General features: G+C 37.0%; 13 protein-coding genes and 1 pseudogene across 25 annotated transcripts; 6 read left to right on the top strand and 8 right to left on the bottom strand.

Moving 5' to 3' along the window:
- The first annotated feature begins 8,507 nt into the window (after positions 1-8,507).
- On the top strand, positions 8,508-10,599 carry LOC122318267 (beta-amyrin 6-beta-monooxygenase-like). The gene is made up of 3 exons (XM_043135490.1): positions 8,508-9,522; positions 9,763-9,950; positions 10,038-10,599. The coding sequence occupies exons 1-3, from the start codon at positions 8,571-8,573 to the stop codon at positions 10,335-10,337; spliced, it is 1,440 nt and encodes a 479-aa protein (XP_042991424.1). The 5' UTR covers positions 8,508-8,570; the 3' UTR covers positions 10,338-10,599.
- Positions 10,600-12,802: 2,203 nt separating this feature from the next.
- LOC122318638 lies at positions 12,803-20,807 on the top strand (annotated as a pseudogene).
- A 175-nt stretch (positions 20,808-20,982) lies between these two features.
- LOC122318105 (E3 ubiquitin-protein ligase RNF170-like) lies at positions 20,983-23,042 on the bottom strand. 2 transcript variants are annotated; one of them, XM_043135244.1, is made up of 6 exons: positions 22,874-23,023; positions 22,613-22,709; positions 22,206-22,405; positions 21,968-22,069; positions 21,401-21,452; positions 20,983-21,307 (listed from the first exon to the last, which is right to left on the bottom strand). In XM_043135244.1, the coding sequence occupies exons 3-6, from the start codon at positions 22,392-22,394 to the stop codon at positions 21,195-21,197; spliced, it is 456 nt and encodes a 151-aa protein (XP_042991178.1). In that variant the 5' UTR covers positions 22,395-22,405; positions 22,613-22,709; positions 22,874-23,023; the 3' UTR covers positions 20,983-21,194. The 2 variants fall into 2 exon arrangements, with proteins under 2 accessions (XP_042991178.1, XP_042991177.1); XM_043135243.1 differs by lacking the exon at positions 22,613-22,709 and having other exon boundaries at positions 22,874-23,042.
- Positions 23,043-28,617: 5,575 nt separating this feature from the next.
- On the top strand, positions 28,618-33,210 carry LOC122318281 (thymidylate kinase-like). Of its 4 annotated transcripts, none has more exons than XM_043135508.1 (8): positions 28,620-28,835; positions 29,416-29,473; positions 30,064-30,420; positions 30,553-30,633; positions 31,096-31,207; positions 31,288-31,347; positions 31,979-32,083; positions 32,966-33,210. In XM_043135508.1, the coding sequence occupies exons 2-8, from the start codon at positions 29,436-29,438 to the stop codon at positions 33,080-33,082; spliced, it is 870 nt and encodes a 289-aa protein (XP_042991442.1). In that variant the 5' UTR covers positions 28,620-28,835; positions 29,416-29,435; the 3' UTR covers positions 33,083-33,210. The 4 variants fall into 4 exon arrangements, with proteins under 4 accessions (XP_042991443.1, XP_042991442.1, XP_042991441.1 ...); XM_043135507.1 differs by having other exon boundaries at positions 28,622-28,840; XM_043135509.1 differs by lacking the exon at positions 29,416-29,473 and having other exon boundaries at positions 28,618-28,840.
- A 329-nt stretch (positions 33,211-33,539) lies between these two features.
- Positions 33,540-35,359, bottom strand: LOC122318282. Its single transcript, XM_043135511.1, has 3 exons — positions 35,033-35,359; positions 34,271-34,413; positions 33,540-33,856 (listed from the first exon to the last, which is right to left on the bottom strand). Exons 1-3 carry the CDS (start codon positions 35,163-35,165, stop codon positions 33,836-33,838), a joined length of 297 nt encoding a protein of 98 aa, XP_042991445.1. The 5' UTR covers positions 35,166-35,359; the 3' UTR covers positions 33,540-33,835.
- Positions 35,360-35,588: 229 nt separating this feature from the next.
- LOC122318280 (patellin-3-like) lies at positions 35,589-38,418 on the top strand. Its single transcript, XM_043135505.1, has 4 exons — positions 35,589-36,961; positions 37,074-37,198; positions 37,421-37,571; positions 37,726-38,418. The coding sequence occupies exons 1-4, from the start codon at positions 35,840-35,842 to the stop codon at positions 37,978-37,980; spliced, it is 1,653 nt and encodes a 550-aa protein (XP_042991439.1). The 5' UTR covers positions 35,589-35,839; the 3' UTR covers positions 37,981-38,418.
- Positions 38,419-40,509: 2,091 nt separating this feature from the next.
- LOC122318760 (patellin-3-like) lies at positions 40,510-43,484 on the bottom strand. The gene is made up of 4 exons (XM_043136361.1): positions 41,886-43,484; positions 41,663-41,787; positions 41,282-41,423; positions 40,510-41,162 (listed from the first exon to the last, which is right to left on the bottom strand). The coding sequence occupies exons 1-4, from the start codon at positions 43,254-43,256 to the stop codon at positions 40,905-40,907; spliced, it is 1,896 nt and encodes a 631-aa protein (XP_042992295.1). The 5' UTR covers positions 43,257-43,484; the 3' UTR covers positions 40,510-40,904.
- An 8,074-nt stretch (positions 43,485-51,558) lies between these two features.
- On the bottom strand, positions 51,559-54,969 carry LOC122318149 (protein NRT1/ PTR FAMILY 5.10-like). Its single transcript, XM_043135329.1, has 4 exons — positions 54,695-54,969; positions 54,361-54,578; positions 53,222-53,769; positions 51,559-52,544 (listed from the first exon to the last, which is right to left on the bottom strand). The coding sequence occupies exons 1-4, from the start codon at positions 54,819-54,821 to the stop codon at positions 51,728-51,730; spliced, it is 1,710 nt and encodes a 569-aa protein (XP_042991263.1). The 5' UTR covers positions 54,822-54,969; the 3' UTR covers positions 51,559-51,727.
- Positions 54,970-55,530: 561 nt separating this feature from the next.
- LOC122318150 (transcription factor bHLH80-like) lies at positions 55,531-61,873 on the top strand. 5 transcript variants are annotated; one of them, XR_006244727.1, is made up of 7 exons: positions 55,531-56,606; positions 56,920-57,063; positions 57,194-57,259; positions 57,822-57,890; positions 58,080-58,137; positions 61,201-61,565; positions 61,652-61,873. XR_006244727.1 is itself a non-coding variant. In XM_043135332.1 (6 exons), the coding sequence occupies exons 1-5, from the start codon at positions 56,124-56,126 to the stop codon at positions 58,125-58,127; spliced, it is 810 nt and encodes a 269-aa protein (XP_042991266.1). In that variant the 5' UTR covers positions 55,531-56,123; the 3' UTR covers positions 58,128-58,137; positions 61,201-61,873. The 5 variants fall into 5 exon arrangements, 3 of the variants coding, with proteins under 3 accessions (XP_042991266.1, XP_042991265.1, XP_042991264.1); XR_006244726.1 differs by lacking the exons at positions 61,201-61,565; positions 61,652-61,873 and adding exons at positions 59,277-59,513; positions 59,603-60,348 and having other exon boundaries at positions 55,532-56,606; XM_043135332.1 differs by having other exon boundaries at positions 61,201-61,873.
- LOC122318152 (transmembrane protein 205-like) lies at positions 61,502-63,727 on the bottom strand. The gene is made up of 2 exons (XM_043135333.1): positions 63,254-63,727; positions 61,502-61,819 (listed from the first exon to the last, which is right to left on the bottom strand). The coding sequence occupies exons 1-2, from the start codon at positions 63,725-63,727 to the stop codon at positions 61,502-61,504; spliced, it is 792 nt and encodes a 263-aa protein (XP_042991267.1).
- A 604-nt stretch (positions 63,728-64,331) lies between these two features.
- Positions 64,332-64,877, bottom strand: LOC122318637. Its single transcript, XM_043136185.1, has one exon. It carries the CDS (start codon positions 64,875-64,877, stop codon positions 64,332-64,334), a length of 546 nt encoding a protein of 181 aa, XP_042992119.1.
- A 4,074-nt stretch (positions 64,878-68,951) lies between these two features.
- On the top strand, positions 68,952-72,678 carry LOC122319095 (FT-interacting protein 7). Its single transcript, XM_043136993.1, has one exon. It carries the CDS (start codon positions 69,328-69,330, stop codon positions 72,415-72,417), a length of 3,090 nt encoding a protein of 1,029 aa, XP_042992927.1. The 5' UTR covers positions 68,952-69,327; the 3' UTR covers positions 72,418-72,678.
- A 108-nt stretch (positions 72,679-72,786) lies between these two features.
- LOC122319096 (threonylcarbamoyladenosine tRNA methylthiotransferase) lies at positions 72,787-81,392 on the bottom strand. 2 transcript variants are annotated; one of them, XM_043136994.1, is made up of 11 exons: positions 81,176-81,391; positions 81,064-81,102; positions 80,214-80,305; positions 76,613-76,862; positions 76,292-76,411; positions 76,142-76,217; positions 75,543-75,751; positions 75,130-75,238; positions 74,712-74,804; positions 74,244-74,404; positions 72,787-73,523 (listed from the first exon to the last, which is right to left on the bottom strand). In XM_043136994.1, exons 1-11 carry the CDS (start codon positions 81,326-81,328, stop codon positions 72,966-72,968), a joined length of 1,860 nt encoding a protein of 619 aa, XP_042992928.1. In that variant the 5' UTR covers positions 81,329-81,391; the 3' UTR covers positions 72,787-72,965. The 2 variants fall into 2 exon arrangements, with proteins under 2 accessions (XP_042992928.1, XP_042992929.1); XM_043136995.1 differs by lacking the exon at positions 81,064-81,102 and having other exon boundaries at positions 81,176-81,392.
- Positions 81,393-82,514: 1,122 nt separating this feature from the next.
- Positions 82,515-115,248, bottom strand: LOC122319286 (phosphatidylinositol-3-phosphatase SAC1). Of its 4 annotated transcripts, none has more exons than XM_043137280.1 (17): positions 114,794-115,248; positions 114,088-114,292; positions 113,823-113,988; positions 106,460-106,682; positions 105,252-105,328; positions 102,240-102,272; positions 97,660-97,847; positions 97,440-97,537; positions 96,096-96,229; positions 95,862-95,993; positions 93,700-94,084; positions 93,459-93,580; positions 93,064-93,174; positions 87,057-87,251; positions 86,225-86,416; positions 85,382-85,493; positions 82,515-83,036 (listed from the first exon to the last, which is right to left on the bottom strand). In XM_043137280.1, exons 1-17 carry the CDS (start codon positions 114,932-114,934, stop codon positions 82,791-82,793), a joined length of 2,760 nt encoding a protein of 919 aa, XP_042993214.1. In that variant the 5' UTR covers positions 114,935-115,248; the 3' UTR covers positions 82,515-82,790. The 4 variants fall into 4 exon arrangements, with proteins under 4 accessions (XP_042993214.1, XP_042993213.1, XP_042993216.1 ...); XM_043137279.1 differs by having other exon boundaries at positions 87,057-87,269; positions 114,794-115,247; XM_043137282.1 differs by lacking the exon at positions 95,862-95,993 and having other exon boundaries at positions 87,057-87,269.
- Positions 115,249-121,896: the final 6,648 nt, after the last annotated feature.

Here is a 121,896-nt window from a genome sequence, read left to right as displayed (position 1 = left end):
AGGTTATTTTCTATTTTTCTTTCTCCGTTAGGCTAAATTCTTTCCATTGTTTTGCTAGATCCTCGTTAGTTTTTCCTCTTTAAACCAGTCAAGCTTAAGAGATCAAAACTCTTACAGAAAGAAAAAACCTCACCCTAAGAAGGAGAGGACAATTTGAGTCTTACATCGAATCATCTTTATTTTTATCACAAGTTAAGGATTTTAAGATTTTTAATTTTTCTTTTTTGAATAAGTTGTGATTTGTTTGTTCTATAGTAGCATGGCCAGCGAAACTGGCCGTACAAGAAATTTGTCCTTTTGCAGCGCTAAAAAACGTTGCAAATACTACATAAAAACGCTGCAATATCTCAATTGCAGCGTTTTTTTGTTCCTTGCACGTTCGACGATGTAATCCTTTCTTTTTTGATCAATTGCAACGATATCAAAAAAACGTTGCAATTGATATCAATTACAGTGTTTTTTTCTCGTTGCAAAGTATAAAATAGAACGCTGGAAATAGGTTATGAAATTCGTATTAAGATCGTTGCTTTTAAGCAATTTCGACGATTTTAATCCTTGCAAAAACTTCCAATAGTGCTGCAATACCCCATATCAAAAGGAGCGTTTGCTTCCCTCATTGCATTTAATATTTTTTGCAAGGACTAAAATCGCTGTAAAAAATAAAAAAAAAAGCTGCAAATGCGCCATATCAAAAGTAGCGCTTGGTTTGTTTGTTGCATTTTACATTTTTTGCAAGGACTAAAATCGCTGCAAAAAATCAAAAAGTGCTGCAAATGTGCGATATCAGAAGCAGCGCTTGTTTTTTTTTGTTGCATTTAAAATTTTTTTAAGGACTAAAATCGTTGCAAAAAATAAAAAAGTGCTGCAAATACCCAATATCAAAAACAACGCTTGCTTCTTTTATTGCATTTTGCATTTTTTTCAAGGACTAAAATCGCTGAAACTGATCATTTGTGACGAATTTTGACCTATTTGCATCGACTAAAAATCTTTGCAAATACTTAATTACAAAATTAAAAAAAAATTACTACTAAAACATACAGTTTCAGTAATTTTTTTCACTTGTATTAGAAACAAAGTTAGTAGATCAGTTAAGATTTAATTCCCTTTACTTAATAATACAAAGGGTACATAGAAAATAACAACAAAGTACTCAAGGATCCTTACCTAAGTCAAATTATAAATTCATTTACATTATAATTTATATAGACGGAGGGGTAGTTTGATACATTTCAAAGTACTGCTAAAATTTTTCTAATCATCCAACACATACCTTTATTGCACCTATTCTTTGCAAAAATGAATAAGATGTTCCAGCAAAGCCACCTCCAACTATAGCATGCTTGTTGTCTAATAAAGGTCATTCAGTTTTCTACATGAAAGATATATAAAGATCATCTTATTAAGAATGTAGTAAACTACAAAAATTCTCATCAAACAATCAATCTATTCATCTTCTTCCAGTAAGCAAGATAATTTTGCCATGAGTCTCCTGATTTCTAGCAATTAAGGAAATCTGGTACTATTTTAATTGCTATAATTCTTTTGTTCTCTACCTTTGGATAATCTCTCATTGCAGGCCAGCTCAATCTATGTACTTTTGATTTAATTAATATCTGAGAAAGAAAAGCTCAATCTATGTACTTCCGATCTTGATTTTCATGGTAATATGCCAAATCATAGAAAAGAAGCTGCATCTTTTCATTGTAACATGGGATAACTCTAAAAATAGAAAATCAAGCCTAAAATAAATCAAAACCCTATAATAGAATAATAGAACACAATTTACCTCATCATGAAGCATGCCAAATGTCTTTCTGTTGAGTTTCACCAAACCAACTGAAGAAGCTACGTGCATAAAATTCTTCATGAGTAAGTCAGGGTGTATGCACAAGAAGCTGAAATGGTAAACAAGGATAAACCCTGAGGTCATTATTTGAGAATAGACAAAGCTAACAATTTGCAACAATATATGAGCCCAGATTCCTTTCTTGGAATTCAATGACAACATGGTCATACTTAAAAAAAAAAAAAAAAAACTGTGAATAAATCCACATAAATATGTTGATCTGCACTAGAGACAATTGGTTTCAGAATTGTCTTCCTTGGTGTCCCACATCTAATTCACAATTGGTTTTCCTAGTTTCATACAGATCATCATCATCTTGAATACCTATATATACTTCCATTTTAATACTTTTTTAATTAGATTAACAATAGTTGGACTAAATACCCTATTTTCCAATGACAAATTAACTAAAAGATTAGAAAAACTAACAGGATTTTGCCAAAAAGAAACAAAAAGCAAAGCAGTCCAGTGCACTATGATACATTTGGCCTGTACACCATAATCAAATTCTATGATAGGCATATGCTACTCCCAGAAAGTGTTTAATTAAGTTACATTTAATGAAGAATAAAAATGACTTTAATAGACACTCACGCCTGGCCAGCTACTTCTCCACTCAATAATACATGTGTATCACCACAAGTAGATCAATAAAGTTTGGGAAACAACAACCAGAATTATTCTCTAGAAAGCCAACCGAAGCATGTGTATCACCTATTGGAGAATACTTTCTAGTCCAACAGTGAAGAACATGTGTACCAAGAAGATACATACATAACAATTCTTACCTACAAAGGCTAATATGGACAAGTGATATTTGCATGCTGGGAAAGAGTTAGAGATTAATAAAGAAACAGAAATTAGTGCTAAAATGGTGATCTTAACTGCATACTAGAAATCTCACTTGAATATTCTTTTAGCATGTTACCACCCAAAAAATAAAAAAATAAAGTTAATATCTTCTAGTAGGTCCCCCTTCTAAAAATTGAGGGAGGTTTTGGTTGGCATTATTGGATGCACTACAATCAATACAGAAAATACAGAAAAAAATAAGGCAGGCGAAATTCAAGGGCTGAAAATGTTTATTCCCTTCACTAACAAACCACTTCATATTGTAAAGCCAAGTTCCAAAACATACAAAGTTGAAAATATGAGGTGCTCCAGGTCCCTGTGAAAAAGTTTAATGGAACAGAATTACTACCTTTAAGTTTATATGAACACTGAATATAGTGGGTTTATACATACCAAGACTGCTGGGGACAAGTCACAGATGTCTTTGCCAAGAACATCCAAGGTTGAGGCTCCTATTATGGAGTCTCCATCTGATTTAAAGAGAGTTGTTGACAAGATAGTTGAGTTCATCCTAAGAAATGGTAAAGAATTTTGGATAAAAAATATTTTCAGATTTCCGTTCCTTCTGCCATCTAATCAATACCATGCTTACTATTTAGAAGTCCTTAAGAAAGCTAAAGAGGTGCGTTTCTCTGTTCCTTGGGCTGTAATGGGTTTAGGCTGTTAACATGAGATTTATATTGCTAAGTATAAGTTTGTGGATTTTCCTTTTGCAACACCATAGAAAAGGAATGGTCCAAGCATGATGTTTTACAACAGGTGGCTGATAAATATGTTACTTCCTCTATTTAGTGCCAAAGTTTGGTTTGTAAGTAAGTTTTGAGGTTTGTTGTAATGCTACTGTTGCCAATCTTGTTGAGTTTTACTGCACTCGTTACAATATATTGACTTGTGGGCACGTATCAGCACTGACCATAGTCTGTGGGGTTCTCTTTGAACATTGCTATTGTATTAATGCCTTTTTGAAATTCAAGAAAATAAAAAGATATCAAGTCAGAAACACTCACGTACATTCGTCTGATCTTCTTTGCTCACTAATATCTTTTTTCGGGCCTTTGTTTTCAGTCTAAGCTACCCGGCAAGGCCTCTGTTTCTTAGAAGCATGATTCAGTGGGGCATGGGATGGACAAGAAAACTGCTTCTTCAAAAGAAGTTGATACTGTCTCTGGAGGATTTGCTAGTCTTGGTATACCATATAATTATGACAAGAAAGAGAAGTTTATGCCACTAATTGCAAAGTCTAAGAAGGATGGGCAAGATCCGCCTTCCAAAGCCACTGACTGAGCCACAATCTGATTTAATTCTTGAGAAAAAAAAAATATGCACTTTCATTTTGTTTATAAGTGCACTTTACTGATTTGATTTTTGTTTCTTTTTGGTAAAATCCTGATGGTTTTTCTAATCTTATAGTTAATTTGTCATTAAAAAATAGGGTATTTAGTCCAACTATCATCATCTTGAATATCTATATATACTTCCATTTTAATACTTTTTTCAATTAGATTAACAATATTTGGACTAAATACCCTATTTTCTAATGACAAATTAACTATAAGATTAGAAAAACTATCAGGATTTTGCCAAAAAGAAACAAAAAGCAAATCAATAAAGTGCACTTATAAACAAAATGAAAGTGCATATTTTTTTCCCTCAAGAATTAAATTATTGCTGAAAACAGATAACAATATTTCCTCTGTTTTTTCTATCAATTGGGGCCTCCCTTCAGTATCTCGATAGAGAGTTCATTACTAAGACTCTTATAGACAAAAAGTTAATTTTGCCAGATGTTTAAATCCAAATCTATCTCAACTAAGTGAGACTACTCCGCATAACATGTTGCCAAGCAAGGCTGCAAACAAATTACTTGAAACTAAGAATGATTGTTTTCAAAAGAGTAAGCGACTAGGAAGGCAAAGGATGTAAAAGCTAGCTAAAGTACTTCATGGAATTAGATACCTAAGTAGCCATAGCTAATAATGGAGATGCTAGGTGTTTTGCTTGTCGACCATAAACACTAGTGCCGTAACTAATGCGTTAGATATCCTACTATAATCACTACATAGGCAAGAGCCAAACTCAAAGAGATACACAGGGTCCAATTCATCAACACAAGAGCTAAGCTACATATAACAACTGAACTAATATTTATCAAAAGCTAGCGTGCTGTGTAATTTACATTATATAGCCACAGTTACATTATACATACACAAACACATGCATAGGCAATTTAAAAAAAAAAATGGAATGACAATAACTAAAACATTCTCTGTATCCATCAATTTACTGTGTATAGGTTTGGCATGCACATATTTCATATCATCCAACTTGGCTTTTAAAGCAGGTCAGCCCGAGAGAGGTATAATGCCATTAACAAGTAGTAATTTTCTTATGAGCATTACCAAGTAGTGACTGTTGTCCAAGAAGGGCCTATTCAGTTTTCCACATGGAAGATAGATGAAAGTCATGGATAAAGAAAATAAAGTGATTATAGGAAAGTACTAACTTTGAAGGGAAACAGATTGTTAAGTGAAACCTGAAAATTAGTACTTAAGTAGGCTAGGTTTAATATTGCTATGTTTCTCCTGATATAGATATTATATAGAGAGCTCTTATGTTTAGCCACTATTAATGAAAGATATTATATACTTCCTTCATGCATTCGACATCATGTGTGCAGGTTATCTGATGCTTCATAACAAAAAATTGTATCACCTATTCTGGATCTTTATGTGCACATTATAAATTAATAAACCTTCTACTATTTGCTATAAAATAGTAGAAGTAAGAGATTTTTTGTAAAACCTTCTATATTGGACCAATATATTCAGTTTATAACAGAGAAAATCTTTATAAAAGATTTATATGAAGAGTCAAAACCACATGTAACTACAATAGACCCTTTTTCAATCACACACATAAAAAAAGCATAAAGGAAGTGCTGAAATGAAAATTAAAAAGAAAAAGACCTTCATAGATTTCATTGTTACCGATGGTGCAGCACCTCCACATAAACAACTTTCACTCCAATCTAAGATAAATAAACTCACATGATTTTTCCCAAGTATTCAAATAACTCACCGAAAACTAACCATAAATCTTTGGCAAGTGCAGCAACTTACTTGGCAATATAAGTGGAGATGCCAAAATTGATACAAGCAAGGCTCCTACGAGAATGACAATATTTTGCAAGGAGTTAATTTAATGCTCTTAGAACACTTGACCTACTAGATGAAGTAATTTAATCTTCATTCGACTATAGATATGTATACTAGAAATGTACTGATCAATATTCTTATCTCTCGACCTAAGTACGTACATTTATATTCCAATAGAATTAACAAGGTGGGGACAGGAGACAAGTATGTTGTACATTCTTGATCCAAAACCTCCCTTGACAAATTAAATAAATAGATTTCAATATTAGAAAAGATAAATAGTATATGATTTAATTAAAGTAGTACTTAATTTTAAGTATTGTTTGGTTCAACGTCCTAATAACCCCATATCAAAAGATAACACCCAAAAACAACAAATATCAAAAGCGACTTCAAGCTGTGACACACTACAAGGGTTCTAACTAATAGAGGATGCTCTTAAATCGTTATGATATTAATTAACACAGCTAGAAGAAGACATGAATCAAAAATAAAAAGAAACACATCCAAGGCTCTCAAGGTGGTTGTGTTCTATGTGCCTAACATAGTCTCAATGGTGGAAATGAATGAAATGCAGCAACCATTATCTAATTTATGCTACTACCATGATCAATAATTAAAAAAGAAAAGGAAAACATAGTTCTAAGTTGTACAAATATGGTTAGAAAGAATGAGATGGACTAGTGGCAAAACTAGAAAATTATGAAAGAGAGAATGAGATGGACTAGTGGCAAAAGTAGAAATTTATGAAAGAGAGACTTACAAGTTTGGGAGAAATCCTTGGCTGTTCACTTTTCTTATTTGCTCCAGGACATAGCTCACAATTACAAACTGATTTTTAAGAGTTCGACACACAAAAATGAAGTTCTGAAATGGACTAAAAAGAGATGACTAAAATCACAACAAATATTTAAATGTTTGGAGCAAAATGGAGTAGAAAAATTGCACAACCTCTTCAAGCAATAGGTTGTGCAAATTTCCCTTGTTTATACACTCCCTCCACTTGGTTATACACTCAACTAAACAAGTAATATATGAAAAAAAAAAGGGAAGTGGAAGATCATCATACAAAAATTCTGACCGTAACAAAATCTCTCAGAATACATTATTGCAGTGTATATTATTGCACAGTGAGATCCTATATATAGAACTCTAGCATTATTGCGAATCAAATAATACCCACTTCAAGCTCATCCCTTACAATTTTTTTTTATTCTTTTTTTTTATTCTTTTTTTTTTATTATTGGCAAACAAAATTTGAGAGAGATTCAAGCTCGTCCTAAACTTCCATCACAATATATTGTGATACTCCTTAAACAAAATCAGATAATAGCAAAAGAACCATTTTTTGAGATACCAAATAGCTTAAGTTTTCTATCAAATTGAAAAAAAAAAAAGAATACCCACAATTTGAACAGAGAGAGAGAGAGAGGGTAATACCATTTAGGAATGGGGAGGCGAAGAAGAAGCAGAACCAGTGTTTCGTGGCAGAGACTTTCAATCAAGTCTCCGAGCTCCTTGCGGGTAGACTCTCGGTCGAACATGAACCCATACCTGAGAGAGTTTGCATAGAGCTTAAATTCCCGAGAAAGTGACATAAAGGTGATAAGGAAGATAGGGAAGTTTTGATTTACCAGAAGGAAATGGCAGAGAAGGCTCGGTCGACAATGTCCACCTTCGATTTGGTCAAAATCGTTGAAAAAAATCAAAATTTACCAAATCCCTAATCGCACGGCACCCAGTTGTATGGGGAGGAGAAGACGACCCTAGCTTTCGCTGGGAAGGCTAACGAAGTGGAGGAATAGAAGCTTGGGTTGTGAAGGTTAGGTCTCGCCGTGCAAGGGTGGGTGGACACTACAATGGTACGAGAAATGGGCAAGTAAGTCGAAATGGAGAAGGAGACACGCGGTAACAGAGTGGGTTTGATTTCGGGGGGAAAATCTTTTCATTTTTGTGCAAGTTGCCGCCTCAATCCATTAGCAACGATAGTAATCCGTTGTAATAAATGTTTTCTTATTGCAACGCATACTTTTGCCTTTATAAAAGAAAAAAACGTTGCAAAAAAATAAGTTAAGTAACCGCATATGTTAAATTCACCTATTGCAACAAACACTTATAAGGGCTTATATTTCGTTGCAAAAAGTTATCTATTGCAGGAAATTTATTTGCAACATTATAAAAATCGCTATAAAAAACCAAATTTCATGTAGTGAATACTGTCATACTTTTGCATTTAACTACTATTTTATTTTTTTTTTTGAAATAACATTTAATTGCATTTAACTCCTCAGAAACTTATTAGATGGCAACTTACATCCTACTTCACTACTTCCTTGACAATCTTCCTTGATAATCTCCCTCAGCAGGGACTGAGATATAGAGACTGGTACCGCCTATGTAGCAGTTCTCTTTTGAATTTGCTTTCTCTTTTCCATTTTTAGTTGTAAAAATTGACGGAACATTGAAATATAGGACAGTACTACTAGTGTGCCGTGTCCACCGCTATAAATTTTTATTTTATATTTTTTAAATATATTTAGATATTTTTTTAAAAATAAAATAAATATATTAATCCATTAAAAGTCATTTTTTAATTATTAAATAAATTAAAAAAATTTAAAAACACAACTATTTGTCGATCTAGAAATCCATGATAAAGCATTTCTCTAGTTTCTAAAGTCTCTTTTTCTTTTCTCTAACCTAGATAGAGAAAAATGGAGTATCTTTCTGCATCATTTCTGCTTCCTCTTGTAATCCTGTGCGTCTCTCTTACTCTCGTCTTCCGAAATTACAGCTACAGATCCATTTCTCCAAAGCTTCCACTCGGTAGAAAAGGATGGCCTATCAATATCATAGGTGAAACTATGGATTATGCCATGGCCAGCAAAAGTGGCAACCCAGACAAGTTCATAACTGACAGAATGAGCAAATACTCGTCGGACGTGTTCCGAACGTCCTTGCTTGGGGAGAACTTTGCTGTGTTCTGCGGCCCTTCTGGGAACAAGTTCTTGTTTTCAAGTGAGAACAAGTATGTTAGCGCATGGTGGCCACGGTCTCTGCGTGAGACACTGCATTTTCCTTCTGACTATTCTAGAAAAGGAGAAAGGCTGGACTTTCTCCATGAATTTCTCAAACCAGAAGCTCTACAAGATTACATACCGATAATGGATTCCATGGCAAAAGAACATTTGCATGCAAATTGGTCTCCTTACAAAGAAGTGAAGGTTTTCCCACTATCAAAGAAGCACACCTTTGGATTGGCTTGTCGGCTGTTTCTTAATATTGAAGATCCAGAGCATGTAACCACATTAGAGAATCCCTTCAATCTTCTTGCGGAAGGCATAATTTCCCTTCCTTTAAATCTTCCAGGTACAGCTTTTAATCGTGCAGTTAAAGCTGGGAAAGTCATCCACGAGAAGGTTTTAGCCATCATTAGACAGAGAAAAATGGAGCTCTTGGAGAATAAAGGTTCGGCACAAGTAGACCTGTTGAATCGCATGCTCTTAGTAACAGATGAGAAAGGCGGAGGAATCGAGGAGGAGAAGGAGATCGCTGCTAGGATTACAGGTTTATTCATTGCCAGCCGCGATACAACAAGTTCGGCAATTACGTTCGTCCTGAATTATCTTGCAGAGTTTCCCCATGTCTACGACGAGATCTTAAAAGGTATATATGTAGGCATTCATCATGATATCTCCAGTGCAAATTGCAGACGTAAAGGCACCTAACTTTATTTTTTTCGATGAGCTAAAGGCACCTAACTTCAATTATCATATGACAATACCAGACAAACTTTAAATATGCATATGCATCGACTCTTGCAAAATAGAACACACATATATATATAGACACACACACATGAGGTAATTTAATCTGATGAAATGCTTTGATTTGCTTGGCTAATAGAACAAATGCGGATAGCGAAGTCCAAGGGCTCAGATGAGTTGCTTAATTGGGATCACATTCGGAAGATGAAGTATTCTTGGAACGTGGTTCGTGAAACAATGAGGTTAACACCACCTTGTCAAGGAGCATTCAGAGAGGTCACAGCTGACTTCACTTATGCTGGTTTTACCATTCCCAAGGGATGGAAGGTATGTAATAATTACTTAGCTTGGGAGATAATATAATCATGATAAACTTAGGAATTTAACCTTTTTTTATCGTCTTCTTACATGCAGACATTCTCAACTGTGCATTCAACCCACAAAAATCCCAAATATTTTCCTGATCCAGAAAAGTTTGATCCTACGAGATTTGAAGGAAAGGGGCCTGAGCCATATACTTATTTGCCATTTGGGGGAGGACCTCGGATGTGTTCGGGAAAGGAATATGCACGATTACAAATTCTCACTTTCATGCATAATGCCGTCATCAAATTTAAATTCAAGAAAGTAAATCCAAGTGAAAAAATAACATATGGTTTGGCACCCATTCCAAAGAATGGTCTTCCGGTTCGCCTGGACCCCCCTGAATGCTAGAATCAAGATTGATTCATGAGCTTTCGTCTACGACCCTTTTACTTTTTACAAACTACTTTCCAATGCCATTATATATATGGATGGAAAGTACCAACCTTTATTCGTCCCCCATTGCTCAGCTCTTTGCTGTAGGAATCATGAAACCTTATTTCATAAAGCTTCTATATATCCATATATATATGAACCGCTGGAATGTTTAGATTTCTGAATCCTACCAAGTTTATGCTGTCTTATAATTAATGTTGGATCATGTTCTTTTATATATGACATGTGCACCAGCTTCATATTGAGTTGTAAGACATTTTCTATGCATGCCGCGACAACTTTGTGAAGTGCATGCCTGTGATCTCCAGCTATCGTTATTTTGGCGAAGTTGAACACACGTACAGACAAACGTACACCTTCTGCAGATGCCTGCCTCAAGGCCATAAAATTAATATTAATAGAAGCTACTAGAAATACGCGCGGTGTCTCTTATTTGAGCTGCCCGCATATTTTTTAACATTTATGTCCAAAGCTGCCCATTATTTCATAATTTCTATTAAAAAATAGAAATTTTCGGTGGAAGATTCTTACTCTAAATATATTAAACAGCAAAAAATCAAGAAGGACGTTGGTTTCTAAGAATGTTCCACACTTACTAAGTAGTGAATTTACCATCATGATTTGTATGCTTCCATTAATATCTATCATCACCTCCACTTCTTAGCTTTATTGGAAAACTAAGAACATGATCTATCAATACAGCCTATACAGGATTTTGAAGAATTTCAAGCTTGTTTCCCTGCCAACCAGCTGCAGAACATAAATAATTGAATCTCAAATTCGGTGAATTGCAATTGTGGCTGCGAGGCTAGAGTTTGATTTACATGTTTTTAATGATTTTGATCTTGCTATATCTATATGGCATCGTTTCTCACATATTTTTGGCATCTTAAATCTTTCAACTTTGGGGTGAATAGATAAATTGCTAACTTGGTGGTTGGTTTTTCAAGAGACAAATCAAATTCATATAGCTGCTCAACTAGTTCCTTATCTAATACTTTGGGAATTGTGGCTAGCAAGAAACTCAGCCAAATATGAAGGTATAATCAAGCCTACTTGCATTATTTGAAAAATTGTGAAATGATTTCATAAATTAAATTTGATGATTAAACCATCAAGGGGCATAAAAAGGTTGGATGATGTTTCTATTTTAAATTTCTTGAGAATTCCATTGCTGAAGACTAAACCAAAGAAGTTTAGTTTAATTCGCTAGTTGAATCCCCCTACTGGTAGAATGAAACTTAATATCAATAAAACCTCAAATGGCAATCATAAGCTTGCTGGCTGTGGTGGTATTATTCAAGATCATTGCGGGCAGCTTATATATGGATTCTCCATTCATTTGGGGGGTTGGTTCAAATGTTTTTACAAAGATTTTTGCAGTTAAAGCTGGTCTTTTTTTGTGTTAATAGCTTGGTTTTTATGATGTCATTATTGAGTCGGATGCATTGTTGGCAGTTAATTAGTACAAAAATAGGAAAAAGTTCTTGTAGGTATTTGAATATTTGGGAGGATACACTTGACTTTAACAAGTTTATAAGTTTTGATGTGCATCATATATACATAGAAAGTAATGATGTCGTAGATGGATTAGCTAATCTTGAAACTTTAGGTATTACTATGTCTTTCTATTTTATTTTACAATTACCTAGAAATTTGTATGGAATTTTTGTTAATGATAAATATAGTTTACCAAATTTTAGAAGGAAAAAGCTCATTTAGATATTTGCGTTACTTTTATAATAGATACTTTGGAACATTTAATGTAAGAAAGTAATAGGTTTTTTTTTTTTTTTTTTTTTAGAATGAAAAGTTTTTACAAGAGCTTTGATTTTGATATTTATATAATCATCAAAACTCTTACACCGATTGTAAAAAATATTCATTTGTCATAAGAAATAACTATATATTAATAAAATTAGGAGTACCATCAAACTTATTAAAAAAAACATATATGTGTGTGTAAGGAAACAAGATACTTACTCAAAATCAAAATAGAGAAGAAGGTAACTGAATCAGAGCTGGCCGCTGGATCACGAGATTTGGTTGACTATGGAATCGTCGAGGGGGTGGATTTTGGGAGGCTCTTTTGGAGAGAGCAGAGCGAGGCGTGAAAACAAGAAAGTCATTGTTAAGGAGTCTTGACTTGAAATAGCGTTCCATAAAATCCGAGGTGAAGCCCGATTCAACATTGTTAGGCTTAGCCCAATATGAATAGCCATTAATCAGATGAAACGGGTACCTCATAAATGGGAACATTCCAGAGGAGACGAGACTAGACAAAGAAGTCCACAAGACAAAAGGCCAACACCCAAGGGCTGAAACCCGGCGTTACGTTACGTGGAACAAGCTCCAGTCTATTTCATTGTTCGAATTTTCCACTTCATTCCAATAGTGACTGATCGCCAACTGCTTACTTGATGGCTACCGGTGCGGAGCTGACGGACACCGATAGGGATGTCTCCGGTGTAGCTTTGTTCTTTCCGGCCAACGACCATTCGACATCTTCTTCCACCTCCACTCCTCCCAAGGTTCCCCGTCACCTCAGACGCCTTCTTCTCCAGCCCAAAAGCCCTTCCACTGTTGCAGATACCGAATCCAAGCTCGGAGGAGCCAATCTCTGCCGAAAGGTCTCTCTGTCTCTCTAGTCTCTTTTCTAAAATTCTTTCAATTGTTATCTTAGGTTGGGAAATAAAATTGAATTATTCTTCGTTTTTGTTTGTTTGGTTAGAAGCATCAGGAAAGAAAGTAAACGAATTTTAATCTCCGGCACTTTTTTTTTTTCTTTCTTGGTTAATATTTGAGTTATGCTGACATAAAATTTATGAACGTTAGTTATTCAGCAATTATCTGAGTTGTCAAGTAAGGCACGACCGAAATCAAGGAGTCCGCCACTGCCTTCTTCTTCTCCTTTTCAAGAGGCGAATCTCGGTCAGTAGCTCGAAGCCAAACTTATTGTTGCTGAGCAGAAGAGGTAACATGTTTCTCTAAGAATGTTATTTTGGGAAAAAAAAAAATACTCCGGTCTAGACTCGGAGGGAACTATACGATCTTTTGAGGATTTGGTTTTATATTATACATCCCATCTTCAATTTCTCTTTTGCTGTCATACCTACTCCTCCCAAACAGTTTGCTTTGATTGTAAACCTTAGTTGTATCTCCATAAGAATTGTTGTTCTTTTGCAAGCAGAGGTACCGGTTATTTATTAAGGTATCGGCTTTTCTTGTATTGTCTTGTTTCATCTATATTTCTACAAACTCTTTAAATCAATCAGCTGATAACAATTGTACATTCTTCCTAAGTAATCATACCATCCTAAACGAGAAATTTGCCTTTTGTTATCTTTTGATCTGGCTTTCAGGAAATACATCACCTTGTGGTGGTCCCTAGAGCACCACGAGTATCCATTGGGCCAATTTTCCAACATATGAAGACATGATCTTATATGTCGTTACTTCATGTCATTCTCGTTTCATGTAGTGATTGAAACAGGATCCTCAGAGGATTGGAGAAAAAAGGGTCAATTTTATTGACTCTCTTGGTTGCAAAATGAACGATAAGAGAGGGCAAAATATTATAAACACCACTTTTACGGAACTTAAGAAAATGACTAGATTTCACAATGATCATCCAGACTAAGTCAAATCCTCATAAACCTTGGTAATTTTCCCACAACCCAAGTCTCGCTCCTTACCATTAATGTTAATGTGGATATCTTCTCTGTGCATGGTGACTCTGGCTTTCCATTTGAAAAGGATGGATTTTACTTCAGAATGTATCAATCTATGCATGGATCATATAATTGGAAGAAAAGTTTCCCTTGCTTTGGCACCATAACAAAATTATGCTTCACCGGAAAAATGTCATGCACCAATGTGAACTGTTGTATGTATAACATCAGCTTATTTACTTGCACACTGATACCGATAGGTTAAGCATTCTTGCAACTGCAAAGATGCGCTTAGCTAGGATGGACAAGCTGAGGCAAGTGGCTAAAACTGGTGTGGAGATGTGCTTTGAGAAGGAACGCGATGAACTTGGAACACTTGTTCAACAAGCAGAGGCAAATCGAATGCTTCTCCTTAAAGCTTCTTGTCAACAGAGGGTGGCTAAGAGAGAGCGATCATCTCAATTACTGATGCAGAAAATGATTCAGGATAGAAAGTATAAGGAGTTTTTGCATGATGCAATTCTTAAAAAGTGCACAGCTGCTGAAAAAAAGTGGCTGGGATTGTTGGAAGCTGAAAAGAGGAGGGTTCGTGCTAGGGTATTGAAAGTTCGGCAAGTAGCGAAGTCCATCTATATGCAAAGGGAGTTTGAGAGAATGAGAAAGAAAGACCAATTAGAAGATCGACTCCAACGGGTGAGTTTGTCTTTGAAGTAAATTTCATCTAAAGTACAGGCATTATTTGCTTGGGTTAATAAGTCATATTGGTTCTTTGTCAAAATTAATTTGATACTGACTAGGCTAAGAAGCAAAGGGCAGAATATTTGAGGCACAGAAGAAGTTCAGACAGTTCTGGTCATGTCATTTCGAAAATGATGAATGAGCAGCAAGGGGATTACCTTTCAAGAAAGTTAGTCAGGTGCTATTTTTCTCTTACTTTTTTTTTTTCTTATCACTTGTGATTAACTTCTTCACAGTTAGCTTTGGTTACCTTACAGTTCATATGTGCTCTTATAGTTGTGTTTCCAACATATAACTCAATATTTAGCAATTCAAGTTTTAGTAATCATTAGCATTAGACTTCTTCCTCCTCTTTCTTAATACGTGAGAGTTGAGATTAGTTATTTTTATTGAATTTTTACTTTGATCTATTGGACCCTCTCAAGGGTAACATTTGAGTCTTACCCTTGATTATGTTGAGAAAGATACGCCTGCGGTTAATGATTTTGTGAGCCCTAAATATGAACATGCTTGAATAAAATCCACTTCTTTAATGTTGCTCCTGGATGGCTCTTTCACTGTTCTGTTATTTCTTAAAAACCTAAATGTTATTGTTGCAGTCTTCTTATTAATGTCAAATGTTTTTATTTATTGTTGTGGGTATTGTCATCTTTGTGATTTTTCCCTGTTCCCAATTTCCCTTATTCTTTAAATCATTTGTAATATGTAGTAAATGTTCTGTTTTGCATCTTCGGGCGCTGGAGGTGGTTTGGAACATTGAGGAAAACTACTGCTGCTTAGGCAAAAGCTTCTATGACCTTAGAGATTTGTGAAAAGTCTGTCAAGTCAATGCCATTTGAGTAGCTTGCTCTTCAAATTGAGTCGGCTACAACTATCCAAACTTTGAAAGTTTTACTTGACTGTTTAGAGACTCGCTACAAGATCTCACAGGCAGCTGGTAGTAATCTATCTAGTCTGAGGAACATCGATCACCTTCTTAAGCGTGTTGTGTCTCCAATTGTAAAGGGAAATGCCTGTATCAAGAGGAAGGGGACTAAGACTTCTGATTCTAATAAAGAAGTTTTCTAAGTCCAGTTAAGTTATCAAGGTACCTGGTGAGGGTTGTGCTCTGTGCTTATATGATCTTGGGCTACCCAGAGATTGTTTTCAGTGGGAAGAGTGACCACGAGGTTGCTCTTGCTAACTCTGCTTGTAAGTTCATTTGTGATTTCGAGCTTTTGATCAAGATCATGCTAGAGGGTGACATACAAAATGCTAATGACAAGACAACATCCACAATTCCTAGTCGAATAACCGTCAGATCCCAGCTGGATGCTTTTGATAAAGCATGGTCTTCTTACCTCTATCACTTTGTATTATGGAAATTTAAGGATGCCAAGTCACTAGACGAGGATCTAGTGAGAACTGCTTGCTAATTGGAGCTCTCTATGATGCAAACTTGCCATTTGACTTTGGAAGGAAATAATGGTGGTCTTACTCATTATATGGTGGCTATCCAAAAACAGGTCCTTATCACACACTTCACTTGGTTGTTACCAGCAGTCTCTTATTAATAATTGACTAACTATTAGCTCATATGATTATATGCTATCATCTTGTTGATACCAGGTTACAGAAGAGCAGAAACTACTAAGAACAAAGGCGAAGCATCTGAGTGGGAATTCTGGGCTTGAACGGTTGGAGCGTGCTCTCTCTGACATGCGTTCCAGATTTTTGGAAGCAAATGATTCTGGGAGTTCATCAGCATTCCCAGTTCCACATCTTTCATCTTTGTGTTTGCCTGGAACACCTGAGGACTCTTTTGCTTGTCACTTGTGAAATGATTAATTTGGCTGAAGGCCGTGAAAGCTTTGATCCCATGATTCAATCCTTGTCTGAGAGAGATGATCCTTCCTCGGTTGAAGCAGTTGAATCCTCTACCCCTTTCAAAGATTCAGCTCATGGTGATCTGAACTCTGATGCAATGTTAATTGGCGAGAATGAACTGCTTGTCAATGAAATTGTGCATGAGCATCGCCATGGTTTTGCTAATAGCTTCATCAGTAGTGATGTAGATAAAAGTAGTCCTAATGTTAGTGCATTGATCTAATTTCTGATCCTTTTTCAAGTTTCTCATCACTTAATGGAGATCAAATCCTCACAATGGCTTACTTAACATCATTATTGTGCAGGAAAAAAGTGTGAGAAACGATGGAGGCGGCTTTTTGGGATAGTATTATGGAATCCATGAAACAAGAGGAGCCTGACTTCAGCTGGGTTCTTAAACTTATGAATGAAGTCAGGGATGAATTGTGCGAGATGTCTCCTCAAAGCTGGAAAGAAGAAATTGTTGAAACTATCAATATTGACACTGGCTCAAATGTAGCTTAGTCTTACTGCATATGCCGTAAATTGCCATTACGTCCAATATTATTGTGTACATTCATAATACCACCTCAATAGCCTTCATATCTTATAATTTTTTTTTCCTGGTAGGTGTTGAAGTCTGGCATGATAGAAATGGAAAATTTTCAGAGTATTGTAGAGTTTCATTTGTCACTTTGCGGAAACTTTCGGCCCCAGCTAATGATGATGAGATGACGAAAACTCACCATGCGTTGCTGAAAGAACTAAGAGAGATTTCTCAAGTGGGAGAAAAGCCAAATACTTCATTTTCCATCTTAATGATTAGGGGTCTACGCTTTGTTCTACAGCAAATATAAGTACTGGTATTAAGACTTCTGTTATGCTTCTTTACTACTCGAATAACAGTAGGCCGGAAATTTGCTTTCAATATCATAACTGGTTATATGAACCTTTAATTCTTCCCTTAGTGTATAGGCGGGCTATCTTATGCATAAAATCATTGAGGAATATATGATGAGTGCTAAAATTTGCTTCCTAGAACGGTTGGCAAATACTTGATGATCCTCCATTTGATGAGATAGAGATAAGGTATGCTTCATCCAGGCCAATGGTTGGGGTCAATGCAATATATCTAACTACAGTTATCAACAGGAAAAACAATACTTGTTGAGGGGAGGGTGCTTTATGTTAACTAATCGTGTACTTTATATTGATTCTACTTATATGTCCATCTCATCATTGGATTCCCATGAAGGGAAGACAATCCCAATGCACCATTTATGAACAGAGTTCTGTTCATTAGACTGCAATTGGTGGTTAAGTGGTTGGAGAAACTATAAGGACATCTTAATGTGGGATCTTGGTGGTGAGTCTAAATACAATATAGTGAAGCAGAAGTTAGTTGCTACCCAGATTAGGTGCTAGGATTTAGAAGATAGGATAATTTAAGTAACTTTTAGGTCAATTGTTGTGGTGGTTTGCAATGGATATAATTAGTGTCTAGCAGAGACTGTTGGAAAGAAAAGATGGTGAGGTGGTGGGCTGTCACATGATAAACAAGTGAGGAGACAACGGGTTCATTTGTTGATTTTTTTTGTGCTCTTGGATAAGTGATGGAAGTCTTCATTTGAGATATGATGTCTATTGCTGGGAATTGCATTGAGCTTCCTGAGGGGCTCAATCAAGGACTAAATGGGATGGGAGACAGGTTGGAAGCTTCACAACATTGGCTTTATTAGGAATAGTGCCCAGGCATGCTTTTAGTTACGAGGGTTTTTTCCCCAAACTAATTAAAGATTTGTTCACATGATGTCATCAGTGTCTTTGAAAACCGTTCCTATTTCTTTTCTATGAAAATTGTAGTACTATTTCAGATCCATACTTTCCTCAGGGTAGTTGCAGAGGTCTGAATTTGAAAGAGGGGGAAAGTCTCAATATAATGAGCAGCTTGGTTAGCAACCACAGGGTTAAAGATGCTTGTGAATTTGAGGAAGGAGGTAAATATTATGAAGTCAAGAATCTAGATGTAGTGTTTAATATGTGGGATGTGATCTATATTCCCTTTCTCTCAATTGTCTTTAATGAGAGCATATGTCACAATATTAAAAAAGAGTCAGGATATGATAAAAGATGCATAGACATCTAAGGGGTGTTACCCCAGTTGACAACAAAGGCAAGTATGACCAGGTGAACCACTATGACAATTGACTTTCAAGGACTCCTCCAATTGGTAGCTCGGTGGTTAGCTAGATTGTATGGAATAGGTCTCTTGCTTGCTTCTATCTACTCTTTGGTTGTAGAAAGATTATTTGTATCTACAAGAAATAATCTATATTGATTCCTCCATTTTTCTGTTCGGTTTATGGTCAACTAGAATTGGTCAAGTACTATAACTACGTGTTCCTCTTTCCTAACAGTTTAGTGGCATCCACATAGCGCAGATTGGTAGTGCCTTTGTGATGGGTACAAAATTTCACTGGTTTGGATCATATAGGTCCTAGCAATTACTTGTTCTCTCGGCAAAAGTGAGGATCCAACCATGGCCCTTTTGAAGAATGAAAGAGCTGGGCCAACAAGCCGTTCAAAGTCTCTCAGATGAGTCTTTTGTAGTTTGAGTGCTAGATTGACTGCTAACAGTTGTTTTTAACTTAGAATTTGTTTTGATTTTTGGCCCATAATTATGGACCCCTTGATCTCCAGTCCACAAAATATATGATGATAGGCTTTTCATTTTACAGGAGGTGTACTTCTAATCCCTGTATCAATTTAATTGGATGCAGGCTCTTAAGAGAGATATTAGCAAAGCACGCATAAGAATTGTTGAACCACTTATTAAGGGGCCGGCTAGTTTGGAGTACTTGAAAAAGGCTTTTTCCAACCGATATGGATCTCCTGCTGATGCCCCTACTTCTTTACCCTTCACTAGGCAGTGGCTGTCATCAGTGCGAGTGGTTGTAGAGCAAGAGTGGGATGGATATAGAGAATCTCTATCCGCCCTAAAAAGCGATCTGAAATTATCACAGGGATTTCTCCCTACTATTCGAACTGGAGGCAGCATTTGTATGTCATCAAAAATGGGCTCTCCAACCTTTTTTGCAACAGGTTTGATTGGAAATTTATCAGTCGTTCACGTCTCATTTGAAATTGGCTGAATTGTACCGATTTCTTCAATATCATTTATGGAAATCTATCGTGTACAGGTAAAGAACAACCAGAATGCAAGGGAAAAAGGGTTGATCTAATTGTTAGGCTTGGTTTATTAAAGCTAGTAAGTGTGATAGGGGGGATAGGAGGGCTGACCCTGAACACGCTGCCTGAAACTCTTAAGCTTAATCTATCTAGGCTGAGGGCTGTTCGGTCCCAACTTTAGAAGATCATTGTCATGTCTACGAGGCAATATATGGAATTCATGTTGTCTCATCTCATTTTGTTGTTTGAATCTGTAATTTGAATGTCTCTTATTCCACAGCATGTTGATTCTCCGTCAATCACTTGTGAATGAGAACTTAGTGACAAGTCCTTCAGACATGGATGGCATATTAACCACATGTAGTCGAATTTTGAGCTGTAGATGGGGGATGTTGTAACATAATGACTTGTTTACTCCATTTTTCTTACTTGAAACTTCTGGCTGAAGAACAGAATTGAAGGTTGGTCTGTGGTTCCAAAAAACAAAAACCAAAAACCACGTGTCAAGCAGCTCTCCAATCAGTAGATTCTCTGAAGGCGATGATCATGTTTTAGATGCTGCAAAACTCCAAGTAAGGAAACAGGTTATGGAAAATATGTTGGCAAAAAGCTTGCAAGCTGTTGACCCCATATATGTTCGGGTGTCCCATAATGTTTCTCTGGCTGTGAGGGAGGTCATGCTTGGAGGAAATGGGATGAAGGGAAGACAATTGGTGGAGACAACTCTGCGACGTCTGGGAGCAGCTCTTCTTACAGATAAGATAATGGAGGTGGCTGAAGTGCTAATTGTTGTGGCAGTTGTGTCAGCAAATGTTCTTGGTGTGTGGTATGAAGAAGTGCTCGATAGTTTGTAAACTGTTCATGTTTTAGAAGCACAGATGTAATGAATTTTTTATTCCTTGCATCATGTCAAAAAATAACGAGAATGTGTAATATCAACCTCCTGCATATAATCATCTTGTTATGCATCATTTGTCTTTAACAGGCGTGTAATATTGTGGTGAACGGTATCTTCGTATTGTCGATTGAGGTGTAAAATGGCTTGTAAATCAAATGAAGGGTATTTGGATAACCGATACATAATGTTTATTTAGATGTTAGGTTGCTGCGTGGTATTGTTACCATTGAGTAGTATCTTCTCCGTTTGCTGCGTAATATACATCAAAATGATAACGACATAATTATTTTTCCTCCATATACAGAAATAAAAAACACGTCAACCAACTTTCCTACAGAGAGCAACCAAGGACAAAAAATAAACTGTTTTAACTTGTATAAAGAACATGTGTATGCGAGGAGAATGCATACAATTTTTTCTTTTCCTTTATTGTACACTGCGATTTTAAGTATGTCGCAACTGGAAGAGAGCTCATGAACCTCCATGACGGAAACAAAGTATGGACCGGTAAATGGCAGCAACATAGAGGAAGCAGATGAGCACTATAAGGAGATCATCCAAGAGGCCAACTATTCCCAATATTCCTGCAATATACCGGACATGTTATATTACCTTAGATACCAAAACATTTCCCACCACAAGAATTCAACGAATTACATGTACAGGCAGCAAGATACCTTCTGGAATAATGTCAATGGGGCTGATTATGTAGACGACACTTACAATCATCTGTACAAAATAAATAGAATAAGAACATGTCCTCGAAATACCACTAAACCTATTCATATAGTTTTTTTAGGCATACAAAAGGGATATTTGTCCAGACATCCAGCATGAAATAGGTAACCTCCTAAAACATTATACAGGTATCGTATGGATCTTAAGCAATGAGATATTTCTCAGCAAGTACATATAAGTACTTGGTACCCAAACAATTGACGTTCCATATCAGCTTTGCCAGTATGAATCATGAAAACAATTGAATAGTTTATAAATGACAGCATAAAATAATATCTATAACTTCCAAGATCCAGATTAATGCCATGAAATAAAAAATGCCACCTTAGGTATGGTAACAAACCACGCAATTAAGGCTGAAAAGTTATATGCCTTTATTATTTTATCAAAAAACATTGGTATCCCAGATGGACATAAATGTGACGATGATGGTACAAGTAAGCATGGATTCACAGAAATGAAAGATGTTACCACCCTTGCATGCATATCTGTATTGTTCACTTAACTGCTATGTAGACACGGGCTCTGATAACAAGAGGAAGGGATCTTTGAGGATCCATCAGTTCTCGTAACAACCTTCGAAGGAGAAATGGAAGATCCTGCATGCTCTGTCCCAAGAAAAGCATCTTTCAGATGTCAATTCAAAGTGAACTACTCTGCAGGGTCCCTAGATATGAATACAACTGTAAATAAGAAATGTTTATAGAGAAATGTTGCTAGCCCATTTAAAAGATGTCAGTTTACCTGAAAAAGGCCATTGGTATGCCCTCCAAAAAGACGATTGTATGTTTGAACCTTTCCAAGAATCTCAGCGACCTCAGGATCTTGTCGCTGACTTAATGAAGCCTCTCCAGGAACCAACAAGGTAATTTGACGACGACACAAGGGACATTTACACGGATGGATTGCTGATCCATGATGCCAAACAAGCATTATACAATCCCCTGTGCACAGAGGGGTAACAAATTACCTACCTGATTATAATAATTTTTTAAAAAGCATTGTTATCCAAATACAATCCCAACCTTGTATGGTCATTCCAGTAAAATTATTATCGTATTACAACGATAAATCAAGGGTAAATAATACAAGATAAACGCAATGATGTGCTAACAGAATGCAGCTATCTGATAAAAGTTCACTCACCATACCTAACTTTATTTTTGATATTTTAGATAGAAAAGTCTAGGTTTTCACAGGTCGAGGGTAACGCTGAGAGTTCAATCATTTCAGGTCAGTAACGATCAACTGTATGTGGGGGCAAATGGACAATTATTACTCAGTTAATTCAGAATATGAAATTGGTATGGAATCAAGGAATGCGTATATATACACGAAAAAAAAAAAAAATCATTTTCTGAGATTTGCTCGGACATCAAATAAGAAGAAGAAGAAGAGTAATAAAAAGGCACCGCAAAACCAGTGAGAACAATTGGCTTGACAAGGGATCTTGAAATTGCTATGGCACACCGAGCAGAAATCGTTCGCCGGAGGAGCGTCCATCTTTCTGTCTGTGTCTGGAGTGGCGTCAGGTTGAATCTAGGCCCTCTAGCAATTGGGCCACCGAGGTAACTCTGTCTACTTGCCAGGTATCTAATATAAAGATAAATAAAATTATTTTGCTAGTTTTATAAATAAATAAATAAAAATGCATTAAATTAAATTAATGTTGTAAAATAACATTGTAAAATTGTATGACCACCTTGAGCTAGAAGTCAAATGCACAGTGCATAGTGCCAACATAGTACTGCATAGTAACTGGCATAGTAAATGGCCGACATCGCACAGTGTGCATAGTGCCAGCATAGTACTGCATAGTAACTAGCATAGTAAATGGCCGACATCGCACAGTACGCATAGTGCCAGCATAGTACTGCATAGTAACTGGCATAATAAATGGCCGACATCACACAATGCATAGTACCAGCATAGTACTGCATAGAAATTGGCATAGTACATATGCATAGTACTGCATAGTAACTGGCATAGTTCCCTTTGTACGCCTATATATATCGTTGAATTCTTTAAGAAATTCATAAGTTTCATAACTTCTCTGAGTTCTCTCTCTCTCTCTCTCTCTCTCTCTCTCTCTCTCTCTCTCTCTCTCTCTCTCTCTCTCTCTCTCTCTCTCTCTCTCTCTCCTTTCGATAGTTTTATAACACGTTATCAGCACGAAAGTTCTAACAATCTTGAAGCTAATAGTTCTCTACTTCAAGTAAGTTTTTCAATATATTTTTATATTCTTGATTTATATATGTAAAAAATGTCAAATCTTACAAAATTAGAATTCGTTGCTCTTGACATTTCTGGAAAAAATTATTTATCTTGGATCCTTGATGCTGAGATCCATCTGGATGCGATGAACCTGAGAGATACAATTAAAGAAGGAAATCAAGGGTCCCTGTAGGACCGTGCTAAGGCAATAATTTTCCTTCGGCACCATCTTCATGAAGAATTAAAAACTGAGTATTTAACGGTAAAAGATCCACTTATTTTGTGGAATGATTTAAGGGAGAGATATGAACACCAGAAAACTGTAATCCTCCCAAAAGCTCGTCATGATTGGATGCACCTGAGGTTGCAAGACTTCAAGAGTGTTAGTGAGTATAACTCTGCACTCTTTAAAATTAGCTCGCTATTGAAATTATGTGGTGAAAAAGTCACTGATGATGACTTGTTAGAGAAGACATATACTACTTTTCATGCCTCGAATGTGCTCCTGCAGCAGCAGTATCGAGAGCGAAAGTTCAAGAAATATTCTGAACTTATATCTTGTTTTCTATTAGCTGAGCAAAATAATGAGCTTTTATTAAGAAATCACCAGTCACGTCCTACTGGTTCTATATCATTTCCTGAAGTGAATGGTATTAGATTTACATCATTCCCAGAAGCAAATGGTGCATCTTTTCAAAGAAAAAGAGGACGTGGACATGGTAAGAAAAACTATAGAAGTGGAGGTCCTAGAAGTGACCACACTAAAAGGGATAATAATAGATATACACCGTACCACCAGAAGTGGTTCAACTCAGAGAAGGGCAAAAGTCCTCAAAACAAATTTTTAAAGAAAGATGAAGATGGATGCCATAGATGTGGTATGAATGGACATTGGGCTCGTACCTGTCGTACAGCCAAGCACTTGGTTGACTTATACCAATCTTCTATAAAAGAAAAAACAAAGAAATTTGAAACAAATTTTGTTGAACCATCATATGCTTTAAATTCTATAAATGGAGAAGATATTACAAGTCTTGATATTTCTGATTTCTTTGAGGATTCTAGTGGTAGAGTTGATCATGAAAGTTTTATTTATTCTTTTATACTTGTTATAAATTATTGATGATATGATTTATCTGAGAATGGAAATGGAGCATCCCTGAAGGATCGCCCTAAATCAATAATTTTATTGAGTATCTCATATGAGTGATACTTGTACCAAAAACTCATTATGATTTATGCACCTGAAGTTGCATAATTGAAATTGTTGAAAGAATATATATTTGAATGAACGTCTCGAATGTGCTCCTGAAGTAGCAATATCGAGTATGCTCCTGAAGTAGTAATATGAAATGCAAACGTTCACAATATATTCTAAATTTGTGTCAGGTATTTCAGTGACTGAGCAAAATAATGAGTTTTTGATAAAAATCATTAATCACGTCTTACTAGATCTATATCATTCCCTGAAGTGAATGATAATGAATTTATATCATTCTATTCCCTGAAGTAAAAAGAATGATGCGTTTCATTCAAAGAAACTAAGAAATTGGACGTGATAATGAATATCTTTTTGGGCCAGAAGCTCGTATTGGAAAAGCTGTAAGCTTTCTCTTTGAGATGATATTATACAAATTATTGAATCAAATATTATGATGCATCAAAAGATGATATGATTCAAAATATTTGTATCTTTTCATGGTTATCTTGATCATCCAAAATCAATTATGATAAGTCGAATGATTTTCATATGGACGTCCATAAAAGAACCAGAAGATTCTTTTACTATAAAATCTTACCACCAGAAGTGAAAAGAAAAATTTGCTTGAAGCAAATAAGATGAAATTATTCAACGTTATCTTGATTATCATATGTGAACCAGAAGTTCAGATGATAATTAAATTTTGGATGCAATAAGATAAAAATGTCTCATATTCTAACTGCTAAAATCCCAGCGAGGATTGAAGTCCCTGTAGGACAATTAAGAAATTCAGCAGTCTAAAAACATGTATAAAGGCATGTGAGACTTATCGATACAAAAGATAGAGTATCTCAAAAGAGAAAGGCACAAATAATTTGGTGCTCCTGAAGAGGCCATACCCACAAAACAAGCAATAAAATCCATCCAAATTCTTTGTATAAAATTCTCCTATATAAACTCTTGAAGAGTGCCTCCTGAAGAGGTTTTTCATGAAAATGTCTTCCCTTGAAGAGGGACAGGTACCTGAAAATAACGAGATCTCGAATAATGGAGAAATTATGGATAGAAATAAAATCGTTGTCGACAACGTATTTCCATATGAGATGGCAATTGACATTATCAGAAATAATGGAAAAAGTGAATCAAGAACCGTCGAAGAAGACCGACGTAAAATATTGGCCAATATTTGAAAGAAACAATTCCTGCAGAATTGATTCACTAGTAAAATATGATGCATCGGGACTTATAGTCCAAACACCTAAAGAGGTGATGCTTGTTGAATGTCAGTGGGTATTTATAGAAAGGAAATAAAAATGTGATATATAAATCACGAGCCAGTTTCTCAATTCCTGCAGAATTGATATCACTAAGTAAAATGTGATAAATATGGACTTGAAGTCCAAACACAAATGAAACAATATTGATATGATTTTAAAGTGGTTAAATCATATTAAGATTTTTATTAGCTTGAAAGTTATCGAAAGTTTGGATATGCATGATTAACTGCATATTTATATGGATCATTGGATCATGATATATATATATGAAAATCCCTGAAGGATAGGAAATGTCTGAAGCTTCTAATATGAATACATCTGGAAATATGTATTCTATCAAGTTTCAAAAATCCTTATATAATCTAAAGCAATCCAAACGCAAATGAAAATAAGCTATTATTGCAGTTTATATATATGATTTAAATGTCATTGAGGCTCCAGAATAGCTCATAAAAACTGCACATATTTGAAATATAAATCTGAAACCCTTGCGACTTCAAGGGGAAGATGGATGATGTTATTAGTCATGAAATACCATCTTTTAATACAATTAGTATTTCAGATTCATATTATGGGTTTGATATGAAATGTGCATTATTAAAGAAGAAATAAAGCACACAGAACATTTACCAAAAGATAGAAACACAAATATGAATATTTGTGAAATATTATTTTATTATCTTGAAACAAGAATTACAGAAATTTAAGGCACTTTGCCTCATTCTTCAAATGCTTTTGTTCTTCAAGAATCTGCATGGCATCCCTATCTAAAGCGGTGGGCAATCGAAAAGAAGACTTAAGCAAGGATTTTAAATTCCTATTCTCTTGCTTTATTGATTCTATCTTCATGTTGGACTCCAGAAGAAGTCGCTGAAGTATAGCAATATTCTCATGGAGATCGTCAACTCCACAAGTTCTGGATTGCAGTCGCTGAGAAAATGCGACAATGGATGATGATTATCGGGTACCGAGACTCACAAGCTCATAGATAGCTTCATTATCTGCCCTACAAGTCAGATCATTATATTGCATGATAGCACCTGTGGTAGAGGCAGGAACAACTGATGAACGAGGTGCAGAGTACCTCATATATTGGCTATGAGAAGATCGCTGAGCCATTGCAGAGTAAAAATGCAGAAAGAGATTGCAGAGTAAAAATGCAGTATGATTACAGAAAAGTGAAGAAGATGAGATGTGAATGAAAATGAGCTGAATATCTCTTTTATAGAGAAAATTATGATACAACATCTCTCGTGAAGCAAGAGAAAAGAGACGAAATATAGATTCATAGCTCTGCGGCGCTTGACAGCACGTCTAACAGCTGCGATGCCTGACAGCACGCCTGACACCTACAGAGGAGTTGAAAATCCGCGGTGCTTGTCTGATCTTAAAAGGCTGGCCACCGTTTTTATTAAAAAATGAGGTTAGCGGTTTAATGTTGATGAATTCTCCACTAACTGTGTTATTTACAAGAACTCCAGAAGAGTACAACTCCAGAAGAGTAGTGATGAGCAGAAAGATCCAGTTGTGATTATTTTATCAACATGGATCAAGTTCACAGTTAGTTGGATGTACAGATGCGAGTTATCTTTCAGATACACACAAGAAGATCATTGCAATTCATGAGAAGAAAGTTGAAATTGATATCAAGAAGGTACGGTCAAGTGATAATCTGGCAGATTTATTCACAAAAGCATTACCAACTGCAACATTTAAGAAGATTGTATAGAACATTGGAATGCGGAGACTTGAAGATCTTTTATCATGCACTTTTCAGGGGGAGTAACGTCTTGAAGACTTATGCTGATTGTACTCTTTTTCCTTCGCTAAGGTTTTATCCCACTGGGTTTTCCTTCGCAAGGTTTTAATGAGGCAATCTTAAAGCATTTTACGATACACATGAATATTGTACTCTTTTTCCTTCGTCATTGGTTTTTTCCCACAGGGTTTTTCCTTGGCAAGGTTTTAACGAGGCATATTCATTATATGTGGTCATCCAAAGGGGGAGTGTTGTAAAATAACATTGTAAAATTGTATGACCACCTTGAGCTAGAAGTCAAATGCACAGTGCATAGTGCCAGCATAGTAACTGGCATAGTAAATGGCCGACATCGCACAGTATGCATAGTGCCAGCATAGTACTGCATAGTAACTAGCATAGTAAATGGCCGACATCGCACAGTGCGCATAGTGCCAGCATAGTATTGTATAGTAACTGGCATAGTAAATGGCCGACATCGCACAATGCATAGTACCAGCATAGTACTGCATAGTAACTGGCATAGTTCCCTTTGTACGCCTATATATATCGTTGAATTCTTTAAGAAATTCATAAGTTTCATAACTTGTCTGAGTTCTATCTCTCTCTCTCATTTCGATAGTTTTATAACAATTAACAAGTTTTTAATGGGTCAATCCAAAGTAAACATTATAAAAGTGAGAGTCGGGTATGGACTATTGAGAACCAATGGGTTTCGGCCCGAACTGAATGACTGGTACGGGTACAAATTGCCGCGCCCTTCCTGAAAAGAAAAATTTCTGTAGTCTGAAATCTGAACTCTTATGACTTCCGGAAACCCTGAAAGACGAAAAGAGAAATAAGCAGAAGAGATCGAGATAAAGGGATACGCGTCTGCTGTAATATCAGAAATCGAACGAGAACTACAAATCCTAATGAAAATGGTTTGGTAATTGGCCTCTCACATTTGTTTCTTTCTTTACTGATTCAATGAATTTTGTAGAATTTCCTTCTTCATATTTTGCTTCTTCTTATTTTGTGTTCCTATTTAGTAGAATGCGATCCACTTACTTCTTAAAATTTTCTAAATCGCAGCTTTCTAATGACTACCTTTTCTGAGAAACAAGAAAAAACCAGTTTTTATTCTCATTCTGAAAACATATTTTCGATTACAAGTAACCAGAAATTTCGGTCTTTTTTCCCCTTCGTGATCATTCAGTTTTTTGTTTTTTTTGTTTTTCTCGAAGCTAATTATTTTATATAGGATCTATGGCAGAAATTATGGACAATTTAGCCCCGAATAATTACAACTCTCATCTAATTACAAGCTTTGATAGTTGGGTTCTCTCTCTGTCTCTCTCTCACACTCACACACGCACACGCACACGCACACATCGATCAGTTGGGTTAATTGACACGTCCATCTCATTGTTTCTTTTGTCTCTTTAAGAGTTATTTTATTCGAAGTGTGTTCCACTGAGTTGGATCTGAAGTTGTTTGATTTATGCATATTATGGGTTGCAGTTTCTAGTCTTTGGAGGGACATGACCCATGTCTGCTGTCTCACACCCTCCAGGGCTTTGTAAGTAATACTCCCCTTACTTCTGCCTTGACTTCTTTCTTTTCCTGATTTAATCTTTTGTGTGAAGTTTGTTGGCTATGGTGGAAAACCTGTGGGTAGCCCAACTGGTAAGGGTGAACTTGTGTCCATGTGCCTCATGTCACAGGTTCAATTCCCCCTGGAATTAAATTGTGATTTAAGTGGGAGGCCATGGCGGTATGTTGCTGTGTTAGTCTCCCTGGGGATTTAGGTTCCATGGGTGAGTCCTAAGGGCTCAGTCGTGGGGTGGTTCCCCCATCATCAAAGAAAGAAAAATGTGAATTCTCATTTTGGTTGCCAGGAAAGTAGAGGAAAAGAGGACTTATAAAAAATAAAAATAAAAAAGTAGAGGAAAAGAGGAGAAAATGCAATTTTGAATTTTGGGCTCACATTTTTTTTCAACAAAAAACCCCATGTGCTTAATAAGTGTAGTAGTCTTGGGTTGAGTGGGCATTGGTATTTTGTCAAATCTGCACTAAAGAAAAACTTAAACTTTGACTTAGTAAGTTACTGTACTACTATATTTCTATCATTTAAAGCCTTTTTTATCAATAGGTTTTTTTATTCTCTAGGTATGTTGGAGGATCAGCGTTAGGAAATTTATTGAAAGCTCGATTAAAGTTTCCTCAAAAGTATCCAAATAGGCAGATTCGAATGGCAACGACCCACAATTCAATCGTTACTAGTGGCAACAGTGAGTCAAGAGGTGCCTTGATTGTTCTAGAAGGCTTGGATCGTAGTGGGAAGACTTCACAGTCTAGTAGCCTACTCAAATACTTGGAAAGACTGGGACATTCAGCTGAATTATGGCGATTTCCAGACAGAAGCACGAATGTTGGGCAAATGATATCATCATATCTTTCCAACAAATCACAATTGGATGATCACACAATCCATCTTCTTTTCAGTGCAAATCGTTGGGAGAGGAGGTTTGTTTTCTCGTTCTTGTGCAGCTTGCTGTGTTCTGGTTTGTGGGATTTTTTTATATAAGCTGAACTCTTTGTTTGTTCTAAGAGCAGTTCCTTATTTGTTCTTTTTCTCATGCATATCCAAAAAGGAAGAAGGAAAACAAAAATTCCAGCATTTGATAATAAAATATTCAGTGCAAGCATTAGATGCTCAATCCTGTTACAGGCCTTAAGGTTCTACTCTGTTTTAATTTCTTTGCTATCAATCATTGGTGGGTGGCATGCACTTGGTCTATAGGCTGCCTGCAATTCGGCATTTAAGTACTATATATGTTCCTGTTTAAGCTGGGAAGCATGTGGGAGATAGCTTTATTTAGTTGATAGCTTTCTTTAGTTGTGTATGGTGTCTTAGTTCATAGCAAGATCATGATCACGTGGCTTGAGCCATTGTATGCAATGTGGAAATGTTGGAGGTATCAGGGAGCTTGTTGTTACAGAAGCTCTTGAAACTGGAAAATTAACTTAAATTATGCTAATGATATGAATGAATTTCATTGTACCTTTTAGAAAGAAAAACAACTTGGTTTTATTTTTCCTTCTGAAAAGTTATTTCATGTGAAGAATTGTGACTATGTACACGAGCACAATTTTTACAGTGGTTGGACTTGTACTCAGTTACGCGTAATGCATACACAGATCATTGATGGAAACTAAACTGAAGACTGGAACCACCCTCATTGTTGACCGTTATTCTTATTCTGGAGTGGCTTTCTCATCCGCCAAAGGACTTGGTGTTGAATGGTGTAAGGTGCAAACATGGTTCAAACTGTTCTTAGATGAAGTAAATGCTTTAGAGTTTCTTGTTCAAAATGAGGTCTTCTTTTGCAGGCACCAGAGATTGGGTTGCTGGCTCCAGATCTCGTACTGTATCTTGACATACAGCCAGAAGTAAGTTGTTATCATTATGTTGATTTACATAACAATGACTTCATCCCTATTATCAGGATCTGTTTCTTCCAGTTCTACAGGTAGCATACTTTCTTTAAATGTTGTTTGAGGCATGAAACTGTCCTGCCTGAGTGCTAGTTAACTTTGCTCTGAAAGATTTGAGTGTTCACTTTTGCCTAACCTGTGTATTGAGACACACATACCCATGTCATCTGAGTTGGATGATTCTGTGAAATTGGATGACTTTCCATTGGTCCTCTGCGATATTTTGTAAAGACTGGTTTTGCATTTGTATGATGTTCTAGGTGTTGAAAATCAATGTAATGAATGACAGGTTTATATTGAAATGCTGATTTACCTTTCGCATTTGTCGAAATAAAATGGTACTTCTGTTCATTGTCATAGAAATCATATTAGGGTATACCTATAAGAAAAACTGTATTAGGGTATAATAATGGTGGAAGATGAACCTGATACACACTGACATGCTTATGTGCCCATCACATATCTATACAAGCTATATCCATAAATCCATACCCTTCTATGGTGTGTGCACGCACACAAACACATATGCATTCATACATGCAGACTTGCATGCTTCTTGGAATGAGAAGTCTTTTCAAAATTTCAGCAAGCTGCAGGAAGAGGAGGATATGGAAGTGAGAGATATGAGCAGCTCGAGTTTCAGAGGAAAGTTGCCCAATGCTATCAGGACCTTCATGATGCTTCCTGGAAGGTAATATAACGTTTCGACCAGATATACTCTGTGATTGAGAAGTTGCATGTTCTGGCTCATGGTTGTGATGGTCTCAGGTTATAATACTGTGTGATTGAGAAGTTGCACATTATCCCCCGTTGTTATAGTTTTGCAGTATAGTTTTATATTAACCCACTTGTACGCCGTGATGGTAATACAGCTAATCTAGAGTTTTGTTATTGATTGATTTTCAGTTTGCAATCTTTTTCCTTTCTTCAATCTATATTTTAAAATTTTTAATATTGTGCTTTAGATGGTAGTCTCACTTGCTCTCTAAGTATTTCTGTTCATTAATTCCCCTCAATTTTAATTTTGGATTTTTGTTCTTTTATGTAGCATTTTATTGATAATGCAACCCATTAGGGGGTGGCCTAGTGGTGAATGGATAGGATTGAGTGAGCCTAGTGGTCAAAGGGTAGCCTAGTGATTTCATACTAGGAGATTCCTCAAATTACCTGATTCATGGTCCTTGCAGATAAGTTCGGATATTCGGGGTTTACTTCCTATGGGTGGGTTCGAAGGGATCTGTCTTAGTGAGGTTTCACATCAAGAGAGAGAGAGTTATAGCTTAGAGCTTTTTTTATTAGTGGGAAGCTATAGCTTAGACAGCAAAAGCAAATATTCCATTTTGAAGTTTTGTTGCTTGTTGGTTTCTGTCCATATTGCGGGAATTATTTTTTTGGAATTGAAGACCCGGCGTTAGACCTCCTATACTCAACTGATCAATGTGTCCGACACTGGCCTAGTTGGCCTTCTGTTTAGTGGAAGTTTGTTTTTGGATTTTATTGTACCCTTTCCCCTCGAACCCCATATGTATGGATTGCTTCAAGTGTTGAACTTGTATTTGTGATTTGACTACAGATAATTGATGCTTGCCAACCTATGGAAGATATCGAGAAACAGCTGCAAAATATTGTATTGGATTGCATCACCACATGCCAGAACGGCAAACCCCTTTCCAACCTCTGGTCAATTTAATTCTCCACCCCCTCTCCGCCCTCTTTTTTGTATGTTATTGTGTTTTGAAGATTGTCCGGTTTAGAATTCTGGTGCTATTATCTCCAAATATTTATAAAATAAAAAAAATCCGCTAGTGTTTTAAGTAAGTTTCGGGCTTTCTTTTGATGACAATTGTCGAGGATTTACTTGATAGTTTTCACAGATTACACTCTTGCCTCATCCAAGGTTAGTTTAGATGGTAATTTGATCGATTGCGATTGCAAGCGCAAGGGTGGATATGACATGCTACATTGCCAATCACAAATCTTATTTTGAGGGGCCAAAGTGATATCTTATGGATTTAAAGATCCACAAATAATTAATGGTTTATCCAAATCCAGATGGGAAACATCCTATGCTCAGCTTAATTCGATTTCTTGACGTTTAACATAATTCTTTTTGACTATTTCACCTTGTCCTAACGCGACTCAATTCATGATTTCAGTACCCCAAATTTATTATAAAGAAGTGAAAACCGAAAGTTCTCAGATCACATGGATGAAAAATACAGTTCCTTTTTCCTATTCTTCTCCAAAACAAAACTCCAAACCTCCATCCCCATAAAATAGGATTATGCAACAAAACAAACTAGAATCCCCAACTACACCGGATTACGTTTCTCCATCAAGAACAATGTTTGTACCACGTTCAAAAACCACAAAGCAATATCCATCAAGTTCTGATTTTCCCAGCCAGCCAAATTGGGAGTACCTTCGCTTCGCTTCAAGTGAATCAGTTCTCATTCCCAGCTTCCTGAAAGGAAAGAATAACATGGAATCGATAATAAGCACCCAATTTCTTCTTTGAAATGCATATGCTGTAGCCAAAAACAATAATGAAGTAATAGCATTAAAGGTCAATATATTATTGGTTACCATGTACGTCATTTCCTTCAACTCTTGCTTCCTGTGGCTGTATATGTTAAAAGTTCTGCTTTGAGGAGAACCCCGGAACTATCCCTAGGGTTGAGTCATCCCACACTACTCTAACGCTTTTACATTCAAATTAATTCGCATTTTGCTCTTCTTGTGACGGTGATTACTTTTTACCTATTTAACAGCCTAAGCTTCAAAATCAGACCCCATTGACTCTTCACATAACAGGATAGATCTCTCATTACTATCCACATATACTTTAATACTTATCATCTTCGAAAGACATGTCTACCTGAAGAACAGGAGTCTCTGTGCTCTTAGGAGCTGTCAACTTTGGCGGAGTGCCATCCAATAAACGAGAACAGTCCGAGTATGCAGATCCAATGCCTACTCCAGCACCAAAAGCTACAGATGCCCAGCGAGTAACAGGAGTCCCTGGCATGACAAATCATAATACATGGATCAAGATTATAGCTTAATAACAACAGAATTCCAAGGCGTTTTAATATCGTTATATCAGTGCAACAAAATCAATCCGTAGACATCCATTCAATTATATGGTCTCAGCATTGGCATTTTGAGCAGCTCAAAAGAACTTAAGCCTGCCTGCCTGCCTGCATTGTTTGGGAGCTGTAGCTATTAACATATTCTATAAACAAGGTACTTCAGTCACAGTTTATAAACCAGAACCTAAAGGGTGTCGCCAGGATGGATTCCAAAGCCCTTCTTAAGAAGTATCAAAACAAATACCATTGCTGTTACCAGAATTATCAAAGTAGTAACTTTTAAAAAGAAGTCAGCCAGTAGAAATCAATTTAACCAGTTAATTGCTAGCCTACGGAAAAATTCTGAATCCAATACAAATACAGAAATCAAAGAGTTACTCCCAATATATTTGTTTAGTTGGAGAGAAAATGTAATAACAAAGGAGGGAGGAGAATATTTAAACTTCAGCTTCCATTCCTGTTCCTAGTATATTTTTTTATCGGCAGCGAAAAGGGTAAATTAGAAAATAAAAGAAAGAAAAAAACATAAAAGGTAGAAGAGAACGGACTGAAGAGGAGGAGGCCACCGAAGGCGCCGGCCAAGGAGGAGTAGACGAAGCGGCGAAGGGTCAGATCGAGACAGGCGTCCCATTTGACACCCAAGTCGAATTTGGGAGGCAAGATCTCTTTCTTCTCAGCCATTCCCGTCTTCTTCTCGGTTTCTCGATTAAATTAATGGCACTGAAATAGCGTCTGATTTTGGAATTTTCGATTGAATTGCAATTTATGCGTTCGTAACGTTTGGTGCTTTTCCCTTTGCCTCTGCGGATTCGCTCGCCAAATTATTATTTAATTTGATGAGAAATGATACCTGTTGTATACATTGGTTCCTGGATTTTCTCAATCAAAATAGTATTACTCAACAATAGAAAATAAAATAGTGGGTTTTGGGCTTTACTCAATTTTTTTGGGCTTTACCAGATTTCGCTTTTGGGCCCAAGCGCTCGTGTGATTACCTTTTTTCGCCCCAAGCATGGAAGTACATGATAGTGAAACGGTAAAATACTAAAAAGGGTAAAAAATTACCTGGGATTGAGGGATTCCTTCCTGTCTCTCTGCGTCGGTTCCTCTGTTCACTCCCACGACTGTGTCGCTGCCGTCAGTGAATGTGAATGTGAATTGTGAGGGTAGGGAGTGTGTCTGAAGTTTTGAACTTTGAAGGGGCTAATTATTATTTAATTTATTTTGAGTCGAGACCCTCCCTCTTTTAATTTGCTCCGTTGATTACTATCTCATTCTCTCTCTCTTTTCCTCCCGACACTCACTTCCAACTTTGTCTCTCTGTCTCTCTCTCTCTCTCTGTATTTCACTCCAAAATGGCCGACGAAACTCCAAACCCTTCTCCACCACTGGCCCCAGCTACCTCCGACCGACCTACTGATATAGATCACTCACCAGCACCCGTGTCAGTGGTTGTGACGGAGTCTGAGTCTCTTTCTGTAACTGAGAGTGAATGTGAACAGCCAACCACACCCCCAGTGGCCGAGTCTGGCTCCCTGGTCGTGGTGGATGAGAAAGAAGACCTTCCGCCGCCGCCGCCATCTGTCGCTGTAGTTGTCGAGGTGAAAACTTCGGCTACCCAAGAAGGGGTTGGTGTTTTTGAGGCTGAAAAACCGAAGCCGACCGAGGACAAAAAGATTCCTCAGTCTCTGGTTTCTTTCAAGGAGGAGAGCAACGTCGTGGCCGATCTCTCAGATTCTGAGCGAAAGTCTCTGCAAGAACTTAGGCAGCTCGTCCAAGAAGCTCTCGACAGCAACCGATTCACTTTCTCACCACCACCACCACCACCACCACCTAAAGACGCAGAGAAACAGTGTTCGGCTCAAGAAGCACCAATAAAGCTAGAAAATGCACCAGCCGTACCGTCCGAACCCACTCCGAGAATCGAAGAAAACCCAGAAAAGGAAGCCCAAGAAGTAGCGAAAGAAGCAGAGCAATTGTCCATTTGGGGGATTCCTCTTCTTAAAGATGACAGGACCGATGTGATTCTACTTAAGTTTTTACGAGCCAGGGATTTTAAAGTGAAAGATGCATTTGTCATGATCAGGAACACCATCAAATGGAGGAAGGAGTTCGGGATTGATGCGCTTGTCGATGAGGATCTCGGGGACGAGTGGGAAAAGGTGGTCTTTATGCATGGATATGACAGAGAGGGGCATCCAGTGTGTTACAATGTATATGGGGAGTTTCAGAATAAAGAGGTGTATGCAAAAGCGTTCTCGGATGAGGAAAAGAGAGCCAAATTCTTGAGGTGGAGGATACAGTTCTTGGAGAGGAGTATAAGGAAGCTGGATTTTAGTCCTGGTGGTGTTTGCACCATCTTTCAGGTCAATGACCTCAAAAACTCTCCGGGACCCGCAAAGCGCGATCTTAGGCTGGCCACCAAACAGGCTCTTCAGGTGCTTCAGGACAATTATCCCGAATTTGTAGCCAAACAGGTATATATCTTGACTTTGTTGATATCTAATGTTTAGGTTTGGTTGCAACCTTGCTTTAGATTCACTGGAGTGAATGAATTTGATTGCTTCGTTTGGGTATTGATTTCTTAAGGTGTTTATCAATGTTCCTTGGTGGTATCTTGCATTCTATACGATGATCAGTCCATTCTTGACCCAGAGGACCAAGAGCAAGTTTGTTTTTACGGGGCCATCGAAGACTGCTGAAACCCTTTTCAAGTTAGTAGACAATTAGAAGAGTTGGGCTTCTATGTGTCCTGTTAAAAAATGGACCGAGGAGATCCACTCATTTATTCAACTCAATCGACTCCGTCCATTAATTTGCATAACAGGACACACAGAACGGTTTCTTTACTCAATTTTGAGCATTTTATTTTGATTAATTGCATTTGCTTCTTTTTTGGCTGCTGGTTTGACTTTCAATTGCTCTTGGTAAATCAGGTACATGTCTCCTGAGCAAGTGCCAGTTCAATATGGTGGGTTGAGTGTCGATTATTGTGATTGCAACCCAGATTTCAGCACTTCTGATCCAGTTGCAGAGGTTACTGTAAAACCAGCAACTAAGCAAACGGTGGAAATCATAATTTATGAGGTCCAATTGCATTTTTAATTTCTGTGTCCTGCATATTATTTGGCCACTCCTAATTCTAAGTTGTTATTTAGTAATGTTTGGCCCGTATATGCACGATCGGTGATAAATAAAAGAATCATATCCTTCTCCTAATTGGAAATTGGGTAAATTGCAGAAATGCAACATTGTTTGGGAGCTTCGAGTAGTGGGCTGGGAGGTGAGCTATGGTGCTGAATTTGTGCCTACAGCTGAAGATGGTTATACTGTTATCATACAAAAAGCCACGAAGAAGGCCCCAAGTGATGAGCCAGTGGTGAGCAACAGCTTTAAAGTTGGTGAACTAGGCAAGATATTGCTCACTGTTGATAACCCGACCTCAAAAAAGAAGCAGCTTCTTTACAGGTTCAAGATCAAGTCCTTCATAGACTGAGGATTTGAAGTCAGCTCAAAGCACTCGAAACTTTCTCTTGCTGCCTAGGGATGGATTAAGTAAGAGGTTTGGAATGTCATTATTTCAATATCCTTATACAGATTGAACATTTCTGCTTGATCACTTTGCCCGCAAACTGGTGTTTACACGAGGTTTGGAAATTTAGTATTTGGAGTTGGATATACAATTATTTCACGTATAGGTTTTTGTGTGACTGTTCTCTAGTATTTGGTTTTTTGGGTGGTGAGGAACAAGATGTTGGAGAGTCGCTGGTAAGGTTGAATCTGGTGCTGGTTTGTAATATATAGTACTAGAAATATAAGTCAATTTGGCAAAGGAAGAGAGATTTGCGGGTAGATGGAGAGAATTCGGGTTATAAAATTATGTGTTACCTTGTGTTTTGTTATATGGATGCAGTCTGAAATTGTTTTGACCAAATTTTGTGTGCCTTCGCATCAGGGAATATCTTTCTTTCTTTCTTTATTTTTATTTTTGGGTTTAAATCTCTCTGGTTTCTTTGTACACTTGCTTGTTTCTGTTTTTGGGTTTGAAAAAAGCGAACAGCTTTGCAAGGGATGGGGATGATGTTTGAAGAGATTTGGTTATGGCCTGCTAGTTTTGAAGCACGAACCTGCCATTTCTAGGCGATGGTTCAAGACGAGTGCTGGATAGCTTTGGAGTAATGATGACATACTTTTATTATTTCATGTCATGGGATGGGATGCTGCCTCCCCACTTTTATTATTTCATCTTTTGAAAACAAACGAGATCTTTTATAAATTTTCTTAATTTTAACCTTAATATTATTATTATTGTAGATGACTTTATGGTCCCCATGCTCTCCTCGATTATAACTTCTTTTTTTTTTTTTTGTCTTTTTGGTTGGTGTATTGAGAGAGAGAGAGAGAGAGAGAGAGAGAGAGAGTATTCCATACGAAATTAACAAAGTAGAAAGAAAAGAAGAATAAAATATGGTTAAATGACAAAAAACCCAGATATATAAATTGACGAATGGTGTAATTGTGGGTGATGTCCCTCCCCTAGTCTCCACTTTGCTTTTGTTTGTATTACAGTTTCGAGATTAGTTCTAGTTTTGATTCTATGACACATACCTTGTACTTTGATTTGATCTTCATTGCTCCTTATAAACTATTCCTATTCAACAACTCAAAACACAAATAATAATAAAAAGTCAGAAACCATTGATATCGATTTGGACCAGAGGATCCTTCCTTATCTCAAGTAAGAAAGCGACAATACTGATCGCTGCAGGTAAAAAAAAAAAAAACATTTATGTGATAAGAAGGCCTTAATAGACATAGGTAGAGATAAAGATGTCTAATAAAACAAATTAAAAGACATTACACAAATAATATTATAATATATGGGTGTCATTTCATTTGGAACTTTCTTTTTGATGGCGAAACATCAAACACTCCAAATAATCGATCGCTATATATATGTATTTAGAGTAATAAGATTATTGGAATGAAAGGTGGAAGGGTTGGGGTCCCTCCTCATTATATCTGAAAAACCATAATAAAATTCGATTTGAGGTGTAAGAGACACGATCAGTGGGAGACACAAATGATTACCAGAACATAACCCCCAAGGAGTAGGGGGATTAATTCATATGACATTTTACCTAAAAGATTGTATGTAGTTATTGAAAGACAAACAGTATTGTTGGGAGTTGGATGCAATCAACTAACTTGTAATGAAACTTTACATGACAAAACACTAACACGCCCCTGCCCCTGCCGCCGCCTGTTAACAACCTCAATATCAAGCTAAACGAAGTTATGGGGAAAAAAACAGAGGATAAAACAAGACATAGATAATATAGAATGTTGTGACTCGATCGCTCTAACTACAGTGCCGCCATTTTAATTTTGGAAAATTCTATGTGCAATCATTTTTACGGACTCCTTTGTGCACTCCAGTAATATGATTGGTTGTGTATTAAAAAAAAATTAATCCAGCCAATCATATCAGTGGAGTGCGCAAGGAGTGCGCAAAAATGACTGTATGTAGCATTACTCTTTAATTTTTACCCATTCTGAATTAAATTAAATAATAAAAAAAAAACACATTACGTAACATAAAACGTGTCTAAGTAATTATTAATTTATCGTAAAGAATGCATTCGCATGTGCTCTGGGTGGGGTGGCAGAATCCGCACCTCTATATTATTATTATTATTATTATCAACTTTTGATCATTTTCACCAATGCTGATTACATTGTCTTGCTTAGAGAGGTTCACAAGTACGAGACTCTACGAGGCAAAGTTCTGTGTCTGTCGTAATGGTGAAAACGCAATCGCGGATTGCAGAAAGGCGCAAGCTAGACACAGTACCATTCTCTACGTTTTGGTTTTGGAAAACATCTAAAAACAAGGTCATAATATTTTTCATTTTAAGCAGAAACACAAGTTAGTCACAGCTATAGCAGAGAAAGGAGAATCAAAACAGCAGTCAGATATGATTGTTTCAAATTCAAATATAGATAATTGGCTAATATACAAATATAGATAGAACAAGAAATATAGAATTACACCAACTTTACACAAACTTTACAGGCATAAGAGTATCAAGAATTTTGGGTCCACACATGCCCATTCCCCAAACATATGTACCTCAAATGTGTCCCCATCTCATGCATCTCATACTGTTTTTTTTTTCAGCTGTAATTGTTTACAAACCAAAACCAAATGGCAAAATATCCCAACATTACTTAGAACATATATATATATATAAATAAATCACCCCCACTTCTTAAATTCCCAACAAAGTTAACTTTCAGCCAACAGGAGGAAGAAAATAAAACCTTTAGAACCCTGCCCTGCACTGCAATTCAAATGCCTCCCAATTGACTGGGAATATACACAAACAGGCCCTCTAGAGTAGTTTGCTTATTCAAAGCTTAATCGGAGGAGGGTTTGGTCTTGGATCTGTACAGGAGCTTCTTCTTCTTGGAGGTTTGGTTGTCAAAGGTAAGCACCACCTTGCCCTGCTCACCAACTTTGAAGCTGTTAGAGATCACTGTTTCATCAGCTGGGGCAATCTTTCTTGTCTTCTGCACAATCACAGTGTACCCGCCCTCGGCGCTGGGCACAAATTCAGCTCCGTGGCTCACATCCCAACCCACCACTCTTGCTTCCCAAACCAGCAGCAGTCCAGTCTGCAAAATGCAAATGCATGCAACAATGCCATATCATACCACATGTACCCCTAAAAGTAACAATAATTTTAACTTATGAAATATTTTTGTTGAATTTAATCAAAACTAGGCCTACCCACCTCAGAGATTGGAAATTCAATGGTGTGTTTGGATGCCGGTTTGATTGTAACCTCTGTAACGGGATCCGCAGTATTGAATTCCTCTTCATCCTCCCTCTTTAGCCCACCATACTGAACCGGTACTTGTTCAGGCGATATATATCTGTTTAATTAACAACAGCCAAACACGCACCAAACCAGCGAGAAAAGCTTTAGACTATGCGATAATATTGACTCGAGTGATTAAATTCACCATTGTTTACAAGCATAATAAGCCTTTGAACATACTAAAAAGTAAATTATGATTCTAGCATCGGGAAAGAACAAGGAATCATGGAGAGAGCCGTTCAATGACCGATCAAGAAAACAAAAAGGGTAAAGAAATGAATGAATTAGACTCACTTGAAAAGGGTTTCAGCAGACTTTGATGGGCCAGCAAATACAAACTTGCTCTTGGTCCTTTGTGTCAGGAAAGGACTGATCATCCTATTATAGACTATGTACCACCATGGAACGTTGATAAACACCTTCAATATTAACAAATAACTCCCTATTCATTTCGATGAAAATACACAATAAACTGCAACAAAAAACAATTATCTTAAAGTATGTGTATGGACAGTACCTGTTTGGCTAGGAATTCAGGGTAGTTATCCTGGAACAATTGAACGGCCTGCTTGATGGCCTGCCAGAGCTCCCACTTTCCGATTCCAAGGGAGTTCTTGAAATCGTTGACCTGAACAATGGAAGAGATGCCAGTAGGACTGAAATCAAGCTTCCTGACGCTCTTCTCCAAGAACTGAATTCTCCACTTCAGGAACTTCTGGCGCTTCTCTTCAGTGGCAAAGGTATTCAGATACAACTCCTTGTTCTGGAACTCGCTGAAGACGTTGTAGCAGACAGGGTGGCCTTCTTTATCATACCCATGGGTGAAAGCCACCTTGTCCCACTCATTTCCGTGGTCTTCCTCGAGAAGGGCATCGATCCCGAACTCCTTGCGCCACCGGACCGTGTTCTTGATCATGGCCAAGGCGTCCTTGACCTTGAAATCCCTGGCTCTCAGGAACTTCAAGAGGATCACATCGCTTCTCTCATCCTGAAGCAGCGGAATATCCCAGATGGAGACCTCCTCAGGCGCAGGCGGAGGCGGAGGAAGTGTGGGGACTTCTTCTTTTGGCTCCGCCGCAATCTCCTTTACCTCAGTGGCTGGCTCCTCTGGTTTAGTTGTTGCCGGAGGAGCCGAGACCTCGACCACTATGGTCTCTTTGATTGCCTCCACACTCTTGGTCGTATCATCCTTATCGGCGGCGGTCACTTTTTCCACCACCTCCTCAGCAATGACCTCGGTGGGTGGTGCTGGTGGAAAATTCTCTTCTTCTTTGGCTTCCGCAGGTGGAGTTGTCTCGGTCACAGTTTCGGCCGCCACCACCTCAGACACAACCTCTTCTTTCTTTTCCACCGGTGGTGGTGCTGTTACAGACTCGTAGGTCTCCACCTTGGGAGGCTCTTCATGTTCCGCTTCCACAGTGGGCGGTGCTACGGTCTCGTCCGGTTCCACTTTGGGAGGTTCTTCTGTTTTGGGGTCTTCAGCAGCAGCAGAAGGATTGGTCTCCTTCTCCTTCTCTTTGATCTCGGCCTCCTCCTTCTTCTCTTCTTCTTTAGCGGGCGGAGGAGGCGGCGGTGGAGCAGTGAGCTCGTGCTTGTTAAGGGCCTCTTGGACGAGTTGCTTCAGCTCCTCAAGTGCCTTCTTTTGCGACTCAGGTAGCTCTTCCACAACGTAGGTTTCTTCCTTGAAAGAGACCGATTGGGTAATCTTCACTTCGACGACCTCGTCGGCTTTCGGGCCCTCCTTTGGGTTATCGGCCTCGACAACTTGTTCAACCGGACCAGGATTTTCCGGTGCTGGCGGTTCTTTCTCATCGGTGGGCTTGTCCGCCACCCCTTGCTCGGTGGATGGCGGAACTTCTGACCCTGGCTTTTGGTGTTCCTCAGCCATGGACAAGAAAACAATTAATCCGCTTGTGTTTGTGTTTGTGTGAAACAGAGAGCAAGCAGCGTCAGAGCGTTTACAGAGAGACAGAGAGACGAGGGGGGATTGTTTAGGTGCGGTGGAAGGGCTTAAAAGGAGAGAGAGAGAGAGAGAGAGAGAGAGAGAGAGAGAGAGGCGAATGGGAAGAACCAGTCTGTCAGAACAGTTGTGCCAGCTAGTACAACACTTTGTTGGTAGGACCCATTTTCAGACGAAACTGCTGTACAAAGTTCTTGAGTTGGTTTTGTGTCGAGGCTCATAAACTCAACTGGAAAAACAGTTTCAACTATCAACTTCTGTTTCTTAATTTGAAAACAGTTCCAAATGCAAAAATGTGGACGCTCCCATTTCCATGCAAATTCGGGGGGAGACAATTAAGGACTTTCCTTTTACAATTCTTTTGATTTCTCAATGAATTTAGTCTTTAAATTGATCAACATTCATCCCGCATCTAAATTTTAAAAAAGTCTTTCACTATTCTTTTAATAAATAATAAAACAAAATTATATGAAGATGAAGATGACTTAGCCTATACCATTCTCTAATTAATAGCTGAACATAAACAACTTTTTCTTTAAAAAATTAAAAAAAAAATTTAATTTGTAAAAGGGTATAGTACGGATTAATGGATTATTTGTAACAGTTGTCGTTCCTTGTACGTCTCAATATTCTAGCTCAGCTTGAAACTTCTTTTTGTCCTCTTGCGTTTACTATCGAATTTCTACGAGTAAATCGTATTTTCTTTAAAGAATAATAATAATAATATTAGGATTAAAGCAATACGCTGGAGTTGAACAATCAGTCTATTTTTAAGGTTGCAAAGGAGTAAAGTCGTATTTGAAATAAGAGCTGGTCTATGGGTGATTAATTTTCCTTTCCTTTTGTTGCGTCATTTGCAAATCCATCAATCAAAACAATGGGCGGGCAGGCGGCAGTGGAGTGGCAGCGCACAACCTCAATCGAGATACAACCACGGAAGGAAACAGCGGGATTTTATTTATTTATTTATTTATTATTTTCTCACAAAATCTACGGTGACTGTGACATAGCTGTCAACGAGAGAATATGAGCACCGGTATCCATTACTACTAAATTCTTCTTCGTGCCAATTTAGGACCGCCGGAACGCCAACGCACTCTTCCTCGGACACGTGTCTATACAGCTGTTTGCGACAGCCTGTCATTAGGATTATAGTCTTTTTTATTTAATTACCGAATGATACGACATTGACCTTATCGTCTGCTCTCCGTATATGTCGCACCATTTCTTTTTTTTTTTTTTTTAATATATATATAAATAATAATAATAATAATAATAATAAAGGGGGGCCAAATGCGTCGACCGGGCCTCAGTCCTCCGGACTCCGGAGGGAAACTCTTCTGGTTTTTATAATCAAATTAATGAGCAGTGTGGGTCTCGCCTCCGCCTTCTTCCATTGTCCTTGATCTCTAGAAAAGCTATATATACAGAGCCGCTTCTGATTTTGGTAAATAGATAGTATTATTATTATTACATATTTGGTAAAAACATATGAAACTATTAAATTTTGAAGAAATAATTCAATTAATATCAACTAGTCGCCGTGCTTTTGGGTTGGCGATTAATTCAATATTCTATCCTTATCGAATACACACACATATAATATATATGAATCTAGAAGGGTGCTCAAATGGTCAGATGTGTGTGTGTATATATATATTTTGATAAATCCATATGTATATATGTGTATTGAACAGACTCATGTAACAAAAATAATACGCCGACTTGTTTCGTGGTTTCATTTTAAAAGTACTCACACGTGTGCGCAAATACATATATATATATATAGATTCAGGATCACTCTGTATAAATTGAAATTTAAGTCAAAATTTAGATTAATTATTCGTAATTATAATACAATAAAATATAAATTATTATATAGAATATTTTAAAAATTTTCAATAAAATGAGACTGTATTTAAAATCTTTAAATAATTTTTTTTAAATTTATATTGAATACTACAATTTAAAATGAGATTTCAATGTAAATTTTATACTTCGATTTAACAAAATCTTAAAAATGATTTAAAATATAAATAATTTATTATATTAAATATTAAATTTATTATCATGGAGCCTTGCACATATTAAAAAATAAAAAAAGTTATTTAAAATTTTATTTAATGAACTGATTTTTATTTTTTAAAAAGAAATTTAAAAAATATCTAATTTTTAATTTTAAAGACTTTACCTAACGTGGGAGCTGCCTTAAATAATGGATTAAATGGTGTTACCATTAAGCAAGCCCTCATATATATATATATATATATATAAATTTTAACGTGTATGTGTGTTCATGTATGTTTGTTGGTATATCATCCATTAATCATGTCCGGTCTGCTCTTCTTGGGGATGATTATAATCGAATTACTTCCAAATTAAAGCCAGTTAATGAATGGCTCTTATACGTACGTACGGTTAAAAAAAAACCCTAAACCAGGCCAGTTTAAGAGATAATTATATATGCTACATTATAAAAAAATTATGCTAGCTGCTTGTGATCGGATGGATCATTACGACACGTAGATGAAAAAGATTAGGTAAGGATTAATCTTCGATATATGCGATGGGGCCAGGATGTACGTAGTAGTACGTACTAGACCGTGTCGTGTGATGTACCTGGCCTGTTAGATCCGGTTTAGCCATTAAAATTTTCTATTTAAAATTTAAAATTTTTATTTTATTATTATAATTTTTTAAAATTTTCATACAAAATATAATAAATAATTTAATTTTTTCTTAATTTTTTTAAATTTTAAAATAATAATAATAATTTTAAAATTATTATCTTAAAATTCTTACTAACCAAACCAAACATTAATACGTGTGTCTGTCATGTGATGACCTTCTTGGCATTTCTTGGTGCCTACAAGAAATTTTAGATGTGGAAATTTAATGACCTGGCACACGTCAAGTACTACGTCCATCCATAATTAATGTACATTTTAGAATCCAATGTCCACGCATGCAACCATTACATGATGCATGGAATTTCCTTGTTAACGACACTTAATTGACATATAGGTTGCTATACAAGCTTTTCCAACTTTTTTTTTTTTTCTTTTAAGAAAAACTGTCATTATTATTCATCAAAAAAATTTATATCTATGAATAAATATATTATAAGATGTCCATATATCAAACATGACATTATAAACTAAAATAATATATTTAAAACTCTACTAATACACTATTTTTTTTTGTGACTGATCTAGTCTTCACTGTTACTGATATTCTTTCTAGATAAACATCTAAGAGATAACACTATTTACCTATACAAAGACTCAACATCACCATTCATAAAAAATAGAGGATTCAACAGATAAACGTCCAATAGACAAATTTTTTTTTTATTTTAATAAATAATAAGGAAACCAAAAAGGAAAATAGTAAGATAGATGCAAAAAAAGGCAAAGTACAGTTTGGACCAACTTCGATAGACTTCAAAATCTGTGATGGGTTTTGAAAGCAATACACTTGTCTCTTTTCAGCTACAAATGTCAGATCTAAAAGGTATAACGATGGTGAGTTCATTAATCTGGCGTGTGTGTCGAGAAGACTTTCCGAAAGAGAACCATGCACGGTAATATATATGTTTAATCTGTGAAAAATCTTATAAAACTAGGCAGTATATAGATGAAAATGAAAGTTATCAAGAAATAAATAAATTTTAAATTAGCTAGAGTTTATATATCAAGGGATCAGGGACTAGATTCAATTTATATATTAAAAAAGCTAAATCAAATCCTATCGATCGAAGATATTATATATAGAGGCATAAGTATTAGAGATATAATATACATCCAGTTAAATTATATGAGAGAGAGAGAGAGAGAGAGAGAGAGAGAGAGAGAGAGAGAGAGAGAGAGAGAGAGAGAGAGAGAGAGAGAGAAGAAGAAGAAGAAGAAGAAGAAGAAACGAAAGATTTTGGATATGGAAGGGGCGAATCAGGATCAGTACTGAAAGTGCAGCTTTGCAGCAAGTGCATATATATATATATCGTACTGATGGTAATTTTAGACTGATTTTGGAATCAATGGGACTAGCTGCTGCATGCCCAATTCTTTTGACCTTTTAAAAAATATATATATAAATTGCAAGGAAAAAAAAAAACAATTAACGTCTTTGTAAATCATTTTTCTCCTTTTTTTCGGGTATATAAATTAACCGAACTTAAATCGGGGATTCAGATTTATCAGACTAGAACATGCATGGGATTTTAAATTAAACGACAAATGAACAGAAGCACACGAGTTTATATATATATATATATATATATATCTATATGAATTTCCATCTTTAAAAAGAAAAAAAAATTGTTATATTATATCACATATTTAATTTCTCAAAGGTGCTATCTTATCAGATACGCAAAATATTATTAGGAAATATATACATATATTGAATTCTTGGCAATAAATTATTTTGCATTATGTTACGTACCAAGCTAGCTAGCCATTAATTTTATTTATTTTTTAAATGAGCTAGCCATTAATTAGTTATAACCCTAAAACATAGTAACCTTTTATATAAATTTAAAATCACGTGTCATTGATGTGGAAGGCTATTGACGTGGCGGCGGTGTGGCAACGTGACAAGATTGGGATTCAAGATTGGAATTGAAGTTAGTGATGAGATGTGCGTGTGCGTGGATGTGAAGCTTCAGAGCGAATGCAGCACGACATGAATTTTGGATGGCATGTGGAGGCACGTGCAAGCTTTGATCTGACTGATTATGACGATATTGAGTCGATCTTAATAAGATCTTCCTAGCAGTGTACCACGTGATCAAAACATAACTTCGGGCACAATGATTCTGAAATTTTGTAATAATCCTTACAACTATTACAACTATCTAATGGAAGTAAGCAACACTTGAATGGCTCAATTGTAAAAGACTGAGACATGCAACAAAAGAATATAGAGAATGATAAAAATTACTAGTACTACTTTTTTACTTTTGGATGGAAAATGTTTCATTGCATTCATTCATAAACAAAGTTATAACTGTGATTTATCAATACAGAAAAACCAGAATATAAGTCAACTAACGCAACTATTTAGGAGCTTCCCCGTCAACAAATTTTTTTGTAACAGACATTGTCTAAACTTCTATACCTCTTCTCTTGACCGCAGTCAAAAGAGAAAGCTCTCTATCAAAACAGAGATAATACGACCTTTATTCCAAAGAAGAGAAGTACACCCACGCTCCGTCCTCCCAAAGAGGAGGAGTACATTTACACTCTCTCCTCCTAATAAGGAAGAGTACTAACACCTACATTCCTCCAAAAGAAGAGTAGGACAAACACTCACCTTCCTTTAAAAAAGGAGTGGGACACCGGTCTATAATTTTTATTTATAAAAGCTAAATCAAAACAAAAAAACAAATACAGAAAAACAAAAACAGGAATGGGTTGTAAAAACAAAAGGCTCAGCCTAATCCAAGGACCCAACTTGCTCGTGGGGGCCCAACCTGTTACAAAAAGAGGCGCCTAAACTAGGTTAGGCTTGGATCGGACTAGGGTTTCTTCTCTAAAACCCGCCGCCCCCTTCTTCCTTTTCTGTTACTGTGCAGCGTGAACTGCTGCGCTGCCGACCAACACCACAAGGCACGGGAAGCACCACGATGCCTAGATAAGCCCGTCCAACCATCGGCCAAAACCAGATAGAAAGAAGGCCAACAGCCTCATCGCTCTGTTACGAAACAGAGCACCGAGCCTCTTACCGTCGAGCCACCCCGTCATAGCCTCACCTCACCGTAGTCCATCGTCGTCAACCTTGCGTCAACAAAATAGGGTAGCCAGCTTCTTAGCCAACTAGATCCACCAGTCTATTACGCGCTGCCGTAGCCTCGCCGCACGTCTCCTCTGCAAAGAGCCACCTCCCATGGTTGCTCGGGACCCTTATAGGTGGTCCTCGCTTCAAGATGGCACTGTAACTAGGGGCCAAGAGCTAAGCCACCATAACCGCAAAAGCCAATTGATAAAAACCAAACAGAAGCCAAAAACCAACAGACGAAACTGGAATAAAAGAAACAGAAAAAAAAACTAAAGAAAGAAAGCTAAAGGGAGGAGGGAGTCCCACCTCCCTCTAGGGCAAAGACCGATTTGTTTTCTCTCTAGAGAGGGGCCAGAGCTTCTCTCTCTAAAGATCAACTTTACTACAATTACTAGTACTACTTAGAGGATCATAGTAGTGGCGCTGATATCATGTTATAATTGTATTAATGAATTGATCTATATATATCATTGTGCTATACAATGTAACGAAACTGAAAGACTAGACAAGAATCTTATTCAACCAATATGAAACTCACATAACACATTCACTAACATATACATTAACAAATATGACAATGTCTTAAAAAAATAAAAATAAAAATAAAAAATGACGATGATTTACATGGCATGCAGTTTTTCAGATCAATCATGTGCCTCTTTTGCACAAATATGTCATGATGTAGATGTACATGGCAATGATGACATGCATGCTATGAGTAAAATTGATGCTCCATACCTACTATATACACCACACGTACGTACGTACACATACACATATATAAATATATATGTGTATATATATATATATATATATATGTAGTCATGCGTGTAATTATTATGTTAATATAATTTCATTCTAAATTAATTTTTCTCAGTCTTATCGATAATGATTGAATCTGTGATTGTATCCTCAATCGTCGCTCATCATAACCAACCTTTTTATCTCGACCTACGTACGTATTCTCCATCATGCATATATAGTTCGGACTATAGGGTTTTTTTTTTTCATCTACATACATGCATGAACAATGCCACTAATAATTTATATATATATATATATATATGAGTATATAAGTACATGCTCCGTATCTCTCAAATTAAAAGTATGATCTAGATCTCTTTTAAGTTTTACAACCACATTGTTGTACATCATTTGTGCATGATCACAGTCCAAATTAATACTAGTACTCATCCATGATATTTATCTTCGCTTCTTTCTTTTTTTCAATAATAAATGCCATGGTCAATAGATTCATGATTTAATGTAAGAGATAGGGTTGAATTTCATCATAAAAATTGACTTCTCTATATATTATGAGAGTCTCATGATGTCACGCGCATACTTACTAACATTACTATATTATTGCGAAATTAATTAAGTGGTACTGTCTTTTATTTTATCGCTTGGTCAATAGCTTTTTAATAATGGCTATATTTATATATATATTTTAACGAATAATATTGCTATATTCTATATTCTAATTTCATTATCATTTTATTGTATAAAATGTGGTAAATTTATTTATATCGTATAATAAGATAAAAATAAAATAATAATATAGTATATAAAATTTTTCTTTTTTCATATATTTCGTGAGGTATGAGAATTCATTTGGTTATTATAACACACCCCAAAAAAAGATAAAAGGGAAATCAAATTTAGGTATTTAGACGTAATTAATTAGTAATTTTTATTTACGATTTATATTCGTGTGAATTCCATCAATATTATCTGTCCTCTCTGCGTTGATTCTAGGCTCTAGAGCCATTCCATCAATAACTGTACGTACGTAGGAGAATGCTGGAATTTGGTCGTGTATTAAACATACACCAAATAACGATCGAAAAACGATAACAATCAAGAGACTAATTTATAAAATACACTTTATGCAAAATATAAGTTTGGAAGTGCCAATCATTAAACAATGAGGTGTTAGGTGACAGGTCCAACTAACACCTCGTGTCATGCGTCAATATTCATCGGAATCCAACCTTTAAGAAAAAAAAAAAAAAAAAAAAAAAACCAGCATTATTATAAGTGCTATAAACCCATCTGTTATCTTCAAAATTCTCTACCCATAACTAAAAAGATATTTCCCCTACGAAGGTTATATTTCATGGTTTTATTCGTATCATATTTTTGGAAATACACGTACGTACACGTTTTAACGCAACTATATATTTATGTTTCATAGCAGTAGTAAGGCAATACGCAGCTTTGCTGAAACTTGATCCAATGGCCCGACTTTTGTGACACCTTCTCCTTATCTTTTATCTTTTTGTCGTTGGAGTTTGCACCCAATTTTTAGAAACAAACACTTTTGTTCTAGATAGATGCAAGTATAAATTAGGAAGTCGATACAGAGTAGAGAATATATCTATAATTGGGCTTTTGCTAATTGCTTGACCATAGGCATGAGTTTTGGACTGCTTCAGCTCAAGGCATCATCTTTGTCAAGGAACATTTTATTCCTCTTTAATCAATTAAACGACTAAAAATTGTCATTTACAAGCAAAGTTACATGGCAGAACTTCCTTTCTTTTGCATATCTTTTTGTTCTGTCAACAAGTCCTCCCTCCCATATATCACTTCCTAGTGCTGCAGAGGACTCCAATCGATCATGTCGTGCTTCCCCTCTTATAAATGTATGATTTTGCAATATATAGGAAGGCAGCCAGTTCTATTACACTAAGTCCACAAAGTAGACAATAAAAGTAATCCAGATGTGCCCGATTAAGATTATTGGCAAACCAGCTATCTTGACCATCAGCACCAGTTGCTGACGCAATGACTGAGACGAGGAAGCTGCTCAGAAAGCTCCCCACGCCAAAGATACTCAGGTACAGGGCAAGACCCACACTCCTAAATTCACTTGGGACCTGATCATAAAAGAACTCTTGTAGACCAACCATGGTGAAAACATCGGCAATCCCAAACAAGACATATTGAGGAGCCAACCACCATATGCTCATTGGGACTGTCACCCCTGGCAAATCAACCAACCCGTATTCTTGAGCAGTTTTGAGCCTTACCATCTCAACTACAGCTGCAATTGCCATGGAAATTGCAGATAAAACCATCCCAGTTCCAATTCTCTGTAGCATGGTGATGCCAGAGGGTTTTCCAGTGAAAGCTCTAGCCATAGGCACAAAAATGCGGTCATATATGGGAATGAAGAGAACAATGGCAAGGCTGATAAAGGATTGAAGAGAAGCGGCCGGTATATCAAAGCCTGGCACAACTGTTCTGTTCATAGTAGCCCCTTGCTTGGTAAAGAAGGTTGATGACTGTGCAAACACAATAGCATATGCCAAGCTTGTCAACCACACTGGAACAAGCCTAAGAACTGCCTTTGCCTCCTCAACCTCACCGATGCTGCACACCTTCCCATCTTCTTTAGAACCATCTGGTGAAAGCAAAGCTTTGTTGAGAAACCTACAAATTAAGACAGAAGAGATTTGATCTAACATTCCATTTAAAACTGTTTCCTTAAGTATGCTTCCATCGGAAATTCACACGAATGGCAAGAGCTCTCCAATGGTTAGGAATCTAGCAAGGTGGTCTGAGATATTATAGCGAGTAATCTAACAGAATTTCCATCAGTGCAATAATAGTTAAACTCCAAGGGTAAGCCTGAGTGACTCTTTGATTGATATTAAGACCGATCAGAGACTTTAACCTAGAATCCTGCCTTTAGCCCCTTTGGTGTCCCCCCATGAAACTATTTGCATGGTGCCTGTTCCACATGCCCCAAAATAACTTGGGTGCTCAAAGAACATTGAAGAATTGAAGAATACATTAGCCAATGGGAAGGGTAAAAAAAAAAAAAAAAAACAAGAGTTGCATTATACTAGTACCAATAGTCTTCTTATAGTAAGTTGGCATATGACTAATTTAAGTGAATGCAATGTGGATTGCTCAACGTCATGGCCCAAAAATTCTTTCCAATAAAGAGGAGGTGAACACACACACTGGGCAATGTGAGTCCTACAAGAGAAATGATTTTACATGGAATACTGTTTCAAAAAATTTCATTGAAGCTCACTTTTGGCTTTTATATTCCCTTTTTTTCCCCTAATCCTTAAAAATGAGCTGAAAGATACTTTTCTTACCTGAATTCTTCTGAACTTTGGTGAGGCAAGGTTCCGCGAGTTTCCTCTTCAATGGCTATTGCTGAGGAGGTGGTTCTCCAGTTCCTAATTGCAACAACAAACACCCGGCCAACTCTCACAAATGGACTTTCCTCATCCCCTTGGAAACTGTACCGGTAAGTCCTAGTTCCAAGAACGAAAATAACCAGTGCAACCACCATTGTGGCACAAGGGATTCCAAAACCAAGACCCCAGCTAAAATTGTCTTGTATAGAGTTTAAGATTGGAAGTGTTACTAAGCTACAGGCACATAAACCAAAATACCACCAATTGAAGAATGAGCTTTTGGCCTTGCACTCTTTAGGATTTCGTCCATCAAATTGATCAGCCCCAAACGCCTGAACACAAGGCTTATGTCCACCTTGTCCAAGTGCTACAAGATATAGAGAGAAGAAGAACAAGATTACTAGGGGCTGAGGAGGAGAACATGGCAGAGATTTACTGGCGTCTTGGCAGCCAAAAGAGCTGAGAGAAGGAAGAATTGATGACATAGTCAACAGGCCAAGTCCCTGTAACCCCATTCACAATCGAAATGGATTAGGAGCAAATCATGGTTAAAGTTGAAAAAACAGGACATTGAAAGACAGTAGGATTGACATCCTTTACATTTCATATGGTAACTCTATGATGGAGCTTTTATAATCGACTCTATTATTTTTATTAAATTAGATACTTTTTTATGATTCAATAAAATATTAAATTCAACACAGAGACCTTCATTTCCAATACATCAAAACAAATATTATAGGGCATTCCTTATCCCTGAAAAAAAGAGTAGAAACTAAGCTTGAACTCTCCTAAGTGGCTTTTAGCTATAATGTAACAGCACAAATTTTTTCACAAGCCTTACTTTGTCCTAGTCTTGAAATGAATTAATCACGACAAGCATGCTACAAAGGTCCTCTCTACGTAGCTAATGGTAGAATCAAAGAATGGCCTTAAACCGATGCAAAGGTTAGAACCAAAGTAATCAATGAGCTTTTCTCCCTCTAAAAAAATACTGTAATTAACAGAAGGAAACATATCATTAGCCCATGTAAAGAACTAATGCTCAAATAAATGAAAAAAATAAAAATACAGAGAGAGAGAGAGAGAGAGACCAGGATGTAGATGAGAGAAGCAACGACTATAGTGCGGTAGCGGCCGATAAAGGAGTCGGCCACAAACGCAACCAAAAGAGGAAGTAACGAGGCCGTTCCGGACCAGGCGTTGACGTTCTGGGCGGCAGTGGCAGTTGACTGGCCAAGAGGTCCAGTCAAATACATTATGAGGTTGGAGCCAATCCCATAGTAGGCGAACCTCTCCGCCATTTCCACAACTGAAACACAGACGTCTCTATTAATGGAACTTCAGAAGAATTAAATATTCAGAAGCAATTGCTTGTAGAAAATGATATTGGGAGGATTTATTTATAGAAGTGGAGAAGAGTGTTACCTATGATGAAAGATGCGGATCTCCAAGTGCCGGATTTGGATCGGAGGGCGGGTCGACCTTTGTGGTCAAAGGCACCATCGACGGTGTCTAATAGAAGTGGAGAACTGATGGTGGGAGGTGCCGACATAATCTTTGAACTTCAGTTACCAGACCAACTACGTACAAACACGCCCCAATCCACTCGATATCCAAAGAAATACACTCACACAGAAAGAGCGAGAGAGAGAGAGAGAGAGAGAGAGAGAGAGAGAGAGAGGGGGGGGGGGGGGGGGGGGGCGGGTGTTGTTGGTGGTTGTTTGGTTGAGTCCGGCATCGTATCTTTTTGTTCTGTTTAAGTTTCTGTAAGGGGCCTAAATGCACAACCCTTTTTTCTCCTCCCATTCTTCTAAGCTTGGAGGCCCATTCATTGACTATTTATTTATTTATTTTTTCAATGATTAACAATTTATTGAAATGTTTTTTATTTTTGAAAATTACCAATTGTTGCATGGAATGAATTTACTTTTTTTTTTTTTTTTTTAAATAATTGAGGTATGCAATTAGTTAAAAATGCTCCTCAATTTGTGGGACCCAGTATGAGTATATGACCAATAAAATAAGAAAATAAGAAAAAGACAAACAATGAAATAGACTCTACATACATGATGTGTCTTTCTGGGCCACGCAACTTCCAGTTGGCCCATAAATTTTAAAAGATTTTTGTAGCCTATTTTTTTTATCAAAGAAAAAAAAAATACAATAAATAAGCCCCTAGCGTTCCCTGCATCTCAACTTGAAAACCCAACCGGTAGTTTGGTCCCCAAACCCAACAAGATTGGTTGGGGTTAACGTCACCCGTTCAACGCCAGTTTTTGTCATTGTGATGTGCACTTTTGTGGACGGGGGTTCTACTGCTCTCTCGTCCGCTCCTTTTTTTTCTTCCTTTCCCCAACCCCACCCCCAAAAAAAAATAAAGCTAAATTCTTTTAGACCGACGACGTTGTTGCGATGCAGCAATAAAAAGGATTCCAGAAAACGATAACGTTGCGCTGCTCTAAGACTCTGTACAAGCCCTTCCGGTTTCTCCACCCCTGCCTGCCATTTACATGCTGACTAACTGTGTACCAGTACCGATCCCTCATCGCCAATTAGGCAACCACCGTCCGTCATACAACTCAGGATATTACCCTGATCAGAGATCACGACACCAACTTTCTGTAAAAGGCAACACGAAAAAGAAATTCATGTACCCTGCCTCTGTTTTTGTTTTTTTACTTTTTGTTTACCAGTTAAGACTGTGAACCCGAGGAGGAAAAGAGAACCCATATATAGCAGAAGTATACAACTAAAAGTACTTGTAAAAAATAAAGGGTTTCTTGCTTTCTTTATTCAACAGCTCTCTTGAGCAACCCCCGGGCCGGGAAAAAAAAAAAAAAATCCAACAACCTCGATGCAACCGACGCTTCCCGGTACAAGTGGCAGCACCGGTGGCGGTGAACTGAGTCGAGTTAGACTCCCCCGGTTCCGCTCTGCTCCAGCCACCTGGTTAGAGGCACTTCTCGAGGAAGAAGAAGATGAAGAAGACGACGACGACCCATTGAAGCCCAACCTCACTTTAACTCAGTTACTTGCGACTTCCAACTCCTGCACACCCACACCCACTTCCAGACAGGACTCTGCTACCTTTACTTCTTCCTCCGTCGATCCGGGCCTCTTTGACTCCGGTTCTCCCTCCGTCTTCTTCAGGCAGAACAGCTCTCCAGCTCAGTTGCTTGCCAATTCGGGTGTTAGGCCTGAAGGGTACTTTTCCAACTTCGGTATTCCACCAAACTACAACTATGTGTCGCACAATATTGACACTCCTCCCGGGAGTAAGCGGACGAGGGAGGTCGAAGCGCAGAACTTAACTGCAGCAAAGTTTCCATCTCAGCTGGTACACTGTTATATATATATATATATATTTAAAGATAAATGTGATTTCTTTAAATTGTCTACGGAATGAATACGAGACAATTTTGATGGTGAAAAAAAAACTTAAATAAAACACAATCATTTGGGTTTCGTGGTTTTATTGAATGCGTCTCTTTTGGGTGTGTTGAAGAATGTTGAGTGGGTTGTACTTATATACGATATTTTAATATATGTTATTGTCGTTTCATTTGGTAATTGGATTTGGGTTCTTGGGCTAATTTTATTGGCAATAAAAAGTTCATATATTGTTCAGTTCTGTTTCCACTTTTTGATAGAAAGAGGAGCAAAGCAATCAGGGGCCTGCTGGGGTGGGTAGTTTGATAGATATGGAGATGGAAAGGCTTTTGGAGGATTCAGTTCCGTGCCGAGTTCGGGCGAAGCGAGGTTGTGCCACACACCCTCGGAGCATTGCAGAGAGGGTGAGTCAGATGTTGGATGTTATAGATGAAGACTTTGACATTGTTAATGTTTTTAACTTCTAGGCTTAAAAAGTTTCAGTTTAGTCCCAAAAGTTTCCCATCTCCTCTACCTCTCTCACTTTTGGCATAGGTTCGAAGGACTCGAATCAGTGATCGCATAAGGAAACTTCAGGAGCTGGTGCCCAACATGGATAAGGTAACTCCCTAAGTTACAAAGAATTTTTCTATTTTGTTTTTGAAATATTTGAAATGCCTTATCTTTAATATATTCATTTTTTTTTTTTTATTTATTGATTGCAAGGGAGATACAGTTTGAGATCCTTCGTATAAATAATATCGGGATACTATGTTTTTCTGTAAATTAAAGCCAAGGGTTGAACATGTTCTTACAAATGAATTGTATTAAGCGTTGTTTACAGTGACTGACCTAGGAAACTTCAGATAAGGCAGGCAAAGCAAAGACTTTAGTTTGTTTTTGTAGTCCATATGGAACATGACCTTTTAATGGTCAGAGTAGATTTTCCATTGATCTGTAATAAATACCAGATTAACAGTTCTAATTGATCAATAATATCTGAAGGTTAAAGTAGGTTGACAAAATTAGCCAGTTAATACTTAAATGAATGGTGGAATACCAAAAAGATAATTTCTTGAGTTCTATTATTTCTTTTAATTGTTGGTATATCCCGATAATCTATCAAGTTGGTAATGGAGATGTGACTATGCTTTTTATTTGACATGTTCATTGTAACTTGCAGCAAACAAACACTGCAGATATGTTAGAAGAGGCAGTAGAGTATGTTAAGTTTCTTCAGAAGCAGATTCAGGTACTCCCTGCTTTGAGCTACTTTGAACGTTTAATGAGTTTCTAAGAAGACACGGGCAAATGAGTGGCTGCTGACGTGTATGGGATTGGAAAGAAGATAGGAAATATGATTCTACAGTATATGATGTTTATGTTAAGTGGAAAATGGAAGGGATGCTTTTCACATAATGAAAATTCTGCACCATGGCAGGAACTATCAGAGCATCGACAGAAATGCAAGTGCATAGCCAAGGATTAAGCAGAAGAAGGTATTAAATATGACTTCCAGAATTATGTGTAATTATATGATTTCTGAGGTTTCAGCCAAGGTTCATCATAGTAATTTTCCATTAATATTCTCTCCTTTCAAATATTTGGTGATTACAAGATCTAGCACTCTTCAATATATAGATTTGAGGTTACATGTTTGAGTCTATGATCAAGAGTACCTGCTTATCTTGGCAAAACCCGATCTTTGTGGTTTCTACTTAAAATGAAAACAAAAATAAAAATAAAGATGATGTAGTTGATAATAATGTACAAAAAATGTATGTTAATGCTAATAAGGCATTAATACCTGCTATCTATTGAATTCCCATTTTACTTATCAAAAATGGCAATTAACTAATTAAAAAGATTTTATACTTCTCTTTTACTTATCAAAAAAAATCTATTGAATTCCCATTTTACTTAGAGGAACAAACAAAAAAAACATTTATGTGCATTCAATATAATGATGAAAGAGCATGGGGTGCAGCCTGTTCGAAGGTATGTTTTGTGAGAGAGGGAGGTTTTACGCACTTTGTTATTAAATTAAAGCAAGTTTTCTTAAGTTCTGTCTTGGTCACTATTAAACTTCAATTCATATATCCATCACCCCAAATTCAATAGGGAGTCAAGATCTATAGGAGCACAACCTAACACTCTTATGTGTTCATCTGCACCATGGAATGTACTTCTTTTTACAAGCAAACAAGTGGGAGCCATCACCTTACCTTTTTCTGGAGACTGCAGTCATTTATGCCACCTAGTTGACGAGGAAAATTAACATTGACCATGTTGTTGGTAATTTGTTACTAGACTTTGAGTATATGGTATGGATGATTTTAAATCATCAATAAAATTGACGATTATTTTCAAAAACTAGACTAGGCCAATATTATGAGAATTGACCCATGGGATCATTTGACCAGCATGGTCTTAGAAACTTAACACGCCCGTGATGAAAAAATCATGCACCTCCATGTTTCTAGTTTTTAGGGTGCAAAACATAGAAATTTCTTGATATTGAAGCGGAATATAATATTAATTTTCCACTCCAGTGATTAACGAAATTTATTTCCAATGATTTTATATTGAAGTGACCAACCTTATTTCGTTTTCACGAAATCCTTGTGAACATATACAGGGGCAAGTGCAGATGGTGATGTGATAGGAGGGCAAACATTTGCACTCTTAGTGGTTGACACTTCCACCGATGAAATAGGCTTCCTTTTTAAGCTTGAAGACTGCATCTTGGCATAGAAAATACAATTTTTTTAGCGATGGCTTTATGATCTGTTGTCATTTGTTCCCCTATTTCATGGTGAAAGGTCTAGGATTGAGTCCGAATACCCTCTTGTCAATCTAGGTCACTTTCCAAAAGGTACCCGATTCCTTGTCTATGTTCTTCACCACGGGTAGAAAGACGGTTAAGCATGAATTAATTAAATTGATTTTTAACGAATATCTTAGGAGAACGGCCTTCAAGAAAACGAAGGTTGGTCTGTTGAAGAAGCCAAGCGAGCTTAGAACCTTATGCTGTGATATTGCATGCATTGTGGTTTACAGAAGCTATGATTCTCAGCCGGATATTTGGGCTTCTTCACGAGAAGGATCTTACTTGTTCGAGAGGCTCAAGAATTTGCTTTCAAATAATGAGGTAAATTTATGATGAATAAAAAAACTCTTTGTTTTTTTGGTAGAAGGTACATCCAGGTTTAACGGGAAATTAGAGGCACAGAAGAAGAGAAACCAGGAGCTACAGATGGAAGTGGTTTTGATTGGGTTCTTGCCAGGTAAAAACTCGAGCTGTTTGGAAAATTTGACAGAAATATATAGGTCCTATGTTAGATCAATTAGTTAACCTCATCACCAATATATCGGACTGGATTAATGGTTTTAAGACCCCCCATGTCCCCAACTTATGGCTGATGTTGCTATTTGAAAACGGTGGAGCATGGATTAGAGAACTGGTTTGGGTAAAAATTACGGTGGATGTTTTATATGGCATCTGTAGGCCATGGAATAGTGTCATTTTTCATATGGGTTGAAAAAGAAAGAGATTGTGAGATGTGGATGTACTGCTTTTGACGTTTTATTCCAAATGTGTTACTTACGCTTAGGTCATTCCAGCACCGCATAAGAAGGTCATATTGTAATTGACCTCTTTTTGTATATTGAGCTAATAAGAATGCTATCATAATGTGATGTTTGACAAAGGTTTAATGCTTAAAACTGAAAAATGTCGAAAAGGTGTATCCTAATATATGGGGAGAAACAAGGTTAGGAGGAAATCTCCCAAAGGATTCTGCTCAGGAGTGTCCAAAATTCTGGGCAGCTGAGGGCTGTTGTTTAAGATAGCTCAACAAGCAAAGAAGAGAAAGTTACATCTGCTCTTCTCCCATCGTCTTTGTTTACTTTTACTCATTCTGTACTCGATGCTTGAGACCCCTGAATGGTGGTAGAGAAATGGAGGGTTGTTTCTTTACACATCAAAGAAAATAAAGAATGGAGGTCGATTTCTTCAGTTCCTCTCTCTGTTCATGCATATCATTTCATTACCATGTCTCAATCCATCTTTTCTACAAGATTTCAGTGCCACCAACTTATTTGAGGAGGCATGCCATACAAATAAGAGGTTTGTTTTTTGTTGTTCTACCGTTATAAGAGGTTTGTGGTATTGGTTTCCGACTGTTCCTCTTGTTGCATAGGTTTAGTACGAGACTTGTCTCATATAATATAATTCCTCCGAATAATTAATTTTGTCCATTAATGTCTTTAAATTTTTAATCTCCATGTGACTTATTAATTGATCACCATGAAGCTATGTGGTGTCAGCGTAGAGATGCTCATTTCCATTTTTGTTGTTGCTCTCTTCTCATACTCTCTGATATTGGGGTTGAATCAGTTGCGAAAGAAAGAATTGTGTATTTCTATTTCCCTTTCGTCCGGGGTTGAATCTACTTCTCTCTTTCGGAGACAAATATAATTTTTTCTGGTAAATTTAAATCATATGCTAGTATTGAAAGGGTTTCTTGATGATCACGACTTTTGCTTTATTACTTGTCCAGATATGGGACCATGCCACCAGATATAGAAACCAACATCTTTAACGACTGTAGGCATGGTCAAGTAGAGCAAGAGAAAAAATGAGGGAGGTTTATGAGCCCCAGTGTAAAAACACTACAAACATCTCGGCCATCCTCTGCCTGTGAATTTCCATGCAAATTTCTTTCTCTTGATAAGGTTACGGAAGTTCGTGCATGTATTTGCTTCCGAGTTACAAAACCAAGAGCATTACTTCAAATTCATCATATACAGATCGAGTAACATGAGATATATAGACAACAGCATATAGAACAGCCAATTCCATCAGCAGGAGGACAAGTGAAGGCGCTGACTTAGGTAAACAAGATGCCAACCGAGAGCCATTAAGGTCAGGATGTTGAGGAAAGACGAGTAGGTGTTTAGCTTCTTAAGCCTGCCATTTAGTCTAACAATCTGAATCCTGATTACTTCCAGCTTCGCTCCTTCTGGTGAGGCTGCTGCCGGAACAGCAGAAGCACTAGTTGTAGTTGAAACTGCAGGGTTGGCATCTTGTTGCAGCTGGGAGGGCCGGCTGGGTTCAGCAATTAATTCCTCTGTTACTCTTCCTTCTTCCTTCTCCATCTTCATCCTCTCAAACATGACCTGCAATTTACAACAGAAAGAAAGAAATGGAAGTGAGAAAATATTTAAATGTAAGGCTCATTTGCTGGATCCGATGGCTGGGTGACTAATTAATTCTCATGGGTAGGAATTCTAGACTCCCCTCTTACATCGAACTTTTGTTAGTGAAATATCCCATTACCATGCATACAAATTCCTGAGATTAATTTCTAGCAAACAAAACTTGAGCATAAACTCACCTTAAGGATTTGACAATTGGCAGGAACGATGGCTAGCGTTGGTCGAAAATGACAGTAAAAGAATATAAAATGAAGCAGATCATTGATATTTTGTAACCGATCCCATATGCCAGCAAAGTATACAGAGTCATTAATAGGTTACATAAACCGACCGTATATGTTAAGAAATAAATTGGTGTGGCGAGAATTTGGTTTCGAAGAGCAGCAAATGAGTTGTTGAGTCCTAGTAGAAATTGGAACACACGTTCATCCTCAGCTCTCTTCTCCAAGGTGTTGGCATTGGTTGGTGGTTGGAGATTGCCCAGATCATCCCAGAGTTGTTTGATGGTATTATAGTAGTCTGGTATGGAAGGTTGGTTTTGATGGAGATTGGAAATTTCTCATTTGAGATGGAAGAGACGGGCATTATTGCCATGGCAAAAATGAGACTCAAGATCGAGCCATACAGCTCGAGGGTCATCGTGGTAGTCTAGGGAATTGGCTAGGGAAGAGGTTATGGTGTTAAGAACCCAAGTGAAGACCATATCTTTGGTCTTGCTCCATTGGGCATAGTCGGGTGAGGTATTAGTAGGTGCTTTGAGCGTGCCGTCAACAAAACAGAGTTTATTTTTGGCATTGAGGGCTCGGCGAAGTGCATGTTTCCATTTGGAGAAATTATCTCCAGTGAGATGACCAGAGACAAAGACGAGACTTGGAAAATTAGAGGAATGGAGAAGTTATGGGGAGGAAATTTGAGAAGCATCGTCGGAGGAAGCCATGGCAAGGGAAAGGTATGTTAGGAACGATTTTTCTCTGATACCATGTTAAAAAATAAATTGGTAGAATAATTCCACATATTTCTTATTGATCTCATATATAAATATATAAACATGTTTGATGAGTTATACATGGAAAGAAATATAAAAATAACTATATAGAGAAATCGTGTATTGTTAAAAAGCTAAATTGCCGAGATTGCTAAAATTATGGAATTTGGTAGCTATAATAAGGTATGATTGCTAAAATCAGATTTGGTAGCTGTAATATGGTATGATTACTAAAATCATGGGATTTGGTAACTGTAATAATATATATTCTCCGAATAGAAATCACTACACCATATCAACCAAATTAAAATAATTATGCGCAGAGGTTTTGGAATAGAGATATTTTCCTCAGAATAATGCTAGCGCAGAAGGAAGCACACGGGCATTAGTAGTATTATAGAGTGAGGTACCTTAGTGGCTCGCATCTCCAAGTAAAGCAAATTGGCGAAAACCATCAAAAGTGAGGCCAGCAAGAAATATCCCTGAAACATTTCAGCTTTGCTCAAGAACAAACTCTTGGTATTTCCCAACATGAACCCCACCAAAGCAGCACCAATGCTAGCCGCCATGGCGCTGAAATACATAGGATATATCTTGCTTTGCATCATCCCAAACTGTTGCTTCGGCATGGCGCCGGCTAGTATATAGCTCGAAATGAACGTAATCCACACGCACATCCCATAGGCTGTGGCTAACCCCAGCAAGTTGAAAACAAACATCACAGACCTTCTTGCCTCCGTGGACTTAGCGTACCTCAAAGCACCACGCCCAACATCTCTTCCTCGCCCAACTAACCCTCTCAATTCCTTCTTAGTCTCTTTCTTTAACTTGTCCGCGGTCTCTTTGGCTTCTTTGGCTTTCTCCACCACTTCTTCTTTAGCCATCTCCACTTTATCCTTTACATTCCTCGCGATATGGTCCCAATCATCTTGCCAATGTCTTTTGCCTCCTTAACCTTGTCCACGACATCCTCTACATTCTCTTTACCGTGTTCTCCAACCTCGTGAGCTTTCTTGGATATCGTTTCTCTTGCTTTATCAAATGCATGGGCCATAGCCTCTCCTACCTCGTGTTCATGTTGAAAAACTACCCAAGTGTGTACTGTTTTCTTTCTTGGATTATTAGGTACCGTTTTATTTCTTAACTCTATTAGGCCACCCACCAACTGAGCTCTCCAGCAAAAGCAAAAGAGGCTGCATCTTGGTCAAGAAACGTGGGAGTTTTGTCCCCCATGGCTTCTCCTATAAAAGGAGGTTATTTGCTAAAGATAAGTTATCCTCACTGCGATGAGTGATCAAGCAGAGGGTTAAGGGCGAAAATAGGTTATGGGAAAACACAGAACAGAGGGCATTTTGAGAGATAGAGAGTTGTTTATGAGTGTTTGTAATTTTGTATAACTATATTGAAAATACTGAGTTTTCGCTTCAGTAGACGTAAACAAGTTGCCGAATCACTTAAATATTGTCTCTCTATCATTTTGTGTGATTTTTAGATAGGCCAGAGGCGCAACAGTTCAGTCTCCTTTGCCTTGTGCTTCATCTCCTTCGTCTTGTCAATAGCCTCGTGTGTCGTCTCGGAAACCATGTCTTTAGCCTTTCCCATTGCAGTAGCTATCTTGTGCTTGCATTTTCCCAAGGCATCGCATATGAGCTCCTTAGGAGTAACTTGGGTCTCTGCTCTCTCAGCGTTCCTTGATGATTGTGAAAGGCCTTGATCATGACCGACATTTGGAAGGAAAGATGAGGATTCTTTGATATACTCCTTAGCGTTTACGGTAGATGAGATACCCCCTGCAGCTTTGGCATCAATAGACTCGGGCGTATGGACATGGTGTTGTTCGGGTGAGATAGAGACTATGGTGTTGGGGTGGCCATGAACATGATCCGGTTCACATTCGACAACAATCGTTCTATGGCCTTCTTTAACAATCACTTGCTGATTTCCTTGCTCCTGCTTATTTGGAGTAATTGGAGACCACACTCTGGCTGCAGCCGGTGAAGAGACAACGAGACAAAAGGCCAGCAGGGAATTCATCCTATTTTATATATCTTGGTCTATTTCAGGATTAATAAGAGTTTGGGCCGGGTGATCAATCGGAGGAGGAGGCTTAATTGGCTTGGTTTGCAGAGGTTCAGTTGCGGGATTATGGGGGTGGGGGGTTTGCAGTTTTCAGGGTTGGAACAGGAGGTGTAGGTGTAAGTACGTGGAGTTTGCACGTTGCGGTTGAGTTCCAACTGACGGAGTTAGTGTGCATCACCGGATGCACACGTAGAATGTTAGTGTATCTGCGTGTCCAACTTTGCAGGGCAGGGCCGAGCCGCCTTTGCTTTATTCCTTGTTCGTGCTACAACTAGAAGACCCTCGAATTGGTTTAATTGTAATTTGCATCCTCTTTAATTCTTGGTTTGGGCCATTAAAGCGAATATTGAAAGTTTTCTATCCCTTCCACTATTAATCCGTTGTTGTTGGTTTTAGGCTTCTCTCTTATTTTGTTTTGTTGAATACTTGTGACTGTCTAATCCCACCTTATTTAATTATATTATCTACGTTCTGCAATGGTACTCTTGTATATGTATTTGGTTATGCTTTAACTACTAAAAGTATTTTACAAATACAAATTCACATAATTCGATACAAGATATCATGTTATAAAGTTAATTTAACGTATCATATGAAATTACGTCAGTTTATAAATATATTTTCATAAAATCTCTTTACGCACTTCTCTAAAATTAATGCAGTTCACGAACACCTGGAATAATCCTTTCCTTCATGATCTTCCTGCACACAATAAACCATAGCAGATTGGCATGGCAGAAGCTTAAGTTAGATCTTTAGGGAGAAGATAATGAATAGTTAACTTTTTTTTAGTCCAACTCCAAGCCCTTTACTTCGCATATGGAATAGTTAAGTGTTGTACTGCTAAAGCCTAAAAGAGAATCGGGTGATTGGACTCTACTAGTGTACCTTGCCCGTTTTCACCCCCCAGTTAAGTGGATTTCGTTGTAGATGATTGGCGGTCTTTGACTATCTTCTCCTTCGGCCCCCAATAACTCTTGGGCTTGGGCCATTAAAGTGGGTTTGAAGAGATTGGGCCTAGACTAATTTAATCCCCCCAAAAAGAAGATGGAGTTTTGATTTTTACTTCGCCTAGTCTAATATTCGGTAAATGATTCTTTCACTCTCATTTTACTATTTATAGTGTATTTATTTTTTCTTTATTTTCTTTTAAGTATTTTTTTAATATATTTAATCATTAATAAAAAATTTTAAAAATATATAATTATACTCCTAATCACTTTCTTAATTATCAAATTAAAAAAAATAATAAAATAAAATAAAATAATAGAAAAGTAGTAGAATAGTCATTATTCTTCGGTTAATACCTTTCGTTGCTTGCCTTAGCCTTTGACATTGAGGCACGTAAGAGTTAAGACGCCTGCCTAGACCTCGCATGACATTGCGTATGCACCTCTGCCTCTACCTTTTGCTTTAATTCATGAGCGGGAGAAAAAAAAAAAAAAGAGTACTAAATTTAGGTGGAGCTAGCTGGAGCATTGTAAGTAGATCTTGAACGTCAGGTTTGATCTGGTCAAAATTACCAATGTTTGAACTGGGAAAGAAAAAAACAAATTGAAGACCATGAGAGAGACTTTTTGAGGCTATGGACCGACCGACCTACCTACCTACCTATCTATCTATCTAGCTATATATTAATATTTATTGTACTTACTCATTAAACATTGTTAACTAATTTAAATACTCCATTACATGACACTACTGTCACATGAATCTTGTACCTTCTCTCCTTAACTATATGACCATGAGATTAATTTCTTTATTTTTTTTTTAAAAAATAGTCTAAAGTCTTGCGTATTAAAATAATGATTGGTATTTTAAGAAATAATAATATGGATAGGAAAGAGTAATCAAAATGACAAGTGCATGCTGAAAGGTAAAGAGAATAGTAATTATGAATAGTAAGTAGTGTAATTAATTACACGCAGATGCAGATGCAGTAGTGTTGTTGATGAACCGTACGTAGGTCATGTACGGGTCTATACAAAGTAGGATGTCCTCTAGATCATAGATATGTGTATGTAGACTGATGAGAGTATCTATCGAAGCTATCTAATTAATTAAATAAATAGACACCAAATGAGTAAATTATTATTATAAATAATAGTCTTAGCTAATGAATATTTTTGGAGTTGGGAGGAGATGGCCTGATCATATAAGTATAACCATCATTATATATAATATAATATAATATAATATAGATAAGGCTTAAGCAACCCCCAACCAACCTCATAAGCATTTAATTCATCCTCCCACTAAGCTAAGTCATGATTATCATTTTAAAATATACCAGATCAGAAGCCAAAGACTGCCATCTGCACTCTCCATCGAATGTATATGCATATGCACCCAACAACTTTATACATAACATAAATATATATATATATATATATATATATATATGTTATAGATAGAGAAGCAATTAAGACACTTTTTGGATTCCATTGATCCATGCACATACTCATTCCCTATATCTAGAGTGTTTTGGGGTCATCCTCCCGTATTAATTATTAATTGTTAATTATTGCATTATTTAATATTAGATATGATCCTGATCCAGTTTGTGGGCTGTGTGTGAAATTGGAGTTCCATTCCCATCCCAAGCTTTGAACACTTTTAAAATTAAATTAAATAGTTAATTCCACTACTTGTTTTTTGATTGCGACCTCCAAACCACAACTTATTCCACATACAACAACTACTTTTTTGTGTGGTAAAATGATCGTACAGACCACTCCCTCATTTTCTTATTTTTTTCCCTTTGTTTTAATTTATCGTTACAGTCAAACTAAAACCAGAATTAATTAATAAAAATTGGAAAATGCTAGGTAGCTACCTTCAAGACAAAGTAATAATAATAAATATTATCATGCGAAAATCATCTGTAAGTCTTCCTTCCACTCAATGAGGGTGACGCAGACCCCAACAATGACCCACCTCACCTGGGGCTGCCACCCACCGCATTTTATTCCCTCTCATACATATATGACATCTATTTCCCTCACTTTTCATCTTCTGCAACACATCCCTAACTTAAATTCACCCATACTATATAATCAAATCAATAATTATATATATTTGCTTTTACTATTTACTGCCTTTCTTTCAAAGTTAAGTGTTTGGATATTATTTCTTTCTTATCTTAGAAGTTTGATGATGATATCTTAGGACTGATCGGGACGACTATGTACCATATCTTTTTAGTTAACTGTATCCAATAATAATCCCTACTTGGAAAAAGTTGGGAGAGGAGTAGTATTTGGACATATCTTTTAAACAAAATATTGCAAACGGACAAACAAAAGACATGCCCATCAAAAAGAAAAAGAAAAGCAAGGCAATCAAACAGACAAAACAAAAGATCAAATAGGAAGAGAGAGAGAGGGAGATGGTGTAGGGATTTCTCCCATGTTAAGGTACTTCATCGTTAGGTATGTAATGCAAATTGACTCATTGGTCATTTCTATTGACAAAGGGTATAATCTAAAGTTACATCCGGCCGTGAAATAACAAACATCCATCCATGCTTCAACTACTTGGCTTCTCTTGTTACAACCCCAATCTTTGTAATCAAGCAGACTCACGCATTTCATCTCTCCAAATAAATATCCAAGCTGTTCATAGAGTTTAATGAATCAAATCAAAGTTATTTTCTTCTTCTGTTCTTTTTTAATAGAAAAAAAAATGAAAGAATGATTTTTTAATTCATTAAAAAAAAAGAGAGAGCAGCTGTTTTCCGGTGTTGGGCAAAAGGGAGATTATCATATTGCTGACCTTTCAGACAGAAGAGCAGACCAAGCTTCACAGCAGTATAATTAATGGATCTGCGCAATTCCTTGAAAGGGATAAGATCCAATTGAAAACGAATCTTTACTTTTGGAAAAAGAAAACTTTTATGAATATTGTAGTGATCGCTTTAATCCCTACAGAAGAAATAAGAACTAAATACTTTAGTTTAGCATTCTTCTCTCTTCACCTACGCACCCATGTCGTTGTTGCTATTAACCGACAAATTATAATTACGATGAATATCACACCCCAAAACTCAAATGTTCTCTCTCTCTCTCTCTCTCTCAAATAATCAGAGTGTATCCACCAGAATCTCTCCCTATCAAAGCCATATGACTACGGGGCCACCTCACACTCCAACACCACCAAACAGAAGCATTACTCTCTCTCTCTCTCTCTCTCTCTCTCTCTCTCGTACGTATTTTGTCCCAAATGACTATCTCATCTCCACCACCGCCTACTCTTCTTCTTCCCATCTCGCTTATCTTTTTTCTCCCTCTCCTTCACTCCTACCGCCATTAATCATTTCTTCTTCTTCTTCTTCTTCTTCTTCTTCAGTCCTACGCTTTCACTACCTACCGCCACGGTGAAGCTTCCCAGCTTCCATCCACACAACATGACCAAATTGGTGGTTGAGGTTCACGATGCCAATGACCTCATGCCCAAAGATGGTCAAGGCTCCGCCAGCCCCTTCGTGGAGGTAGATTTCGATGAGCAGCGGCAACGGACCCAAACCAAGCACAATGACCTCAATCCCTACTGGAACGAGAATCTCCTCTTCGACTTGAACAACCCCAGTGGCCTCCCCAGCAAGACCATTGATGTCGTGGTTTACCACGACGGGAAAGGCGGCCACCACAAGAACTTCCTCGGCCGTGTCAGAATATACGGTGTCTCAGTCCCTTTCGCCGAGTCTGAAGCCACCGTCCAGCGCTACCCGCTTGACAAACGGGGCCTCTTCTCTCACATCAAAGGCGATATTTCACTCAGAATTTACCTCATACACGATCCTTCTTCTGCTAATTATACTCCTCCACCACAAGCTACTGGTGTCGAAGTCGACAAGGGCACGCCCTTGCAAGAGATCAACATTAACAAGCTCGAAGAACAACAAGAAGAAAGCAGGGTCTACGAGGAAAAGAAGAAGAAGAAGAAGGAGAAAGAAGTGAGAACCTTTCACTCTGTTGGAACCGGTACCGGCGGTCCTGCTCCTCCACCACAACCTTCAATGTCCTCCGGATTTGGGTTTGAGACCGGGCATATGAAGGAAAAGGCAGCAGCGGCAGTGGAAACCAGAACCGATTTTGCACGGGCGGCTGCAGGCCCGGCGAGTGTCATGCACATGCAGGCCTTTCCCACGAGACAGAACCCAGAGTTCGCGTTAAGGGAGACTAGCCCTCCACTGGCAGCACGTCGGCGCTACCTAGGAGGCTACCGAGGAGGGGACAAGACAATGAGTACATATGATCTAGTGGAGCAGATGCACTACTTGTATGTGAACGTGGTGAAGGCCAGAGATCTTCCTGTCATGGACGTCACAGGAAGCCTCGATCCCTATGTGGAAGTCAAGCTTGGGAACTACAAAGGCGTTACAAAACATTTGGAGAAGAACCAGAATCCGGTGTGGAAGCAGGTCTTCGCATTTTCAAAGGACAGGTTGCAATCTAACCTGCTGGAAGTGACTCTGAAAGATAAGGATATGATTACGAAAGATGATTTTGTTGGGAGAGTTAGTTTTGACCTCAATGAACTGCCTGTTCGGCTGCCACCGGATAGCCCCTTGGCTCCTCAGTGGTACAAATTGGAGGACAAGAAGGGGATCAAGGACCAAGGGGAGATTATGCTGGCGGTTTGGATGGGAACACAGGCTGATGAGTGCTTTCCTGAGGCATGGCTCTCCGATGCACACAACATCAGCCATGCAAACCTCTCCGATACGCGATCAAAGGTCTACTTTTCCCCCAAGCTATACTACCTTAGAGTTCATGCAATTGGAGCTCAGGATCTTATTCCTTCTGAAAGAGGCCGAGCTTCCGTGCCATACTTGAAGGTACAGGTTGGGAATCAGCTGAGAGTCACCACGTCTTCCGGGAAGCCTGTTGCTGCTAATAACCCGATTTGGGATGACACGCTCTGGTTTGTGGTATCGGATCCTTTAGAAGATGTCATAACCGTGTCGGTTGAGGACAGGGTGGCACCTGGCAAGGAAGAGATCTTAGGCAGGGTGGTCATTTCGCTTAGAGAGGTCCCAATAAGAACCAACGAGACAGCCAAGCTCCCGGATCCCCGCTGGTATAATCTCCACAAGCATGCTGTGGGAGCTGAAGAGGAGACCGAGAAGAAGAAAGAAAAGTTCTCGAGCAAGATCCACCTTGGCCTCTGGGTGGACGCAGTTTACCATGTTCTTGATGAGGCCACGCATTTCAGCAGTGACCTGCAGCCCTCGTTGAAGCACCTCAGAAAACCAAGCATTGGAATTCTTGAACTTGGGATTCTAAGTGCCCAGAACTTGCATCCGATGAAGGGAAAGGATGGTGGAACTACTGATGCATATTGCGTGGCGAAGTATGGGAACAAATGGATTCGAACAAGAACGCTTCTCAACACCCTGGCTCCTCGCTGGAATGAGCAGTATACGTGGGATGTTTATGACCCGTGTACCGTGATCACCATAGGTGTCTTCGATAATTCGCATGTCAATGGAAGCAAAGATGATGGAGCAAGAGATCAAAGGATTGGGAAGGTGAGAATTCGACTATCGACGTTAGAAACTGATCGAGTTTATACCCATTTCTATCCATTGTTGGTTCTCCAACCATCCGGTTTGAAGAAGCATGGGGAACTTCAATTGGCGTTGAGGTTCACTTGTACAGCTTGGGCTAACATGGTCGCTCAATACGGAAAGCCCCTGCTTCCGAAAATGCATTATGTTCAGCCCATACCGGTTAGGCACATTGAATGGCTTCGGTACCAGGCAACGCATATTGTGGCAGCAAGGCTAGGCCGAGCAGAGCCACCGCTCCGGCGTGAAGCTGTGGAGTACATGCTTGATGTGGATTACAATATGTGGAGCCTCAGGAGAAGCAAGGCCAACTTTTTCCGAATAATGGCGCTTATCTCTGGGGTTTCGGCTGTTTTTAGATGGTTACGGGACATATGTTACTGGAGAAACCCGATTACAACTTGTCTTGTGCACTTCTTGTTCTTGATATTGGTTTGCTACCCAGAACTGATCTTGCCCACGATTTTCCTGTACTTGTTCGTGATTGGGATTTGGAACTATCGGTTCAGGCAAAGAGACCCACCTCACATGGATGCACGGCTTTCAAAAGCAGAGTTTTCAGGTCCAGATGAGCTGGATGAGGAATTCGACACATTCCCAACGACTAGACAAACTGATATTGTAAGGATGAGGTATGACCGGTTGCGGAGTGTGGCGGGTAGGGTTCAAACAGTAGTCGGAGATTTGGCAACACAAGGGGAAAGGGCTTTAGCGATTCTAAGCTGGAGAGATCCAAGGGCTACGGCAATCTTCATCATCTTCTCATTGATCTGGGCCATATTTATTTACATTACTCCATTCCAAGTAGTTGCAGTGCTGGTTGGGCTGTACCTGCTTCGGCATCCCCGGCTCAGAGGCAAGTTACCTTCCGTACCTGTCAATTTCTTCAAGAGATTGCCGAGCAAGTCGGAGATGCTGCTATGAGTACCGAGCTGATGGAGGTTATTATCAGTTTTTTTTTTTGAAGCATTCGTTAATTTACTTGTCGATTCTTGTGAACAAGAAAGATGATGGATCGGTGAATAAACCCAACAAAAGCAAAAAAGTAGCCATGATTTTTTGCTCTTTTTCCCTGCTACCCCGACCCACCCAGCCATGATCCAGTCTTTGTCCTGATTGATATGTACATATATCCCCCGGCAGAATCATCGAGGTTATTATGAATGGAACCAAATCATTCTTAAATGGCTCTAATTCTAGATCCTGTTGAGCCAAAAGAGTAATCCAGTGAGTGTACTTACCGACTAGTACACTCCAACTACAACTACGAAAAATTAAGATTAGATAGATGAATGAAGCTGGTCAGAGGAACTGAAACGATTACTAAACAAAATTCCGCATAACATTCGTCTAACAAAATTCACCTCCAAAAATAAAATTAAAAAGAACTAAAAAAGAAAAAGAAAAAATCAACCTCAGCAAATCTTTTTTCGATGCTTCTAGAGAAAAAGACAGACACAATCAATCTTACATTAATTGGATCTCATAGACCGAATACCTAGTAGTATCAGTAAAGCCATGATAGCAAAGAAACTCGCAAGCATTCCACCCAGCAGGGCCTTATCGACTACACTCCACTCACCAATGCTTCCTTGGGTCCATTCTTGCTTTCTCTTGGATCCCGAGGCAATTTCTCCCTCCACTCTTTTGTTGGCGTGGTTCTTCCGCTTTCTTAATAACCATCCGATCAAGTATCGGCTGTTTAGATCTTCTGGAAACATGGAATTCCTTGAAGCGGCACTTTCCTCTAAAGGAGTCTGCCCTACACAGCTTTCGGGTCCGCAACAAGCACAGGGTTCCGGTTCTCTTGTACACTCATAACTTTCACAAGCGTTGGAGCAAGGGGAAAATTTATCCTCGCCAGTATCCTTTCTTGACACTGATTTATGATTTTTGTGGTTGATAGTCTCCATCACCTCTCCAAAAACTGACCACCTTCCCACAGATGTTATCTTCACAATAGCTGAAACTCCCAGCATACTTTCTGGAGCAACCACGAGCACCTGCACGTATCCCTTGGTATGGCCAACCTTGGCAATGAAGGAACATTCGGTCAGAAAAAAGAAACACCAAGCAAGACACTGAAAATTTATATTTTCTATGTAAAAAAAGGACTCCAACCATGTGTTTTTTCACTCCATGCGGGGGGGAGTAGAAATTGTGTTTTTGGATACTGGGTTTATTTTATTTTATTTTATGTCGGGAAACCTCTCTAAGACAGGGCCCTTTGAACTCACCCTTGCAAAGTAAACTTCTGTCCCGTGCACCGCACTTTCAGAAGTTTTCCTAAATATAACTAGTTAAATCGCTAGCTTTTCACTGGAGAGTGTGGCCCCAAAGGATTGTTTGTACTCATGAGGTGCTAGACCTTGGACCTTGAAGGGAGTGATACCCCAAGACCAAGGCCTTCACCACATGGGCCAACCCCTTGGAGTGTAGCCCCAAAGGATTGTTTGCATCCATGAGGTGTTAAACGTTGGACCTTGAAGGGAGTGATTCCCGAAGACCAACCCCTTTGAAAGTTATTATAAAAAAGTGCAAGGTGTTATTAATCTTCATGAAGTTGATGCAACTTGAGGAAGAATCCCTTGCAAGAAAAAAACATAAATGAAAACAAATAGCAACGTGTCATCCTAACAACCATTATCAGGTTTTGTTGCACTGGAAAAGTAAACTGCAACTAGGCTCTCAACCCCCACTGGAATTCAAAATGCATGTAGAAAAAATTATTTTTACCCTTGCACTCTTACCAGGTGAATTCCATCTGCTGCAACTTCAGTTATCCATATTCTTTCTATTCTGCCCTCCATTCCATTATATGGTGTGAAAGCTTCAAAAACAGAAGTCAACTCACGACTTCGTTTCTTCACTACAGCACTTGGAACCTTTTTCATCCTTGCAGCAGGCGTCCCTAAATTTGGAATAAAGATGAAATACAGAAAATGGTCAGAAGATATTTTGCTAACTACTTTAAGTTCCACATTCTTCACTTTCCAAAAAGTGAGGAGTAAGATACTAAAACGCATTGAGATGTGTATTACAGCCAAATTATGCCGGTCATGACCCTTCATAAATTAAAATGTTCTGTCTACTGCCAAACAACATATCTTTTGCAATCCAGAGGCATGAGGAGCTTTTTGCCAATGTAACTTTGCTAGAATATAAAGAAGCTAGAAAATCGCAATGGAAAGTTCTGTACAATGTCATGAAGAGGATACCCGGTCGAGGATAAAACTGAGATATATGAACTTGAGGGAACTTGTACTTCTTAATAAGACTGACAGTTTGAGCAAAATCTTCATTCGTTTCACCTGAAAAAAGAAGCCCAAGAAATGAATATTATCCTAAAGAATTCCAGAATGATAACATTCAGCTTCATGTTTCTCTAACAAGCATTGATACCAGTGTATAGTTATTTTTCTTTCTAGGATATCAATTCGATAAATAAATTTGCTAATTGCTTCCTGAGCAGCATAAAATTTCACCATTAGCCAAATGTTATTACATCAAACCCACAAGCAATTTTATCATTTGGAGCACACTAAACATTTAATGTATTCTACTTCAGCACTAACCATGTAGATTAATAACATAAATTAACAAACCAGAGTGAAAAAAGTACATAAAAGAACTAACCAGGAAATCCACATATGATATCGGTTGCTATCTGCATCCCAGGCACAAGCTCAATCAAGGTATCAACCACAGTCCTAAACTCGCTCTCAGTATATTCCCGATTCATTGCCTGAGAAAATATAAGAGGAAAGTAATTATTTGGATAAGAAACCAACACATAATAACTATTTGTATAAGAAACCAACACATAATGGAACTCTAGGCATCAACAATTTACAAGCTTGTTATGTCCCGTGCACTTGGCTTCGCCTATTTTTAATAAAATTCCTATTTACTGATTAAATAAAAATAAATAAATAAATAATTAAAAAAAAACCAATTTACGAGCTTGTGCTTTTAACATGCAATTTCTATTCTTTATATTTTATGTTGTCAATTTTCTTATAGAAAGAAACAGTTGTGTTAGGACTCACACTTAAGACAGCATCACTCCCAGATTGAACCGGTACATGTAGAAATGAGTATACACATGGGTGACACAAAACCTCTGCTATCTCTTTCAAGTGCTCGAGCATAAAAGGAGGGTTTGTCATCCCAATCCGAAGCATCGTGCTTGCATCAGGAGGAAGCTCAGAAACAATTGCATTTAACAAAATCGGAAGATTGACCCCAATGTCACGACCTGGATAGCATCAGGAGACCATAGTTATTGTACAATACAATATAAGCAATGCCTTTATTTTCTTTTTAATTTTGGCGTAATTTTCTGCCTCAGGTCTAATCAAGTTTCTTCAGCTGCTTGCCAACACTTTATGATGTTAAATACGAAATTAGACAAAAAGAACATTTTGAATGCGGCATTTGCATTTTAGTTCTTTTTAACCTGGAGCACTTTACCATGAAATAAAGATGAAACTCGCATATCTACTTCCCTTTGATTAATACAAAACAACAACAAAAAGCACCAGTGTCATTTTCATGAAAAGACTCCACAGAAACAGGACTTCATATTATCGGCAAATGCTTTTACACAGTAACACAGGCAACATGATGGAAAGATTGCTATTATTACCATAGGCTCCGGTATCTTCACTGCTCAACCATATCTCCTTCACTCCATCAGCTATAACAGATTTTACGCGCCCAACCTGCAAAGTTGAAATTCTGATAAAATAGAAACCTAGTTCAAGCAAATAATAAATACCGATGGCATGATACTTACAAGGCTATCAATCGTGTAGCTCCCTAAATGACCACGAGCATGCTTTGTCTTGCAATAAGTACAAGCACCTAAACAACCAACATTAATTGGAAGAATCTCAACAAACTTGTTCCTTCTCACCTGTTAGACACAGTTGAGTTAATGCTCCATCTTTCTAAGCTAATTCGATGTAAATGTGGAAACAGATCCAAAAGTTTTTTTTTTTTCCTTTCAAATGAACTGAAAGAAAATCCAACAATGTGATAGAAGTGGCTCCCAAAAGAAAATTCTTGGAACATGGTAATATTGCAATACAGCAACAGGGGAATCTACAATTTGCACCTTTGGGAGGTCAAGCACTGGCAATGTCTTGCGATTCAATAGCCGCACCTCATGACCTTTCAAGGTCTCTTCCACAACTTCAACCACTCGGTCAATTTGCTGGACTCCGACTATACTGATCCCTTCGAGTTCTTTCAAGTCTCGACTTCCTTGAGGCACACACCCTGCCACCACTAGGGGCTTTTTTGCAATTTTGCATTTTGCTATTAGAGTGTCCATGGCAGACTGACTCGGAGATTTCACTGTGCATCTGCATCAGTTGATAGAATCTCACAAGACAATCAATTCATGCAAATATACCTATTTTAATGTACGTATAATGCTAGAATTTTTTATGTTTTCGTAGCTTAGATAATTATTGGGTTACACTTAAAAGTGATGTTGCTACAGTACATTTACAAGCCCAGTCAAATCAGAATTAGGTAAATAGTGTATCTATGCCAGACTGTCAAAAAATAACGAAGGTTGGTTTTTGAGAAAATTGAGTTTTTCGCTAAAACTACTGTGGTGACCTTTCTGGCATTATAATCTGTATCTGAACATCAGAATGAGATTTATGACATGAAAAGTGTAGTCATGAGCTCTTTTGGCATGATGATCCTTTTGGCTAAACTACCTGGTGAAATTCAAGAATGTCTCATTATTGCATTGTTATGCTTAACCAGCTCACGTACTGCATACTAGTAAAGTTGTCAAACTCACCCATTATCTTATTCTCACTTTTCAGATGATATCGAAGAGTGTGTTGAGAGAAGGGATTAGAAAGCACATGAACGGGATTAGATGAGAGAAGTAGCTGTAGACCTCATTTAGACTCAAAATCCGTGTGTTTTCTAGTTTAATATTTTCTAGTTCTTGTTACTAATGAATGTTTAGATAGTAGAATGAGGGAGGGAGTTCCTGGTATTTTTTGTAAGCTTGACGTGGAAAAGGCGTACGATTATATGAATTGGGAATTCGTCTTTTATTTGCTTGGGAGATGTGGCTTTGAGGAGAGGTGGTGTTTGTGGATTAGGCATTGTGTCTCTACTAATCAGTTTTCAGTGTTGGCTAATGGCAACCCTGCTGATTTTTTCCATAGCTCTCGTGGCTTGAGACAAGGCTTTGTCCCCTTTTCTTTTTGTTATCATCATGAAGGCATTTGGTCGGACAGTGAAGGCCTCCATTGGTGGGGATTTTTTTCCAATTTTTTGGTGGAAATGCTAATAAGGTTTTATCATACTTTCTCACCTTCTTTTCGCAGATGATACTCTTCTTTTCTGTGATGCTAATCGTGGCCAGATTCAACCTTTACGGCCAGAGCTACTACATTTTAAAGCTGTTTCGGGCAAGGTGAATGTTGGAAAGTCCGAGATGGTACTGGTGGGGGTGGTGTGCACCAGTAATAGCTTGGGGAGTTTTTTGGGCTGTAAAGTTGCTTCCTTTCCAATGAAATATTTGGGCTTCCATTGGGAGCGCCTTTTAAGGCTGGATGGAAACAGTTGTATTTATTAAAAGGGGATAGAATTACCTTAATCAAGAGCACCCTTTCCAATCTCTCCACTTACTTTCTATCTTTATTTCCTTTGCCCACAAGGGTGACTAACCAGATTGAGAAGTTATTTTATGCTTTCTTGTGGGGTGGAATGGGAGTGGAAGTTAAGTTCCATCTGGTTAGTTGGAATAAAGGTTGCTCTCCATCTCTAATGGAGGTTTGGGGGTTTTTAATTTGAGGATTTTTAATACATCCTTGTTTGGGGAAAAAATTATGGAGATATCAATCGGAAGGGGAGTTGCTTTAGAGGGAGGTTATTGATCGTAAATATGGAAGTGCCTGGGGGCGTTGGTGTTCTAATGATGTAAGGTAGTGAATGGTGTGGGTCTATGGAAATTCATTAGAAAGGGCTGCGAGAGTTTTGCAAGCCATGTTAGTTATGCAGTTGGAGAGGGTTCTAGGATCTGATTTTTGTTTGATATTTGGTGTGGTGAACACATTCTCAATAGGGTGTTTCTGGCCGGCTTTCTTTCAGTTTTTTATATTCTTTGAGGCTTGGCAGCAATGTTGGGGATAGGATGTTGTGGAGGTCCAATGGGAGCAATAAGTTTACAGTTTGATTGTATTATAAGCTGTTGACATCTCAAAACTGTTTTTCTTTTCCTTGGAAGTGTATTTGGGGGTCTTGTGTGCCTTCCAAAGTAGCTTTTTTCATATGGATTGCTTCTCTTGGAAAATTTTGACGACAATCAATTTGAGGAAGTGCGGTTTCATTGTTATAGACTGGTGTTACATGTGCAAGAAGCATGGGGAATCAATGGATCATTTACTTTTGCATTGTGAGGTGGCAAGGGCACTATGGAATGAGATTTGTTATAAAACCAATTTGGCTTGGGTGATGTCTTTGAGAGTGGTAGACCTTCTTGCTCATAGGAACAGTCTTCATGGCTGTTCTCCGGTGACTACGGTTTGGAAGATGGTCCCTTTGTGTATTATGTGATGTATTTGCATGGAAAGGAATGATCGGTGTTTTAATGGTAAGGAGCGCACCTTGGAGGAATTACGACCTTTTTTTGTGCACACCTTACTGCTTTGGTTTTCTGCTTTAGTGCTTAGCGAAGCTAATGCTCATGATTTTCTGTTGTAGTATTCTGATTCTTAAGACTGTATTTAGGTGTTTCTTTTGTATACTCCTTGTGTACTATTGTGAAAAAACGATGACAATGAATTGAAAAAGAGAATAAAAATATGGAACGAGAAAAGCAATCATACACGACACAAGATTTACATGGTTCGGCAAATTGCCTACGTCCACGGGAGCTGCAGAGAATTTTATTATTGAGGAATATCACACTACAATGATGGATCTCAACACAGTACGTCCACTGTGTTCATTCATACATCAACCGTACGGCCATATAATGTAAAACATCATATATATATAGTTAAATGGCGGAAAACCCTAAAAAATGCATGTTCGCTCGAGCGGCGTGTTAAGCGCGTGTCGAGCGAACTTCCCTTCCGCATCCTGCTCGAGCTCACTGTCGAGCTGACATCGAGCGTTCAACTCTGTCTGACTTCGCTCGAGCAGCCAATGCCTCTGCTCGAGCGAAGGCTTCCTGCTCGAGCTCACTGTCGAGCTAACATCGAGCGTTCGACTCTGCCTGAATTCGCTCGAGCGGCCAATGCCTCCGCTCGAGGGGTGTGGACCAGACTCCACAGTACTCAACAGTGTAAATGGGCTTCGCCTATTTTATTCATATTAATAACTGTCTTTCTTGGTTATAAAAAAAGAAAAAAGAAATATTATGATCTTTTTTATGGATAAAATAAATTTTATTAATAGAATAGGAAATAGGCATTGCCCAAGTACACAGGACATACAAGAAATATTATGATACAATTTTTTTATGAATAAATTATGATACAATTTAAAACTATTAATTTGAGGTATTTGCTTTGTTTTTGTTGAGTCTGAAACTTAAATTTTAGAAAAATATTTGTATAGGGAAAAAGGCACCTCCAAACCCCTCAAGATACAGGGCAAGACAACTAGTCTTAAGAGAATCGCAAGTTCAAGTTCAAATAAAAGCACTTGGGTATAAGGTGGAAGAAAATGATGCTCACGTGTTTATTAGCCACAGGTCTGCTTCCTGCGGATTGTCACTTAACGAGTAGCCAAAAGCTGAAAGCTGACCAGCCATGTATTCACTGTCGCTCTGAAACAATGCAAAAATGGGAGGAAAACATTTAAATAGAGTGAAAAATAATTCCACTCTAACAACCATTGATGAATAAAAAAATGCAGGTGATACTACCTTCAATCTTATTAAAACAAGACAGGACTGCAGATTAACTGACAATTTCTAACCTTTTCCAACTCCAGTTGGCACTTTTTCTACAATTAGCATTAGAATTTACACGAGAAGCAAATTTTTACTTATAAAAACAAAAAAAAACAAAAAAAAAAAAAAATTACACAAGGGAAGCGAACATAATGATTCCCTTTGACGATCAAAGTGACAGGTTTTGCGCCAACTATTCTCCTACATTTTCCTTTGTCATCCGTTTTTCTTTCTTTCGTTCAACTTGTTTCCAAGACCACATAAAGCTATCAAATTTGTTTCTTAAAGGTTTTTAAAAATACCCATTTCTACAATCATGCAATATTTATTCCAATAACCGATGAAGCCAAGATTCCTAAAAAATTTGCATCAAGCTCCTTTCTAGTGAGAGGAAATATTCCTCCAATTCTCAGCTAGCAAAACAGTTCTCTCTCAATCTCTCTCTCTCAAATTTAAAGACTGTTCACCATAATTATCTGCAACAGCATTCTCTCCGGCCCATTGAAGGTCCTAAATTATGAAATCAACCGAATGCATCCACTAAAAGATGAATTGTGAGAACTTTTGAGCATCAATATAGACTATGGTAAATTACCATCTTCAAAAAAAAAATGAAGGGGGGAAAAACTTGCCTGGTTGTGTGAGCACCCAAAGGTCTTAATATATATCGTCTGCAGAGAGAAAGAAGCTTATAATTGAAAGGAACATAGAGAGAGAGAGAGAGAGAGAGAGAGAGAGAGAGACCTGAGTGCCAGGGATTTTGGGAGAGGGTGAGTCTTGGGTTTGATAGAACTTATCGTTCCTCTTCTTCTTGAGATTCACTCCAACGCTGCTTAAAGGCAAGCGAAACCCAGGAGGAGCACCAGCTCCCACTACCAAATCCTCTATGTCGTCCATGAGAGAGAGAGAGAGAGAGAGAGAGAGACAGAGAGGAGGCGATGCCACAGTTAATTGTGTAATTGTATGCTAAAACATGTAGTCGAGCATGGGCTCCTTTTAAGCCCATAGCGGGTTTGCAAAATCCAACCATGACCCTAATTTTCAATTTTTTATGTTCTGAAAAAAAAAAAAAAACAGCTATTATGTACATTTAAAATGGCTTTATAACATAATTACACCAATTGTAGTGCCTTATGCCTTATGTAAAACTAGAATTTAACCAATGGAAGGAATAAGATGTATTTTTTGCAACTAATCAAGAAATTTCTGTCCCTCTTTTATTTTTTTTTAGGTGTTTTATTAGAAAATTTTGAAAGAGAGAATCAGAACTACTTTAGCAATAAAACAGTTTCATAAAAATAAATCTATAAATTGATATATCTTGATGTGATAATTAAATTATTAAGTTATCATATGAAAACGTGTCAATTTGTGTTTATTTTTATAATCTCTTTATATTTTTAGTATTTTTCTTTTAGAATTCATAAGAAAGAGTAATTTATTAAAATTATTGTAATAATTCTTTCTCCTCCCACATAATAAACATCTCATATTGATTTATTTGACGGATCTCATTTGTCATTTCTTTTATTCCTCTATCAACATTTTTTTTTTTTTTTTGAGAAAGCCATACTCATTCTCATTCACTTGTAATAAAAGAGTCAAATAAATAACATTTGGTCCCTCTTCCATCCATATTTGCTCTGTAATGTCTTCCTTGATAGAGTATGAGCTGCACTGTAGTAGCTCCCCAGACCATGACCATTCCTGCTTACAGTCTGTAATAGCCTGAATTAGCAATCCCGGTAGTATTCTTCACTTAAAAGTTAAGACACGATTTATGTATACTTCACTTATTTAGGACAGGTTTGGTAACTCAAAATTCTCATCTCATCGTTACTACTTTCTTAAATTCTCACACAAAATATAATAAACAATTCAACTTTTTCAAATTCCAAAATAATAATAATACTAAAAAATAATATTTTAAACTTCCATCTCAAACTCAAAATTCTCATCTCTACCCCCAACCTGCCCTTAGTCTATTGTCCACAATTTTATTCTTCGGAATTTCAACTGGCGAAGGAAATAAGAATAAAGGTTGGTTCATAGCATTTTGCACTCAACGGCTTGGCCATGTAAATAAAAATAAATTTGGCACCCTTGATTTGGAGCATAAAGCAACCGTGTTCATGCACCATCCTGATTAAGGTCAAATACAAAGTACCCTTTTTTTGGAAAAACTTTTGCATTGTAAATTATTATATTTACAATCGACAGGCATAATTACAGAATGAATACAATATAATTGAGGATATAATCGAAAATATGTGAATACAACAACTTCGGTTATCAGATAAATGTTTGCAAGACCTCATGCTCTTCTCAGATTCTTTACTCCTCCCACACAGGATAATTCTCAGATTCTTTGCACCTTTTCTTCCCCAATTATCCACCTTGTCAACCAGCTCAGATCTTCAGTAAAGGATTTACATGAAGAAGGGATGATTCCAAGATCAGCACCAATTTGATCGTACTCCTTGAGAGCTGCTCGCATCTCTGCTTCAACAGCATCATCTACAATGTCAACTGTGCCCATGCATAGGGCATCGGCATAGTGCTTCTCCCTCTCACTATCATTTTCAAAAGGTTCCATAGCAGGGCCCTGCAGGTTCCCAAATATATGAGAAATTTATGCTGATCAAATGAATTGTACCACAACACAAGAATGTGAGACGAGTCCCAAGATATCCAACAAAGAATACATATATATTTTTTTTGATAGGTAAAGCATACATATATATATGTAATGAAGAAACAGATGGAGGTTGTATAATTGTAATGAAGAAACAGAAATATAAGTCGGGATATAAAAATATATATATATATATAAATAGGACATAGATTTACGTTGTTTAGCACTATTGAGTATTGACTACACCTACAAGAGTCCGGGCAGGGTAAATCAACTCTGAAAATATACAAATTATAATGGAGCTTTCAAGTTCTCTTGTTACATAATGAAGAGGAGGAGGAGGAAGAAGAAATAGGAATGAAGATTAGGTAGAAAAATGTCTCATGTCTACGTCCCTTTTAACATACTATGCGTCTCCCTAAACCCTAGGGGTTGGCTCAAATGCTAAAGGCGGCTTGGGCTATGCTCCCCCCAAGTTTAAGGCTCAATTCCCTTGGGTGCAAACAATCTCTAGGGGCCATCAGACTAAGGGATTTTCCCTTTGAATTACCTAAGGTGCACTTGTGGAAAACTCATTGCTGAAATCCTGTACAACCTTGGGATTAATCGGGATGCCGTTCCCAGACTCCCGATGCCCAAACAAAAAAAAAAAAAAGATACCCAGCGTCTCCCTTGCTTGTGATGATTGTTCTGTTTTTACTATTTTAAGTGCCATATCTCTTTGGTTGGTGTGGCAACTGGCAAGGTTTAGGTCTCGATTGTAAGCTATCGGGGCCTGAAGATTATAAAGCCCATTGTCCAAAAGCAACAGGCACTACCAGATCCGTGCCCTACCAATTGCTCAGCCAACTGGAGAGATATAACAAACCAATTTAAACAAAAAACAAAAATCATCACAAGCAAGAGAGAAGCTTGGTATAGAAAAAGGGAAATGCTTCAAAGCCCGTTGGTAGCCCCTGGCTACCGCTGGCTTATTTTAATTTTTTTATTATTATTTTTTTACTTCATGATTAAGTTAGTATTTTTTAATAATGTTGTGAATTTTTTTAAAAAAATATATTTAAAAGTGTTAAAAAAATACATGTAAAAAAAAGTCAAAAAAGAAAAAGAAAAAGAAAAACACATCATACAACTAGCGGTAGCTGTAGTGCTACCCATAGAAAAAAGGCTGTAGACTTAAGGGGTTCCCATGGGACCTTTTTCTCCTTCATCTTCATTCTCACTACGTCTTCATCTCTCTTTATCTTGTACTAAAGAGAATTTGGAAGCTCTGTTGTAATATGTATATTTTCTTAGTGGATTTACCCCTACAGATCCCAATGGATGTAGGTCATAACACCGAACCACATAAATTTTGGTCCTAATTATTTTTCCCAACTTATATTTATTTTTGTTCATTCCGATTATGCAACCTTTGCCTTTGCCATCTCTAAACAATCCGATATCTATTGATTGCCCAGCCCAAAAAATAGGCATCAACAACTTAGGCCTCATTTAGATAGTACAATGAGATGAGATGATCTATGAATAATAGTGAAACGGTTTGTTAATAGTAGTGAAATGATTTGAGTTAAGATGTTTTATAGAGTTTTGGGAAAGAAAAGAGAAAAGGTTGAATAAAAATATTATAAAGTTAAAATATTATTAGAATATTATTTTTTAATATTATTTTTGCTTTGGGATTTGAAAAGTTTGAATTGTCTTTTGTGTTTTGTTTGGAAGTTTAGGAACGTTGTAATGATTAGATAATAATTATATGAAAAAGTTGAATATTTGAAATTGAAAAATGTTTGTGTTTATGGATTTAGATATTGAGATGAGATTAAATGAGATGGGATGGAAGGATCTTGCCATTCAAACCAGGACTTAATCAATTTGATTAGCCTTTCCATAAAAGGATCATTTCATCACAACTCACAGGTACTTAACTAGTTCGTCTATATTGGTTTGTTAGACATCTCAACTTTAACAATAGGTACCAAAAATGTCTCTAGACTTCAGTGTAAACATCTTGTTTACTGGTAAATGCTTTTAAGCAGGAAGAAGATTTTAACTTAAACAAAGCCAACACCAGTGAAAATTCAGCTTTCAAGAAAATCCCAGTCAACCATCTATAAAGCCCTATAATGTGTAAAATCAATTTAAAATGTGTAAAATCAATCTTGAAAACCAAGCTCTGAGATTTATAAACTATAGGAGCCATCTCTCACCATAGTGTAAATGGTCTCAATACTTTAAGAGAATGACGGCCAAATAATAAAATTTTTGAGAAAAGCCAAATAATAAAATTATCAGAAAGTTCTAAATATTGTTACCTGACAGAATGCAGCATAATGCTTGTATATCTCACTGTTTTCATCTTGATCACCAAGCAGTGTACCACCATACCAACCATTATCTTCATCAACTGACGTCATTGCAAGGTACCTTGAAATCCAAGAACAACAAAAAAATGCATTAACCATGAACTTGTCAAAGCGCACACAATAGAGATAAGCAATAACTACTTTTTTATAACAGTAACCACTTTTAACATGCTGGTACTGAATCAAATTGACAGGCAAAAACAATATATAAATATTCTAAAACATTCGTTCACAATTCATCTGCTATTCAAAAGTTTTTTTTTTTTTTTTAAAGTAAAATAACTTATTATTGAAAGAAGTAAATAGGCATAGGCCAAGTACACAAGAGGTATATACAAACCGCATACACCAAATTACAAAATTAGGAGCTAGAAAGTGATACAACAAAGTCATACATCTGCTATTCAAAAATTAGATAGAACTACAGAGAGGCTGAGCCAAGTCCAACCCTAAAGCTAAACATGTCCCTGGCCAAACAACAATTTGGGTCAGGTTGGGTTTGTTAGATTTGTATATAATAGCAACAACAATTTAGTATTCTTCTTACAAATATATCATATCGAGCCAATAATCATTGGACCAAATTTCATCTCCTCCCCCACATAAACAAGGGACTGAGGGTGAAATCATAAGTCCAATCTGTGTAGGGTACCCGAGTTGAAGTTTCTTAGTTTCTTTACCACAAATTGTGCACATAGAACATACCTCTGGTCATGTTGAAGAGATGCTTGAAATGACAGAATAAGTAAAGAGGTCTCTGTTATGGAAAACAAAAGATCTTAAGATATGTACCCCTGGAAGATATCCTCTTCATTGCTATCGCTAGCAGAAGAAAGCCAATTTAGGTCACATAAACCATCAACTCTTCTGTCATCCTGAGATCCTCCATTTGCAATTTCCTGTGAAGCACCTTTGGGAGCAGAGCAACTTTCTTCATACTTTCTCTGGCCAAAAAGCCAATTTGGGCTTTTGAGCTGTATTTCACTGGACAAAAATTAATATGATTCAATAACGATGCTTCAACTGCCAATGATATAGACCCTCTCTTTGTATCACAACAACCACACAATCCATTGTGATGTAAAAACTTTCAACCCAAAGAATAAAAAGACCCAAACCATTACATATTTACTACACAGACACATACACAATTAACTTTAAATGGTCTATACACAAAAACTGGAAGCAGAAAGATATGAATATAAGGAAATTCCTTCCACTTGTCCTCATAACATAAATTCGAAGTGTTTAATAAAAATGAAAGAAGCAACATAGTCAGCATAACATCAAGGGGGCAAACAAAGTCTAATTAAGAAAAAAAGGACAGAAACAAGTGCACAACCTTTTTGAGTAATACAAACAGTCAATTACATGAAGCAACACAAATTGTACACAAACAAAATAAATAATTCTTATGTAATAAAAAACTGCAGTAACAGTCGCAAATATTAGAGTTTTGCAGATCAAACACACCAGCAGAATTCCATAACCGAATAATCAACAGCAGATGAGAGAGAGAGAGAGAGAGATGCATAAGCAAATAATTGGGAGCTGGATTACCACGGAAGGTAAACATAGGATACAAATCATCAAAAGGGAATGGTTAAGGAAAGGAAATAATTACGCTGCATCAGGTGCCACACTGGAATTTCCTGTACCAGCACCTTGTCTTTGTTCCGGTTCCCTACAGAGTCTTACATTCCTTATTGAACTACATGTCCTCTCTATCAATTTGTCAAATGACGTCAACTTTTTCCGTGAGAAGTCTTCCCTGCATGCTGGAATAGGGGCAAAAGAAACTCCAGCTCCCCCAACAGGCCTGGCATCAGATTGCAAACTGCAAAATTAAAAAGTATACATTAAAGAAAAAGTAATATAAACAGACTAAAGAGAGGTAAACAAGAGTTACAAGGTTTGGAGGGCGCAGAAGCAAAGAACACCGGCAAAGGCCTTGCCATCTCTGAACCATAAAGGGTGATCATAATCGAGGAGATTTCTTGGAGGCAAACGTCAAGGGCATTGTGACCAAGGGAGGGGGATAAATTTATGAAGTTTTTTCACTGGGTAGCCAACTCACATAGGAGGAACAATGCCATCAAGACCCTGACCATAGATGGCATTGTTACCTCAGACCAATCCATGATCAAGGATCACATTGCTGGACATTTCGAAGAGCTGCTTTCGGAACCTTTTGATTGGAGGCCGGCCTAGATTAGATGGTCTATATTGAGGCGATCAAGACAGATATGGTTTGGCATGAGAGACCTTTTGAAGAGAAAGTGGTACAACAAGTAGTTAGAAAAATGAATACAGACAAAGCTCCAAGCCCTGATGGTTTTGCAATGGCATTTTTTTAGACTTGCTGGGAGGTGGTGAAAGAGGATGACATGCAGGTTTTTCATGAATTTTCACTTTCGAGAAATTTGAGAAGAGTTTTAATGCTACATTCATTGCACTTGTCCCCAAAAAGGTTGTTGCAATGGAGGTGAAAGATTTCCGTCCTATTAGTCTTGTGGGTAGTATGTACAAAATAATTTTAAAAGTTCTTGCTAATAGAATGAGCTTAGTCATGGATAGAATCATCTCTAAGTCTCAAAATGCATTTGTAAGGGGAAGACAAATCTTGGATTCAGTCCTCATCACTAACGAATACTTGGACAGCAGGATTGAGTCAGGAGTTCCAGGTATTCTATGTAAATTAGACATGGAGAAGGCTTATGATCATGTTAATTGGGAATTCCTTTTTTATTTGTTGAGGAGATCTGGTTTTGTGGAGATATGGAGGTTGTGGATAAGGCATTGTGTGTCAACAGTTCGAATCTAGGTTTTGGTGAATGGTGACCCCTTGGGATTCTTCAATAGCTCATGGGGGTTGCGTCAAGGCAATCCATTATCGCCCCTCTTATTTGTTATTGTCATGGAGGCTCTAAGCAGAATGTTGTCAGCTTCAGTTGAGGGTGAATTTTCTCGGGGTAATCAGTGGGGGATGCTAACCATGTTTCTACCATTATTTCGCAGCTTTTGTTTTCAGATGATACACTATTATTTTGTGAGGCAGATCAAGGCTATCTTGCTTTCATTTGAAGCGGTCTCCGGTTTGAAGTAAATCTTTCAAAATCTGAGCTGGTTGCTGTGGGTAACGTTCGCAATGTCAAGGGGCTGGCCAGCACATTGGGCTGTGTGGTTTCTTCGCTACCTATGAAGTATCTTGGCCTTCCACTGGAAGCATCATCCAAAGCCAAGACTATTTGGGATGAGGTGTTAGAGAAAATAGAGCGAAGGCTGGCTGGGTGGAAAATGTTGTATTTGTCTAAAGGGGGTCGAATAACATTAATAAAGAGTACCTTTTGAAGCAGAGGTATTGGATGGTATGCCTTTTGAGAATATTGATCAAGTAACCTCTATGTGGTTGGAGAGACCTTTTGAAGCAGAGGAGGTTCTTCGGGTGCTTCGTGGGATGGCCAAAGATAAAGCCCCTGGGCCAGATGGGTTTTCAATGGCCCTTTATCATGATTGTTGGGATGTGGTAGGGGAGGATATTATGCAAGTTTTTCAGGAGTTATACACTTTTGGCAAATTTAAAAAGAGCATTAATGCATCTTTCATTGCTCTTATCCCTAAGAAAGTTGGGAGCAATGGAGGTAAAAGATTTTCAGCCTATTAGTCTCATTAACAAGGTGTATAAAATTATTTCAAATGTGCTTGCCAATCGCATGAGTAACGTTTCAAGTAGTATTGTAACAAAACCCCAAAATGTGTTTGCGAATGGAAGACAAATCTTGGATTCGATGTTGATTGCCAACAAATGTCTATATTGTAGACTCAAGGAGGGTACACCCGGCTATGATTGCTTATGCTTGTGTTTATGAAAATTTAACCTGCATAATTTTTTAATTTGTTTGTGATAAGTTAAACTACTGCAGCTTTACCTGGTGGAGATTTGAGAATGGAGACACAAATGAAGGTTCTCATTACACATGTATCAGCTATGGAGGAATGCATTGATTGCATGAAGCAAACATTATGTATTGATGGCTCTATGTAATCCACTTTTGATATGTAATTTCATTTTATATATTGTAATTTTGTATTTTGTAATGTAATGTATAAATATAAAATAATGTAATAAGTAGTGATTGCATTATGTTTTGCATGCATTTACGTGATAAATATTGAATTTCTTTTTTTTAGATGCATTTAGTTAAAAATGTAAAGGTAATTAGTTTTCTAATATAAAAGAATATGCTTTGCAACATTTTGTATTGAAAATTTTGTATTGGAATATAGGCTTCTAGATGAAAAATATGTTGCTTGAAAGAAATTTAATAATATAGGTTTTTGTGTAATTTAAAAAATAAAAAATAATAATAAAATAATAAATAAATAAATAAATACCCCGGGTACAACCCGAAACTCGGATTTCCGGGTTTTAAAAAATCCGGATTCATCGTGGTTCCGGACCGTGTCATAACCGGGTGTACCTAGGCCGAAACCCAGCCAGGTTTTAAAACCCGGGTTCCAGGCCGGTACACCCGGATATCCGGTCCGGAACCCAGATGAACAGTCCTACCCACAACAAACACAAACCGGCAAGCTCATCCCAAAGCAATCGCTGCTCACACTCCAAGTTAGGACCATACACCCCAACAAAGGCTCACACAAAGTCATCTTCAAAATTTTTAAACGAGCATCCCACTAAATATTCTCCCACAAACTCATCAATGTTCTCCACCAACCTTTTATCCCATATAACCAATATTCCACCCAACGCCCCTTTCGAAGTTAAGTATGCCCAACCTACCTATTGGCAGCCCCATATATTCAGAATAGTTCTTCATGTGATAAGTTTCAATTTAATTTCCTGCAAACAAATGATGTCCACCTTCCATTGTCTTAGCAATGATCTTATAAGTAGGCGTTTGTCAATCTCATTCAGCCCCCTAACATTCCAAATCAGAATTTTAGGCTTCATTTATCAATTATTCCAGCCCTCCCTTTGTTACGTCCATGACTCACACTCCCCTCCTTTCCATCATAATCAAGAGACCAAGTTAGCCTCTTTAACTCCCTGTTTCTCCTTGTCCCTATTCATTCATGGTGATGTCCTGCCTCTATGGCTATTACGAGTGCCTTGAACATTTCTTCATAACCTTCACAAGATATCCCCATCCAACTCTGAAGCTCCTCCACTTTTTTTAGAATCCAATCAGATGAAGTAATAGGAGGAATAATCCTTATTGTCCCCTGAAAGCCCCTCTCCGTCTGTTGTATTTCCGGGAGACTCACAAAAGATCAGGGATCCTTCCCCTTTTACCTCCCCCTTCTCCTTCACACGAGCCTCAGCAGAAACTCCCACTTTTGACTCTCCCTATACCACCACCCTCCCCTCCTCCTTAAACTTAGCTAACAACAAGATCTAAGCCATCTCCTCCTCCTCACGCTCTACCAACATGGTTGCAAAGGCCTCCCCCTCATCACTCCGAGACAAAACGGCCACATCTGAGTGTCCCGATGCCCCCACGTCGAGCTCTTCCATCACCACCATTGGAGAAGCACTATCGGCAACCATCGGCCCACTCTGTGTAGGTTGCGACACCCCTGGCCCAACGCCGACAAACTTATGGCATACCCTTCCATTTTCCAGCTCTATGAGAACTAATGCCGACGACTACTCGACTGGTGGTAGGCCTACACTCGTCCTTGAAGCTACTTGGGTCATCACCAACGCCAGTGGCTCATGGGTCTCCGTCAACACCTGCCCACGGCCAGCCTCAGTCTGGCTTAAAGGCCAGACTTCCCCCATGGGCTGAGGCCCAACACCTGGACCCAAGGCCTTCTCCTTCCCCTTAGGGCCATTCCAACGGCCCTGGCCCTGGCCCTAGCCTTGTTGCACACTGGAACCCAAACTCCTCACTGCACTAACACCTAGGCCCAGGCCCGAATTCACTGCACTAACGCCTTTGACCTCAACGCACCGTATAAGTGAATTGACATTAACAGTCATTTCCTCAAGCTGCTTTATTCAAATCACCCAGTACCTGCAGCTGCATTTCCCTTTCTGGTTCGACCACGTCCCTGCCACTCCCCTTACTACTATGTTCACACATCGTAAAGGAGGCTCCACCTAACCCAAGCAGACCTACCCCTCCTAGTCTGACAGGTTCACAAAGCTCCAAGACACTCAGTTTCTCCAATGCCTCCCTGTATGTCCTAACGCCTAAAGAGGCTCCTGTCATCACTGGTGGAGGTATACGGACAGAGCCTCCTTCTTTCACAATCCTTCAATGCCTTCGCCAGCTTCCTCTATCCCATTCCACCCCTAACCTTTGGTATAAAAATGAAGTTCCGACGACCTCCCCTACCATACTCCACCAAAGCCATATAAGCACCACGAGAGTTAGCACATCGTTGTGCAATGAAGCCCCTATCTCCATCCCGGCAAGCAGTGTAAAACGCCTTGCCCCCAGCATTCACACAATCCTCCAAAGTTCTAGCAAACCAACAAACTGTACCCAGCCCCACTCTCGTCCTTGACAACTTTCCAACCCTTCTCAGTGAACAACACAGAACACCCATCCCTAACAACCTCAAACAGCTTGGACTCGATAACAACTCCTCTCTTAGACGACATTTACCTTCCAGTACAACCAGAGTCACACCATCAAACACCCACAACCACCATCAAATGCAAAAGAAACATACGGATGGTTACGTGTACTGAGAGAAAATGTATATAGTCTTATTCCTTTATGACCAATTTGTTGAAAACCGGCATGAAATTTTTTTTGGTACGCTTCTAGTAAAGGAAAGTTTTATGTACACTCTTTCTATGGGGTTCTCATTACTCAAGCTAGTAATCACTTTTCTTAGAAGAGCATTTGGAGTAAAGCACCTCTTAAGGCTATTTTCTTTTTCTTTTCTTTTTTTGGTCCGCATCCTTGGGGAAGGTTCTGACCATTGACAACCTAAGAAAACGTGAGTTTATCCTTATTGACTGGTGCTGTATGTGCAGAAATAGCAGCGAAATAGTGGACTATTTACTTCTACATTGTGAGTTTGCAAGGGCCTCATGGAATTACTTTTTCAGCAAAATGGGATTAGCATGGGTTATGCCAAGAGCGTGATTGTCCTATTAGCTAGTTGGAGGGATCAAGGGGATACCACAAATTGCAGCTATATGGAAGATGGCTCCCATTTATCTACTCTATTGCATTTGGAGTGAAAGGAATGACTGAAATTTTGAGGATCGAGAGCGCTCATTGGAAGAGTTTAAGAGCTTTTTCTAGAAGACTTTATTTATGTGGACCATTGTTATAGACTTTAATGGTCTCAATTTTCATGATTTCCTTGTACTCATTTCTAGTTCCTAACTAGGTGTAATCATATGTATTCTTCATGTGTAGTTGGCCTATGCCTATTTCAATATCAATAAAATATCTTCTTACTTATCAAAAATAAAAATAAAAAAAGGTAAACAAAAATAAAAACCTTAAGATCAATGAAGAATGCAAGAAAAAAAATGATCTGACGAGGAAGTATAGCAAGAGAAATTAGAAAGACAATCTAGGATGTACAGTGCAATCAAATGTAACATGTGGGTGTTGGATGCACTCGAGGAAAAGGGAATTTACCACTTAACGGGGAAAAGGTCATCTCCAATCCCAGATACATGGAGATAGTAATCTGAATCTAGCTCCCAAAGAGCAGGTTTTCCTTCCCTTGGTTGGAAGTAACCCAAAAATCTGCCAAACCCATCAAAAGATGACAGTTTGAGATGAGTTTGTTAGGAGAACAAAAAGAAACACAACACAAAATAAAACAAAGATGAACTAGGAAATTAAAAACAAATACCAGCATCGGCAAAACTAAAGACATCCAGTACCCAAAGATAGAAGTTATTAGCTAAGTCAAAAGCTAAAGAATGGCAATTCAGAATTTCAGAAATATCATCCATTTCAATTTGGAGAAAGAAAGAAAAGAGCATTCCAAAAATAAAAAAGGAACTATAATAGGGAGGATTAAGTACAAATTGATAGCATCTTGCTTTTCACCGTCGGTGTAAGTATTGCTGTAGTATCGCTTGATAGACTTCAAAAACTCTCTTGATTGGGTGGTAGCTTTCCACTTTCCTTGCCTCTCTGTAAACACCTGATGCTCATAATAAAGCAGTGACAAGCAGATGTAGTATGTCCTCAATAAACTAAAATGAACAAAAATATGTACTTTTTTTTTTTTTACTAATTTAAAAATGAGGTGATACAACTTACTGTATTGTGAGCTTCAGACCCACCATACTGCTGAGCAAGAGCATCCCCCATACTTTGATACATATCCATTAGAGCTGAAGCAATGGTACTATCAGGGTCCACTTTAGGCATGTCTGTTAAACCCATTGCATGGAGTTGGCGCCCTAAAGCTGCAAGGCCATAAGCATACTGGGCAACATTTGTACGATCCAAGCAGTCGATGCAGTTAGTGCGCAGAACTCCACTTTGAAAACAGGGTGCTTCACCACCAGAGTAATCTTTTCCATTTTGTTGGATAAAATCAGTTTCTCTGTCTCGATTAGCTAAAGAATTTAGATTTTCATTACAACTTCCAATCCTAGGCAGATCCCCTGAATTAGCTCTCAGATCTCTAAGTGAAGTATCCCTGTGAAATGAAAAATGAACTATATAAAGAGAACAACAACTGAATCCCAAACCAAGGTAATTAAACAATATATCATCATCATCTATATCCAAAACTCCACTTTGTGCCTGAAACAAATATTGATTACCATCATCATGAACTTCTAGTAAATTATGTAGCGCACTTTTATGGGTTAATAAAAGCAGATCAAAGTAGTCATTATGCACAAAACAATAACATCTCATGAGAATCATACACTAATCAATATGATAGTATACATGAGTAATACTTTTTTTGATAAGTTGAATATGCAAGTAATTTTTTTTTTTTTTTTGATAACCTTGGGTGTTCGGGCAAGTAATACCAGTTACCAATACCTATATCCAAGAAAATAGTTGTATCCCCAGTGTCCTTTTAATTTTTTTTTTTTTTAAATAATAAGAGATTTATTAATGCAAGTAAATAGGCAAAGCCCAAGTATACTGGAAGTATAAAAGCGGAAGCACCGTCCTTTTAACTTGTGTTAACAAATTTATTCATATCATAAAAATAGTGAGGGAAGTTCGGTTGCAAAAGTAGTGCTGATACAATGCCATTCAAGAGTTTTATTAATGCAAGTAAATAGGCATAGCCCAAGTACACAGGAAGTAAACAAGCAGAAACATCGTCCTTTTAACTTTTGTTAACAAATTTATTTATATCATAAAAGATAGCGAGGGGAGTTCGGTCACCAAAGTAGTGTTATTACAATGCCATTTAGCATTGTCTTACATAAACTGTTTAGAAGCGAACTAAGCATTCCCTTATGATGCAAAGTCTTTTAGTGAGATCATTGATTAGATGTCTGCTGCAGGCAAGCCCCTTTCACTTCTCCCACTTCTTTTCTGAAGTTTCATGACTGAAAGTTTGGGTAATAAACAAGAGGAATTCTATAACTATTCTCACATCATATTAAGCACAGAAAATTCCCACTCCTTCCACAAAACTTAGATATTAAAACAATACATCAGTGCCACAATTGAGCAAATATGATAGTTGGCAGAACCTCATTCTGATTGTGTTGTAAAAGTAATTCAAGTATCTTAAACAAGAGAAGTTCAACTTCAGAAATCTAGCTTTAGTCATAATTTAACTATTCTCACTTCATATTAAGCACAGAAAATTCCCACTCCTTCCACAAAACTTAGATATTAAAACAATACATCAGTGCCACAATTGAGCAAATATGATAGTTGGCACAACCTCATTCTAATTGTGTTGTAAAAGTAATTCAAGTACCTTAAACAAGAGAAGTTCCATTTCAGGAATCTAGCTTTAGTCATATTTCGTATGTATTTTTTTTTTTTTTTTTTACAAGTAAAATAGCATTTTATTAATAGAAGTAAATAGGCATAGCTCCAGTACACAGGAGGTATACAAACAGCATACACCTAGTTACATAAAAAGGAGCTAGAAAGAGATGCAAGAAAGTCATTGAAGCAAGCTCCATTAAGTACACAAGAGGATGCCAAGGAATATAGTATGGAAGAAGAAACTCCTTAGTTCATCTGGAGAACACGCCTTATTTTGTATGTCTTAAACCTTACATTCTAAGACAAGCTCATTTGCACAAATATGCCTTAGAAAAGTATTTGTAAATGGAACATTTATATATATCCAATTCATTTTCACAACCTTTTTTTTTATAAGTAAATCTTTTTCATAACCCAACTAAGATAGAAGGCCAGCCAGGGTTTTGCCATCAAAAGAATACCATAAATTCTTAAGTGGATAAACAAGTTTAGGAAGAAATGCATGCCTTCCTGTGCTTGTTCGACTAATTTTGTTAGCCCTCTTAACACTGGTAGGTTTACCGCTGAAGTAAAAGCCAGTCAGATCAAGTGCTTCACTTGCTACAGCACCTAACACTGCCAAAACATTGGCAGACTTGCTTTGGAACAGCAGAAATACAGAATGGTTATCTGAAAGTTGAAAAATTATACAAAATTAAAAATGAGAGAGAGAGAGAGAGAGAATGAAAAAAGCAACTTACCTCTTGGCAAATTTGTGAAAATCCCAGTGAATAAATCTAAGATGGTTTTCTTCAGAAAGAATCTGGTTCAGATACCCAACCGCATTTGCAAACTCACGCCTAAGCATCATTTCTCTAGGCCTTTTTTCAACAGTCTGCACTTTAACATATAAATGAGTTCTAGGAATATAGAAGTTAAAATAAATATTGCGCATGAGAAAATAAAAGGCTAAGAGCGTGTTTTTCAATGTTTTGTATATGTGAATTATAAGCATAAAATTCACAAATTTGTGAGATAATAAAAATTTCCTGGGTAAGTAATCCAAGGTTTTATCAAAAAATGCAAGGGCATAGCCTCCCCAGTACATAGGTAGTGTACAAGAGGAACATCAAACTAGAAATGGAAAAAGAGACAATAAAATCATAAAAACTTAGCTCATTACAATCTGTTGAAGCTACCTAAAGGAAATTTTAAGCTCCTCCAACATCCACTCGCGATTAAAAAAAAAAAAAGTCTTATCATTTATTTCCCTCCAAATACACCATGCTGGACAAATAGAGACCAACTTCCACACTGCTGCAATTCGTGAGCTGACATATATCCCTCTCCAATTGGCAAAGAGGTCTCTCTTTTTTTTATCGTAAACAAATTTTTATTGATCAAAAGAGTAAACAAGAGCCCAAGTATATAAGACATATACAAGAGCAATGCCTAAGCATGCCTGTTTAGTGATACAAGGCATTCATGAAAATCAATTACAATCAACCAATGGAGTAAAGTACCAAAAAATTAGTTTCAAAGCTCATCCATTGACTGCTATTGATCTTCAAAACTTCTTTCATTCCTCTCCCTCCAAATGCACCACCACAGGCATATTGGGACCTTCTTCCATATTGATGCAATAAGATCTGTTATCCTTAAAATTAATTCCCAGAAGGTTTCTCTAATTCCCATAGATTTTTTATAGGCCATTTTAACTGTCTATTAAGTCTACATTGATGCACATATGCAACCACAGCATGTTGGAGAAAGTTACAAGGAGTGTGCCAGTTCTTGAATTTCAGAATAAAGAAAGTGACAAGAAATTTAAGTAAAAAAAAGTAGCGGCAGATTGCACTGGGTATTAAATCTAAACACCAGATAACTGAAAGCAATATCCCAAATTTAAAATCTTCCACTTTTTTTTTCTTTTTTCTTTGGCCAATGTGAAATTAATTCAAAACCACCAATGAAGCACCAGGAAAATGAAGAATCCAATATCTTTTTGGTAAGTTAAGTTATTGCCCTGAAAGAGAATACAATATCATGTAAACAAAAACTATGCCCTTTCAAATAGCTGCAATTAATAATGCATTTAAGATCACCTTAATTAAATTAAGCACTATAATTGGATCGCCATATCTCCTTGCCAGGTCCTCAAAATGCAATCGTGTTGCCTCATATGTGGGATCATATCTCTGCACTGAAGTCAAAAGGAGAACAATGACTTTATTTACATGAAGCTGATAATATAACAAGCTAACATAAGATTCTGCAGAAACTCAGCACCAAAGCAATCTAAATTTGGAAAATAGACATTCTTACATATTATATCAGGTTTAGGACTAAATCTTGAAGCTTCTTGAGACCAGAAAAGTGGAATTGAACCACGCATCTGCACAACAGAACTCATTCTTCCCTTGCAAGACCCAGCTTCCTCATCAAGGACAATCTGCTCTGTTTCAACATCATTTGCAACCCTTCCCCGATCATTAACTCCCCTTTTCAAGTAACTGCAATTTATGAAAACCACTAAATCAATAAAATCAATTGTGTGCGCTCATCACAAAATGTCCTAAATAAGATACTTGCAAACAACTTCTCTGTATTATTGAACTGAATAGGAAGTTCCTACAAATAGAAATAAATGCTAATTTGAAGTGTTAATGTTTCTATAACCCTCAATGGCTCTCAGGATCAATCTATCCTTTTTTTGTGCTTTCAGTTGCATCACAATTACCTAAAAGGTGACTCCTAGTTCTATTACTACTCTAATTTATAATTCTACATTAAAAGAAATAACAAAGAAATGATATCGAAATGAACCAATGGATTCGGCTATGGAATATGGATTTGTTGCTGTTGTGTGTGTTTATTATTAATTTGGCCAAATTTGAGTTCTCAGGACCCATGTGCAAATCAAATTGAGATAAGCATGTAATAGTTTTAGCAGTTGCCTCATAGATAGTCAACAGTTGAAACACTTTTTCATTCACACAGTGGTGCGGTAATCATAGGCGGTTCAGTTTTGGCATTGCTATATAAAGGGGAAAACCATAAATTCCCACAATTCTTGCACTGGTACTTTTAGGGTCTTTTCTTAATTGTGATTATTCTAGAGTTCTCTAGAAATATTAGGACTGTTTTACTCAAATTTCAAGTTGTCATGTGTCTATCAGGTACATTCCATTTTGAGCAATCCTGGTCCTAGTAGGGTAAATGATAGTAAATAACCTTTATAAATATGCTTCAACATACTTGAAGGAATTAGAGTTTTAAGTGTTAAGGCAAGACTATCAAGTATGTTCTATCTGCTTTTTGTGCATCATCACATTAACAGCCAAAGAATAGTCCCTTGAAATTCTATTTCCTACCCTATTTACAACAAAAATCATAGCCCTTCCCATATATCCTTTAAGACTCTTTAGATACCAAAGCTTTCATTAATCTCTAACCATATGATAACCAACAAACCCTAAATTAAAGCATCATAATCCTTCATAAAGAACCACTGGCCTACAAAACTTAAGCTAATATGAAAAGACAAATTTAATCATTTTAACTATTATCCTATCATCTCCCTCCATAAATGGACCCAGAACCCTCAATGAGGGAGGTTAACAAATGATAAAATATCACTCTTCCCAACACTTGCATAATTAGGAAACAGTGGCTCAATCACTCACCCATATTTTCTAACAATGTCTGCTTGCTACCCCGACAAATTTCTGGCAGCCAGATTTCTTTAAGAAAATGGCTCCTCCATTTTTGTCCCTTAAAAGTATAATGGGAAGGATAGGAAGAAAGAAAGAAAGAAAGAAAGAAAACCAACCACTATTGGTTTTATTTCCTAATTTATCTCATATAATCAATTGTAGGGAAGCTTCCAAATATATCATACATAACTTCTTGAAAAGTATGGTAATTTCATCTGAAATGAAAAGGGGCCCAGCCCAAGTACACAAGTACAAAATAGGAAATACCCAAATAGAGGGATGAAGAAAAAGAACATGATTTCATAAAGTTTAGAATTTTAGAAGAACGAGAGCTATTGTGCACTAGCATCCAATCATAAAGAGATTGTGACCTAATGGTTCTAGATTCTCTCTTTTTTTCTTTTGATAAGTAAAAAAAATCATTCATCCACATAATTAGGCAAGGCCCAAATACACAGGAAGTATACATGAGATGAACCCAATTACAAGCTAAGCACTGTGAAAAACAATCTTGAAGGTTCTTGATTCTAACACCATCCTCTCACAATCTTTGAAGGTCACAAAGAAACCATCATACAATCCTCTAGATTGCTATGGTTACTGAGGGGACTTCAACAATAAGCCATCAAGTTCACCACCCATTGGTATTCCACAAATCAAAGCCATGTGGAAGATGGTTCCTATTTCTATTCTCTGGTGCTTATGGCAGGAGCAAAACAATAGGACGTTCAAAGACAAGGAGCGATCTTTTGAGGATCTTAGATCCCTTTTTGTTAGAATGCTATTTCCTATGGGCCATAGCTATAGATTTTAATGGTCTAGATCTGCATGATTTTCATGTTTCCTCATGTTTCCTCTTCTACATCCTAGATAGATGTTTCCTCTTATGTATCATCTTGCGTACTTGGGCTATGCCTATTCTATTAATACAATCGTTTACTTATAAAAAATAAAAAGTTAAAATTAAAAAAAAAAAAAAAAAAAAAAACGTTCACCACCCATTGGTGCATCACCCACTCAGTCCCAAACATTCAAATATCGATGCCCAAAGATCCATACCCACCTTGTGGTGAAGCAAAAGATGGTCAATAATTTCTCCGCCCAGCTTGCACATACAACATCAGCCCTTTACTAGTAAATTTCTCCTCCGCTTGTTTCCACTATTAAGACATTCCCTAACACTACCATCCAAACAAAGAATGCTACCATTGACTGCACCTTGTTTCTCCAAATATTCTTCTAGGGAAAAGGAGGACCATCTTTGGCGATGAGCATATGCTAGAAAGACTTTACCTCAAAGGTATGTCTTTTGAAAATAAATAGTCCACGAGAACTTATCAGCATCACCACCTCTCAGCCTGGAAGAGTACAAACAATTGTAAAACAAAGAGATCATTTGCACCTCCCAGTCATGCACTCTCTAATAAAAGCTTTTTTTTTATTACCAAGAATAGGCAAAGCCTAAGTACACAAGACGTATACAGAGGAAATACCTATTACACACTAGAAAACAAAAAAGGGGCTAATACAAATTCTGAAAAAGTTCATCATTCAGTACAAGAGTCTTAGCCCACAAACACAAAGTACTAAAGAAGAAATCCCTAAGGTCTCCCAAAGAAAGTTCTGTCTTCAAAGCATCTATCATTCCTGTCCAACCAAAGACACCACATCAAGCACAAAGGAATCATCTTCCATACGACAGCAACTTGTTTTCTTCCCGCAAAACCATACCAACATGCAAGTAGATCCACCACTTCCTTAGGCATCACCCAATTTAATCATGTCCGACCAAAAACCTCATTCCACAAAGACATAGCCACCTTGCAGTGAAGAAAAAGATGATTTACAGATTCACCATTTTTCTTACACGACACACCAAGCCACTATAAACATACCATGCTTTCTTAAGTTATCCGTGGTCAAAACTTTACCAAGAGAAACTACCCAACAGAAAAACGCCACCTTAGTAGGAACCTTCACTTTCCTTATGCTTTTCCAAGGGGATTGACAGCCACAATGACAAGTTAACTCCTTATAAAAGAACTAACTGAAAATATGGAATTTCCTGCATGATCCCACAGCAGACTGTCCTCCCTACCCTGCACCACTCTTGAATTATAAAGTCTTCCCAAAAAGTCAGAAACAACATTCACTTCCCAATCATTAACATCTCTAACAAAATCTACATTCCACTGGATAACATTCCATTGGGGTCTATTCTCATAGATCTGCAAAATTTCTACAACTGACACCTCCTTACATCGAGATATGCTAAACAACACTGAGAAAGCAGTCTTCAAGGCCAAAACCCACACCACAAATTGTGTCAAATCGTGTCATGCATAACCTATACACAATTTTCAATGATTAACCTTAATCATTGCAGCATGTCCCTCAAAGAATCATGAAAACTTGATCCACTCCTACTAAAAGCAAACAAACCTTAAGATAACTAGAACACAAACAATGAGAGTAGCAAGCCTAGGAGACAGGATAGAAGAGTAGAGGGAAAAACATTATATAAATGGATAAGGTTGTTGCAAAACAGAAGAATTGAGAAACATTTGGAAACTTGATTATTCTTCGTGTAAATATGGAAAAGGAATACAAAAGAGGTTGTACTTATTTAGAAAACCAAAGAGTTGAAAAATCAGGTGGCAACTTGATTGTTCTACATATAATAGAAAGACTAAAACACACGCACAAGGCATGATTTTTTTATCAAAAAAATAAAGATTAGAAACATGGGATTCCAAGAACGTTAACTTGGTTAAACAAAAAGAGAAGCAGCAAAAACCAAAATTGATGAAAAGGGAGGAGAAAGCATAAATTTTTTTTTTTTTTTTTTTTATAGGTAAACGATAGTATTAATACGAATAGGCATAGCCCAAGTAAAACGAGAAGTTATACAAGAGATAAAACCTATCTAAGTTGCTAAAGAAGACTTAAGAAAATCGTGCATAAAATATCAATCTCTAAAACAGATAAGAGAGAGAGAGTTAAATAGAGAAGGGAGAGAAGAAAATAACTAAAGAGACATTTGGAAAACAGGAAAAAAAATCCTGAGAAGAAATAAATATCATTATAATTCTTATAAAAAGGGAAGGAAAATAATCTCCTGCTTCACTTCTGCCACAAAAGGGTTACTTTAGGAAAAGGAATCCAATGCATAGAGAGAGAAAGCCTAACCTGGTTTGTTGCTCCTCCTCCTTCAGTCCTTCCCTGAACAAAGACATAAATGCCTATGGGGGTAAAACTTCATATAAACCATTTATGGGATCCAATAATTTGTGGATCTCACACACACACACACATGCATATACCATATAATGTTTAGGCAAACACTCAAAAAAGCAATACGCAAGTGCACCTATAGAACGGAGTAGGTGCTTTACATACAGAAAGTCGCCTGCAACAAGTTTATTTTGCCAATTCATTGCCTGAACTTTCTTTCAGGTAAGTTTCCTAGATTACTGGGATGGTACAGAAAAATAAATTTCAAAATCAACAATAACAGAGGATTTGAACCTCCAGTAACATCCAACCTTAATTATATAAAATTAAACATTCAGTATTGATTGATTGAATCGGAAGGCTTAGATTGTTATAGTAATAAATTATGATCTTTCTTTTTTTTTATGAGTATAAATTATCATCTTTCTTTTCTTTTTGTAAGTATAAATTATCACCTTTCTGAAAGTACAACTACCAGAGCTAGTTCAAAAACACACACATTCGCATAGGCATTCATGGTACTTAACATGTACATGACATACCATTAGCTTCACAAAGAAAACCACCTTTCCTATCAATTCACATGCACTTCAAGCCCTATTATTGTGCAAGAAGTCCAGTAATTACTAAAGATTTCCAAGGCTTTAAAATGCACTGCATGAGTGTAATTAATGTACCATACCCCTATGGCCCTATCAACAATAAATTATGTTAAGAATTAAGAAAAAGTGGCTGTACAGCCTCTACTGATATTTGTCTTCGCCAATGCTACCTCAAGCGCACAATTTTGCTCAGAAAAACAAAAGGCCAAACCAATTTGAGTTGATTTTAGCATGGGCATCTCTACTATCAATTATCTTCTATAAATGTGTGAAGCAAAAGCCCCAATAAAGAGTAGCACATTACCACACCGTTGTTTATTGTGTGGCTTGTAAACTTCAATGACACAAAATACACATAATTGTTTCCTCTAGGACTGATTTTTGTATCTAAAGGAAATTCCTAAGGTGTCAAAGCATATTTGGTGCAATTTGACGATCTTCAGTTGCTTCTAAAGTTTCCAATGTTTGTCCAAGCTTCAAGGAAACCACGGTAACATTTTTTTTTTGGTTATGCCAAGTTAATTAGCTACTCACAAAGTGATTATAAAGACTCTTCATAACAAATACTCTTCATGACAGGAAATAGTCGATACAAGGCAAATTTTTTTTGTATTGACGCCTTCATTAGGGAAGATCCTCACGATAGACAACCTACAGAAACGCCACATCATAGTCATGGATTGGTGTTGCATATGCAAAAAGAGTGGAGAATCCATAGATCATCTACTACTTCATTGTGAGATTGCTACGACATTGTGGAATGACTTCTTTGCTCAGATGCGATTAGCTTGGGTGATGCCGAAAAGGGTAATTGACCTCCTAGCTTCCTGGCGAGGCATCCGAGGCAACCCTCATATTGCAACAGTGTAGAAGATGGTCCCAATCTGTCTATGGTCGTGTATTTGGAGGGAGAGGAATGCAAGAAGCTTTGAAGATTGAGGGTGGTTGATGGATGAGCATAGAAGTTTATTTTTCAATACTTTACTCCATTGGTCGATTATAATTGATTTTAACACCTTGTTCCAATGGTCGATTGTAATTGATTTCAATGGCATGACCATTCATAAATTTCTTGTATCAGTTGAACATCACTCCTAGGCGTTGCTCTTGTATATGACCCATGTACTTGGGCTTTGCCTACTCTTATGATCAATAAAATTTTATTTACGGATAAATAAATATTAAAAAAATTGATTTTAATGACATGTCTTTTCATGACTTCGTTGTATCGCTAAACTAGCATGCATAGGCAACACTCTTGTATATGTCCCATATACTTGAGCCTTTGTCTATTTTAAGCTCAATAAAATTATGTATATCGAGTTACCTATCTGTGTGGAAAATGTGATATGGGTGATGCCTGCTATGGTGACTGAGCTATTGGCCAGTTGGGGGATGCCGGGTGGACTACCACAGATCAAAGCTATGTGGAAAACGGTTCCAATCTGTGTTATGTGGTGCATATGGTGAGAGCGTAATGAGCGGATTTTCGAAGACAAGGAGCGGACACTATTGGAGCTTCGCTCTCTTTTTTTTCACCTCTCTAGTCCTTTGGGCCATTGCTGTAGACTTTAATGGCCAAAATATGCACAATTTTCTTATTTCTTCTTTAGCAACTTAGATAGGTTTTATCTCTTGTATAACTTCTTGTTTTACTTGGGCTATGCCTATTCGTATTAATACTATCGTTTACCTATCAAAAAAAAAAAAATTATGTATATCGATTAAAAAAAAATAGACGATACAACAAGAAAGATTAAAAACAAGTGATGAATGGAGAAATCAAGCCATAATATCTTGCAAAAGACACTTAGGTACTGTTTGGCCATTTGAATTTTTCATCTCAAACACAAAATTCTCATCTCATCATTACAACTTTTCCAAATCCCCATATAAAATATAATAAATAATTCAATTTTTTCTTAACTTTTTCAAATCTCAAAATAATAATAATATTAAAATATAATATTTTAATATTTAATCTTAAAACTCAAAATTCTCATCTGAAAATTCTCAGTAGCCAAACAGAACCTTATTTTCATAGATCCTTACAAGTAGATAGTTACAGCTTCCATGGTACTAGATTCTCATACATCAGAAAATATTTAACTCCTTCATTAAAATTTGAACTAATTCTCTGCCAGGAAACAAGACTGGAGGTTAAAGTGCATCTGACGTGATACTTAAATCAACTAATCTAGAAAAGTTTGAAAGAAGTTAAGGACAGACTCTGAAAACTAGAAGAATAATGTATGTAATCATTTTTCTTTCTTATTCATGCTTTGGATAAAGTTTCAGTTGCTTGTTAAATACATGGCTATAAAATGAACAGGTAAATTTCATATCTTCAATCTCTAAAACATACCGTGTCCCTGCAAAATGCCGAGAGCGCCTTGAAACCAGAGACACACTGAAGTCCCTCCCATAAATTGATAGCCTCATCTGCCACCATCAAGTTCAATAGAATTGATTGAAGAACTAAAAACTTGTTATGCTCAAGTAATAACAATAAGATGAAGAAATCACGTATCATGAGTTCAATTCTAGACAAGGGTAAAAGGGCACAACTGCTTTTAAAATATAAATTCTACTTCCATGAAATAAAATTTCAGGAGGTATTCACAGCAGATGGATATAGCACACCTAGTCAATCATAATTACTAAAGAATAAGCACAAAATGTTATCACATAGTGATAATATAAAAATATGTTGCATAACACATGCTATGCACAAGATTGTAGGCATCGTGTCACGTACCATGGGTGCTACATTACGATCTAGTATTACTATCTATACATCAATTTTAACATCAATAAAATAAAGGCAGAGCACAATTAATCCCTCAAAACCTTAAGTAGATTGTGTCACTATGAAGCGTTGCAGTTTGTAACCAGAAGTAGAAGCAAGGAAGCCTTAGGATATTGATTGTATGCTGTAGGAGTCAAAGGGAATTATTGTAATTATAAAAGATGATGCAAATTGGTTGGATTATTAAAAAATAAAAACAAAAAATAAATAAAAATAAAAAATAAAAAAAAGATGATGCAAATTGGCTCTTTCCACTATCCATGGGGGTTATATCGAGCCTTGTTATGTAACTGTGTCATTAAGTGCGGTCGCCCAGCATTACATCTTAATTATAAACATAATATCTATTCACTGCTAGTTGTTTTATGACTAGTTACAAAAGCAGTCAGTGGGTACTGAACCCCCAGCCACACCCCTCCAACCCATTTTCTTATTAAGGGACAAGATGCCTTTTTCTTCTTCCTCTTCTTCTTCTTTTGTGATTAGGACATGCTAGCAAAGTGAAGTTGCTTGGTTTGTGTCAAAAGTAATGATAGAAGCTTCTTTCTTTTAGTTGACAGATGTTACCAAGTGGATTAGGCAATTATTGCTCGTTGTGCAACGAGTAGGGTTTTTGCCAAAATCAGTAACAAATATCTAGATTACATTCAAGTAATAAGAGAGCCTTATATGTAAACTGCAAGGATGACAAATAAGCATAGATTGACATGTGATGAAATGCAGAACAATTACAATACAAAGAGATGATAAAGAGAGTCTCATACCTGCCTAAAATGGCCATGAACTAATGCTATCGTCCAGATGGTGTTCGTGCATCTTGATCTAATTGCTTGTGTTAAATAAGCATTCCACACAAATATATTGTCAAATGGCATCCCTTCTTCACCCGTTAACAGCACATTTCTCTGCAGACTTTGCATTATAGGATATGTATAGCTATAGAAAAAATCTTTGGTCATATCAACACTGGATAAGAGTTTCTTGTACCTGAATTGAAAGAAAGAAAGCAAAAATAATTTTTTTTTATAGGTATGAAATACAGCAAAAATAATAATTGCTAAAATGTTCTCTTACTAAACCATTTTTTTTATATAAGTAAACAATTGTATTAATAGAATAGGCGGAGCCCAAGTACACAAAATGGTATACAAGAGAAAACACCTATTTAGGAAGAAGAAAAGAAAATAAGAACGAATACAGAATACAGAAAGAAGACAAGAGAACGATTGGATGCTCGGTCTCACAAAATACAGAAGTTGAAAGAACTTCTCTAAACTACCAACTTCCCAGTCTTGAGCTGCCCTTCTAAAGATTATGTTCCACTGTATTTGATCCCTAGCTATTACCATAAAATCAGCCACTGAAACTTCTTTCTCACATGCCATCCTGAATACTGAAGGGAATAAAATGTTTTAGTGTATTATTTCCACACCATATGTTGCTCCAAAATTTTATTCTAGAACCATCTCTCAACACAAGTCTAGTGTGACAATAGAACACCTCCCATCCCTAACTGATATGCTTCCAAATCTCCACTCTGTGAGGCCCAGTTTACCTCTCTACTACACCAACCCCACCAACACACTTCCATATTTATAACCAATCACCAACTTCCATAGAGCTTCCAGTTCCGTGCTATATTGCCACAACCATTTTCCACACCATTTGCCAAGTATTACCCAACCCTCCCATGGGAAGTGGGGAACACACCTTAGGTTCTGCTTGGTAAGTGAGATGAAAATTTTGAGTTTAAGATGAAATATTAAAATATTATATTTTAATATTATTATTGTTTTGGGATTTGAAAAAGTTAAGAAAAAGTTAAATTATTTATTATATTTTATATGGGGATTTGGGAAAGTTGTAATGATGAGATGAGAATTTTGAGTTTGAGATGAAAATTTTTGTTTATCAAACCGAACTTTAGTCTATTTGACTAGATGGAATTTAAAGTCATCCCCCATGCCACTCCAAAGGAAGTCTCTATACAGTTTCTCAATCCGAATTGCCACACTTGCTGGAATTGGGAATAGAGATAAAAAAATACGTTGGTAGATTAAAGAAAGTACTTTTGATTATAGTGATCCTGCCCCCTTTCGACAAATACAGTCTCTTCCAACCAACTAATCTAAGCTAGATCTTCTCGATCACTGTATCCCATATTGTTACAGTCCTTGAGGCAGCCCCCAACGATAAACCCAGTAATTCATACGTAGAGCAGACACCTTGCATCCTAAAGTGTTAGCCAATTGTCTGATATTACGAACATTACCAACTCACCAATTCTAATTTTTCAAGGTTCACTTTCAAACCCGATGCCACTTCAAAGCAAATTAGGAGTGCCCTCAGTGCCCACAATTGGTTTCATTCTGCCTCATAGAATATAAGCGTATCATCTACAAATAACAAATGAGAAATGTTAATAGTACTCCTAGTGGGGTCACCAACCGAGAATCCAGCCATGAAACCACTGCAAACCAACACCGAAGTCATTCTGCTCAATGCCTCCATAACAATAACAAAGAGGAGTGGAGACAATGGATCCCCTTATCTAAGACCTCGCAAACTGCTAAAGAAGCCAATTGGACTACCATTTACTAGCAGAGAGAATCTCATTGTTTCTATGCACCATCTAATCCACAAGCACCATCTCTCCCCAAACCCACACCTCCCAAACAAGTAGAATAGGAAATCCCAATTAACATGATCATATGTCTTCTCCATATCTAACTTATATAGGATCCCCGAGTTACCCGATTTTTGTCTGCTATCTAGACACTCATTGGCAATGAAGACTGAATCTAGGATTTTCCTTCCTCATACAAATGCATTTTGGGGTTTTGTAATAATCTTCCCCAACAACTCCCCTAATCAGTTTGCAAGCACCTTAGAGATGATCTTATACACCTCACTCAAAAGACTACTGAGCCAAAAATCTTTGACATCCAATGCTCCAATCTTCTTAGGAATTAAAGCTATAAATGTGGCGTTAAGGCTTTTTTCAGATTTTTCAGCCATGAACAGCTCCTAAAACACCTTCATTAAATCCCCCTTCACCTCTTCCCAACAAGTTTGGAAGAATCCCATAGAAAATCCATCCGGCCTAGGTGCTTTGTCTTTGGCCATTTTCCTCACCACATCATGAACCTCCACCTCCTCGAAAGGCCTCTCCAACCTCGAGGCATCCTATGGGTCAATAGAATCAAAAGCTAAACCATTGAGCTTGGCCCACCACCCCATTTGTTCTGTAAGCAAATGTTCAAAGAAACCAACAACATGATCTCTAATTACAGGGGCTTCGGTACAAGCTGCACCCTCTATATTCAGCATCTTTATAGTGTTGGTTCTCCTGTGAGAATTGGTCACTTTATGAAAGAATTTTGTCCTTCCATCCCCTTCTTTAAACCATAGAGCTCTCGATTTTTGGCGCAACAAAATCTCTTCCAGCAAAATACTCTCTAATTCAGTAACCGCCTCTGAATTTCGAGATATTTCTTCCAAGGAAAGCGCTCGGCCCTCTTGTGTCCTCTCTAGCTCCTGAAGCTCTTCCAATATGGACTTCTTTCGTTTCCCTATGTTGCCAAAAGACTGTCTGTTCCAAATCTTCAAGTCATTTTTTAAATCTTTCAGTTTACTTGCAAGAATGAAACTAGGGGTTCCATCAAATTGATATGAGGACCACTGCTGCCGAATCTTGTCCACAAAACATTCGGTCTTCATCCACATATTTTCGAATTTAAAATACTAACGCCCTCCTTGGATACCACCACAATCAAGTAATATAGGAAAATGATCCGAGTACAGACGTGACAACCTCCTTTGACATACTTCCAGATACTAAGCTTCCCAATTCGATGATACTAAAAATTTGTCCAATCTAGACCACGTATGATTATTTGACCACGTGAATGCCCTCCCATGAGAGGGATGTCCACCATATTCAAGTAGAATATAAATTTAGAGAATTCTATCATTGCTGGTCGAATTCTACTATCTCTTGTGTGTTCACTTGAAAATCTTACAACATTAAAGTCATCACCTATACACCATGGTAATTCCCACCAGCTATATACTCCAGCAAATTCTTCCCATAACATACTTCTATTGCTGTCCAAGTTTGGCCCATAGATACCAACAAAGGCCCACATAAAAGTATCTTCCACACTTCTAAAAGAACATGCCACTGTGTACTCCCCTATAAAGTCCTACATTCTCTCCACCACTCTTCTATCCCACATCACTAATACACCTCCCAAAGCCCCATCAGCTGCAAGATAAGCTCAATCCACATATGTACAACTCCATATACTTCGAACAATTCTTCTTGTAACATATTTCAATTTAGTTTCCTGTAAGCATACGATGTCCGCCCTCCACTCACAAAGCAAGTTTTTTATATGAAAACGTTTATTTGCCTCGTTAAGCTCGTGGACATTCCAAGAAACAATTTTAGGCTTCATAAAACAGGTACTATTCCCTCCCTTTAGTTCTCTCTTGACTTTCACCGCCCTCATAATTAAGAGACCACGTTAGCCTCTTTAGCTCCCTCTGCTTTTTAGAATCTGATTTTTTAAAATCAACATGACCAGCTTCAGTAGTTTGTATGACCCAAAGGGTCTAAAAATACATATACCTACTTTCACACATGACGATAATCATATACATATCAACAGGCCAAGAGGAGAGGTACAGCCATGGATAGGCATAGATAAATCTCCCAAAGATCAATGATCCCGGGATAATGTAACACCCAGACCCAGAGTGATTTTATTTTATTTATTTTTTATTATTATTATTATCATTATTATTGTTATAAACTTGAGATATGTTTTGAAATAGATTTTAAGATGATATTTGTTGTTGATTGAGTTTCATCCTCTATCCCAAAATTTTATCCCGTTAGTTTTCATTTCAGTTTGAATACGACCCCTGAATTGAATTCAAACTCTCAACTTTAGACTTTATCGAATTTCTCCTCAAGACTCACAGCATCTCCCTCTCCCTCATCTATAAATCCCACATGATCCTTGGTATTAAACACAAAAACATCTGGAGAAAATATACACATTCCAGCCCAACGTAACAGCCCCTACAATCGAGAAAACCACTTTCACAGCCAATCAAGACAACCAACTCGCCGGAAACAGCCACAGAAATCGCCGGCCAGCCCAACTCCGGTGAACCCACTCCCTTCCGACAAGCCCACTGCCATCCGCCACCCTCCCCTCCCTCTTTTGCCTGTCGGCTTGACAGACTCTCTCTCTCTCTCTCTCTCTCTCTCTCTCTCTCTCTCTCTCTCTCTGGTATTGCACCACCTTTCCGGGAAGGCCAGTGGCGTCACCAGTCACTCCCAGCCACCCCAGAGCTGTCGTCGCTTCAATTCCCTCTCGGTAAGCATCGAACGGCCATTTGTTTCTTTTTCTTTGTTTGGTTCCAATGATACGTAATGTGAGCCACTCCCGTAAGTTCTTCCTTCATTTTAATTGTTTTGTTCCAAACTTCCCAAAAAGCTCCTCAATGCTTCCATAATCACATGTAAGCCCTCTGACCATTAGCCTATAGCTTCCTGAACCAGATTCTTTTTATTACAATGACCTTTGGGCTTTAAGCCATTCGACCAAGTAGTTTCCTTTTAAGGGTGTTGGGCCTAGGTTTTTTTATAAACCCATTAGACTTAGTTTTTTACTGGACTTGTTTAATTTGGGTGGGCTTGTTTTACTATTTATTTTTTTAGAAAATATTTATTATTTAAAGTAAGTTGATTTTATAAATTAACATACTGTTTATTGTGAGTTGATGGTGTTTTACGAGAAACTGTTTTAGTGTATTGAGTGGGCTGTTTTACTTAAATAAATATATTAGTCATAGACTTGTTTTTTATAGAAAATATTTAAGGGCTTTTAAACATATTTTAAAGTATTCTTTTATATTGTCTCAACCTATTATTTTAGTTAATATTCCAAGTAACCTTTAACTAGATTTTTTTTATAAAGTTATTAAGATATATGTTTACACATAATATTAAGTATTATGATATGAGTTTTGGAATTTTATTATTTTATGAAATCTTTGTATATTTGAATATTTATTAAATTATCCCTTTGGTATTATTTAAGTATCTATTACTTATCAAAAAAAAAATATTTAAGTATCTAGAATGCCACGACACGTTTTTCTAGAAATATTAGTAACAATTAGTGCCTCGTATAGGTCACGAGCTACGGCGTGAGATTGTGAAAGCAGCACTAAGAGGTAATTAGTATGATCATATAATTGCATTTGTATTGTAAATTCTCTAATGGTATATGAAAATATGATGTTTCTCTACACTACGCTACGAGCTAAGTCAAGGTTAGATTCCCTTCATGATCTTTGATGAATTATGAGATTATGCTTGTATGAATGAATTGTTGTTTGATGGAGTAAATAATTCTAAAATCATATGAAAGCCATGAGATGTTCATTAAGTCAAGTATGCCATGTAATAAAGTAGCTAGATTATGTATGCCATGCTCATTTAGTACCTAGATCATGTATGCCATGTTCATGTAGTGATTAAATCATATATGCTATGTAATGTCATTTAGATCAAGTATGTTATGTAAAGTTCATATAGATCTCAGATCATGTATGCCATGGAATGTTTATGTTTAGATCATATTGTGCCATGTACAAGAATATGCCATGTTATGCTATGCCATGTATAAGGATATGCCATGTTATTCTATGCCATTTACAAGTATATGCCATGCTAGAAAAGTTCATGATATTAAATAAGTTCTTATGCATTAAGAAAGATAAGATGTTTAAGGGTGACACAGACCTAAGCATATTCACCACAAGCTATGTTAAGACGGTGCTACGGACCTTAGCGTGGTTCACCATATGTTAAGTGAAACACGGACCTAAGTGTGTTTCACTTCAAGTTATGTTAAGGATGACACGAACCTAAGCGTGTTCATCACAAGTTATGTTAAGGATGGCACGGACCTAAACGTGTTCATCACAATATATGTTAAGGATGACACGGACCTAAACATGTTTATTACAAATTATGTTAAGGGTGACACGGATCTAAGCGTGTTCACCACAACTTATGTTCTGCAGTGCCACGGACTCAAGCGTAGTTCACCTTATGTTAAGCGAAACACAGACTCAAGCGTGTTTCGCTCCATGTTATGACAAGCTATGAGGTGCCACAAACTCAAGCGTGGTTCACCATATAATAAGTGAAAGACAAGTTAAACAAGTATTTTATGCATTCATGTTATATGTTTGTCATGATTATGTATGTTTCCGCTCATGTTGATGATGAATAGACATGCTAGGAGAATCTGGGAATGATATATGTTGTTTGAAGAGTCTTTCAAAAATTAAATCTTGTTAAGTTATGTTTTACGGTATGATATACTAATTACTGAGTATTCGACTCATTTTTTGTTTGTTTCTTTGTTTCTTTGTTCTCCTCTATGTTTAAATGTCACAGATGATGGTTGTAAGAACGTAAAGTTGGAGGACCAGTAGTAGATCTAGTGCAAGGACTTAGTTCTTTTATGTTTTTTTGGATAAAAAGTCACACGTAGGGTTAGTTTATGTTTTTATTTTACATTTTCAGTTTTAAGTTTTCAAAAAAAAGTTATGTTCAGTTTAATTAATGTTTTCAATAAATGCGGTATTTCAGGATATGAATCTCTTTACCGAACAATATGTTATGTATGTTAGTAACATCTCTATCCTACGGGAACGGGGTGTTACAGATAATGTTGGATGAGACTTTGGGGTTTGCACCCAATAGATTCCTAAGCCTTTTTCTCTTTTGGTTTTTTAGAGTAAGCATTTTTTCTGGTAAGCTCCCTCAGCAAAATATGATTGTCATTCACAAAAACAGGTGCCACAGTTCCAAGTCTGCAATCTAAGGAAAAGCAAAAGGCTTTGATGGTGAGATATCTTTTTTCCCGCCTAATTAAGTGAATCTTGTGTCCATAGAATTAATATCACCATAGATATCATGCCCTATGACAATCTATTAAGCTATTCTTGACACGATAATCTCTTGAACATGAATTAGACAAGGGTTATACCTACCTTCTCTTATGAAAGGAAACTGCATATATAAAAGAAAATTACCTTAGCTCTGTTTTAGAATGGGCTACATCAGTTTGAACCGAGACATGAGGGATCGTGATTAATTGGCTCTCATCTATACTATAAATTGCATGACCACATATGCATCCAATCTGCCGACGCTTGGTCACCAGAATCAAATAATAAGACTCCAGAAACTTAATGCAACCTAAAACCACCAAAAGCATATATATTTTTCTAATTTAGTAAAAACACCAAGGATTGAAACACCCAAATGAGCCCAAACCTGTAGTACTTTGATATTTACCCACAATACCAAAAACCTTTGCCACGGGGGCGAGACCCCCGGTGGCACGATTCCCTTCATCAATGCGCTGAAGCAAGTTCTTGATTTCCTTTGGTGAATACACCACTGGGTCTTCACTGATGTTGAGATCAGACGGCTCACTACGGTCGATCTTCAACACCCGGAACAACCTCTTACTGCGATCACTCCCAATTAGATAAAATCTCTGTGTATAGAGCCCAAACCCCAATGTTAAAAAATAAGCTAACGATATAACAGTAGGGAAAGGAAGAATTAAAAACTATGAATCTTATGCTTTTGTTGCGGTAGTCTTCGGGAAGATGAAAAAGTTGCATTCGAGGAGATTATGCAGAAATTTAATTTTTTATCTCAGGTACCAAACGATCAAAAAATAATAAAATTCCCGGTTCTTTTAAGATAATCTTTATGCAACCAAACAGAGCTCAAGTTTAAGAACGAAATAAATATGGCTCAGTTTCATGCCAAAGAAAAAGACAACGAAATTCATTTGGTAGGGTTCAATCACCAATAGATCTTAAAAACATCACTCACGTTTATTTCGCAGTCCCCAATAAATGAATGACCCTAATTCAGAAAGGGGGAAAAAAACTAAAGTCCCATGTTTGCGTAGGTTTAGGAAATAAATAAAATTTTATTTTTAAAAAAATAATATTGTCTCTCATCAAGCAAGCAGGAATGACGTTACCTGTCTGGTCTCGTAGAGTCTGAACTTCTCGAGAGAGTATGGGTTGGGATCGACTTCGGGGTCACTGGAAGGATGGACTTTGGCAGAATGATGGTAAGGCGGGATACCGGAACTGGAATTCGAATTCTCTGATTTCGCCATGGAATCGAATTTCGCTCACTCACAAAACTAAAGAAAGAGAATGGATTTTAGATTTGGCCTGGACATGCGGAATCTGGGTTTTGGGGCTGAAATTTCTGGTGAAAATGGAATGAAGGGAAGGGTGGTTGTTTGGGTAATTCAGGCTATATTCAGCGGTTTCTTTATGATTTACTTATTTTATTCTATATAACCATGGAATGGAAAGGCTTCTGAGGAAAGATAAAGTGAAATTGGCAAATTGCGGTTTTTTTAGAGATGTTTTGGGGAAAGGGATCGGACGAGAAACCAGTGACTAGTAATGAAATATTCAAACTTTCTATTAATTATCTTCACATTATACCTTATATATAAGTTTTTTTGTCTTATTAAATATATATAGTGTATATATATATATATATGATATGTAAAAAAATTTAATTAATTTAAGAAAAATAAAATTCAAAAATTTAAAAATTTAAAAAAATATTAAAATAAGTATAGTGTCAGTATATAGAGATGATGAATAGTAAAACTTGAATTGAATTAAAATATTTTATTAAGTTCTTTAGAAAGTTATGATAATGAGTTGAGTTAAGATAAAATGAGATAAAAGTTTAATAAAATATTATTATCATATTATTTTTGTTTTATTGTCTAAAAAAGTTAATTTGTTCATCATATTTAATTAAAAAGTTTAAAAATGTTGTAATGTTTAGATGAGTTAAGAGTATTTTTTTTAATCCAGACAAGGCCTAAAAAAGAAAATTAAATAAATAAAAATATTATAAAGTTAAAATATAATTTTTTATATAATTTTATTTTAAATTTTTAAAAATCTATATAATTTTTATGTTTTGTTTAGAAATTTGAAAATATTATAATGGTTAAATAATGATTAGATAAGAAAGTTGAAAATTTAAAATTAAAAAATATTTGTATTAAAGTGATGTTTGGAAATGAAATTAAAAGAAAATTTAAGAGTGAGACTATTTTGTGATCTTAAATGATTTGTAAATAATAGTGAATATTTTGTAAATAACAATGAATTATTTTTAAATAATAGTGAAGTAGTGTGAGACTATTCCACTTACCAAATATAGCCTAAAATTATATGAGATAATTTGTGTTCTCAAACAAACTCTAGCCATTCCGCACCCCTGTCGATTATTTCTTCATATAAAAATTCATACAATTTGTTTTCATAAATTTTAGGGTGATGCTTTTACTTCAGTTATGCTATTTTTTTATTTTTATCATTATGTACATACTTTTTGTCTAACCTTTTTGTTAGGTGGTAAATTACCACGGGATTCAAAATAGTTTCCAATAGCAATCATTAGAGAACAAAGAAAGAGAGGGAGAGGAGACAGAGAGGTAAATGATGGTATCAAGGTATCAGGAGAAAAATAGGTAAGGTGACATAGAGGAAGGGAAGGATGGGAGATAAAAGGGGAGGGACTTGTGACTTCAAGGGACTTTTGGGCAATCTTCTAAAACAATGCTTATTCAACCTCTAGACATATATTCTAGTAGTAGAGTTAGGAGTAGAAAGAGTGACCTTCATAATCTATTATAGTGAGGATGAGAGACCATGAGAGAATGTAAAACAAGTTTATTATAACATATTTTCACATCCTCAAACCCTTACGGACGTAGGTCCAGTGCCGAACTACGTAAATATGCTTGTTCATCTCTCTTTACTTTTATTACATTTATTTATTGTTCAATGTCATGGGTTTACGCACAAATACCGCATAGGTTCACCAGACCACTATCGAAGGCCCGCACATCACCAATCCAGGTTCAACACAACCTTAGCGAGGCTGAAGATGGATCCTTCTCCTCTTTCGGTCTATTATGCCATTTTTTGCGTTAATATTTTTTTATTATTGAATAACCATTTTAAAACTACCATTGTCATCAAAATTACAAATAAAACGTGTTTAGATGAGATTAATTTTAGAAAAATAATAATATATACAATTTCTAAATATAAAAAGCCTTGTGCATGTCTTTTACAAAAGAGAAAAAGAAAAAAAGATCTCATTATGAAAAAAATGAGCCCATTTTTCTAAAAAAAGCTTAGGGGTGTTAACCGCACCCTATGAGGCAGGGTTGCCCCTTTCTGCACCCCACCCTCGCATGGGTGGAAAGTAGGGTTTGCCCCCCTCCCTAGGATCGGCAAACCCTCCCTAGGATCCAACCCCTCACACTGGGGGTGGGGCCTCTATTTCCGAAGCCGAAGTACAGAGGCAGACCACTAAACTGTCTACCCCTAGTCCACCACACACCACCTAGAGTCGTGGAAAAAATAAATAAAAAACCTTTTTACAACATGGTCAAAACCCACAACAAATCCAAACCAAAATATAAATACACATTCCACAACAAAATTCACAATAAATCCACAATTTTAAAAAAAATCTTAAACTACTAAAAAAATTTAAAATCCTTACCAAACAACAAATTGGTCCAATAGAGAGAGACAAAAAGATATATATATATATATAGTATAGTGGCGAGAGGGAGAGAGGCTCTACTGCGACAAGAGTGGAAATACAGAGGGGGGAAACTAGAAAGAAAAGTTGTAGGGGGAGAGAGGTTAAGTTTAACTTCACTCCCACCCAAAATGAAGACTTTTCACTGTCTATTTAAAAAATAAAATGAATTTCACAAAAAATGATGATGTTTCGTATTTTATTTTTGAACAAATTTAATTTCATTATAAAAACGACATCATTTTAATAACGAATTTATTAATTTTTATTATATATGGGTGGGTATGGGCCTAGCCCACTACTACCTAGACCGAGGTGGGGCGCTGGACACGGGGTGGCGGGGGCAGTGCCATGCCACTCACACCTAAAAAATATTGTGCAATGATCATGCATTTGAGGTTTGTCCCTAACATTATATGTGATGTTATTAGAATTAGGGATGAACATTTAAAATCATCACCGATCCCACCCGATAGTTTCAACTCGGCCAACAAAATTTTAACCTGCTCGAAGCAAAGCAAATCGGAAGTGGGTATTTCCATTTTCTAACTGTTTGATGCCGAGTCGGTTTAGGTAATTAACCGTTAATCAAATTTCAACTCCCGTCGATTAATGCAATTGTGTCTTTATGTAGCTTTTCCTTCTCTGCAACCAAAATTTCACTCACCTAAAAAATATTCAAAGCTCTCTGTGCGTCGAGGTATCTTCCCTCCGATCACTTCTTCATTCTCAAAAAATCCATACGTCAAGTTCCACCCTAGACGATTGAGTCTCCTAGACCCAAAGAGTTTCTGACATCAAGGTTGATACTCTTTTTGTTGGCTTCCATGTCGTGTAGGTAAGCCTGCTCCTTCAGGTCTATATATATTTTGAAAGAGCTTGAGAACAAGTCGTTCATCTTGGCTCAAGTTTACAAACCACTATTCTCACTTTTTATGCAAATGCAATCTAAAAAAATTGAAGTAATCTAATATGGTCCTTTTTTCTCATATAACTTAAGTTTTAGAGGGTTTTGGAATGTGGGAAAAAGTAAAAGTTGTCGCAAGAAACGAATGTACATACGTAAGGCGAAGTATCCTTATTTTTGGCTTCTTATGAGTATTACAAGTATTGAGTCTATGGACAGGTCTTAACTGTGTTATTGAATACTCATGAATCTATATTTCAAAGCCTTTTTTTATGAACGATGGTTTATAGTAGTATGTGTACCCATATTTCAAGGCACCACATCGTTGCAAAGCTCCACCACAATCCTCCATTCCAGTTTTCCTCCTTTGCTTATGTCTAGAAAGCACCGTTAACTACTTATCTTTGTATCTCCCAATATCTATTTGTCTTTTTTTCTGGACTCCTCTTTAACCGAACTCTAAAACTCGCCACGATAAACTCAAGCGTCTCATTTCCTTCTCGACTTTTGTCGCTACTTGAGTTTCATTCCAGCTATGCAGAGCTATTTAATGGTTGTCCCCACCCAGGTCCCAGACAACCATCGTAGAGACGTGGAGTGTTGTTTACTATTTATTCTGAGATCAAGTCGGAATAACCGCTTTTGTTCGAATCTATTTCGAATTTGGCTCATTGGATAACAGTAAAAATTTGAAATTTCTCATTTTAGAAAGCGCTACTCTCGAGCTGGGTGGATGAATAGTCCTAATTAGAATGAGACTTGTTATGATTTTTTGTTTAACTAATAAATCATTAAGAGAGTTGGGATATTATTGTTAATTTAAATTTGTATCGGTAGCAAAATAAATTGTTAAAGCACCATATTCGGTATTTGTGCCCTTATCTTCTTCTGTACAAAAATACTTGTTAGTTGAGAGAGAGAGAGAGAGAGCCGTGGCTGTGGTTTTGGCATTGGGGTGTAGTTGGGTGTCACGAGGTTCTCGTCATGTACTAGTGCAGGCTTCAACTTGCAACGGAAAATTATAAGCCCACGTGATTACTGTTCACCTCTAAAAACGTTTATTTTACACTAAACTAATATATTTGTGTGACTTTATTAAATATAATATTCTTAAATCTACAAAGTTTGTTTTATTCTTATAAAACAAACTTTGTAGATTTATAAATATTTTAATATATAGTTTTGATACGCGCGCGCTTATGCATTCAATCACAAATTTATACATGATCATGAGTAGGTGGTTCCAGCATATTGGGTCGATGCCAAAAGCCTAAAATCAATTAAAATATGGATGTGGAGTGGAGAGCTTAATGGATCATGATCACGATTCACAACAAGATACATGCAATACATGATGAGGCCGGGATATATCGATCAAAGTATTTATTATTTATATATATATATATATATATGTATTTTTGCCTTGATTTCCGAGCTAGGACGCCAGCTAGCATGCATCATGCCTTATATATATATATATATATATATATATGCTGACTACATGCGATTCCAATAATATTTAAACATCAAACAAATTATCTATATATGCGCGCATTTCTTTCGGGCAAAGGATAACGTAAATTGGTGAATGGCGTGAATCGGCCATATTATTTTTTAAATTATAATGCTGCAATGCATAAACGTACGGAAGTATATATATATGGACCATATAAAGAAGCTAATTATTTCAGCTTAATTAATAATGTTATTGATTTTGTTACTCATGTATGCATAAGTCGGAAAGATTAATTAAAAATATTGTTATAGTTTTTTTTTTCTTTTTCTTTTTCTTTTTTTAAAAAATATTGTTTCAATTCTTTTCCTTTTACCGACCCTCTAATATATATATATATCACTACAAGAAAAAAAATCTTTTGCAGCGATTTTAAGATTGTTGGAAATAAAATCGCTGTAATAGGTTATCAATTGCAATGATTTTAATGTTGCCGCTGCATTTTAGCATTAAGTTTTGAAACTAGTTTTTTGCAGCGACTTTTTTTATTTTTTGTAACGAAAAAATTCGCCACATTATCTATACTGGACTTTTGCAACAATTTTTCACTTTTTACAATGGAAAAAATGGCTGCAAATGGTATATATTGTATTGCAATAAAACTTAAATCGTTGGGAATGTTTTTAAAAGCGACAGACAATTTTAATTTCTCTCCTCCTCTCCCCTTCAATTTTCCCTCGTACACTCAGATATTTCCTCGTACAATTAGATATCCCGATTCCCCTTTCTTCATTTTCGTTCTTACTGCAACTGACCATTTCGATTTTTCCTCCGATTTTCATTCCTACATTTTTTTTCTTATTTGTCATTGCCGTGCGACAAACCCTCAGGTGGACGTGGACTCTCGCCATCGACCACCTCCTCTCGGTGAGCCATTCTCTCTTTCACTCTCTCTTCCTCTCTCTACCATTTTTGTGATCAAATTGAATCCTATTTCTGATTTTGTGATTGTGCGATTTGAACCCTAGAACCATCTTGTTCATCTTGGTTGATTGAATCTCTATAGTGTCGTCTCCAATAGTTCTCTTCACGCTGGTAAGCTTTTTATCAACCTTCCAACTCTCTGATCTCACCCTCCCTGTTCTGGTTTACTCAAGCGCACACAGACTCTACCCTCTCTGTTTTTACCTTTCCGCACACATCTTTTAATCACTTTTTAATCTGTTGTTGGTGTTGAATGCTAAATAATTCTATTTTATTTTCAGCAAGATATGTTCGAGCTTGTAGGGGGTCTTGTTGAAAATTGTTTGGCTAGATTCAATAGTTTTGTATTTGTGTATGGACAGGTATTTTTCAGTTTTAGTTGTTTCTTTTCTTATTTTATTAATATTTTTCAAGTATAATGATCCTATTAATATTCTCCATGTATCTGAAAATTTGCTTATTTCTACATGTTCTGAATGAACTTGTTCTGTATTGTATTGTGTTTGGATGCATTTTATCTTATGGCCTCCTTCTGATAGCCCCATGTTATACCCAAAGCCAATAATAGCTAATTATCTTGGTATTTGATTCCATTTGAATGATATTTGTAACAGCCCGCTAGAAATTCAATTGTGAAATTTCTATTAACTTTATAAATCTCGTGAAAATCCCATAAGTTTTCACAAATCCATTAATCGTATAGGTTTTTGTCTAACTACATAGTTAGTGTTATTATTTACTATGGTATCAGAAGTGTGTTTTTTATTATTGGAGATAGTTAGAAATGTCAAAATGTATTATGGTTTGTGCCATTGACTCGGAGGGTTATTTAAAGTCTTATGGCGCAATAACATTTTTTTCATATTTTCGGACAAAATGTCTGTTCAAAACTGTAGATATTATTGGATAAAAAGAAATATCTTGAGATAATTTTCGTGAATATTATTAGGTAAAAATATTTTGAGTTGATTTTTATAGATATTATTAGATAAAAATATCTTAAGTTGATTTTTTGTATATATTATTAGATAGAATATTATGAAATAATCTTTTATAGATATTTTGGGTAGGAGAAAACTACACTCAACTCTCAACTCCAGCCTTATCATCTTCTTTATCTCATCCATAAGTAGCTCCAGCC

This window comes from Carya illinoinensis, chromosome 8 (assembly GCF_018687715.1).
Source record: "Carya illinoinensis cultivar Pawnee chromosome 8, C.illinoinensisPawnee_v1, whole genome shotgun sequence".
NCBI lineage: Eukaryota > Viridiplantae > Streptophyta > Magnoliopsida > Fagales > Juglandaceae > Carya > Carya illinoinensis.
Note: the sequence above shows the minus strand (reverse complement) of the source record. Positions and strands in the feature narration are given on the sequence as shown.

What these genes read in the sequence shown, in the direction of transcription:
- LOC122318267 (XM_043135490.1), top strand. Translation starts at nt 8,571, where the DNA reads ATGGAGTATCTTTCTGCATCATTTCTGCTTCCTCTTGTAATCCTGTGC. An exon ending in CTACGACGAGATCTTAAAAG is followed by an intron (nt 9,523 to 9,762) that starts GTATATATGTAG and finishes CTTGGCTAATAG; the next exon opens with AACAAATGCGGATAGCGAAG. An exon ending in CCATTCCCAAGGGATGGAAG is followed by an intron (nt 9,951 to 10,037) that starts GTATGTAATAAT and finishes TCTTACATGCAG; the next exon opens with ACATTCTCAACTGTGCATTC.
- LOC122318105 (XM_043135243.1), bottom strand. Translation starts at nt 22,964, where the DNA reads ATGGACGCTCCTCCGGCGAACGATTTCTGCTCGGTGTGCCATAGCAAT. An exon ending in TTGTTCTCACTGGTTTTGCG is followed by an intron (nt 22,406 to 22,873) that starts GTGCCTTTTTAT and finishes CTCTGTGCACAG; the next exon opens with GGGATTGTATAATGCTTGTT. An exon ending in CATTGACATTATTCCAGAAG is followed by an intron (nt 21,308 to 21,400) that starts GTATCTTGCTGC and finishes GGTATATTGCAG; the next exon opens with GAATATTGGGAATAGTTGGC.
- LOC122318281 (XM_043135508.1), top strand. Translation starts at nt 29,436, where the DNA reads ATGACCCATGTCTGCTGTCTCACACCCTCCAGGGCTTT. An exon ending in CTCACACCCTCCAGGGCTTT is followed by an intron (nt 29,474 to 30,063) that starts GTAAGTAATACT and finishes TTTATTCTCTAG; the next exon opens with GTATGTTGGAGGATCAGCGT. An exon ending in ATCTTGACATACAGCCAGAA is followed by an intron (nt 31,348 to 31,978) that starts GTAAGTTGTTAT and finishes TCAAAATTTCAG; the next exon opens with CAAGCTGCAGGAAGAGGAGG.
- LOC122318282 (XM_043135511.1), bottom strand. Translation starts at nt 35,165, where the DNA reads ATGGCTGAGAAGAAAGAGATCTTGCCTCCCAAATTCGACTTGGGTGTC. An exon ending in CGGTGGCCTCCTCCTCTTCA is followed by an intron (nt 34,414 to 35,032) that starts GTCCGTTCTCTT and finishes TTGTCATGCCAG; the next exon opens with GGACTCCTGTTACTCGCTGG. An exon ending in CAGAGACTCCTGTTCTTCAG is followed by an intron (nt 33,857 to 34,270) that starts GTAGACATGTCT and finishes CTTTCCTTTCAG; the next exon opens with GAAGCTGGGAATGAGAACTG.
- LOC122318280 (XM_043135505.1), top strand. Translation starts at nt 35,840, where the DNA reads ATGGCCGACGAAACTCCAAACCCTTCTCCACCACTGGCCCCAGCTACC. An exon ending in CCGAATTTGTAGCCAAACAG is followed by an intron (nt 36,962 to 37,073) that starts GTATATATCTTG and finishes TGATTTCTTAAG; the next exon opens with GTGTTTATCAATGTTCCTTG. An exon ending in ACTGCTGAAACCCTTTTCAA is followed by an intron (nt 37,199 to 37,420) that starts GTTAGTAGACAA and finishes TTGGTAAATCAG; the next exon opens with GTACATGTCTCCTGAGCAAG.
- LOC122318760 (XM_043136361.1), bottom strand. Translation starts at nt 43,256, where the DNA reads ATGGCTGAGGAACACCAAAAGCCAGGGTCAGAAGTTCCGCCATCCACC. An exon ending in TCTGCTGAAACCCTTTTCAA is followed by an intron (nt 41,424 to 41,662) that starts GTGAGTCTAATT and finishes TTAATTAAACAG; the next exon opens with ATATATATCGCCTGAACAAG. An exon ending in TTGAATTTCCAATCTCTGAG is followed by an intron (nt 41,163 to 41,281) that starts GTGGGTAGGCCT and finishes TGCATTTTGCAG; the next exon opens with ACTGGACTGCTGCTGGTTTG.
- LOC122318149 (XM_043135329.1), bottom strand. Translation starts at nt 54,821, where the DNA reads ATGTCGGCACCTCCCACCATCAGTTCTCCACTTCTATTAGACACCGTC. An exon ending in ATCCGCATCTTTCATCATAG is followed by an intron (nt 54,579 to 54,694) that starts GTAACACTCTTC and finishes TCTGTGTTTCAG; the next exon opens with TTGTGGAAATGGCGGAGAGG. An exon ending in CAAAGTTCAGAAGAATTCAG is followed by an intron (nt 52,545 to 53,221) that starts GTAAGAAAAGTA and finishes CTTAATTTGTAG; the next exon opens with GTTTCTCAACAAAGCTTTGC.
- LOC122318150 (XM_043135332.1), top strand. Translation starts at nt 56,124, where the DNA reads ATGCAACCGACGCTTCCCGGTACAAGTGGCAGCACCGGTGGCGGTGAA. An exon ending in CTCGGAGCATTGCAGAGAGG is followed by an intron (nt 57,064 to 57,193) that starts GTGAGTCAGATG and finishes CTTTTGGCATAG; the next exon opens with GTTCGAAGGACTCGAATCAG. An exon ending in TTCTTCAGAAGCAGATTCAG is followed by an intron (nt 57,891 to 58,079) that starts GTACTCCCTGCT and finishes GCACCATGGCAG; the next exon opens with GAACTATCAGAGCATCGACA.
- LOC122318152 (XM_043135333.1), bottom strand. Translation starts at nt 63,727, where the DNA reads ATGGCTAAAGAAGAAGTGGTGGAGAAAGCCAAAGAAGCCAAAGAGACC. An exon ending in TGGAGATGCGAGCCACTAAG is followed by an intron (nt 61,820 to 63,253) that starts GTACCTCACTCT and finishes TGTAAATTGCAG; the next exon opens with GTCATGTTTGAGAGGATGAA.
- LOC122318637 (XM_043136185.1), bottom strand. Translation starts at nt 64,877, where the DNA reads ATGAATTCCCTGCTGGCCTTTTGTCTCGTTGTCTCTTCACCGGCTGCA.
- LOC122319095 (XM_043136993.1), top strand. Translation starts at nt 69,328, where the DNA reads ATGACCAAATTGGTGGTTGAGGTTCACGATGCCAATGACCTCATGCCC.
- LOC122319096 (XM_043136994.1), bottom strand. Translation starts at nt 81,328, where the DNA reads ATGGACGACATAGAGGATTTGGTAGTGGGAGCTGGTGCTCCTCCTGGG. An exon ending in CAGTGCTTGACCTCCCAAAG is followed by an intron (nt 76,412 to 76,612) that starts GTGCAAATTGTA and finishes TGTGTCTAACAG; the next exon opens with GTGAGAAGGAACAAGTTTGT. An exon ending in GCTACACGATTGATAGCCTT is followed by an intron (nt 76,218 to 76,291) that starts GTAAGTATCATG and finishes TCAACTTTGCAG; the next exon opens with GTTGGGCGCGTAAAATCTGT.
- LOC122319286 (XM_043137279.1), bottom strand. Translation starts at nt 114,934, where the DNA reads ATGGCGAAATCAGAGAATTCGAATTCCAGTTCCGGTATCCCGCCTTAC. An exon ending in TCCTAAACCTGATATAATAT is followed by an intron (nt 97,538 to 97,659) that starts GTAAGAATGTCT and finishes TTTTGACTTCAG; the next exon opens with TGCAGAGATATGATCCCACA. An exon ending in GGTCTGAAGCTCACAATACA is followed by an intron (nt 93,581 to 93,699) that starts GTAAGTTGTATC and finishes TATGAGCATCAG; the next exon opens with GTGTTTACAGAGAGGCAAGG.